The sequence below is a fragment of the Tauraco erythrolophus genome, chromosome 22, assembly GCF_009769465.1.
Source record: "Tauraco erythrolophus isolate bTauEry1 chromosome 22, bTauEry1.pri, whole genome shotgun sequence".
Taxonomy (NCBI): domain Eukaryota; kingdom Metazoa; phylum Chordata; class Aves; order Musophagiformes; family Musophagidae; genus Tauraco; species Tauraco erythrolophus.
Window position 1 is genome coordinate 162,114 of NC_141486.1, and position 133,985 is coordinate 296,098.

Consider the following 133,985-nt stretch of genomic DNA (forward strand, 5'->3'; position numbering starts at 1 on the left):
AAGAGACGCTCTTTCCTTTCTGCAAGGTCACGGTGTCTTTGAGATGGAAAACCCCAACTATCTGAACCTATTGATATCTGTCGATATTGATACCTGTCGATATTGATACCTATCGCTATCCACCAGCATCAGAAGCACCCAGCACTTTTGGGCGCAGGTACCCTACGTTCTTCCCGGAAATAAGGAGCGGGAGGAGGCGGGTGCGGGCCTGTTCTGCGGGAAATGAAGATTTTTGGATGGACACCGGCCAGCGCGGCTCTTCCCGGGCGGAGGTCAGCGAGCCGTTACCGAGGGTCGCGGATGGCGGTGGGATGGAGGAGGGACGCTGCTCTGCTCGAAGGCGGGGCGGGGGGGAAGCGGGGGGTCCCGGTCCCTCCGGAGGAGGGACCGGGACCCCCCGCTCCCTCCCCAAGCCCCGCATCTCCGAGCGGGGCGGGCGCCCCGTGGAACTCAAACCGCCGTCCTCCCCCTCAGCCAATGGCCAGCACGACCGCCCCTCGCCAACCAATGAGAGCGCGGGGCCTCCGGCCATCAACCAATAGGAGCGCGGGGGCGGGAGCGGTGAGTAACGCTCGGGAGCGGTGGCGGCGGCGGTGGCGGTCGTGATGGCCCCGGAGCGCGGCGACCGGTCGCTCCCTGCCGGTACCGAGGGTCTTCCCCGGGTTTTCCTGCAGAGCCTGCGGACTCTTTTCGATATCCTGGATGATCGGCGGCGAGGTTACGTGCACCTACGGGAGATCGAGTCCCGCTGGCGGGGAGCGGAAGCCCGGGAGTTGCCCGCCGGGGTGATGGAGGGGTTGCGGCGGGCGGCACCGGCCAGCGGGTACCTCACCTTCGAGCGGTTCGTCCTGGGGCTGCGCGCTGCCCTGCCCGGTGCTGACCCCCCGGCGGAGAGCGGCGGGCGGCGGAGCGGGGAGAAGCCGCCGAGCCCGCGCTGTGCCGAGGAGCGGCGCGGGAAGAGCACCGGGCAGCGGGAAGCGGGGCACGGCCAGCCCCGCGGCCGAGGTGAGCCGGCGGGGCCGGGCGGGGAGCGCTGGGGTCGGGGGAGGAACGTGAGCGGCTCGGTGCGGGCAGCACCGGCGCCGGAGCCTTGAGAGCGGCGGGGCGGGCTGGGACCCTCCGGCTGGCTCCGGTGCTCCGGCGGCGCAGCCCCGTTCCCTCCTCTGGGCTCTTCCCGCGGGCCTGATGGAAAACTCCACCAAAGTTACCGATACTTTTAATTTCGGCTTTGGTGGGCTTTGATCCGAGCTGCGGGTGAGCCGGGTGGTGGGTGCGCTGCTCCTCGCGTGGGTGCGTGTCTGTTTATAGCGGTGACAGGACGAATTAAGGGCTTTAGCGCAACGTGTCCGTGGTTGTCCCCTGGCGCAAAGTCCGTAGGTGACCTTCCTCGGGGGATGGGTAACGCGGCTGGTCGCTGGGCCCTGGGGTCTCGGAGCACCGAGCGGCTTTGCCGCATTGAGAGCCGTGTGCTCGGGTGGGCTCCATCCTGCGTGTGCCCTCGCAGAACAGGGCCTGGGTCAGGATGTTGTCCATGTTCTGGACAACAAAAATAGCAAAACCTGATCCAGCTTTCTTGTTTGGATAACTCTGCAGCACTGTTTACAACACTAAAGAATTAAGCAAGAATTAAATGGGAAAGCGGTGTCAGGGAGCTGTGCTTTGCTGTCCCCAAGCACTGTCCAGGGCTCTCTGCAGAGCTCACTGGCAGGTCCCTGTGGACTCTGCCCCTTCCTTGGGACCTGGGGTCCCTGTGCTGGGTCTGCCAGGACCCCCGCGCCCCAGTGACATGCTGCCCTTGGCAAGAGGGACACTATTTCACTGCCATCTTGATTCGTTCCTAGGCAGCAGGAGACGTTAAAGGAGACCAGGCTTTTGGACTTACCCGGTGTAGGTAATAATTCCTTATCTAGATTTGTGAAGCGCTTTGAGATCCACAGACACAAAGGTCTGTGTGAGGAGCGGGTGTTTGTTATTGCAACACTTCAGCGCGGTGACTTCCTCTACCTTGGGAAAGTCGTCTGGGTTGGTTTGCCTTCTCTTCCCACCCACTCCCTCCCAGTCCCTTCGTCTGCTGGGTGGAGAACTAGCTTTGAGCCTGGCTGAGGTTCTCTGCTTTCCATTTTGCCTCTGGACTAATCACTGGAGCTTCATCTAGGGGAATATTATTAAGCAGGCTGGTTCTTCTATTGTCAAGAGGGTAAATCTGGAAAAACCTGAAGAAAAAAATCCTGCCTAGTAAATAAACAGCAAATTGAAAGCTGTGCCCTGGAAAGGAGCGAGCCGGTGACTACAGCACCTTTGGGTGTGCCGAGGATCCTTCCATTATAGGCTGATGTTATTCTGATGTCCTGAGCCTGCGGGCAGGGTTAGTGTCTCAGCCCTTCATGCCAGCTTCCCGCAGTGCAGGGCCGTGTTCTGGGAAAGGGCCTGAATTTCAGGTTGATTCAGCAGCTCAGCGAACATTATAACTCAGAGTTATTCCATCTCTTTTAGCTCCAGGTCCTGCACAGCTGCCCAGTGCTCCCTTCCACTGCAGAGGGTTTCCTGGGGTGCGGTTGGACGGGTAGATGTTCTCCTCAACTGGCTGTGAGGGGGCTGGGCCCTGCCATGGCAAGACGTGGCTCTTTCTCACTGCAGAGAAATGTGCTGGGTGCTGAGAGCTGCCCATGGGTCCAGGCAGCCCTGTCTCCGTCAAGACTGTATCGCTTGGGCTCAAGGCTGCTCTGGGCCTCCAGCGCATGAGGTACCTTCTGTAAGAGCCCAGCCAAGTGCAGCAAGATGGTGTATCGGTGCTCATCAACTGGAAAGCGTCTGAAGAAACTCTCCCTGTCTGTGTTTTGGGGGAAGGAGGTGCTGACAGGATGCCACCCTAGCTCTGCCTTTTGGTCCAGGAAACATCTGCACGCGTCAGAGGTGATATGGATGCAAATCATGGCAAGATGGCAGAGGTCGAGGCCAGGTGATCCTCCTGGTGCGTCTGGGGGTGCAGTGAGCCAGTGCTTTGGGATTCTGCCTGTTGAAGCTAACCTTGGTTTTGGGGCCGTTCTCATCTTCCCGAGCAGAATGGGCTACAGGTCTGCTAGGAGAGCATGTGTGTGGTTGCACTGGTTTTTCTTGGTTCCTCCCAGGTAGATATGGGTGTGTGAAGCCAAAGACAGTTGGCAAAACAGATGAATGGCCGATATCAAAGACTTTGTGTTTCCTGACGTGCTGAAGACCTGTCTATGCTGGAGTACTTGCTGGTAGGAGAAGCTGGATGCCATGATGGACTGGAAGAAGGACTTTTTCCCATGCCACAGTGGCTTCTTTCCCCAGTCACACAAAGTGAGGCACTTGTGTAGCTTTGCCTGCTGCACCCCAAGTCCAAGCCCAGCTCCCATTGCTGAGCCAGCACAGACGCGGCAGCACGGACAGCCCTGGCACAGTGCAGCTTGCCCAGACCTTGTTGCCTCCAAGGTGAAGCGTGGCTCCTGTGGCCACGGCTGCCCTCTCTTGCCCCATAATCCTTCTTCCATTGTGTCCATGTGCTCAGCTGAGGAGACTTGTGGAGCAGCGGGCAGCAATGTGCCAGCCCAGGCAATGCTGCCTGCTCTGTCCCGGCACTCGCAGCCCTTCATGCCCACGCAGCAGGGAATGTGCCAGCCCTGTGCCTGGCAGCTGTGGCGCCTGCGAGGCAGCGTGCACCCAGCCCGTGGGAGAAGGATGTGGCGATGGGTGGGGGTGCCTGGGAGATATGTGGGGAGCAGTGCTGCGAAGGAGATGGTTTCCCAGCTGCCTCACCACCTGCCTTCACTTGCCTGCCTCCCCGCTGCTCTTGTTGGAAAGCCAGATTGGGAAAGAAACTCTCGAGGAAAGCTGTGTGCAGAGTGCAGGGTGAGCTGCACGAGGCAGGGTCTGCTGGGGCCTCGGCAGGGCACCTGGGCAGGAAGGGAGGTGCAGCAGGTTTGCTGCCCGGGCACGTCTGGGAAGGGTGCTGGCTGCACCCTTGGCTGCCCGGGTGCCCTGGTTCGGGGCGCGGTGCTCTGCCGGCTTCTCCAGAAGCGGGGATCTGAGCCGGCTTGGCCGTGGCTGCAGGGCCGCCGTTTGAGAGTTGGCCAGGGCGGGCGGTGCGGGGCTTGTACCGACTTTTCCGCAGATGCCCAGCCAATACCCGCCTTGACGTACAGGCAGCGCAGGCAAGAGGTGTCTGGTCCGGCCGAAATCCTGCCGCTATGAACTTAATTTGCAAAAATAGGTTATGCATGGATTGGCACCAGCATCGAGTGTTTGCAGATCAGTCTTTTGCAAGATAGGATGTTGGGACTTTGATAAAATTTTGGAAAACCTACAGCCTGATTTACTCAATGGTTAGATCTTGGGCACGGGGTCTCGGGGGGCGGCATCTGCGCAGCCAAGTCCACCAAGCAGGAGCTGCCTTCAGGAGGACTTGGGTTCCTGGCAGAGCCTATGCCACCCGAGTGGGGTCTCGTGAGGACAGGATGAGGGCGGACAATATCACTAATGGTTTAATTGCCTGTGTTGGGCCTGCCTGTGCCAGGCATTGCCTGGAAGCTGCCTGCTTTTTGCAGATGGTGACCACTGAGGTCTGTTGCCAGCCTGGTGCAGCCAAGTAAGTCGTTGCTGAAGCCTGCCCTGCCCGTACAAAGACACAAGCAGGAGCTTGGGCCGGTGCTTTGCTCAGCTTCTCCCACGTTTGTTTGCAAGACCACCCTGCAGATAGTCCCACAGAAGTGGCCATGAGGAGGTTTTTGTTGGAAGCAGCTGATGGCCTCATGCTTTCCTCTGTTACAGGTGGTGATGCTAAGAGTGCTGGGCAGTCCCAGGGAGATGGCAGCCATACAGGGGCTGGGGACGCTCGGAAGCATCAGAGGGGACGTGCGGAACACCGGAGGCACACCATCACCAACGGCGTGGACTTCAGCATGGTAAGGGGACAGCTCTGTCATGGGCTCCAGCGAAGGGGCTGTGGTCCCTTGGGGGAAGGTGGATTGCAGGGGTCCCTCACTGCTGACACCAGCTCTGTGGGGCTGTGGCTCCCCCCTGCCCACCCTGCACCTGTGAGCTGTGGGACATTGGGCAGATCCTGATATTTTGAATACAAAGTTCTGTTGATGCACGTGGAGGTCCTGTCGTTACTTCCAAGACGCTTTCTGTCCTCAATTGTGCCAGACAATAAGGAGGCACGTGTTCCCTTGTACCCCGGAGCAGGGTCAGCCCATAGAGCCAGCGTTTGTCTGCACGGGGGTGCCTTTGCCGTGGGCAAAAACTTGGGCAGGGACAGGCAAATGTGTAGGTGTAGGAGCAGGTGGGTCTCTGGGCCTTTTGAGCACTCCAGCGAAGGTGGAGTGGTGGTGCTGAGCTGTGCCCCCTGCCAGATGTTCTCTGTAGGTCAGGGCTCACGCGTGCTGATCCTCCTGGCTCCTGGGAGACTTTTTGCCAGTAACGCATTGAATTTAGCCGGGCAGCCCAGGGTGAAGGGATCTGCTCCCCTCTCTCCGTCCTCGAGTGGAGAGTCTTGGATCAGATTGGGATCTGCACCGCTCCCAAGTGGGATGGAGGAGATGCCTGGGCATGTTGCCTGTAAGCTCAAGCTAAATTTCCCTGGGAAGAGAGCCAGGACCCAGCCTGCAGGATGAGTGATCGGCGGGATGAGCTGCAGCTGGTGTCGGTGCTGCTGCAGAGGCTGCGACTGTCACCCCTGCACTTCCACTCCTCGCTGTCATCCGCTTCCCGAGCCCAGCGGGGCTCACCAACGGCATGGGCAGCACCAGTTACAGCCTGGCACTGGTCCTGGGGGACGTAACATGCTCCAACGCCAGGCCTGGGAAAGGGGGGGTTGTGCACACTGGTTTGCTGGGCTTGCAGCCACACAATGGCTTGGGGTGTTCTTGGGCTGAGGGGTCTCTGCTGAGAGGTGCTGGAGTAATAAATGTAGATGTGTGTGCCTGGGGATGGGGTCTCTGGTCCTCAGGGTTTTGCTGCTTTGGAGAGGGGAAGGTCCTTCCTTCCCTGGCAAGGCTCTTCCCTGTGCTTGCAGCTCCAGGCTGGAGCCCATCACTGCCAGGAGCTCAAGGTCCTGCCTGGTACTGGTGAGGAGGGGCTGGTGGCCAGTGTATCTGGCAGAAACCTGGTGTCTGTTCCCAGCTCTGCCACACACGCTTTTGCTCTGGGCTTGTGTTGCCCTTGCCTCCATTTCCCCAAGTTGGGGGGTGGTGGGAGGGAGGTCCTCTGCCTTTCCTCCCCCACTCCCCATGTACCAGGGTGCTGTACTGCCTGTAGTGTGCTCCTCTTCCCTGCCCCCGGAGACGGGTTGTCTATCCCTGTCCCGTGGGTGAGAAGCCTTCCCTGGCAGGAGCCTTCAGGTACTAATCCCACTTCTGAGTGTACAGAGACAGTTGGAGCAGGTTCGAGTCCAGCAAGGACCAAATTCCTGTACAGGATGGTGCTGTCACCCCTCCTTGATGCTGGGAAGGTGTTGAGCCCTTGCAGAGACAAAACACTCAGCTGTGATTAGGCGAATTTGTCTAAAATCTGGGGGGGCTTGTGGGAGCATTGATACCCATCCTGCATCCCAGGTGCACTGGGGGGGACCCTCCACACCACCATGGCTGGTGTTTCTCAGCCAGTCCACCATCAATCGGCCTGATTTCCCTGTGCCACAGGGGTTAGCTGGGACAAGTCCCTGATGCCCAGGCTTCGGCACCGTCCCCTCCCCTCCTGCCCTGGGTGGCTCCAGCCAAGCCCAGTGCTCTCTGCTTCTGGAGCATCCCAGCCTTGGCCAGACACCATCTGTCTGCACACCCGGCACAGCTGGTGACATCCCACTGCTCTGCAGGATGCTGCCTCTTCCTCTGGTCACCGCGCTTGCCAGCAAACCTGCTGGCACCGGGACAGGCCGGGTGGTCGCGGGATGCAGCCCAAGCTGGGTGGGGGTCCTTGCCACTTACAGCACCTTCTTCGTGCCCCTCAGCAACAGCCTGCGTAGCACCAAAGTTCTGTGCTTCTTCCTCTGGGTCCATCCCTGGTCGGTCTGTCTGTCCATCCGAGCAGGGTGGGGGCAGGGGGGCTGTGTTGCAAACAGCATTTCCAGGAGCAGCAGGAGTCAGAGCAGCATAAAGGGTGACTGGAGTGGGGTGGTTGGGTGGCGAAGCGCTGGTGGGCTCTGAAGAAGGTCTTAGTGTGGTGTCACTTGTCCCTGGGGCGGGGATCTGTTGGGGGTCACTTCTGAGCTGAATCGTCCCCCTCCAGATGCTCTCCGGGAGCCCGGCGTGTGCGGTGGGGGCCGGGCTGCGTCATGGCACAGAAGGCAGAGGCAGCAAGGCAGGCAGCTCCCCGTGCTCCTGGCAGAGAGCTGGGGGAGCAGATGGGCACGGCTCCGGAGAAGGGGAGCAGGAGCCCTGGGCTGATGGAAGGGTCACTGCACTGGTCACTCTGTGCCCCAGGGATGTCCCCTCTTCTCTGTGACTGCCAGTGGCAGCGCAGCACTGTGGGGTAGCAGGACAAGGAGGTGGCAGCAGAGCAGGGCACCCCGTGTCCCGGGGCACGGACGGCTGCTCCAGCCCCGCTGCGGATGCAGGGGCCGAGGGGCCCGTCCTGCAGCAGCCGTGGCTGTGCCATGACCTGGCGCGGGGTCCTGTTCTGCTTGTCCTGGGGCGCTGCTCTGGGGGCAGGAGCCCTGGGAACCCTCTAGCAGCCCTCCAGGAGCAAAAATGTCCCCCAGTCCCCTCATCCCTCCCCAGGGAGCTGGTGGTTGAACCTGGACGGCTTGCAGAGACGCTCAGCAGAAAGGTGTGCTGCGCTCTGCTCAGCTCGCAGGTGCCTGGGGGTAAAGCAGAGCAGGGAGCAGCGCTGGGCACTACAGAAACAGGGCTGCAGGTGTCCCCTGGCTTCCACTCAGCGCATCTCTGCTATGGAGACAGGCTGCGAGAGTTGGGGTGGTTCAGCCTGGAGAAGAGAAGGCTCTGGGGAGACCTTCCAGCAGCCTTCCAGTACCTAAAGGGACTACAAAAAAGCTGGAGAGGGACTTTGGACAAGGGTGTGTAGTGACAGGACAAGGGGCAATGGATTTAAACTGAAAGAGGGGAGATTTAGATTAGATCTAAGGAAGAAATTTTTTACACTGAGGATGGTGAGGCACTGGAACAGGTTGCCCAGAGAAGTTGTGTCTGCCCCATCCCTGGCAGTGTTCAAGGCCAGGTTGGATGGGGCTTTGGGCAACCTGGTGTAGTGGAAGGTGTCCCTGCCTGTGACAGGGGGGTTGGAACTGGAAGATCTTTGAGGTTCCTTCCAACCCAAACCGTTCTGTGACTCTATGATCTAGCTTGGCTGCTCACCCCTCACCACCAGCCATGTGTGTTTGTGCTGCTGGTGGATGCCTTGCAACCGTGGCGGGGGTTTGGGGAGCAGCTGCAGGCCCTGCTCGTGCTGCATTCCTGGATAAATACAAGGCAAAGAAACCTCCTTCTGCAGTGGGGAGCAGGAGGGTGGAGATGGCCTGACTGTCCTTCACCTGCTTCTGTTGTTCTTCCAAACTGGAGAACTCTTCCCGCAGAGCAGCATCAGGAAGCAGCCATCATCCTGCTCCTCTGAGGCTTTTCTTGGGGAGAGGGGCTGAGACCCCTGCCCGTACCCATATCCCTCTGCATCTTGTGAAGAAACCTGGGGCTTGACAAGACCTTTGTGGAGGGGGGGGGGTGACATCTTTGCGTGCTCTGTCCTGCAGCTGAAGCACATGAAGGAGCTGGAACAGGAGAAGGATTTCCTGCTGCAGGGTCTGGAGCTGATCGAGCGCGCCCGGGAGTGGTACCACCAGCACATCCAGTTCATGCAGGAACGTCAGACGCTCCTAGGGAAGCACAAAACCAGTGCTGTGAGTCTGGGGCTTGGTTTTGGGGTGCCTGTCTGCTTGGGAGGGTGTGGGGCTGCTCCGTGGGTTTGGAGAACCAGGCTAGGACTTGGCTAGACCTGGAGCTGGCCCCATGGTAACCCACAGCCTCTTCTTCCTTCTCGTGTCCCAGGACTTCCTCCCCGAGGGCAGCCAGAGCCACCTGGGGCGCCTGGTCCCCAAGCTGCAAGAGGTGAACCGCTGCCTGGGTGACCTCCTCTCCACCGCTGGCAAGGTGAGAGCAGCAAAGTAGCAGCTTGTGGTTGTTTGTGTGAGGACCCATCCTGTCCCTCCCCTTCTGCTGGTGGCTGGGCTGACATCGGAGCTTCCAGAGTTTCCCTAGGCTCTGGGGAGGTGACTTGGCTCCCTGGGCAATGCAGGGGATAGGGGACAGCCAAGAGGACAGCACAGCTGGTCCCGAGCTGGGCTAGAGGATGCTCAAGGCATTTGGAGGAACTAAGGAGATACTCCAAAAGATGTAGCCATTGTCAAGTGAATAAAGAAACCATCCTGCTGAGGTGCTGAGTCAGCCCTCTCGGAGGTGGCTGTCCTGCTGGAGTCCCAGCAGGAGCCTGACAGACCGGCAGGAATGCTTCCCACCTCCGCCTGCCCTGCTGTGGCCGCTGCTGGTATCTTGATCCCGTGCTGGGGTCTTGATCCTCTGCTGAGCTTCTCTCAGTTCCCCGTGTGCCACAGAAACAGCTTCTGGCCTTGGGAAAGGTTGGGGACAGTCACTGGGAACGGGGCTCAATGTCTCATCCCTTCCATTTATCTTCTCTCCAGCCAGCGAACCCCTCCTCAGCTCTGACCAGGCTGGTCCCTGTTGTGTCCCCAGCCTCAGCAGGCTCCCAGCAAGCCATCAACATGCTGAAGGAGCAAAACCGGCTCCTCACCAAGGTAAGTGGGGGTACAGGGAGAACCCCTTGGGGGGGCTGAGAGAGGAGGTGGGGTGGGATGAGGCTGGGGAAAGACTATAAGGCTTGGCCAACCTTGGTCATCCCAGAGGAGGGTATGTGGGCTGCACCTGGGGACACCCATCATCCAGCTGTGTTCTGCTGCTTGCTGGGTGAGGGTCCGTGGGCAGGGATGGGGCATCCCTGCCAGAAGGAAAAGACTGTGACAAATGCAGGTCATGAGACGGTGTGGATGCTGTGGGGTCTGTGAACAGGGGGCCGGGAAAGGGGCACCCATGATCCCCCTGCCCGGCCCATGCTCATCGCTGGGGTTCACATCCCAGCACCCACAGTGCAGCAAACACTGGCATTTTCCTCCTCTGAGCAGCGTTTTCCTCCTCTGTCCCGTGCAGGAGGTGACCGACAAGAGCGAACGCATCACCCAGCTGGAGCAGGAGAAATCTGCCCTGATCAAGCAGCTCTTTGAGGCTCGTGCCCGCAATAACCATGAAACGAGCCAGCTGGACTCCACCTTCATCTAGCGCCCGGCTCGCTGCTCCCCGGCCTCGAGCTTCTCCGGGGGTTTCGTGGGGCTCTTGCACCTGTTGCTCCAGGCGTCGTATCTCGAGGTTTGGAGCTGCTGGTGGCATCTCTGCAGGAGGAAGCCGGGAAGGCGCTTCCCCAACCCCGCACTGCTCTGCTGGGCTGTCCAGCTCTCAAGCTGCTCCTTTTCTGTCTCTAAGCAGAGGGCAGGAACTGTGCCCCCATCCCCGTGATCCCCACCGTGCTGGGGGAAGCAGCCGCTGCCCGTGCTGCCTGCGCGGGGGAGCTGCTGCGCCCCTAGCCCGGCTTAGGCTGAATTTTGGCTGCTCACAGAAAGAGACAATGCGTCTTCAACACTCCAGCTGGCATCTCCAGGCAAGCCTGGCCGTGGAAGGGTGGCCTGTCCCCTGCTTGTCCCGCTGTCAGAACACAGGATTGCAAATCCCATGGGACATGCCTGGCCCCTCTCTGCTGCCTGAGTGCCACCCGCCAGTGACACGGTGCTGGGCCAGAGTGGTGCCCGAGCTGGTGCTCCTCCCGGGGTGATCCCTCCTTCCAGTTTGCAGTACTGATGCCATAGTCGCTGTTTACACGTCTGCAGGCTCTGTAGCTAATGAGCCGTAGACCCAAACGAGGTAGCCCGTACCTCTGAGCTGCTCTCAGGCCGTTTGCACTGGAGGCAGACACCTCTGCAGCCTTGGATTTGGCTTGACCGGACAAATATTTCCTTTTGACTGCCAGGCTTGTATTTGTGTCATGATGACTTTAAAAGGAGAGGTGCTACAGCATGAGGATGGTCACACAAGCCTGGCTTCCCGAGGGGCTCTAGGATAAGGTTTTGTATTTAACTGAACGTGGGTGATGGGGTGGGGACTGATGGACTCTTTCCTTTGCACATCTCCAAGTGGAGGAACGGCAGCTTTGCCTGTCCTGGTGGTGTACGCTGGCTCCCCGGGGTGACATCCCAAGTGGGAACTGCACCCCTCTCCAGGTCTCTTGGGGTGGTGGTGGTCTAAGCGTGGGTCCTGTTAGACTGGTGCATCTTAGGATACCTCCTCCTTTCCACCCAGCTCAGTGGTGATGCTTGAGCTGAACTATGTCTTCCACTGTGGCTTGGTACTTGGTATTTATGGTACTTTCATAGGAGATCCTTGTGAATCCCCGTGTAGCACAGGCCTGGCCCTCTGTGGCTCCAAGACCAGGACCTTTCTTTCCAGGGTTGTTTCACGCTCTCACTCTCCTGACACGATGCCCTGAGCTGGGTGTCGTGGTTTTTGGACTGAGGGTCGAGACAAGAACCGAGAGTGAGCACTCACCAACCATGGTCCTGGGCAAAACATGACTCGGGCTTTCTTTTTAAAACAAAACAATTTATTAACAGTTACTTAACGAGAGACACAAGGGAACGAAACCGGTTACTTGAGAGGAGAAAGAGAAAACAAGGCCAGATCTTAAAACAACACCTCCCCACCCTGCTTTCCTTTTGTTCCCAGCTCTACCTCCCCCCCGGCGACGCAGGGGGACAGGGAATGGGGGGGTGCAGGTCAGTTCATCCATGATGTTACTGCCGCTCCTTTCTCAAAGGAGGAGGAGTCCTTACACCACTTTTCCCTTGCTTCGGTGGATCCCCTACTCACGAGGAAAAATCCCCAAACTTTTCCAGCGTAAGCCCTGCCCACAGGATTGCAATCCTTCCCCATGGATCGCACCAGTTCGGGCTTTACCAGTCTTGGCCCCTCAGGGAGCTGCTGCCACTCGCGTCGGTGCGGGCCGTCCCACGGTCTCCAGATGCCTCCACGACCTCGTCGTGCATCCCCTGCCCATTATTAACAGCACCTCGTCGCGCACCCCCTGCTCCACGGCCTCTCCTGGGCTCAGGCATCTCCTCCCCGACGTGGGTTTCTCCACAGGCCACGAGTGGGTCTCTGCCCCGCCGAGCACACCCTGGCTGCAGGGGGGCCGCCTGCCATCTCACACCGATTGCAAGGGAAGCCTCAGCTCCAGCACAGCTCCTCCTGCTCCATCCTGACTGACCGGGTCGCTGTGGTTGTTTTCTCTGAGATCTTAATCCTCTCTGGGGAAGCTCGGCCCGGCGGGCACCCCGGGAGCGGGGCGCTTCCCGAGCCCCCCATGCGGCTCCCCCGGCGCCATCTTGAGCACATGGCGCCGGCCCGGGCCCGGGCAGCCGCCCGGCCGGGAGCCGGGAGCGAGGGCAGCGCCCTCCTGCTCTCTCCTCGCTCCTGAGCAAAAAGCCCTTTCCCGCCCCTTTGTCCCAACTTAAATAGGGCCATTCACAGAGGCGCCGATTTGGTGTAACCCCCGGGGGGGATGGGACTCAGATCTGGTGGCACAGGGAGCAAATTCCCTCCCTGCCACCAGAACATCCCCCACATCAAACTGTCACACTGGGCATGGCTAGTCGTGTCACCTGTCTGCAGGACTTGGGTGTTCATTGTCCCCTGGACATCGGTGCCTGCCATCTCCTTGGTGATGCCACCTTTGGTGGCCAGTGCCTGTTTTGCCTGAGGTTTAATTAAAAGCGACCCTCTTTATGAGGAGGGTCACTCGTCTGTAGGGATAATAAAGTGGGGTGAACTGCATTGTTTGTCCGTCTGTCTCTCTGCCTAAATCAGCCCATCCACTGCTGCAAGCCTTGACATTCCGAACTGTCTTGTCCCACGGGATGTGGGGCGGGCTGAGCTGGCACAATCACAGCCTGAGCACGAGGAGCCCAGCAAGTCTCTGCTCCAGGCCACGTTCCCATGTGCTTTCCTGTCCTCTCGGCGCTTCCCTGTGCTCTGGGGCTGGGGACCCCCCTGGTCTCTCCTCACCACTGTGGGACGGGGCCATGAAGTTCCCCCACACCCCTTCCAGTGCTTGTAGCTTCATCCAGCTGCTCCTCCTGAAGCTGTGCTGGGGCTCGTGCTCCTCGGGTGGTGCTGGTTAGTTCACAACCTCGTCTTTCTCTTTATGCCCCCTCTCTCAGAGCTGGCCCCGTGGCTGTGGGCAACGGTGGCCGTGGTGCCCTGCAGTGACCCCTTCCTGCAGGGGCAGCTGGAGGGGACCTTGCTGGCATGGCACGCTGTGGCACGTGTCCCTCCGCCTTGCGCCCAGGATGGCAGCACCCGCTCGGGGCGAAGCTGGGTCGCTACACTAGCCAGAGGCACCTTCCCCTGCCCCTTGCCACAGCCGGGCCACGGGGTGAGCTGGGCCCCCCCGCACCCTACACACCCCTCCAGGGCTGAGCCTCCCCTGCCGGGAGCGGAGCTGGGAGGGGGACCTGAGCCAAGTGCCCCGCAGCTGGGAGAGGGATCTTTGCCGTGGCCCCTTTCAAGTGGTGCTTAGGGCAGCCACGAGTGCCCGACAGGGCAAGGGGGGGGGGCGATAATTGCCCTCAGTTCCCATCTCAAGCCTTTGCTTGGATGCAAAGCCGGTGCGGCCTTTCAAAGGAAAGAGAGAATCATTGTCCTCCTCAATGCCGCTCCGTGCAGAGCCAGGGCAGCTCTCACCCGGCCCCACCACCCTGGCCCAGCGGAACGTCCTGGCCGTGGTCCGGCAGACTGGCCTCAGGCGCGATTCCCGCAGGACTGCTGCCGGAGTGATGAGGAGCTCCGGATGCACGATGGTCCTACTGGGACCAGGGAAACCCTGGGAGCTGCAGGGCTGACCTCGAGCTGTTGCCCTGGCACGGCTATGCTCTTTCTGGGTCTCTGATGGGTCTGGCCCGTGCATGACCCTCACCTGTGCGTCTGGGCTGTGTCCACTTTGGCACCCGTAACTGTGGGGCTGGCACCACTGCCATGGTGTCCAGGGGCCGCAAGACCTGGGTTTGTGGCCAGGACCGTAAGCAATGCATTGGGTGACGTGGGTGAACGTCTTCCCTTCTCTTCAGGCGCTGTTCCCACAAGAGCTGGGTTTGTGCAGATCTGTGAACGCATCTCCAGGGATCTGACCACCTCTGGAAACTGCTGAGTGAAGTGTGGTCCACGCTGGGAACAGCTGGAGCAGGTCTGTGCTGTCCCCAGCTCAGCTCAGCCCCTCCGTGCTCGAGGCTGTCAAGCCAAGGCTCAGCACCGCATAGTCGACGCTCTCGTGACCGGGCATTTATCCCAGGCGCCAGGGTGAGCCCATGCGAGGGGTCCCCACGGCCAGAGCCTGGTGACGAGGGGCTCTTACTGGTATTGGGGTGTGCTCAGCACTTGCCCGGGCTCCATGCGGGGACGTGTCTGGCCCCCAAGCTGCCCCAGGGGATGCAGGATCTCCTCCGCTGTGACCTCAGCCATACAGTTTGGGAAGGATCTGGTCACCCAGGTCTATTTGTAGTCCCTCTCTCCTGCCCAGCTCCGTGCCCTTCTCATGCCCTTGGAGGCCGGGCTGCGTGCCCAGCTACCCCGCTCAGAGAAGGGCTACTCTCCCAGGCTACTCCCCTGCTCCCGAATGCCAGCGGGAACAGCCGCGTCTTGGGCCTCCAGCCCGGACGTTTTGTGCTTTTTGCTTTTCTTCTCTGCCGCGTGGTCAGAATCTGCTCTGCCCACCGCGGGTCCTTGCTGCCCTGGGCGCTTTGCAGCAGCTCCAGTGCCCAGCGCTGCCAGCCCACACGTTCTGCACCCGCCGTCCTGCTCCTGCCAGTGCAAATCCCGTGGAGATGGGGACGCTGGGGCTGCGGCTATGCCAGGTGCCCCCGACACCTCCATGATGGGGGGAATGGAGTAGACCATCCTGGCTCTGCTCCAGGGTCCTGCCAGGTCCCTGCTGGCTCTGATGCATCCCTGTGGCTGTGACCCACCCTGGTGCGAGTGCTCGGCGCTGGCCCGTGCCACCAGCCGAGCCTCTGCCAGGTACGGCTGAGTGCAGCCAGATGCTCCCTTCCTGGGAGACCCGGTGTGACAGGGAGGGGTGGGGCTCCCAAAATTCCTGCTTTGCTCCACAGCTGCTGGCTGCAGGGACCATGACTTTACACCCACGTTACATAAGGAGGCAGCTGCCTGTGGCGGATATCCGCCCTGTTTCTTCGCTCTCGGCGAAGCGGCCGGCGGGGACCAGAGCAGGGGCTGGGGTCCCGGCCAGCACCATGGGGGCCACACTCACCTGTGGGTGCCCTTAGACCCAAAGCATCCCCCGTGGGACACTGATGTGGCGGTGGCTGGAGACACGGTGGGGGTGGCCTCCTCCTCCTCCTGCCCTGCCATCAGCACGCCTCCGGTCGCCCTTCCCAAGAGCCATGGGCTGTGCCCCAGACAGGGACAAGCAGCTGAAGGGCAGAAACAGCTCCCGCTTGCCCTGCGGACGGATCCAGGGACCAGCACTTGGAGCAGTGAACCCTGCTGTCCTGGAGCCTCTCCTGGGTGTGTGCCCCCCATTTCTCCCCATGGCATACCTGCAACAGTTCAAGGGACCCCACAAATCTGCCATCCACTGCTACGAGCAGCCAGGGACACCTGGTCCTTGGACAGGTCCAGGCAGGCAGGTTTGGCTTCTTTTGGCTACTGAAAATTACCTCCTGCCCATGGAGGAGGTCCGGGAGGGTGTCTACAAGCCCAAGAAGATGCCAGGAAGGGACGTGGTGGCTGTAAGGATGTCCCCTGGCCCTTTTCTTTGGGGAGAAAAAGAGAGAAATCATTATCAAACCTTCCCGTCAAGAACCTGACAGTTCCTGCGCTGCCTGCACCAGGGCATCCTGCAGCTCCCCGGGTAAGGGTCACAGTCATGGCCACGTCTGTGTGTCCCACAGATGGGGACCCGCAGGGCAGAGCTCGGACGCAGCGGTGACAGCCTGATGCCAGCAGGATGTCCCTGCCGGAGCTTCCAGGCCCCGTGTCCCTGGGGATGGCCTCCAGACAGCTCCTCGCCGGTGAGGACGGAGCTACCACGGAAGGACTGGTGCTGGCCAGGCCCTGCTAAACCCCATGCAGGTACCACACGTCACCCTGCCTGTGAGGAGGACATCACAAGTGACATAAGTTTGCTCCGTCTCAGCCCGGAGCTCCTCCCCACCACGCTGCTGTGATCCTGGTGGACACCTGAACAGGGTGGCAGCATCATGGGTGGGCAACCCGGGCAGGGCTGCAGTGGACAAGGGAGACAGAAACCCGGCCCCACGGTACCGAGAGCGTGCACCAGCTGCAGTAACGACGTTCTTATCCGCAGGGCTGGCGCGGGGTTTCGCCTTGCTTCACTTCTACAAAGGCACCGAGCGGCTCCCAAACCAGAGCGGCTTCGCCATGCCCGCTGACGATGAGCGGCTGCCACGCGGTGCTGCTCAAACAGGGAAAGAAACAGTCTTTTTTGTCCTATTGGCTGAACAAAGAAACCCAAAAGACATCACCTCAGCTCCCAAGGATTTTTTTTAGCCCAAAATTAAGCATTTTGTATTGTTTTGCATTCAATTTGCTTTTTTTTTTAACACATTTTCCTTTTCTTTCTGCTGTATTTAGGGTCAGTTGAAATAGAAAAGCTGTTTCTAAGTAGCACACGGAGAAATGGTGTGTACTCATCCTGGTACTCTTGGCATGAGCTCTGCCATGCAGAAAGCATCCACTTCTTTGGGATGCTTCCAAAATCTTCATTAGAGTTTGAAATCTTCCAAAACCTCCATTAGTCCTCAGGCTGAAACACTTTGCAGGGGACACCTAGTCCCACGGGCACATTGGGCGTTCCTCTGTGCCAGCTGGGAGCTGTGCCAGGGTTTGGATTCAGAGTCCTGTCCCCTGTGAGGGATGTGCCCCAGCCAGCTCAGAAAGAGATCAGCTGGATGGGCCAGGAAGATAATAACCGAACAATCTAATGATTTCATCATTAAATATTTAATAATGATGGCTTAGGAAGAGAACAATTTGGGCTTGTGAGCAACATCCCAGTGCTGATGCTCCTGCACAGATGCAAACACCCTCTCACCAGTGGCTGGTCAGTGCCGGCAGCCGCTGCTCCATGCTGGGCTGAAGGGCTCATCCCACGGGGACGGATGAGCCCAGCATCCCAGTAGCATCCCTGGGATGCCTGTGTCCAGGGCAGCCAGAGGTACCCGGCTGATTCTGGTGGGATCTGCAAAGGCAGCTTCATCCCTGCGGCTTTCTGTGCTCTGCACCGCCCGGGACACCTGGACGTGTCTGCTCTCATTTTGCTTCTCTGTCCGAATTCCTAAGGGGGTTTTTCTGGCCCAGCCTTTTTCACATTTTCCTCTGCTGAGTCGGCTGTTGCACCGCTACCAACGCCCAGAAAGTCATAAATCCCCCTGGTCCTTGTAGAATAATGAAATTGGGGGGGGGGGGGGCGGGAGAAAATAGCCAAAAGCAGCTTTTTCAAACAATACTTTTAGGAGAGGGTGTTTATTCCTCTCCAGGGTCCTCAGCCTTCATCACTGCCATCACTCTGCTTTCATCCGCAACACCCGCCCTTAGTGGGAGCCCAGTCTTATGAAACCAAAGCAGCTGTGAAAACCTAAATATTGCAAAATGATTTGGTTAAGAAGCAAGACAAAGCCGTTGGGGCCGTTAAGGCTGCAAGGTTGGGAACAGCTCAGCCGGCAGGATCTGAGGCCAACATAAATGTCCCGGTGGCTTCATGTCCCACAGCACGGCTGTGCCGGTGGGGTCTGGGGGGGATTACGGCTCCCACTGTGGTTGCACCGTGTCCTGGGGACAGTGGGAGCTCAAAGCCCACCTCCCTGTGCTGCCCCGGGGCCCATCTCTGCTCCCTGTGGCTCTTCCAGGGATTTCCACCATTTTCCCCGGGCCGTGAGCTGCTTTTCCTCCTCCTGCTCCCAGGGGGATCGGTGGCTCTTCCCGTTCAAGAGGCGTTTGCATGGCAAACCCTGGGGCTGTGGGTCTGCAGGACAGGATCTCTTCTCCCAGGTTCCCTGCCCAGGGCTCCAACCCCCTGGGCCCCTCCTGCCCCCCAAAAACCAGGCTGGCACCCGGCTCCCGCTGCTGCGCCTGCAGGGGCTGCGCTGGCCAGAGACCCAGAGACCGGAGCTCCTGGCATGGTGATGCCTGCAGGGCCAGGGCAGCTCTCGCCACCCCTCCAGAGGTCAGTTCAGCTGCAGGGCTGGAAGGTGGCTTTCCCCGTCCCCACTGTGTGCCAATGTCAGGCTGTGACAGCCACCCTGGCTCAGCCACGTCCGTGGCACCGCAGACCACTGCTGCACCTCCAGAGCCACTGAGATGTGCCAGCTCAGCCCAAGAGCGTGCTAATGAGCACGCCTGCACAACAGGCAGGTGGGGGCTGCCAGGAGGAGACCCCGGCACAGACCCCAGCGTGCCAGCATTCACAGCACTGCTCCGGGCGGATGCTCAGGGACTCAGGGACCACAGGAGAAACCCCCTGTGCGGGTGCACACAGGGGCACAGGCACAGCAGCACACCTGTGCCAGGCTGTTCTGAGGCCACACACACTGGGACCATTCCCACACTGTGTCCGTGAGCACACCACATCCATACTCGCACTGCGTCCATGCTCACACTGTGTCCATACTCACACCATGTCTATGGCATCCAATTGTTATTACCCAGCTGGCTTGAATTGAATTGAATGTAATTAACTAATTAACTAAGGTTGAGACCCTGCCTACAAAGGGCGGGCCATTTCCTTCTGGCTGCAGAAGATGCAATAACATCCTTGGAGCTGCAGCCCAGACTGGTGAGCAACACATGTCCATACTCACACCATGTCCATGCTCACATCATGTCCATGCTCACATCATGTCCATACTCACACCATGTCCATACTCACCATGTCCATGCTCACATCATGTCCATACTCACACCATGTCCATACTCACCATGTCCATACTCACATCATGTCCATACTCACACCATGTCCGTGCTCACACCACACCGAACTGCGCTCCTGGCCCCTCACACCCAGCCTCCTGCTTTCCTTACTTAGTTCCTGGCTCCCCAGCGAGGCAGAGAGGAAGGGGCCCCTTCATGGGCAACAAACTCTGCCGGAGCTCAACATCCTCCACTGTACTCCACCCACGCACCCCACATCCCCCCACGCACCCCTGTCTCCACGTGACAGCACCCCAGCAGCATGAGCATCAACCGTGCCACAGGGTCAGCAGGCGCCGCGAGGCCGGGGGAGGCAGCCCATCCTCCAGGAGCCTGGGAAAAACCGGCCGGGTATAAAATTAGCTGGAGCTTTTATTGCTGGGATTTTATTTTTAAATGCAATGGAAAATGCACTGCTGGAGGGAAAATCCAAGAGGTCTGGGCCAGCCTGCGGGATAACGGGGCACCTCTGTCCCACGGCGAATGTCCTGCGCATCCCCAGGCGGGATGAAGGTTGGGAGGGGGCTGTGGGGTGCAGTCAGTGCAGCAGCAAGGACCACGAGGGTCGGATCGTGCCCCCCCAGGATGTACCCAGGGCAGTGCGTGAGGAGTGATGTGGGCACAAGGGACAGCAGGGATGGACAAGCCCTGCCTGCAGGCATTCTGGTGGCCAGAAACTCCCTCTGGCCAGAGAAGATATATTTGGGGTCTGGAAGCTAAGGAGTGTCCTGAGGTGGCAGGAGGGGATGGTGGGGACACCACTGCTGTGTTGCTGCCGCCCGCTCCCAGGCTTGTTTGCTCAGGGAGGTGTGTGCCAGCCATGGTCCAAGTGAGCGCCTGGTTCACCGGTGAGTTCCTCACCATGAGCTGCCTGGTGACTCCCAGGGGACCTCAAAAATCATCTCGTTCCAACCCCCCCGCCATGGGCAGGGAAACCCTCCACTAGACCAGGTTGCCCAAAGGCTCATCCCACCTGGCCTGGAACACTGCCAGGGATGGGGCAGCCACAGCTTCTCTGGGCAACCTGTGCCAGTGCCTCACCACCCTCAGAGGGAAGAATTTCTTCTTTAGATTTAATCGAAATCGCCCCTCAGAGTAGATTTAGACATCAGTGGGTTTGAGATGGGGTCCTGCAGTGCCTGGGCAGTGGGGATGGGCAGGGTGCTGCCAGCAGGCACCCCAGGGCAGCCACTAAGGGCTGGGAAGCAATCTTGTCGTGGTTTAGCCCGGCTGGCAGCTAAGCACCAAGCAGCCGCTCGCTCAGTCCCTCCCCTGCTCCCCCGGTGGGACAGGGAGGAGAAAATACAACAAAAGGCTGGAGGGTCAAGACAAGGACATGGAGGGATCAGCCACCAAGTATGGTCATGGGTAAAACAGACTAGACTGTCTGTTGGGAAAAAAATATCATTTTAATCCGTTACCAGTTACATCAGAGAGGATAATGAGAAACAAAGTCAGCTCTTAAAAATACTATCCCCCCACCCATCCCCTTCTTCCTGGGCTCAATTCCGCTCCTGATTTCTCTCCCTCCTCCCCACCCATGGCACAGGGGGATGAGGAATGGGGGTGTTGGGGTCAGTTCATCACACATTGTTTCTGCTGCTTCTTCCTTAAAGGGGGGGCGCTCCTTACACTCTTCCCCTGCTCCAGCGTGGGGTCCCTTCCCACAGGAGAAGCTCTCCATGAACTTCTCTTGATGCGAGCCCTTCCCACAGGCTGCAGTTCTTCACGAACTGCTCCAACACGGGTCCCTCCTGCAGGATGCAGTCCTTCAGGAACAGTCTGCTCCAGCGTGGGCTTCCCGTGGAGTCTTCTTTGGGAGCTGCCACCCGCTCCAGTGTGGGGTCCTCCACAGACTTCAGATGCATCTCCACCTTGTCGTCAGTCTCCAGCAGCCCACAGAGACAATTCTTTACAACCTCTCTGGGGCACAGGCATCTCTGCTCCAGCGTGGGGTCTCTCCATGGGCTGTGGGTGGGTCTCTGCTCCACCATTCATCTCTGTGGGTGGCAGGGGGGCCGCTGCCATCTCACCACGGACCGCGGGGGAATTCCAGCCCTGGCACACCTCCTCCCACTCCACCTTCACTGTCCTTGGTGTCCGTGTGGCTGTTTCTCTCAGGTATCAGTCCTCTCTCCGCTGCAGCCATGCCATGCCCAACTGGCCCAACAAGCTCCGATGGCCTTGGCAGGACGAGCTCTGCCCAGTGGATGCCCTGGGATAGAGGCACTTCGGAGCACTCCAAGCCTCCCTCCCACCAGGCAAGGGGCAGGGACAGCGCAGACAACCCCCGCGCCTCCCCCGTCTCCACCGCAGCCCCTCATGGCCCGGGCTTCTTTGTCCCTTCTCCAATGTGTCATTCGCAGCGGCGCTGACTGGCTCGGCCCTGGCCAGACGTGGGGCTGACTTGGAGCCGGGGAAGTTTCCAGCAGCTTCTCACAGGAGCCATCGTGCAGCCCCTTCCCCGCTACCAAACCCCCCCCACCCCAGCCCGCCGCGCGTTCGGGAGAGGAAGGGCTCATCCAGCTGAGCCTCAGCCAACGGGGCACAGCACCCGCACCCCTGCCCTTGTGCTGCAGCACGTGCCTTTGCTGCCACCCCTGATGCTCCAGGCCCCTCGTGCTGCTCTCCCTGCCATGGCTGTGGGGAACGATGTCTGTCCTGTGTGTGCCATCACCTGCCCTATGTGTGCATGCCATCATCTGTCTTGCAAGTGCCACCATCTGTCTTGCAAGTGCCACCATCTGTCCTGCAAGTGCCACCATCTGCCTGTGCCATCACCTGTTGTGCCTGTGCCACTGCACTGGCATTGCTCTGGTGCACATAAGGCGTCCTGCTGCCCGGAGCGGTGACAGATTGAGGCAGGAATAACGACAGCCTGCGACCTCCCCAGTGCCCCCCTTCACAGGGGGTCTGTGCTCCTCCCTTCTCCAGCAAGGACTCAGAGCCCTGGGACCACGTGAGAAATGACTTGCCGCTGAGCCCCGGTGTCACTGGGCAGTGCAGGGGGGTTTTGGCAAGTCAGCAGTGTGACAATGGGAAGCCCTTGTCCTAGAACAAGGGATGCCCTTCCAGTCTTGGGACCAGCATGAGTAGCTTTGAGTCACCTTCCGTCCTCCAGCAGTCAGCTGGCCGGGGCTACGTTCTGGGAGCCCACCAGGCAGGGAAGGATCTGGCTGCACACACACCAGTTTGGTGGGGAGAGGATGGGAAAATGTCATTTGGGCTAATGCTGGGAAAAGAAAGTGTGTCACGCTCAGCCAGGGATGGAGCAAGCCCTGGTGCTCCAGCAGAGGAAACGGTCCTCCACAAAAGAGGTTTCTTCTTGTGTTTTGAGATGCTGAAAGGACTGGAAACATGCCTGATGGATGGACAGTGACCCTCAGGGCTGTGTGCCTTTACACAGAGACAGTAACTATGCACCAAAAGCAAAATCATGGAATCACAGGATGGTTTGGGTTGGAAGGGACCTCAAAAATCATCTAGTTCCAACCCCCTTGCCATGGCCAGGGAAACCCTCCACTAAACCAGGTTGCTCAAAACCTCGTCCAACCTGGCCTTGAACACTTCCAGGGATGGGGCAGCCACAGCTTCTCTGGGCAACCTGTGCCAGTGCCTCACCAGCCTCAGAGGGAAGAATTTCTTCCTTAGATCTCGTTGAAATCTCCTCTCTTTCAGTTTAAATCCATTGCCCCGTGTCCTGTCACTACATGCCCTTGTCCAAAGCCCCTCTCCAGCTTTCCTGTAGCCCCTTCAGCTACTGTAAGGCTGCTGGAAGGTCTCCCCGGAGCCTTCTCTTCTCCAGGCTGAACAGCCCCAACTCTCTCAGCCTGTCTCCATAGCAGAGGTGCTCCAGCCCTCGCATCATCTCCGTGGCCTCCTCTGGACCCGCTCCAGCAGCTCCATGTCCTTCTTGTGTTGGGGACCCCAGAGCTGGACACAGTATTCCAGGTGGGGTCTCCCAAGAGCAGAGCAGAGGGGCAGAATCCCCTCCCTCGACCTGCTGCCCACGCTGCTTTGGATGCAGCCCAGGACACGGTTGGCTTTCTGGGCTACCAACGCACATTGCCGGCTCATGTTCAGCTTCTCATCCACCAGCACCCCCAAGTCCTTTTCCTCAGGGCTGCTCTCGATCCATTCTCCGCCCAGCCTGTACTTGTGCTTGGGATTGCCCGACCCATGTGCAGGACCTTGCACTTGGCCTTGTTGAACTTCATGAGGTTCTCACAGGCCCACGTTTCCAGCCTGTCCAGGTCCCTCTGGATGGCATCCCTTCCCTCCAGCGTGTCCACCACACCACACAGCTTGGTGTCATCAGCAAACGTGCTGCGGGTGCACTCGATTTGTTGTTAGTGTGAGAAACGACACTACTGACACACTGACACCTAGAGACTGCCCCGCCGGCTGGCAAGGGGCTGCCCCAGGCTGGGGGCACCCACAGGTACGGGGCTCTGAGCGGTGCTGTGCTGGGACTGCTCTCACAGCTCCTGCTGAAAAACGGTGGGAAAATGGCCCAGCAGAGCTGGGAGTCTGGATGAGACACCTCCCTGGTGCAGAGCTTTCCCCAGAAGGACCATGGCACCGGGAGGGGACAGGATGCTCTGCTCGCCATCCCCGCCCTTGTGGGGAGGCCACCAGGGAACCCCAGCCCGCATTGGGAACCTCATTTTTATTAAAATCCTGCCAAAGAAGAGGAGACATCCTTCCGTTCCCTTGGGTTGTGCTCCCAGCGGGAGGTCTTGGATCAAACGAGCGCAGTCTGGTGCCAGAGATGTGAAGGAGCAGCCGCCCTGGGACACGACAGCCGCTCCAGCCGCAGTGCTGCGCAACAGCATCGAGGGATGCGATTCCGCCTCTGCGAGCGGGAACCCTCGCGGGATGCTGGTCCTCAAAGCCGACGGCAAGCATCAGAGGGAAGCGCAATGATCTTGCTCGGTGCAAAACGGGATTGGGTTGAACTGACACCTTCCTGCATCCCTTCCTGGAGCTCAGGAGGGGGGTGCTGGATAGCTGCAGGGTGGCGATGGGAAGGTGGCTTAGGCCCTAACAGAGATGTTCCTACTTCTGGAAATGGCTGCTGTGGCACAGCAGGGGTGAGGGGGGCCGTGGATGCCCAGAACCCACTTGGTGCTCAAGTCCTCCTAAAATGTTAGTTTTGGCCCTAACACCTCTAAGGACTCGAGGGAACCTCAGAGCAGAGGTTCTGCATGCAACAGCGATGGCAAAAGGGTAAATTCACTGCCCAGGAGAGCTAATGGAGAGATGCCAACACAAACCACCTCTGGGTGACTGGGATTCTCCTTGCGGATCAGTGCAATAGCTGAGAATGGAGAAACAGGTCCTGTTTGGACCTTGAAGGGGCAAAATCCTTCATGCAACTGGGTTAAATGCAGATAATTGGGAAAAAAGAGACCGCTTCAGGTCAGAGAGTGGTGTGGGTTTGGGGGGAAAGTGGATTGCAGTGCTTGCACCCACCCCAGGCAGAGGAGGCATCCCCGTGCCCCCGCCATGCCCTGCTGCCTGTCCTGCTGCCCACTGCTCCTCCCGGGGGATGTCTGTGGTGGCCCCATGGTCCCACTCACCTCTGGACCTCGGGAAGCTGGGCAGTAGCCCTGGCAGGGGTCCCGCACAGCTGCACCCACCAGCCCCAGCTTGTTCAGAGCCCACTGGTGCTGCGGTGGGGGCTCAGCAGAGACACCTGGGTGTCCCGCAGGACAGCCCATCCTTGATGCGGCTCTGTGTGACGCCGCGGTGGTGGCCGTGGGCCACCTGGCACTGCTGTGGCGAACATCCTGCCCCGAGAGCTGGGGCAAAGGCTCAGCCGCTGCATCACCCGCTGCTCGCTGGCACTGGCCGTGGGGCTGGTGCTCATGGTGACAAGCCAAGGTCGTTCGAAATGTGGTTTATCACTTTTTAAGAAAAGCAGCAAACAGTTGCCTGCTTTATTCCAAGCAGAACATAATTTCCCTCTCCATCTTGCCAGCTCTGTCCCCACCTCACCACTGTCCCCTGCCTCCTGCTGAGGATGGGGATCAGCCCCACGGGCAAGGCTGCCCACGTGGATCTGTGTGTGGTGCTCCCTTCCTTCACCCCATGTCTTCCCTCCTGCCCACACATCCCATCCCACAGGTTTAGGGAAAGGTGAGCCTGCAGCGGCTGCACAGAGCCCATGGGATGTGACCCAGGACTCCGCGTGCCAGCACACCTCTGCCCCAGGGCCTCAGCATGGGGGAAGGATGCTCTGCCAGTGGGTCCCGTGTCCCATGCCACCATCTGCAGCCTTATACCACCAGCTTGGGGAAACAGCTCGTCAGGCACCGTGCCACAGCCACACGAGCAGAGCCGATGGCACGGGATGCCCGCCAGCCCGCCACAGCTCCTTGCTGCACCGCCTGCCTTGTGGCCGGATGCCTCCCTGCGATCTGCCCCGTCATGAGAGGGCTCCTGGCAAAGCAGCCAGGAGAAACTGGTGGGGCTTTTCCGGAAAAGCCGCCTGTTTCCTGACTGCTTCAGTGCCGGGGCAACAGGGAGCAGATCCCTGCCCGTGGGAGCCCGCTCTGGGCTGGCATCGCAGAGACGCTGCCCTGGGAAACAGGAAAGAGAAAAGGTTTTAGAAAGTAAGGCAAGAATGGAGACTTGTGCTTGGGTTTGATCTCCCTTCCAGGCAAGTATCCTTGCCAGGAGGGGGATTATAGCCTTGGATACACTGGGGTCCTTCCAGTCCTTCCGTGCCTGCAGGAGGAAAAGCCCTGGGCTTGAGGCCAAGGCTGGAGCGCATCGGGGAGCTCCTGCCCGCGGGGTGTAGGGGCAAAGCCACTGCCTCCGTGGGAGCTGCCCTCCGTCACGCTTTGCTTTGTCGCACCCCTTATTTTTCTCCTCTACCAACGGAAACGCTGGTTGGATTTACAGCCTCGTTGCCCACAGACTCAAAAAAAGACCCCCAAAATGCCTTACCTGCGTGTGCTGTGGGCTTCCTTGGTGCTGGGACCAGTGTGGGCACCCTCAGCTATTCCCGACAGGCGCTCACTCCCCAGCCCGGCTCGTGCCATGTCAGTGACACCGTGCAGGTGGGCATGTGGGTGGGCGCAGCCCAGGCAAAAGCATCACTCCAGCTCCGGCCAGACACATCTCTGCTGGGCTGAGGGATGCAGCCCCCCAGCAGGACAGGCCGCTGGGGGGGTTTCCAGTACCCCACACAATTCTGGACCCCTCTGTGCAAGGCAACGAGACACCAGGGAGAGGGTCCGAGCCAGCAGTTTGGGAAGCCTGGGCGCCCCAGGCCTTTGGTTGGTGCAGGAATCAACCTGCCTGGAAGTCCCCGGGGAAGGGACGGCTCGGGCTCGCAGGGTGGCTAGCTGGCCCATGCTGGCCTGCGACCTCTGGAAAACACACCTGATTTCTCAGCCAAGTGCCCAGGGTTGGTTCAGGCCAGGTCCTGACTCCAGCAAGAGCTGCAGAGCTCGGCCGGGCTGCGCATGGCTCCGGGGACCAGGAGCAGGTTACAGCTCCTGCACCTGACTCCCAGGTGGGACTGGGATTGGGATTGAGATTGGGACTGGGATTGGGATTAGGGTTGGGATTGAGAGCAGGGCTGGGGGGATGGAGGCTGTGCTCGTGCTGGGGACACATCCGCAGCCTCACGCCATCCCGAATGTGCTGCTGGCTGCCGCAGGGACTGTGCTGTTCTCCAACCAGTCCCGCTTTCTGCCTGCTGTTCCTTGCCCTGGGTGTCTGCAGGGTGACCGTGGCACCCGCTGCCCTCCCGTCAGGGCTGAGATCAGTGTTTTGCTCTAACAGCTCGAGTGCATCGTGGGACTGCTTGTGCATTGCTCGTGGCTGGCCCACGCCGGCAGCTCATCCCAGTCCCAAGGTTATTGAACAGTCCTGGATGCATCTCCCCTCACTTGTTGTTGGCCAAGGAGCTTGCAGATGGGAGCAGAAAACCCAGTCCCATACCCCTCCCTTTGGACCTGGGCCCGCTGCAGCCTCTCCAGGCTCATTCTGTTCTTCCTGTTATTTCCCAATCACATATGGAGCCGCCATGCCGCCCACCAGTGCTCCCATATGTGCCGCCCACCAGTGCTCCCAGATGTGGTCATCCACGTTTAAGGAAGACATTGAGAAGCCCTGAGCCCCATCACCAGCAAACCCTGCCACCCCCAGGCACCACTTCCCAGGGCCAGCCAGTCCCTTCTCTTGCTCCAGGTTCTCCACTAATGGCTCCTTCAGCCCAGGCAGCCCTCGCCCAGGTGGCCCCACGTCAGATGCTTTTGTTGGAAGAGGTGGATTAGATAAACCTCTCTCCTTTGTCCAGGAAAGCGGCTATCCCACGCTGCCGGGTGAGTAACACGCTCTCCACCTTCTCAGCTTTGTTCCCCACCTGCCACTTTGTCCCCAGTGAATATTCCACCTGCGAGTCCTCCGGGGTGGGGACAGGCTTTGCTGCCCAGCTGGGATGGGGCTGGCACCAGGACCTGTCTTTCCCAGGGAGCTTGTACCTGCCCCTCTCCTCGGAGCCGGGGGAGGAAAGCCCTGTCTCCCTCGTGCCGCCGAGCTCAAGTCAGTGTCCTCATCAGCTGCAGGTGATGGAGAAATACACGCCAAGAGGCTGCCGATGCCTCAGCTGTGCTGGTGGCATGTCCTCATTCCGCCAGGATCAAGCTCTTGGTGCTTACCCAGCTATGGGGTGAGTAAAGGCACCAACACGGTTGGGAGTTGAGGGTCTGGACCTGGACTCCCTTTGCCTGTGGCATCCATCCACTCCCCTGGGCCCCTCACTGTGCCACAGCTCATGGGTACGCCTGGTCCTTCGCTGCCTTGGCCCAGTGATGGAGGTGACACTCCATACACAGGTTGAAAGCATGGAAAATCGGCATTAAACCATGGGGAACTTATTGCTGGCTCACAGCAAGCCCTGGCCCTGCATCTCATCGATTCTGTGGTTCTTTGGGGTGACTGCAAGTGTCCACTCACGCTGAGGGGCTCCGTCTCTCCCGCTATCAGAGCAGGTCCCCTAAAACTTCACCGTGTTCCTCTGTCCCTGGGGATGCTCAAGGCAGGATGAACAGATGGAGAGCAGCCCTGTGGAGAAGGACTTGGGGATACTGGTGGAGGAAAAATTGGACATGAGCCAGTGAAGAACAGGCATGGCACCAGGGGCATGAGGACAGCAGGATGCCAGAGGCGCTGGACAGTCTTCTTGTCTGCTGGAGCGCAGGGCCCCGAGACTGGGCATTGCTCTTCCTCTGCCCCTGCCTTGCTGTGCAACACTACGGTCACTACGGCAACAAGGAGTGTGTCAGGGTGCAGGGAGGTGGTAGGGCAGCAGAGTGGCAGAGGTGGCAGAGGTGGCAGAGATGGCAGGGTAACCAGGCTGCAGCAGACTGAGTCCCCACTCAGCTGCTTGTGCATTGAGCCTGCTCATTTGGGCAGATCCTTTGCTTCACAACCTGGAGTCCCGCAGAGGTGACATCTGTGACAGCCTTGCTTTGCTGGTGTCCAAAACCCACGTGTCCCTGGTTTCCTTAGACACAGGAGGCTGCACCCACCTTCCCATGGCATTGGGAGATCCCCTGCTCCATCTTCCGTTGCGGAGAAAGCCCTCTCTGCCCCTTGATTTCTTTGTCCCTCAGAACTCGTTTGTGCCTGGGGCTCATGTCATGCCCCTTGCCAGGCATTGCTCACTTGGGGTGGCCAATGCCCCTTGCCAGGCATTTCCCACCCGGGGTGGCCGCTTCAGCCCAGGTGCCTGCTTCTCCCTTGGGAACATGGCTGGGTTCCCCGTGTGAGTGGCTGGGGCTGCCTGCACGGCGTGGGCAGACGTGCTGCCAGCCTTCCCTGTCCTGCTCTCCTTGCCAGTGCTGCCTCCTGTGAACGGGACACGATGAGAAAGGGAACCTCCCCTTGCTGGGACTGAAGCAGCCAGTGCCTGACCCCGGCCGGGCTGAGCTCAGGATGGCAGTGCCAGTGTGCTCCCCGCTGGAACGTGCCATCGCGGAGATACTTCTCTGGCTATAGCTGGGTCTGCGTGGCTGTCAATCCCCTTGCATGGCTGGGAGCATTTCCAGCCCAGCACATCCCAGCTCTTGGTGCCTCCCTGTTTGTGCTGGAGGTTGAGTCTCCTGGGACACCAGCGATCGGCCAGGGCAGGGCACAGGCTCCCTCAGACCTTGGCTCAACGCCCTTGCCCCTTGGCATCAGGTGGAGGGTGGCAAACATGACTCCGTGCAGAGGAGGAACAGCCCCTCTTGCAGTGGGAAGGGATGCAAACCCCCAGCTCCATGCCACATACGGGCAATCTGACAATGGAGTGGCCAAGTCTGCATGAGACCAAGGTGTAGAAGACGCTCCCATCTCTGCTCAAATCCCACGAAGGTCCCACCACACCAAGTAATCACCTGCCAGAAAGGGACTTGCTCCAAAGCCCCAAAGCATAATAAGGATGAGGAGCAAAGCACCACCGTTACCCCCACAGGGCTCTCCCAGCCCAGTCTCTGCTCACTACCATTCAGAAAAGAGATTTTTAGTTCCTTTTCAGTCTCTGAAGACCTTTTCTCAGTGCTTGTCCAGCCTGAAAGAGAAACAGGAGGCTTGGCAGCTATTAAGCAAGGGATTAAGTGCAATCCAGAGAAGATCCTTCTGCTTCTGTGTTAATCCCTGGTGCGGTTGCACCTGTGAGGGTTGCCATGTGTGCCTCGGGAATAGTGGACAGGTGAGGAGGGTGGCAAGCAGAGTCAGGAACAGGCAGATATTTCCCTCTGGAAACTTGAGAAGAGCCTTAAAGTCAGCAGTGATGCAGGAAGGCAGCAGAAACGATGCTCTGCTGAGCCTCAGAGACAAGACTACAGTCTCCTGCAGTATGAGCAGCAGCAGCGAAATGGGGGATATAAATCAATATACTCATGTCTTGGAGGTGACTGACACAGGTTTTCCAGTGGTTAAATGCTTGATGAATTGAAGTGAGGAGGTAGACACACCTGCAGACAGACTCACGGGTTGGACACAGCAGTCGTGCAGAGAAGCCCTGCACTGTGGTGATGGGCACTGGCCGGGCAACGGTCACTCTCAGTGCCCCTGTTTTCTCCCCAGACTCTGCTGGTGGTCACTGCTTCAAGAGATAAAACTGGAGCTCGTCCTCCACAGCAACTCCAGCAGCAAAACCTCCGCGACGCAGCGGCACGTTGGGGCACCACGAGCACCCAGATACCACAGCGATGGGCAGGAAGCTCTGCAGAAACCCCAGCGCTGGTGCAACGTGTGCTACGGGCTGGGCAGCAGCACGCGGTGCAAAAAGTGCCTTGCTTCAGAAAAAAATGAAGAGGTGAGGCAGGCTGTGAGGAGCTGAAGGGTGACCCTCCAGCCTGCAACCCAGCTGGGCTGGAAGCCGTGTCCTCCTTCAGCCTCCTCTCCTTGGTGATATCTCCTTGTTTATTGTTTTGTTCACTGTTTTATCCCTCCGTGTAAGCAAGCTCAAAATGTCCTTCTCAGAGCCAGGGGCCCAACCTTCCTTGGCTCACGGCTCCATGTGAAACGCATTAAGTTATTCACTTGTGATCGTGTTAGAAACAATCTCAATATACATCTGGGCTCCTCAGGGCTGTCACAAGCTCCTTGTAATGATTAAAAGCTGTAGTATACTCGTAGCTGTTAACCGTGGCAGGGCAGACACTGTCTCCCAGCTTTCCTGTTGCTCAGGGTGTTCTCACCTCCCACCAAACCCATCTCCGGGCTGAGTCCTGGGTCAAGGATGGGGGGCAGGATGGGGTTGAGTCCTGGGTCAAGGACAATGCCTGGTGGGGGGAGAAGATGGGACCGATCCCGGGGACAGAGGCTATGCCTGGAGAGGAGGGCCAGGATGGGGCTGAGCCCCGAGGTAATGGTGATGCCCAGGGTGGGGGGCAGGACAAGGCTGATCCCGGGGCAAGGGTGATGCCCGGGGAGCTGGAATGGGGCTGAGTCCTGGGTCAAGGACCGTGTCTGGGAGGGGCAGATGAGGCTGATCCTTGCGACAAGGGCGATGCCGGGCGCGGGAGATGCGGCTGATCCCGAGGCAGGGGCGATGCCCGGGGCTGGGGGGTGGGACGGAGCCGAGCCCGGGGCAGGGGCAGACGCGGGACCCGCAGCCCGGGGCCGGCCCCCCGCAGCCCGGCGGAGCCCGGTGTCCCGCCCGGGTGGGCCGGGGCGGCGGTGACTCAGCCGGGAGAGGCGGGCGAGGAGGAGGAGGCGGGGGAGGAGGAGCAGCAGGAGCCGCCGCAGCCGCCGCGGAGCCGCTCACCTGCCCCCGCTCCGGCCCCGCCATGGCCCGCCGGGTCGCCGCCGTCCTTCTGCTCCTCGCCCTCGGCTGCCTCCTGGGCATCCTCCTGCTCTGCCTCGGCTCCGGGGACACGCGGGGCCCGCCGGGCTTCAAGGTGAGCGGGGCCGGCACCGGGGGTCCTGGACTACCGGGGGCTGGCGGAGCCGCAGCGGGCACCCCGCTCTGCGGGATGCGGGGGGCGGGAGAGGCTCCGGCATCCGGGGGATCCCCAGCGCCACGGGAGGCCACTGGGGCCGGGGGGTCCCCGAGCTGTGGGATGGGGGTCGCCGGGAGCACCCGCCGCCGCCAGCCCAGCAGCGAGGTCGCCCCCGGCTGCGGGGACACCCGGCCGCCCATCCCCGACCCCTCAGAACTGCGCTTTGAGAGAGGAATCTTTCGGGGACACTGAAAAACAGCAGTGGCGGGGCTGGATGCGGCCCCTCCAGGCCAGAGCAGCCGTGTCAGCATCTGCTCCCGCGGCTCTGTCTGGGGACAAGGCACCCCCGCGCACCCCCGCGCACCCCCGCGCACCCCCGCGCACCCCAGCATCACCCGCGTCCCTGGTCTTCTGCTGCGTCGCCTGGGCCAGCGCTGCGGCACAAGAAATGCACTTCCCTATGAAAAAAACCTGCTTTTTTTAAAAGTTCCCATTGTCGATTCAGATGCTGAAAGAAGTTCCCGACCAATTTCTCATTGACCAAGTCTCCCAGTTGACTCTTTTGTAGCCCAAGTCTTTCGTTCTGAAAAAGTCTGATTTACTTCAGTAACAGACCGAGCTATTCTGTGGGGGGCAGGCTCTTGTCCTGCAAAATGCTTCATCCAAAACCCCCTTTTTCTCATCCCAAGCAATTTGCTTGGAAACTTTCTGAGCCAGCCAAATGCCAGATGTGTTGCCTTCTCGCTGGTTTGTCGGATGCAGATTAGGTTGAGAAAGAGCTGGCTTAGCCAAGATGATACTTGCTGCTGTCAGTAGCAATGATTAACTCTTTCCCTGTGGCACCTTTCTTTGCCACCCACTGCCACGTGCTGGGCACATCGAGCAGTGCCTGCGGCTGGTTTCAAAATGGATTTTGTCTCTTTGGACCTGGGGGAATTAGACAGATCAGTGCTTAGCACTCTGTGTGCAGCACTTGAGTCAGCCTGAGAAACCTTTTCTCCTCCTGGTTCCAAGCTGGAGCTTTGATTTTAAGCTAGATGTGTTCCTAGAAATTTAGTTTTTGAGCTTTTTTTGTGCTTTTTCTCTCTCCGGGTGGTAACACCTTCCAGTCTACAGGCAGTGCTGTGGTTTGAGGCTGAGCATCCCCAAAAACTCACGTAGGTCCTGTCCCTGCTCAGTCCAAGGCTGCACTGCCTGGCCCGGGAACTTGGGGCCTTGCACCATTCCTGGATGTGCCGAGCACACGAGAGGTCCAGCATGGTGCGTGTGGTGAGGCGCTGCCTGGCAGAGCTTGGCACCACTGTCATGGCAGTGCCTGTTCCCAGGGCGCTGGTGCCAGGCAGGCACCAAGGGGTTTGCTTTCACACAAAGCTCAGGGCTGGTTTGGGAACGCAAAGCTTTGTCTTAGTCTAACTCAGCCCAAAATGCACAGACATGATTTAGAGGAGGTTGGTCCTGCCGTGGGGGACCCGGCCACATCCTCTCCACCCACCTGGGCAAGATGTGGTCCTTTCTGGCTCAGTCCATGTTAGCAGCAGCTGCTGAGGGATAGCACTGGTCACTGCTGTGCTACAGCTCCACATCGTCCCTTCCCAGCTCCTTTGCTTGGAATACAGCCCTAAAAATACCCCACATTAGTTACCCCGCTGCCGGAGGGACCAATCCTGGGACCCCAGTGATCCCCTTCCCTCACGGCTCTGCAGCAGGGCTTACGGCACTGCTGCCTGATGGCCTGGAGCTGTTGCCTTCTGTTGCCAACCTTTTTTTCCTTCTTTTGCCAAATCTCTTCACTGACTGTTACAAAGCCTGCCAGGGTCTTCCCCTGCCAGCCGTCCTGGGGAGCTGCAGCTCTTGCGGCGGGAAGGAAACCCATCGTAGCCCGCTGCAGACCTGGGGTCCTCACGGGTTTCACCACCCTTGAGGGGGATGTTGTGAGGCCGGGCTGAGCCCCTGCTGCACCATGGGGCCACCTGGAGGCCTGGGCATGGCCACAGGGCATTGTGCTGGGCTACAGCGAGTTGGGTCGTTCTCGCGTCCCCCTCCGCCTTCTCCCCTGGGGTGTGAGATGTTTCTGAGCAGAGCCATGGAGACCTGAGCCCTGCTTGTGTCTTTGTTGCCCCGTGGTCTTTGGGGACATCCTCGCCCTCTGTGTCCCCTGGCCTGGGCTGGGCTGAGCGATGCTGGAGAGCCTGTGGGGCCTCAGGTGGCACAGGAGGCAGCGGGGCTGGGGGCGGCACAGGGACACTGTCCTGGTGCTGGGCCTTGATGGGGACCCCTGTGTCCCCCATCCCTGTGGTATCACCAGGGTCTGGTCAGGGGGTCCTGTTGTTAGAAAAATCCATCATCCATGTGCCACCAGGAGATGCTGGGGTTGGGGACTGTCCCATGGGCTGGAGCCAGGGCCATGAGCACATGTGCAAGACCCCGCCAAGCCCCAGGGTGCTGGCAGCCGAGCGTGCCGGCGCAGATGAGAGGGATGACAGGAGCCAGACACCAGCACAGGAGTGTGCCAGGGCATCCTTGTGTCCCTCCAGCTCTCATTTCCAGCTTGCTCGTTGGCAGGCACAAGACACCTTGACTGGAAGAGCCGAGGGCAGTGCTTACGCTGCAAATCACAAATGAGATGGACTTGCAGCCGGGTTTCTCCTTCCCAGGGCTCCCCATATGCAGGGCCCTGCAGACAACCTGCCTGTGCCCCCACCGTGGCTACAAGCCCACAGCTCTGCCATGGCTTGAACCCACCCGGCAGCTCCACCTGCACTGGGTGATGCTCGGGCACAGGGGCTGGGACAGGGGCTGGGACAGGGGCTGGCACCATCACAGCCCCGCTGTGGGTGACCCCATCCCTGATTCCCATGCAGGTGTTGGAGGTGTGTGTGTACCCCCGGGAATGGAGGAGGGGATGAGACCTCTTCTTCATCCCTGGGGACCCTCTTGGCCATCCAAGAGGACGAGAAGCTCAATATGAGCCGGCAATGTGCTCTTGCGGCCCAGAAGGCCAACCGCGTCCTGGGCTGCATCAAGAGGAGTGTGGCCAGCAGGTCGAGGGAGGTGATTCTCCCCCTCTACTCTGCCCTTGTGAGACCTCACTTGGAGTACTGCGTCCAGTTCTGGAGCCCCCAACATAAGAAGGACATGGACCAGTTGGAGAGGGTCCAGAGGAGGGCCACGAAGATGATAAGAGGGCTGGAGCACCTTTCCTATGAGGACAGGCTGAAAGAGTTGGGGCTCTTCAGCCTGGAGAAGAGGAGGCTCCGGGGTGACCTTATAGCGGTCTTCCAGTACCTCAAGGGGGCCTACAGGAAAGATGGGGAGAGGCTGTTCAGGAGGGCCAGTTATGATAGGACAAGGGGTAATGGTTTTAAAATAGAGGGAGGTAGGTTCAGGTTGGATATTAGGAAAAAATTTTTTACTATGAGAGTGGTAGAACACTGGAACAGGTTGCCCAGAGAGGTGGTGGATGCTCCATCCCTGGAGACGTTCAAGGCCAGGTTGGACAAGGCCCTGAGCAACCTGATCTAGTTGGAGATATCCCTGTTCCTTGCAGGGGGGTTGGACTAGATGACCTTCGAAGGTCCCTTCCAGCCCTAACCATTCTATGATTCTATGATCCAGGTCTGCCTCAGCCCCCTCGTGCACATGCCTGTGCGCATGGCTTCCACCCCTGCTCAGTGCCACCAGTGCCACCAGTGCCACCACCAGCCCAGTCAGCTGCAAAGCCCTGCAGCCCCCAGGAGCGGGGCAGAGGGGGCTGGCGGCTCCTCTTGTGCCAGGGCAGCCAGGGAGCGAGCCATGGCGTCGGTGCTGGCTGGGAGCCGGGCACTCCCTGCAGCTGGCAGCGCCCACCGTGCTGCAGCGGTTCGTGTTGCCGCACGTCGTTAGCCCGGCTGGGCCCAGGCGCTGCCGCCTTCGCTGCTGGGGCTGGGCCACCACCACTCAGGGGATCCTATGGACCATCCCTCACCCACGAGTCCTGCTGCTGCCCATCTTTGCCACCCCACACCTAGGAGTGATGGGCTCTGCCCACCCAGACAGCGGGATCTGAGAGGCCCCCACCCCGACCCGTGGGTGCTGGCAGCAAAGGGCACCGGGATGCTCCCGCGTGGGACAGCTGGTCCTGCAGCCTGCCCCAGCGGTGTCACTGGCACCTCAAACATGGCACCTCCCCCCGGGGCTTGCCCTGGGTGCAGGGTTGCTGCCACCCCTTGCTGCCAGCTGCCCTGCGTGGGCAGCAGAGCCGCAGTTGCAGCCCCACGTTCTCCACTTCCCTGGGCCTGAGCAGGCAGCGTGGCTGCCCCAGGCACACACGTGCCCACACGGGCACACGCTCACATGCATACCCATGCACACCCATAGGTGCACCCCCACTGCAATGCGTGCACGCACAGACACACATGCACCCATGTGCACACAAACATGTCAACCCACCTGTGTGCATGTACACCCCACCCACGCACACCTGCGGGCATGCGCCTTCCCATGCACCCGCACACCTAGATTTGCACACACGTGTGTATGTCCACGCGCACACCCGCCATGGGCACACCTGCGGGCATCCACACCACATGCACACATAACATGCATGCATGTCCATGCACATGTGTACCCACATGTGCGCACCGCTCACACGTGCAACCCTCACACGTGTGCGCCCGCGCTGTGTGCAACCCTACGTGTGCACCCCCAGCCGCGTGTCCAAGTTCAAGTGGCCACGTCCGTTCCTGCTGCGGGGTCGGTCCGGCACCCCCAGCGCTGGTGTGTGGCACTGGGTGTCTCCAGTGCTGCAGGACATCCTCACTGCCTCCTGCTCCAGCGTTTCTCAGCCCCTGCCACCTCATAGGTATCCTCGTCTTCAGCCTCATCCCCTTCCGTAGGCTGCAGCCCCGCTGTGTCATCCTGGGGCTGGGAACTGCTCCTGGGTCCTGGCTGCGCTCAGCCTCAGGTTTGGGGTGACCTGTCGATGCTTTCACTCTGGGGACAGCGTCGTCACCCTGCTAGTGCTAATGTCACTCAAGGTGATGTCTGGGGTGGCGCTGCAGTGGTGTGGTGCCCTGTGAGGACACCGGGGACATCTGCATGGTGGCCACAGCGTGCATGGGCACATGTGGTGGAGGTGGGCAGGGGCTCTGCGAAGGTTGGACCCTCCTCCGGAACCCCTCGTGGGGATGCCAGCACCCACTTTTGAGGGCTGGGACAGCGAAGGGGACATGCAGAGAGGACCATGGGGTGGGAGCTGGTGGTGGGTGGTGACATGCCAGCAGGTGTCCCCTGGGACAGGCATTTTCTCTGGGGCAGACTCAGCATCCTTTATAGAATCATAGAATCATAGAATGGCATAGGCTGGAAGGGACCTTAGAGAACATCTAATCCAACCTCCCTGTCATGGGCAGGGACGCCTCTCAACTAGACCAGGCTACTCAAGGCTCCGTCCAACCTGGCCTTGAACACCTCCAGGGAGGGGGCATCCACAACTTCTCTGGGCAATTCATTCCAAAGTCTTACCACCCTCATACTGAAGAATTTCTTCCTAAGATTCAATCTAAATCTGTTCTTCAACTTAAACCCATTTCCCCTTGTCCTATCAGTGGACACTCTTGTAAAAAGTCCCTCCCCAGCCTTCCTGTAGGTTCCCTTCAGGTATTGGAAGGCAGCTATTAGGTCCCCCCCAAGTCTTCTCTTTTCAAGGCTGAACAATCCCAGCTCCCGCAACCTGTCCTCGTAGCAGAGGTGCTCCAGCCCCTGGATCATCTTTGTGGCCCTCCTCTGAACACGCTCCAACAGATCTATGTCTCTCTTATGGTGGGGACACCAGAACTGGACGCAGTATTCAAGGTGGGGTCTCACAAGAGCAGAGTAGAGGGAGAGAATCACCTCTCTTGACCTGCTGACCACGCTTCTCTTGATACATCCCAGGATGCGGTTGGCCTTCTGGGCCGCATGAGCGCAGTGCCGGCTCATGTTGAGCTTCTCATCTATAAACACCCCCAAATCCTTTTCTTCAGGGCTACGCTCAACCCACTCTGTGCCCAGTTTGTATTTGTGCCTAGGATTGGCCCGACCCAGGTGAAGGACCTTGCATTTTGACTTGTTGAAGCTCATGCAGTTTGCACTGGCCCAATTCTCAAGCCTATCAAGGTCCCTCTGGATGGCATCTCTTGCCTCAAGTGAGTCCACGGCACCACACAACTTGGTGTCATCGGCAAACTTACTGAGGGTGCACTCAATGCTGTCATCCATGTCGCTGACAAAGATGTTGAACAGCACTGGACCCAGAACAGACCCCTGAGGGACACCGCGTGACACTGGTCTCCATGTAGACATCGCACCATTGACCACAACTCTTTGAGTGCGACCATCCAGCCAGTTCTTTATCCACCGAGTGGTCCATCTGTCAAATCCGTGTCTCTCCATTTTAGAGACAAGGATGTCGTGTGGGACAGTGTCAAACGCCTTGCACAAATCCAGGAAAACGACATCCGTTGCTTTACCCACGTCAACCAGCGCTGTAGCTTTGTCGTAGAAGGCCACTAAATTAGTCAGGCACGACTTGCCCCTAGTGAAGCCATGTTGGCTGTCACCAACCACTTGGTTATTTTTTATGTGCCTTAGTACAGCTACCAGGAGAATCTGTTCCATGATTTTACCTGGCACAGAGGTAAGGCTGACAGGTCTGTAGTTTCCCAGGTTGTCCTTGGTCCCTTTTTTAAAGATGGGGGTTGCGTTTGCCCTTTTCCAATCTGTAGGAACCTCACCAGGTTCTCTCAAGTATGATGGCTAGTGGCCTAGCAACTTCAGCCGCCAGTTCCTTCAGGACCCGTGGGTGTATCTCATCAGGTCCCATGGACTTGTGCACCTTCAGGTGCTCTCGGTGTTCCCGGACCTGATCTGCTCCTACCCTGGGTGGTTCTTCACTCTCCCAGACCCAGCCAGCATCCTCTGTGATTTGGGTGGTGTGGTTCAAGTGGTTGCCAGTGAAGACTGATTGCTTGTGCTTGTGCTTGTGCCTGGTGGGTGACTGCCTGTCCGGGGTGCAGGGGGTGCCCACAGGTGGGCAGGTGAGGCAGAGGGTGCTATATCGAGGAGGGACTGGGGGGGACACTCGGTGCCAGGGGGTGTATTATGGCCTGTGGCACGTGGGGCAGAGGAGGGTGCTGAGAGCCCCCCGAGGCTACCCAAGGCACTGACCCTGAGCACCCAGCCCAAAACCGGCCCAAAGTGGGGGTCCTGCTCCCCAGCTTTGTGCTTTGGAGCAGCAGCCGATGGGGGGAGAGAGGCTGTCAGAGCCCCCTCTTCATCTCTGCATTGCCAGGAGCTGCTCCCCCACACCAGTGCCGTGGCACAGCAGCCCCAGGCTGGCTGTAGGGGGGTTTTCTCCACTGGCCCAGAGCATGTGGCCAGGCTGGAGGGGGTCACCTGTTGGGAGTGGTTCCCTGGGGGACCAGGGGGTACCACTGCTGCGGGGCCATGGGTCTTGTTGCCTCTAAGCGCGGACCCCGGGGTCCCTGCCTGTGCTGGACACTGTAGTTCTGCTGCCAGAGCTGGCCAAAGCCCAACCCTGTGGCCACCTGGGCTGGAGCCCGCCCTGTGGCTGGCGGGGATGGGGATGGGGACAGGGATGGGGACAGGGCACCCACCGGGCAGGGCTGGAGTGGCCCCCAGGTGCTGGGCAGTGGACGGAGCCTTTATACGAGCAGGTTTCAGCCTTAAGTGGTTTCACCCCAGAGATGCTCAGCTGCTTCCACCCCCCAAAACTCACTGCCTCTTCTCGGGCAGCAAAGCGGCTCTGGCAGGGGCACGGAGGGGGCCAGCGCTGGCAGCCCCGAGCCCGTGGGCAGTGGAGGGGTGAGGCAGAGGGGTCTGAGCGGGCGGCTGAAGGGGGCACAGGGCAGCCCCTCCCTGGGAGCTGGGTAACCGTGTTTGGCAGGAGGGAGCGGGGTTATTTATAGCTGGAGCATGGCCGAGCCATACAAGGGCAGGAGGGACGAGGTGCCTGGCTGCCCTTCTTTGGCGAGCTGCATCCCGAAGGATCGCTCCCAGGTGTCCCCTCCCCGCTGGCCCCAGGGACCCCCCCGCCACGGCTCAGCACAGATGCCCGCTGGCTGGGAGTGATGCTGCGAGGAGATGGGAGCAAGGGAGGGTTGTGGGCAGAGACCCTCCTGGTCTGTGCTCAAGGGGGCAAAGGGGTCCCCGTGCCCAAAAAGCTGGAGTCCCTGTGCCGGGCCAAGCAGTGTCCTGGGGCTGGGGAGAGCCCTCACTCCCAGTCGCAGCCTGGGCAGGGCCCTGTGCCAGCAGATGTGGGAAAGACTGTGCCCATGCTGGGGCCTCTGCTGGATGATGCTCCCGAAGCTGCCAGGCAGGGCACTGCCAAGGACTGGCCGGGCACGGCGGGTTGTTGAGCCCCAGTGCCTTCCCTTGGGATGGCCTGGGGCAGCTGGGGGGTCTCCTGCCTCCGGCCTGACCCGATGCCTCCCCCCTGCAGTATGGCATCGTGCTGGACGCCGGGTCCTCCCACACAGCCATGTTTGTCTACAAGTGGCCAGCAGACAAGGAGAACGACACCGGGGTGGTCAGCGAGCACAGCATGTGCGACGTGGAGGGTAAGGGCTGTGCCAGTCCCTGGGGGCCGGTGGCTGGTGGCAGGGTCTGGCGTGTCCCCTGCGGGCAGGGTGGTGCCCCTGCCTTGCCCACCTGCTTCCCGGTGTATTCATCAGCGCAGTGAGGTGTTATAAGGGGTCCAGCTCTGTTCCCAAAACCTCCCCCATCTCCTCCCAAGGCTCCCAGCCATGCATGCCTGTGGGGTTTTTTTCCTGGCATGCATTGAGCTGCCAGGAAACAATTCAGCTCCCGCCTAGCCTGGCGCGGAGCAAGGGATGGGTTTCCACTCTCTGTTTAAGCAACCTTTCCCTGGCAGTCAGCAGGGTGGGCAGGGAGATGTGGCTGGGCTCTGGATGGCTCCGTGCCCACAGAAACCTGCAGCACCTGCCTTTTGAACAGCCTGGGAGGGACAAAGCTGCCCACCGAGCATCTGCCCACCGAGCACCTCCCCACTGCCTGCAGGGAGCAATGCTCTTTTCTCTCTGCAGGTCCTGGTATCTCCAGCTACAGCTCCAACCCTCCAGCTGCCGGGACCAGCTTGGTGCCCTGCCTGAACCAGGCCCTGAGAGACGTGCCCAAGGAGAAGCACGCGGGCACCCCGCTCTACTTGGGTGCCACGGCTGGCATGCGCCTGCTCAAGTGAGTGCTTGCTCTGGCAGTGCCAGCTGCCGGGGAGCCCTGCCGTGCCACCCTGCCATCTTGCCTCCCACGGCAGGGCTGGAGGTGGTGAAGGACAGCTGATGTCTCCCCTTTCCCAGGCGAAGCTCCTAAACCCCCCAGCTCCACGTCCCTTGCCGAGGGGCTCCTGTCCTTCCAAGCAGATGCTCTGCAGGGCACAGCCAACCCATCCCTGGCTGAAAAGGGGCTGGTGTGGGGCCAGCACTGGCATAACCGACCCCATCTTTTTGGCTAGCCAGGAGGAAAGTCTCCCTGCATCCATTGCCAGCTTGATGGGATGCAGTGAGAATAATTACCCCCCAAAAAACCACACAGAGAGGAGAGAGTCGTGCCCCCCTCGCCTAGCCATGGGGTATGGCTCAGGAGGAGGGAGCACACATCCATCCCTGTGCCTGCCTCTTTCTCCAGCAAAGGCAAGGGGATTAGCTGGGGGTTTCAAGGGGACATCCCTACGGGTACCCAGGCCAAGACCCACATTCCTCCTACCCTGTGCACCACAGCAGGGCCGGGCCCCAGGGCTGCGGGGGCACAGGTGGCCCCACACGTAGCACCCCAGTGCAGCCCTGACACTCTGCCCTCTGGCCTGGCCTGCAGCATCGCAGACCCGCAGGCTTCAGACGCCGTCCTCAGCGCCGTGGCAGCCACTCTGAAGTCGTACCCCTTCAATTTCCGGGGGTCAAAGATCCTGTCGGGGGAAGAGGAAGGGGTCTTCGGCTGGGTCACTGCAAACTACCTCCTGGAGAACTTCATCAAGGTGGGCAGGGGAGCGTGGTGCTGGCCGGGGACAGCTGGTGGCCAGGTTATCCCGCAGCTCATCACATCCTCATGCCCGCTCTTGTCTTCCTTACTTAGCGCGGGTGGCTTGGGGAATGGATCCAGCCCCAGAAGAAGACCCTGGGGGCCATGGACTTCGGAGGGGCTTCCACACAGATCACCTTTGAAACCAGGGACACCATCGAAGACCCCAGAAATGAGGTGATGCTGAAGCTGTACGGCCAGGTGTACAAAGTGTACACCCACAGCTTCCTCTGCTATGGGAGGGACCAGGTCCTCAAGAGGCTACTCTCAAAGCTCCTCCAGGTACCACCATGTGCTCGACTGGGATGCTGGCTGACATCACCCCGCAGCTGCCCCTCACCTTGGTGTTTATACAGGGGTGTCCCCCAGCCCTGGCTCTCAGACAGGCGTGCGGGGCCGGCTGCACACCTTTCACAGCCAACTCTTGGGTTTTGCCCCTGACCATCTCCCATGGTCCCAAGGCTTCCTCCCACCCTGTCCATAAGGTGTTGTACCCCCTTGGCCAGAGCCAAGTGGTCCTAAGTCATCTCAAGATGCTTGTGGCAATTGCCAGCTCTGTGTCCAGCTGCCAAAGCTCTTCCACATCTCCCTGGCAGGGAAACAGAGGCAGGCAGGCAGCGGAGCTGGGGCTGCCGTGCAGCACCAGGGGAGCCGGGGCTATGGCACAGCTCGTGTGCCCCTGTGTCGCTTCTCCGGCAGGCTGAGAGCTACCAAGCAACCGTCGCCCATCCCTGCTGGCCCACGGGCTACCACAAGAGCCTGTCACTGAGCAGCATCTACGACAGCCCCTGCACAGAGAAGGAGAGGCCCAACCTTGCCCTCAACACCACCGTCACCGTGGTTGGCACCGGGAACGGAAGCCTCTGCGCTCTGCACGTCAGCAAGCTCTTCGACTTCACCACCTGCTCCTTCTCCCACTGCTCCTTTGACGGCGTTTTCCAGCCGGAGGTTTCAGGAAACTTCATCGTAAGCCCTGGCATGGAGCAGGGTGGTGTCTGGCTGCTGGGTGGGCAGGTGTCCCTGGCCCCCTGGCATCATGCGGTGGCAAAGCCAGACCCCCGGCTCTGCAAGGGCAGCCACTTGTGCCCACAATGCCAGTCAGAGCGGCTGTTCGTGGCAAGGGTTTGCTCCCAGCCTGTCTCACAGCTGCCTCCTTTCCTCCATCAGGCCTTCTCTGCCTTCTTCTACACGGTTGACTTCATCCGGACAGTGATGGCAAGACCTGTGCACTTGCCCAGCGACCTGGACGATGCTGCCAAGACCATCTGTGCCACCAGCTGGAGCGAGGTGGGCTCCTCAGGCACGGCAGGGAGGCAAGGGCTGCTTCATGCAGGGCATCACTCGGGCTCTGAAGGCAGCCCTTGGAGGGGGCTGGGTGTCCTGGCACCTGTGGAGTAGGGGGATGGTAGGTGACGGTTCCCACATGGGACCAGGAGAGGCTCAGGTGGGTAGGGGCAGTGCATTGGCCAGCCAGATGTAACCACCCAGAGCTTCAGGCCACAGAAACAAAGCCTGTTGACTTGACCCCTTTTCTCTGTCCCTCCATGCACCCCACCCAGCTGCTCCAGAAAGCCCCTAAGCTGGAGAAGAGACTATCGGATTACTGCGCTGCCAGCACGTTCGTTTATTTGCTCACCACCAAAGGCTACAAATTCAACGACCATTCCTTCCCCAACATCGCCTTCCAGAAGAAGGTAGGTAACACCAGAGCACATACTCAGGCTGTGGTTATCTGTTTGGAGTTGATCTCCCAGCATAAAGGAGCTGAAGCAACACAAGGGAAGATCTCAGGGAACGGGGGCAGGATGGGACGCCCAGTTTTCAGGTGGGTGTTCTGAGAGATGGAAAGAAAATGAGCTGAACTGACTGTTGGGTGGTCATGGAGTCAGGTCCTCCAGTCCTTTCTTGGCCTTCAAGACACCAGCTATCTCCAGCAACTCTTTGCTCAGGCTTGTTGGGGAGCTATCTCAGGGCATGATCTCACCGTTGCCAAGTGCCCTCACCTGCCCGAGCGATGGGATGGGCAGCGAGATCAGGACTGGCCTGAGTGGATGAGACCTTGCTCCCATCAGATGAGCCCAGCTCAGCACAGGATGGTCCTTCATCCCTGGGCTGGCTGGACCCATGGGCGAGTGAGGGCTCAGGGTGCTGTGGACTCCCCCACACTGCTCTCCTCCATTGGGCTGACACCGAGGCAGCCTCTGGAAGGTCTCTTCAGGCCCATGGAGCTGGGTTGACTGGGTTGGTGACCATGCCATGCTGTTTCTGCAGGCAGGAGAAACCTCCATCGGCTGGGCCCTGGGCTACATGCTGAACCTCACCAACATGATCCCAGCGGAGAAGCCCTCTTCCCACAAGAGCATGCTGTACAACTACTGGGTCCTCCTCATCCTGCTTTTTGTGGTCACCACCCTGACATCTCTGGTGACTGCCGTCTGCCTGCTCCGGCGCAGCAAGTCCAGCTCAATCTAACGGCAGGGACAGGGTGGGCCTTGTCTGCAGGACCCAGCACCATCCTTCCTGCTGGAGTCTCCACAGCCTGAACACTTGGGATGTGGCAAGTGCTTGGAGATGTCCTCCTCCAGTACCCGACGCTGCCTGTCCCAGAAGGAAAGCTGTCCCTTTTTGCCCTCCCTGTGCTTTCAAGCTGCAGAAAGGGTGGGACAGAAGAAGACCACTGGCCCTGCAGGAGAATGGCTTAAGGGTTTCCCAGCACTGCTCATGGATGGACCCTGGAGCAGACTTGGGATTTGGATGTTCAGACCTGGGGCATCTTTCTGCCACCAGACCTGGACTGGACTAGGCCAGTAAGTCCAGACAAAAGCAGGATTTATTCTCACGTGCATGGGGTGGGTGGGGAGCATTACTTACACTAGTCCTTATAGACCTCTCTAGCCTGCCTCTGGAGCATCAGCCCTGCCTACCAGGGAGCTCTGGCCATTACCCAGAGCCCATGCTGGCTTTCTGGCCAATGCACAAACCCCACTGACCTTCCCGAGGGACAGATCTTGGCCTGGACTTCCACCAGCCTCAGCACAGGGGCTTTGGGGTAGGGGCTCAACAACAACCAGACATGGGGAGCAGGCAGCTTCCCAGGTCCCGCTTCAGCAACCAGACGTGGTGCCTTCTCCATTCCTGTGGTTCCTAAGCCAGACTCGCCTTTGCCACAGCCAGAGCCTCCTCCATCCCTCCCCAGCAATGGCACAAAAAGTCCCCATGGCTCCTTGGTGCGTGGCTGTGCCAGCACGGAGGTGGTGGGCTCGCTATGGGAGTGGGGCTTTGCACAGCTTTACAATTTGAGCCCTGCATCACCCCACACCAGACAGCTGGGAGGATGCACCTTCATTTCCAGTTGAGTAAGAACAGGGACATGCAGAAGGTTTGGTTTTCTTTGGTCATTTTTTTTATAATCAGAAATAAATCTTTGTAACCACTCCTATGGCTCTGTGGCTCTTGATCAGCAACAGGCTGACCGAGCCTGGCCATCCCACAGGGGTAGAGCCACTTGTACGGTCTACTTGGACACATCCGCAGGTCAGGCTCTGCCTGGTCTCAATCCCTTGCAGCCTGGCCAGTGCTGAGACTCCATCGTGGCTTCATATGCTCTACCAGCCTGGAGAAGCCCCCAAGACAGACCAAAGTGGGCTTGAAACCTCGCTCCAGACTCAGGCCCACGTGGAGCTTGAAGAGTTTCAACCAACTGCGGTTGCGAAGTTGAGGTTTCCCAAGCGCTGGGGGTCCAGCCACCTCAAAGGCGTGAGCGGGCAGCGCTCAAGCGGACTCTGCCCTGTGCATTCAGCGCGGCGCTCGCGGCCACAGCCTCCCCGCGAGAACACGCAGGGAGCCTCTGCTCCCAGGGGAGCGGGTCTGGTACCCGAGCAGGGCAGGATCAGGGTTGGCAATTTGCTCGCGCAGTCGCTGGCAGCTCAGAGCCAGCATGGCGAGCAACCAGCCACCGGGCAGCTGTGCAGGGCCAGCCCTGACTTGTCAAGCCCATCTGGAAAGAGCCTCCCACCCCACCACGTTCCTCCACGCACCCCAGGAGAGGAGCGGCTTTAGCGGGAGTTGCAGTTTCTCGCTGCCCTCCCTGCTCCAGCCGAGCTCCCGGGACTGTGCTTGGCTCAACCCGCCTGTTCCCCGCAGCCACTTGGCTTTTAGCCGTTCTCTCTGCACAGGCCAAGCGTGACGTCAGTCCAGATGATGTTCTGAGCCCCCAAAACCAGATTCCTCCCCAGGCCCCTTGTCTCCCCAGCACAGGGACTCCCTCCCACGGGGAGCGCCAGGGGCTGTCCCCAGCTGTCACATGGAAGGAGGCATTTCAGGGCCACGAAGATGATCCGAGGGCTGGAGCACCTCTGCTATGGAGACAGGCTGAGAGAGTTGGGGCTGTTCAGCCTGGAGAGGAGAAGGCTCCGGGGTGATCTTACTGCAGCCTTCCAGTACCTAAAGGGGCTACAGGAAAGCTGGAGAGGGGCTTTGGACAAGGGTGTGTAGTGACAGGACAACGGGCAATGGCTTTAAACTGAAAGAGGGGAGATTTAGATTAGATCTGAGGAAGAAATTCTTCACTCAGAGGGTGGTGAGGCACTGGAACAGGTTGCCCAGAGAAGCTGTGGCTGCCCCATCCCTGGAAGTGTTCAAGGCCAGGTTGGATGGGGCTTTGGGCAACCTGGTGTAGTGGAGGGTTTCCCTGCCCACGGCAGGGGGGTTGGAACAAGATGATCTTTGAGGTCCCTTCCAACCCAAACCATTCTGTGATTCCATGATTTGTGATCTCTGAAGCCAAAACGCTGCTGCTCTGCTCTAAGAAACCAGCTAGCTTCCAGAACCCACACTGGGCTTCCCCTTCTAAGAAAATCAGCTGCAGCTGAATCAGAACTGGACATCCACCAAGAGCAGCTGGTTTGCCCCAGTCATGACTTGGGGTACGCTAGTAGGAAAAAATGAAGTAAAAGAGGCTTCTTAATCCTCCCATGTGCCCCTCTGGATGTGCGGGATTCAAGACAGTACCATTTCCTTGCTGGCTGGTTACAGATCTGGATGGAGAGTCTGGGACTGGCCAGGTGACATGCCCCAAGAGCAAGCTGGGCACCACACAGAGGGGCTCTGGGCACCTGTACAGCCCCTTTGTGGGGGCAGAGAGGACACCCCCAGAGGCCAGGCAGCTGCAGGGCTCAGCTCAGCCCCATTTGGGCAGACGAGAAAAGCCCCACTGCTACGGGGCAGGGACACTGTGACTGGCGAGGGTCACAAAGCGGAGAGCACACGGCAACAGCTCTGCCCCCTCACAGCTGAGCTCAGACCCATCCATGCCCGCAGTCCCTCCACAGCCCGGTGCTGTTGGATCGTGGGTGCCATGGCCTCAGAGGTACCAGAGCCCTCAGCTTCAACATTTACTGCAGGGGCTGCCTCAGGGTGACACCACCTGCACCCCAGCTCTTCCTTCCCCACCACCAACCTTCGCTTTGTCCACAACATGCGCTTTCAGCTCTCAACTTTTATTGTGCCCCCCACGTGCGATGTTCAGAGGCCACCTGGGAGGCAGCAACCCCTACGGTGCCTCCACCACGCTCTCGCTGCAGGATCAACTCATCTGAGCTCCCAGGCAGTGCTGCAGAGCCCACCAGTCTCGCGGGCAGCACAGGCAGGCTGGGCAGGCAGGAAGGGGTGAAGCAGGACACGGGCACGATGTGCTGGGCTCTACGGGCTACTCCACAACGTCCCCATACTTGTTTCTCCTCACCGGCAGTGCCGCACCGTCTCCATCCTCTGGGCTGGGCAGATTTTCTGCAACAGAAAGAACAAGCTCCCTGGACCCCCAACTATCCTGGCGTGTTTGCCAGGGATGGGCAGAGAATCACAGAGCCCTAGGGAAGTGTTTAAAGCCTCTTCAGCTGGGCTCAGCTTTGGGAGCTCAAGCTACCAGCGGGACAAACCAGCAAGCAGCCGTGGTAACTGCCCAGCAGTGGCTGTCCTGGTGCCCCTCCAGCTCTGCCCACTGTACAGAGCAATCAAGGGGTGGAAGGGTTTACTGCCTCACTCCGTCCTCTCCTTCCTCTTCCAGCAAATAAGCCCTTCACGCTGGCTCTTGTAAAATCCAGAGCAGGGAGGGCAGCAGGCAGAAGCGAGTGCTCCCACCCCATGCTGCCAGCCCTGCTCAGGTACCTGCCGCGCGGGTGGTGGGCCCGGAGCACAGAGGGATGTGGGAGCCATGAGACCAGGCAGGGAGCTCCGTCCACCCGCGTACTGCTGCCACCCCAGGTGCCTGCTCCCATCCCTTGGCTGCGAGGTGCCAGCGTGGGACTTATTTGGGGATTTTGGCAATGACAGAAACAGTCAGCAGCTTAATTACGAGGCAAGGACAGGAAATTGTTGCAGCAGGGAAGAACCAGGCATGATAAACCCAGGAAAAGCAGCAGGGAGAGTTAAGAATGTACCTGCGGGCTCGGACACCCCGCCAGCCGTGGCGAGCTCCTGTGGGGACTTGCCTGTCTCCAGGTAAATCCAGAAGTCGGAGCATTTCTGCGTCTCAGCTCTGGTTACCACATAGCTGGCAAGGGATCCTGCGGCTGGAGAGACCGAGATGCTCCCGCGGGTGCCAGCAGCCAGGGCGCTTGCTACGGGCAGCGGGGCGGAGGGCACCTGCCAGTTTCCGAGCAGCTGCAGCTGCCTGGAGCGAGCCCCGAGCCGCCGGGGCCGTGGGGAGCGGGGATGCGACAGCACCCAGGGGAGAAAGCCGCACGCCAAGGACGAACAGCCCTCCTGCCCGTAAGCGGCCCCGCTCCGCGGGATCCCGCCGGCGCGCCCGGGCACGGCCGGGCACGGGCAGGACGCTCACCCGCGGCCAGCAGCAGGTTCCACTGCAGGCTGTACGGCAGCTTCTTGTTCACCAGCTTCTGCACGGCGAAGGCGGCTCCGCTGCCTGCCGAAACCGCGGGGGACGGGCGCCGTTACCGGCCGCGGCCCCGCCCGGGCCGCCCCCACCGCCGCCCGCAGCCCTCGGGGCGCGGCCGGAGGGAGCCGGGGGGCACCGGCCGGAGCCGGGCCAGGCCGTACCTGCCAGGAAGGTGCCGATGCCCTTCACGAAGGCGTGGGACTGGCAGGCGGCGTACTGCTGCAGCGCCTGCGGAGGCACACTCAGCGCGGGGCGCCGGCCCCCCCGCAGCCCGCCGGCCCCCCGGCCCCGCCGGCCCCGGCTGCCCCCGCCCCGCTCCCCCCGGCCCCGGCAGGGCGCACCGGGTGCTTGGCAGCTACGCTGTCCTCCACCCGCCGCAGCCCCAGGTTGACCATGGCGGCGCTGGCGCTCCGGCTCCGGTACCGGGGAGGGCCCGCGGGCCGCGCCCGCCCCTTCCGGCGCTGCCGCCATGGCGGAGCCGGCGGGGCCGTTCCAGTTGCTGCGGGCGGGCGGGGGCCGGTATCTCGGCTACTGCCGCCCCGGCCCCGGCCCCGGCCCCGGCGGCACCGTCTAGTGAGTGCGGGGCCGGGAGCGGGGCCGGGAGCGGGGCCGGGGCCGGGGCCGGGGCCGAGCGTCCCCGGCACAGCCTGAGCCGCTGCCTCCCGCAGTGTGACCGACGCGCTGGAGGTCTGGGCCGGGGAGCTCGGCGGCCGCCCGCCGCTCGGCTGCGTACGTACCGGGGCCGGGGCGGCGGGGCCGGAGGTCGGGCTCGGGGGCTCGGGGAAGGCCGTTTCGGGACGTTATCCCTCTGCCCCGCAGCGGTGCCCGCCGGAGGAGCACGGCGCGGAGCTCAGGTGGGTGCCGCCGCCGCCGCGGGGCCGCGGTCCCTCCGCCGAGGGCCGCCCTCACCGTGGCCCCGGCCGCGCAGGGAGGCCCTGGGGCGGGGGACCGCGGCGCTGAGCCTGGGCGAGCGGGAGGCCACGCTGCGGCTGCGGGAGGAGGAGGAGGAGGAGGAGGCGGCGGCGGCGGCCCCGTGCTCGGCGCTGCGGCTGGCCAAGCTGCCCGTCGCCGAGGCGAGGAGCCAGCTGCAGGCGCTGGTGTTCGGCATGGCGGAGCGCGTCCGGAGCCTGGAGAGGCGCCTGGAAGGTGCGGGGGGAGATGTGGAAGCGGGTGAGGGCAGGAGGAGGGCGGGCAGGAGCTGCTGCCTCCGCGGTGTCATCTGCCCCCGCCCGGAGGTGCCCCGAGGGATCCGGCTCGGGCAGCGGCGGGGAGGCTGTGCCCGCCCGGGGGGTTCCTCACCGGTCCCGGGGGGACGGGCGGGAGCGCTGGGCAGTAGAGCTGCTGCCTTCGCTGCCCTGTTTGGGCTGGGCAGTGCCAAAGCCAGCGCCCGACCGCCTCGGACAGGAGCGATCCCGCATGGGAGCGGGGGACGCAGCGTTGTGTCTGCGTGCAGAAACACAACCTGGTCCCCACGGCGAGCGCCGCACCGTGCAGAGGTCTCTGGTTCACGGGACTGGGAAGATCTTGCAGCAGCAGCAGCCTGGGTGGGAGCGCTGGGAGGGGGACGTTGCTCAGTTTGGCTGTGGAGTGGAGGGAGCTTGCTGGGGAGGTTTGGGGTGCTCCATGCCTCACTGGAGTACATTGTCTCGAGCTCTGGCTCCTGTCTCAGCAGTGGTGGAGACACTGGCATCTTCCTGCAGCCCTGAGAAGAACACTGCCTGGAGCCAGCAGCTCTTTCTGCCAGGTAGGCAGTTACCAGGGGGCACCTACCCTGGTCCCGCTGCTTGTTTGCCTTCTCTTCCCCAGGAGGCTGCTAGTTCTGTGTCCGGGTGCTCTCCAGGACACTCCGAGTCCCCTCGGCTGCGGCTGCTGTCAGCCGCCTGCTGTCCTCGTGCCCTTCCCAGCACAGAAGTGGCCAGGGCTCAGCGCCGTGTCTCTCAGGGTGTCTGGGATGCACTGTGCTCAAGTCAGGTGCCGGGCATCACCAGGCAGGTTGCTCAGTAGCCTCCAGGAGGAGGTCAGGCTTTGCTGTGCTTCCAGACCGGGGGCTGTGGCAGATCCATGACTCCCTGCTCCTTTGGGAGAGGAGACCAGGCTTGACCCTTTCTCACCACCACGGATGCTGGGCCAGCCTGGCTGGGCTGCTAGAGGCTCACCCTGGGCATGGAGGGGCTTGCAGGGCTGCCAAAGGAACTAACTGGCTGTTTGCGATCCCTGTCCTGCCTGCCTCTGACGGAGGCAGACCCCAAGCCCAGGAAGAACAGGGCTGCTGGCTCAGCTTTGCCGGCTAAGAGGAAGATCCCGGGAGAATCTCTCATTAACCCTGGCTTCAAAAGGTAAGTGCTTCTCTCAGGCCCAGTGCTGGGGCTGGGCTGCGTGGAGATCCAGTGGACTCTGCTCTGTAGCCGCAGGGGAGTGGGATGTGGGGCTTTGGGCTGTGATGCTTCCTCCATCTTCCAGCAAGAAGGCACCGTCTGGAGTGAACTTCGAGGACTCCTGAGCTGTGCTGTCCTGTCCCCCGACGACAGCCCTGCTGGAGCCTTGTCAGCCGTGCGTGTGGCGGCTGGAGGAGGTTTCGCTGCACCCTGGGCGTGCTGAGCCCCTTGTGCCCAGGGAGGCAGAGGGAGCAAGCAGGACCCAGAGGGCTGGAGCCAGCAGATCCTCAGCTGGTGTGGTGGCAGGGCCTTTGCGGGGGACAGACGGGGCAAGGGTGGTGCAAGTGGTGGTGGTTTTTCCTTGCAACTCTTCCCTGCTGGCAGGGGCCACCTCTGTGCCTCACTTGCCATGAATTGGTGGGGTTTTAAAGATCTTTTGTACCACTGTGGAACGAAAAGATTGCCTGTGCTTAACTTATTGCCAGTAAAGCTGGGTTTAGCCAGCCGGTCTCTGGGGACCGGACAGTGTGGATTTGTCGGTTCATTCTGCCTTTCCCGTGCTGAGGAACCCTGTGGCCAATTTCAGCTGAACCTGGAGGGTCAGGGGCTCAGAGTTCACCTTCCTGCCAGCTTTGTGCCAGTGGGCTGGTGGGTGAGTGGCTGGAGCCTCACTAGCCCCCTGGAGAGCTGAGAGAATGGGCCCAGCCCTTTCTAGGCACTGGGAGAGGACTGGGAGGCTGGTGCGAAGTCCTGTGAGGGAGGAGAGCTGCTGGAGCTGCTGGAGCTGGTCACTGCAGACACTTCTCTTGCTTGCAAAGCCTTTATTGATTTCCGGGAGCTCTGGTACATGGCTTGGACTTGCCCCTCTTCACCCCCATCCCTCTCCCACATCTGCTCCTGAGAGCTTCCTAACGGTGAGTTCTGGGGGGACGGTGCCCTCTGCTCCCCTTACCCAGGGCGATGGGGGCCGGGCTGTGTCCACCACCCATGCCATCCCCCCCGGCCCTGTTCCCAGGGCTCTGCTGTGCTGTGCTGGTTCCTCTCACTGGTGCAGCTCCTCGAGGGCATCCTGCAGTGCCTGCTGCCCTGGCACAGGCCTGCCTCGGGTCACTCACCTGGCAGGTGGCACAGTGTTCCTCTAAGGGAGGCTGCAGGGTTGCCCACTGCAGGGCACTGCCCTCTGTGCCCTGCGGCTCTCTGCTTTGGGCAGCTGTTCCTCCCCAGCTCTTGCCCTTGCTTTCAGCATTGCCCAGCTTTGGTACAGTGCCTGTGGCTGTGGCCCCCTTGCACCCATCCTGATGCTGGAGGGACTGCAGGGCAGGTCGAGGGGGTCCTGGCTGGGCAGGGAGGGTGGCACAAGAAGTGAGAACATGTTTGTGGGCTCAGTGTGATGCAGATTGCTGCAGGGGTGCCAGCTGGGGGAATTTGGGTGCCAGGGGCAGAGCTCATGCTCTCTGCCTTCCTGAGTGCGTGCAGGCAGGACTGTGGTGGTCGTGGCAGGACTGAGGTGGGCGGTGGCCCGCTACCCAACCCTGGCCCTGCGCCCACCTGGGCGCATGCCCAGCTCACTGTGGCGACCGGACCACGGAGCGGTAGGCTTGTATGATCTCCTCGCTGTTGGGGCAGGTGTATTTGAACTCCTTGGTTTCGCTGGCACTGTTGAGGTAGCGCCACACGCCCCGCAGGTCCTTGGGGATCCCAAAGTGGCGGTAGTGCTGGCACACAACCTGCGGGCAGAAACAGGGTGAGCCCTTGCCCAGCCCTGTGTGCCTGTCGTGTGCCAAGGAGCACGTGTCCCCGTGGCCAGGCAGTGGTATTCATGGGCAGGAGCCAGCCAGGAAGGGTAGCAGGGGGCCAGGGGACATCCCTGGCACTGCACGAGATAAGGGGTGGCACCTGGCAAGGTGGCATCTGGCAGCAGATGCAGAGGGGAGTGAGATCTGTGGGAATCTGGGTAGAGGTCATGGGGATGGGGGTGCCAGGGGGGCACCGAGGTGATACAGGGGTTGGCAAAGGAGCAGGAGGTTGCTGCAGGCACCCGGGGGGAGGTGAGAGCATGGGGCCGGCAGCATTAAGAAGCCAGGGCAAGGGGAAGGGCACGGCACTGGGATGCCCACGCTCACCTGAATGATGTTGAGCTTGGGCAGCAGGTTGCAGTCAGCTAACGTGAGCTGGTCCCCGTCGAGGAAGCGGCGCTGGGATGCCCGGAGGTGGGGGTCGTGGGCCAGCTCGTACTCCAGGGGGGCACTCAGGTACTCGTCCAGCTTCAGCAGGGCCCGCAGTAGGCTCCGCTGCAGTGCTGCGGGGAGGGTGGCAGCGCCGCTGGGTCAGGGCACAGCCCCACTGTGGGCACGTGTCCCCGCAGCTCTACCATGGCCTCCTGCTAGCCCATCCCCGTGCCCAGGCAGCGCCTGCCTGCGCTCTTCCTGCCTTGCCCAGCCTGGCACCTGCCCCTGCCCTCCCAGGAGAGCCTTGGCACAGCCATGCTGAGCTGCATGGGGAGGGGCAGTGCCAGGAGAGGCCCAGCCTTGGCCTGGGGCAGGGGAGGGCTAGTAAGGTTCAGGGTGCCCTGGCCTGGCTTTGGGGTGGTGGCACCTGAGAGGCTGCATGGAGTATCCCCTGCCCACCCCAGCTCCTCACCCTCATCCTGGGCAGGCGCCGGGTTTTGATGAAGGCAGAGAACTTGTGGAAGACATCGTTCCCGGCCAGGCTCGACTCCCGGCGCTGCGGGAGCAGGCTGGGGAACCTGCAGGGATGGGGGCACAGCTGGGGAGGGAGGTAGGGATGGCAGGCTCATGGGCTGCCTGCCCACTCCCCTGCCAGCCTGTCCTGCCTCTCTTTAGCCCCTTCCCCGTCTTGGAGTGGCACCACTGACATGGGGGGGCCCAGCTGGTCCTCCAGGAAGTCCTCAATGGTGACGGTGTCGGTCTTGGGCTCGCCGTTGTAGAGCAGAACGGGCAGCTGGGCACCTGGTGCAAAGTCCTTCAGCACGTCCAGCGCCCTGCAGGAGATGGGGATGGACGGTGATGCCCGGCAGTGCCCAGGGCTTTGTGGGGCACCACACACGTGTGTGTGTTTGTGTGTGCACACGTGTCCTGGGCAAAGGGACGAGGTGGTGTCCCCAGGCTGCTCCTGCCTCAGTGTGTGCCCGTGGCAGCTCTGCCTGGGAAAATGCCCACCAGCCTCCCTCAGGCAGTGGTGGGCAGCTGGGGGAGTACAGCAGGCTCCATGCATCCCACAGTGCCCACCCTTTACACCCCTTCCCAAGGTGCTGGGCACCCACCACCCCCCATCAGGGTGTCAGATCAAGGCTGCCCCACCCTGCCCATGGCCCCGGCCCCAGGGCTGGTAGCCCCTGGCAGAGGGGCACCACTCACCTCTTCACATCCACAGTGGTGAGGGTGAAGGGCACCCCTTTGAGCAGCAATACCATGAAGAGCCGCTGGCAGAAGGGGCAGTGGCCCACACTCTCCCCGTCCTCGCTTGCCTGCGGGCAGAGAGGGAGAGCTCAGTGCCCCTTTGCCTGGGCATGGCTGCAGCGGGGCAGTGCGGGCAGGTGCAGGGTGAGGGTGGCAGGACGCATGCCAGCCCTGCCCGCCTCCAGCCAAGCCCAGGCTGGCCACAGGTTGGCGAGCAGCACTCGCAGCCCGTGACACCTGCTACTCCGGGCAGGGCTCCAGCCCCCGGCCAGCTCCTGGGGCCTCTGTGCCCCACCCCAGAGCAGCCCGTGTGGCACAGCATGTGCTGGCCCTGGCACTAACCAGGGGGCCCCAGGGTCCCCCAGCCCCTCAGTGCCAAGGCAGCTGGGGCTTGGGGACAGTGATGGCACTGGGGGCAGCTGTGGCAGGAGACGGCCCAGTACAGCAGGGACTGTGCCAGAGGATGGCGGTGGCAATGCTGGTGACCCTGTCACCCCCCAGATGCGATCCCAGGCGGGTCCTGTCCTGCCCCGTGCAGCTGGACAAACTGCCCCAACCGGGCGGTGGCTGGGGAGGGCCCGGCAGGCGCAGGCGGGCAGAGGCGGAGGTGGCCGGGCTGCTGGGCAGGGGGCTCTGGTTTCGGGGGGATGCTCCAGTCCAACGCCCCAGCCTGAGGGCCCTCAGCCCCCTTGTGCCCGTGGGGCAGGCAGCAGAGTGCTGTGCCCTGGAGAAGAGCCCCGAGCTGCCCGCTGCCTGCCCACGGCCCCACATCTGGGCCCTGCAGTGGGCAGGGCTGGCTGGACCACCCCAGCCTGGGCAATGCCAGGGTGGCAGCCAGAGGTGCCCACTGGTTGGGGCACCCCAGGCCCCCCGCGACCCCCCTCACCTTGACGAAGAGCTGGATTTGGGGTTTCTCGGCCATGCTGGGTGGCGGCTGCCGGCGGAGCGGTGGCTGTGGCGCGAGTGCCCGTGCCGGACTGGCGGCCCCTCCCAGCCCACATTCCTCCCCGGGGTGCACCCGCTCCCACCCACGCCTGGCCCTGCGGTGTGGTGGGGACGCCCTGCCATGGGGCCCCGGCCACCGCTGCAGCTGCCAGCCTGGGGCCAGCGAGGGCCCTTTGCGGCGTTGCCAGCTGTGGTGGCTCCTGCCCGGGCACCCTGCACTGTGCGGAGCTTCGCACTCCCAGCCAGCCCCGCCACCCACCCTGGAAGCTGCCAAGTGCTGGGTACAGCCCTGTGCTGTGCCCGGCTCCCTTTGCCCACGACAGGCTCCTGCACCCCCACCCCAAGCCATCATGTACCCCCTCTTCAGCCCTTGCCCAGCCCAGTCCCACCCTGGGCACCCAGCCCTGGCACTCCTGCCCACCAGCAACCACACAGCCTCGCTGGTTCCAGTTATTATTTTTTTATTTAAAACGATCATTATTTTCACATTTCATCTTTTTGTTTCTGTTGCTAGCAATGTACAGGCTCCTCCAAGGTGTCCCCCACCCCTCAAGGTGCCCCGTGTCCGGGGCCATGCGTGGCACCGGCACAGTGCCCGCGGCTGGTGGCCAAGGACTAGAGAGGGAGGCGAGGCAGGAAGCAGGGCCAAACGCAATGAAGCGAATAGTGTTAAGGCAGCAGCCACCCCTGCCCTGGGGCAATGCCCTCCTGCTTCCACCCCTCTGCCACCCTTGGGTGCCCCCCCACGGCCTTTGTGCCTGGGCAGCCCTGAGCCCAGGGCAGGGAGGCCACCGCTGCCACCCAGGCTGTGCTGGCAAGCATGCCCTGAGCTCGCTGCGCTGGGGGCACAAAAGCATCTCCATTGACCATCGAAAGCCATGGGGTGTGGGCACAGTGCCACAACAGCAGTCAGGGACAGCTCTGCAGATAGGGGGGCTGCGCGGGGGGGTGGGGGGGGCGCAGGCAGCTCTGTGCCCAGAGTGCTGGTGCCCTCCCAGAGCCCTGAGTGGCAGGACAGCAGGGTGGGCACGGAGCGAGGCCAAATCCCTGGCCGGAGCATAGAGCAGGGCACCATGGCCACCTGGGGGTGCCCTCAGAGTGCCACCACTGAGGTCCCAGCTGGGGACCCAAAGATGACACCATCCCCTCCCTCCCTGGTGGCAAAGGGCAAACCCTAAGCTGGCGTGTCCCCCAGTGCCCACCCAGGAAGGCAGAACCGAGGGGGCACCCTGGGTGGGGGCTGCCCACCTGTGCCATCCACCCCCATCCAGGACCAGCCAGTTTCCAGTATGCCATTAAAAAAAATATGGTCTGAAAAATCTGAAAATAGAGCTTATCTCCCCCCAATTTTTCCCCTATTGAAAATACTGTATATTGTATCACAATCTATAGCAGGTGGCATACGGGACTGGCAAGACCAGGGGGCACGAAGACATCAGAGGGTCACCTGCATCTGCCCCTGCGCCCTCGAGTGGGGCCAGAGGTGGCCTCCAGCCCGTGCCAGGGAGGCAGAAAGGGCATTGGGGACACACATGGGCAGCCCAGCCCTGGGTGCCCCCCAGGAAGGAGGGAGGGACTGTGCACGGCAGCCCGGGGTGCTGTGAAAGCCTGGGGCACCCCCGGGGTGGGTGGTCGGGGTCAGCAGCATGGGCCCCGCGCTCACCCCGTCTCTGGGCACAGCTGCGGACTGGGGGTGCTGCTGGGATGTGGGTGCCAGGCACAGCCCCCATGGGCAACAAGGCGGCAGGACCCTCTGCAGAAAGGAGGGGCTGCCAGCCCCAGTGACACTGCCGGCCCCACCACCACTGTCCATCGTCCCCCTTCACACCACTGCCAGGTTGTGCTGGCACCCAGCCAGGCTGTCTTGTCCTTGCACCTCAAGGCCACCCCACTCTCAGCTTCAAAAGTCACTCTGGGGTGCAGCGATCCCTCTCCCAGTACCCCCAGTGACCCAGCAACAAGGAACCCGTGCCGGTGGCTCCTGTCCAGGGCCAGACATGGAGCAATGAGTGCCAGGGCAAAGGGGAAAAGGAGGGGGACAGAGCAGAACGGTGGCACAGGTGCAGAGATGCCCTGGGCGGGGGGAAGCGGGCGGTGAGGGCAGGCAGGAGGCAGGGTGAGGGGCTCTGGGAGGAGGGACGTGGTTGGCGGCAGAGGGGAGAAACAGCTGGTGCCAGCATGTGAAATACCCTGTGAAATACCCCTCTGCCCCACCGCGTGCCCCTCTGCAGGGGCACCGCTGACTGGTGCCAGGGACGGTGCCGAGTGCCCAGTGCACAGATGGCATGGCTGGGCAGGGTGGGGTGGCCGGACCCCTCGGCTGGCAGCAGCGTGGGCAGGCAGGACGCACCGGCAGGGCCAAGACCCCCGTCTCGGAGGTCGCTGGTGACATCCCGTCAGTGGCAGAAATCGATCGTGGGTGAAGCACCAGAGCTCCTGCCCCCGCAGCACTGGACCCCAAGACCCGTCTGGTGCCAAGGGCAAGTGCCAGGCCAGGGGTGATGGAAACAAGGCGAAAGCAGCCGTCCTTCCCCAGCCCTGCCAGGGCCAGGCCTGGGGCGGGGCTGGGGCTGGTTGAGGGGAGGGTCCCCACATGTCCCCAGGGTGGGCGCAACATGGGTGTCCAACCAAAGGCACCGCTCACTGGTCTCGCCGCCACCACACGGCGTGCCGGGCTGGCAGTGCTGGCACCAAGCCGCGTCCTTCTCTTCACAGTTTCTGTCCGTTGGCACGTGCTGGCTCGGTGAGCCGGCCGAGGACGGTGGCCCCAGCACCACGCGGTGACACTGGCAAGGTCTGTCCAGGCTGGTGCCACACCTGCTGTGTCTTCCCTGGCACGCACCTCCGGCCGCGGCAGCTCCACTCGACGGGGTGAAGGGAGGGGAGAGGCCAAAAAGGTTCGGTGGCTTCACAGCCGGGCGCCGTGGCTGCCCCGGGGGCTCAGCACAGCGTGTCCGTGTTGAACGAGAGCTGCGCCTGCGGGCACCCAGGCGGGCAGGGCTCAGGGGCTGCCCGCCCGGCCCGGCACCCCCAGTGCTGCTGCGGCTGGGATCCGCAGATCCCCTCCCCGATCCGTCCCTGGCCCCACCGCGTCCCCTGCCCCAGACAAGACTCGGTGCCGTGGCACCCGGCCCCAGTGCCGCGTGGCAGGGACACGGCTGGGACCAGGGACACCCGGACCTGGGGACAACCCCTCACCCTCTCCTCCTCGAAGCTGATGAGGCCTTCGTCATCCGTCTCCAGGTCCTCCTGCTCCTCCACCACGAGGGCCCGCAGCTCCGTGGGGGCAGCCCGGGGGCGCAGCAGGCTCAGCACCCGCTCCAGGGGCGACTGCAGGGCACAGCTGGGGCTTGTCTCCTGCTGCTCCAGGTTGTCACTTTGCTTCTTGGCAAAATTCACAAACACCTGCGGGGGGAAGGGGCAGGAGGCTGTGAGGGACCCCCGGGAGCACCTCCACCCCCCGGCCACCCCTTGCCTGCCATCCTTGCTGCTGGAGACAGACCCCAGAGCATCCCGCCGGGCTGTGGCCACCACCGTGATGCCACCTCCCATCCCAGAGGTGGTTCCTTGCCAGGCACTCTGGCACAGTTGCCCTCCCTGGGGACATGCATCCAGCCACCCGCGCTGTCCCTGGTCTCACGTTGTCCAGCGTGGTCTGGCTGACAGAGTAGTCTTCGATGCCCAGCACGTCCACCACCTGCTCCATCTTGCTGAAGACCTGTGCCAGCGAGATCTGGTCCGACTTCAGCTGGTACTGGGCCTTGGTGTGGTGCCGCTCCTGCACAGGACACAGAGATGACACCCCAGCCCACTCCCAGACCTGCTTCCGTCACCCCGCGGGGATCCCACAGGTGTCCCTTGGGGGACGAAGGCTGCGTGCACCCCGACGTGGAGGCTGGCAGGGGCCGCCGCCACACGGAGCTCACCTTGAGGACGGCCTCGGGGAAGTTGCGGTTGAAGAACCTCACCACCTCCTTGACGTTGAGGCTGGACTTGGTGCGCACCGTGATCATGTAGCCGTCTCCGAACCTGAGTGGGGACGAGGGACCCCGTGAGGACCTGCCCCACCGACTGCACTTCTATGGGACAGGACCAAGCCCGTGGAAGGGGACAGTGCTCTCCAGCAGCTGCTGCACCCACTTGAGTGAGCCTGTCCCCCGCCCGCCCACCACAGCAGCACCCACACAAAAGGGCCGACACGTCGCCACCCTCCCACCCCACACTACACGTGGGGTACCGGACCCCCACCGGGCTCCTACCGGTTCTTCAGGTGCTGGATGCTGCCAAGACACTTGAGCCGCCCGTTCACCATGATGGCCAGGCGGGTACAGAGCGCCTCACACTCCTCCATGCTGGGGAGACAGGGCAGGATTCAGCAGGGTGCCACAGGGGGCAGTGCCAGGGGCTGCGGCCGGGGCAGGCAGGGAGCCAAGCTCCCCAGGCCACCACCCGGGTGCTGTGGCCTCACACCACCAGGGATGGGAGAAAGCAAGAGGGTGTCCTGGGTTCCCTCTGCTCCCCGCGCCCCTGGCGAATGCCAGCCCCCCGGGACCAAAGAGCCCCCTCCCACTCACGCAGCACCCCAGGTGCCCGGACGCATGGCGGGCACAGCCAGAAGCCCCTCCGGACCTGTGGGATGTGAGCACCACGGAGCGACCTGTTTTGATGACGTCCAGGATGAGGTTCCAGAGGAAGCGTCGTGCCTTGGGGTCCATCCCTGTGGTGGGCTCATCCTGCAGGATGGGCAGCACCCTCAGACACGCCAGCCCCGGCTCAGGACACCATCCCACATCCTGGGACACTCATGGCAGAGCCGGGAGGCAGCTCCCAGTCAGGGTTATTCCTCCACCCTTGCCTGGTGCCAGCCCCAGGGACACGACGGGTGGGAGGAGGACCCCGCAAGCAGGGTGCTGGAGCCAAGACGCACCAGGAAGATGAAGGCCGGGTATCCGATCAGCGCGATGGCTGTGGACAGCTTCCTCTTGTTGCCTCCGCTATAGGTGCTGGCGGGCTTGTCAGCGTATTTGGTCAGCTCCAGCTTCTTCAGTGCCCACTTGACCACCTGGAAGGTGCGGGGGGCTGTCATCACCCTAACCAAGGCCACGGGGCTGGCAGAACTGGCAGTGGGAAAGCAGTTGGGCTCTGTGGCATGGGCCAGCTGCCGAGGTGACTACGAGTGATGCGCCAGTCAGGGGAGCCCCACGGCACCCCTGGCACGGCCATGAGTGTTGGTGGGGGCCTGCGAGCACATGTGCCTGGCCCTGGCCCGCCATGTGGGTGCACCACTGGGGCAGCACTGCCATGAGGGCAGCAGCACTGGCTCAGGTCCCCACTGGTGCCCGGTGAAATGCCATGCCTGTGGCACAGCATCAGCCCATGGGCGCTGGCAATCACCGCCCAGAGCCCTACCCGCTCCTCGTCCTTCCAAGGGATGCCACGCAGGCGGGTGTAGAGTTCCAGATGCTCCTGGGCTGTCAGCTCATCGAAGAGCGCGTCAAACTGGGGGCAGTAGCCCAAGCTCTGCTGGACCTGCAGGAGCTCCTTCAGGATGCTGTGGGAGCGGACGGAGGGAACGTGGGGAGAAGAATTGCTTTTTGGGAGCCCCTCATTGCTCACCCCCCTTTCACACGCTTTTATACTGGAGCATCTTCTACCAGGTAACCCACAATGGGCAGCCTTGGCTGAGAGCCGGTATCACTTGCCACCCCCAGATGATGGTCAGCCCAGGACACAGGGCTGCAGTCCCACAGAGCCATACGGGCAGACTCACAAGTCTCGGGAAACCCCCATGCAGACCCCGTCCCATCCCCAGGACAACAGCCAGTCCCCACCTCCCACCCAGCCCGTGCCCCCCGACCTGTGCCCGTTGACGAAGGCTTCTCCGCCCGTGGTGCTCTCGTCCCCCGTCAGCATCTTGAATGTGGTTGTCTTGCCCGCGCCATTGACGCCCAGCAGCCCAAAGCACTCCCCGGGCCGCACGCCCACGCACAGCCGGTCCACGGCCAGGATGCGCCCGATCTTGCGGGACTTGTACACCTGGGGGGGGCAGGGGAGGGGGGCTCAGCCCTCCCAGAGGCACCTGGACCTCCAGCCCTGACCCACGGCCCTCCATGGGACGGCTCCGAGGTGTCTCCTTGCAGCCCTGGCACATGCCCCGCTGCTGCACCTTGGTGAGGTTTTCGATCTTCAGCATGTCGTTGTCGGCGTCACCGCGCAGGACACGGTGCCGCTCGTTGGCCACGTCAATGTCGTCCTCGATGGGTTTGGTGGAGACGGGCAGCCGCCTGTGGGAGGGCACACAGGACAGGGTGGGCGTGCGGGCACGGGAGCCACCTTCCCACATCCCTGCTGGGAATGCCGCATCCCTTACAGGGACGGGCAGCTCCCCAGCTGGCACCCGCTGGAGGGGCACCTTGAGCTAAGGGGTCTGGATGGCAAAGCTTTTCCCTTTGGCCAGCCCCCCCGAGCCTGCCCGTCACTCCCTGGCCGCACTCACTGGGGCTTCCGGAAGAAGTTGTACTGGCACATGATGGTGATGAAGAAGCCGACGAAGCCTTCGATTGTCATGGCAACGAGCCCCCGTGTCACGATGTCCCATTCGAAAGGTGATTTCATTTTATCGAACTGCCCTGAGTGGGAAGAAGAGGACAGAGCAGCTGGGGACACCTTCCCATGGGGACAACCTGGTCGTACATCTTGAGCTGGTCTGTGACAATGCCACTGTCCTGCTCCCGTATGCCCTCCCCTGCCACAGCAGACTGGGCTGGCTGGTGCTGCTGGCACCAGGGCTGGTCACAATAGGCTTCTCATCTGCAGCACGCGTGCTGTTGAAATCATCTTGCAACTCTTCAACCTCAGTAGGATGAATCAACCCAACTGAGAGTGGGTATTGGATGCATTTGTCAGATCCTGCCCCCAGAATTGCCCCTCGCGATGCCAGCAGCGCCTGGGTTATACAGAAGCTGCTTGAGAAGCTTTTCGATGCCAAGATGAAGCTGCGAGTAACAAAAGGCTCATTTGGTCCGGGCAGCGCAGCCCTGCAGGCAAGAGACCACGGCTGGAAGGGAAGAGCCCCCTTGCAGTCCCCATCCCTCGAATCACAGCGCGGCCCCACCGCGGCTCCACCGCAGCCCCACCACAGCCCCACCGCGGCCCCACCGCGGCCCCACCGCCGGCAGTGTGCAACAGCAGCAGAATCGCACAACTCTGCCACAGCCTCCTGTCCCCGTGGGGCTGCTATGTGGGATGGCCCAAGAAACCACTTTCAGCATCACCAGCACCACGCCACGGTTGACCCTCCACCACGTCTCTTCGTGCTCCCCAGACTGGTTCACATCCCCCAGCTTTTTGCTCCAGGTTGCTCTGGGCCTCAGGAAGCCCTGCAGGGCAGGTGGAGGGGATGTGCCAGCACCGTGGTCCCCTCCAGCCCCACATGCCCCAGAGCGAGGGAGGGAGGGAAGGAGAAGCTATACCAATCTTGGCATAGTATTCGTTGATGTACTCGTTGTATGCCATCTCCATCAAGCCATGGCCCAGGTTGTAGTTAGGGAATACAAGGAAGCAGCTCTTCAGGTAGCTGTTCACCACCTTCAGGTCCTGTGGGGATGGGCAGAGAGGACACAACCATCAGAAACACCCCTGAGGACCATGAGTACATGGCAGGATCAAGATCCCCACCAAGATACGGCCCAGTCTGGTCCCACAGCTGACCCTGCTGGGAGCAGGAGTTTGAAGCGGAGACCTCCTGAGGTCCATCCCAGCTTGAGCTGTCCCACCACCCAATGGCAGCTTCTCCCTTCCCAGTGGCCCCAGGCAGAGCTGTGAATCCCATACCTTGTCATGTTCAAAGAGCTGCAGCAGGAACGTGGCAACGGTGGCTGTGATGCCGATGAAGAGGTTGATGACGATGAGGAAGACGTAGGCAGAGCTGGGCACCTCAAACCAGAAGGAGGCAGGGTACATGATGGGGGTGATGGACCAGCTGGGAAGGCAAGCAGCGGGGCGCACGTTAGCATGGCCAAAGAGGACCTGGGCAGCACCAACCGTTGATCTTTGAGACTGCCCATCTCCCAGCCCCGTCCTCCCCGGGCTCTCCCACCCCAGCCCTCACAGCCCACCAGCTACAGGAGCTGCAGAACATCAGCGAGATGGGCAGCACGGAGGCCGGATCCTGCCCATGTAGCCACAGTGCAGATGGGGCATTGGAGGGACCCACCAGTGCACCCTGACCACCCCCCTGGGCAACGTACCCATAGAGCAGGAAGAGGGAGAGGACAGCGGGGAAGTTGGTGGGAGAGGTGTATGCCGGGAGGTCGAACACGAACAGGATGATGATGCAGCATGTGGCCGGCACCAGGTAGTTCAGCTGGAGAAGACAGAAACTTCTTTAACTGCCCACGCTGGGCCTGGGGGGCTTGGCCGGTGGGGCCAGGCACTCTGCTCACCATGTCCCACACATAGTTGGCCAACCAGTAGATGACAGGGTCACAGCCGCTCACGAACTGCAGGTGTTTGGCCTTGGTGGCCTTTTCAGCCACCAGGAAGACGACAAAGCTGGCCGGTACGAAAGACATGGCCACGATGATGAAGATGGCAATCACCACATCCGTGCCTTGCAGGCTGCACGGGGAGCAAGGAGGAGAGCAGGGACTCCGTCACCCTCAGCTGCCCAGGGAAGGGCCACCCGTCCCGGTGTGGGACAGCCGCCGTGCACAAGGCAGGGCATGGCACAGGGACCCCCCTGTCGCCACTGCCCAGTGCCCCCCATGCAGCCTGCAGGGCAGACGCCCTGGCACTCCCCTGCCAACAGCGGTGAGGAGCTGCCACCCTTCTGCGCGGCACCCGCCCTCCCTCAAACCCGCTCCCCGGACCTACAGATAATCCAGGGACAGGCTGGCGCTCGTCTTGTTCATGGGGTGGTTGGTGACCGTGATGCCTGCAGGAAGGCCCATGAAGAAACAGGAGTGTGAAAGCTGGCTCAGGGCAGAAAATCTTGCCCTGGTCCTGGCTCCGAGCGGGAGGACACGTTTCCTCCCTGCAGCTTGGCAGGTCGAGCCTTCCCTCACCGGCTGGCAGAGAGCAGCCTCGGACATGTCACAAGCCCAGGGGCCTTCAGGCAGCACTTTGGGACGTTCTGCCCCAGCCCAGACCTCAGAGAGATCAGACAAGCCCCAATCTCACAGCCAAGGCGTGTGACCCACCCTGCCCCAACTGGCACTAGGTCCAAGAGGGCACGCTGCATGTTAAAGCCTGGTTGGATCATGCCCTAAAGCTGTTCCTGACGTGCTTCTGCCCTTAAACGCCTCCAGGTGCTCACCATAGGCAGCGGGGTTGCCTTTGCTCTTGGGCAGGTTGGCTCGCAGGATGGCGTTGTTGAGAGCATTGAGGTAGGTGGGCATGCTGTGGTAGCCCTTGTTGTTGTAGAAGACCTGGAAGAGCAGACAAGAGCGGTGAGAGATGGCAAGACAGCTGCGCCTGTGGCAGTTGTACTGGAAGGGAGGGATGGGAGGGGAGGGGATGGGATGGATGAGATGGCAGAAGATGAGGTAGGATGGGATGGGAAAGCCACAGGGCAGGTGTCCTGTGCTCACGGCTATGGGAAGAGCAGGTCACGGCTGACCATAGATTCATAGACCATGCTATGCCCCATCCCTGGAAGTGTTCAAGACCAGGTTGGATGAGGCTTTGAGCAACCTGGTGTAGTGGAAGGTGTCCCTGCCCATGGCAGGGGGGTTGGAACTGGATGATCTTTGAGGTCCCTTCCAACCCAAACCATTCCATGTTTCTATGCTGGGCCAGACCCGCTGGGGTGGGAGCTACTAAGCACCCCAGGGGGTGAGAGCCCCACCGGATTCCCTGGTGGAGAGCAGAGCTGTGGGTCAGGGGTCCCTGCTGTGCAGGCAGCACTGCCTGCCCCCTTCTCCTGCCCACTGCTGCTGCTGCTGCCCACCCATCTCCCAGCTGCCGCGGGGCGCAGCGCGGTCCCACCTGGGCTGTTCTCCGGACGGCGATCTTGCGCACCGTGGCAGGAGCCCTGGCCCCGAAGGAAGCCGGGATGGATTTCTGGACGTTGCCGAAGGTGAGTGCCCCGTACCTGTGGGACAAGGCACCGCCGAGAAGCTGTGGCTGCTGTCCCCTGCCCCCAGGAGGGAGCCACGCTTGAGCCCCCCGGGCAGGTGTCCCCAAGTCCCCAGTCCCCCACCCCTGCTGCGGGGCACAGGGCAGACCCTCCTGGCCTCCCCTCTTGCCTGTGCAGCCGGAAGCGGTCTGAGGTGTAGAGGAGATACTCGGAGACGTTGCGCCCTGTGATGTCTGCCAGGATGTCCCCCGTCACCACCTTCATCTGCGGGGGGTGGCCCCCCACGCCGCTGGGGCAGGAGAAGCCGGTCCCCTGCATGGAGCACGTGCACTTGATGGGCTCGTGGACGATGTGGGGCAGGGCAGGCGCCGAGGTCACGGTCTCTGCAGAGCAGAGGGCAGCTCACAACCAGGCTCCCGCCTGCCCCGGCCACCCAGGACAACGTGGGGCCAGGGGCTGAGCTGAGGGGTGCCAGCCAGGCAGGGAACGCTTGGGCCCATGGCTGGAGCCCCATCTGTGAGAGGGCTTTTGTGTCCTGGGGACCAAGAGAGACCCAGAGATGGACATGGGCAAAAGCCCTGGGGGACAGAAATGGGTTGGAGAGGGGGCTGGAGAAGGCAATGGTGGGCACCGTAGCCCAGCAAGGGTGGCACAAGGCTGGCCAAAAGGCTCTCGATGGAGTCACCATCCCGAGGAGCTCCACCAGCACTGCCAGGGCTGAACAGGGAGCGGTGCTCTGGGGCCAGCACCAGCTCTGAGCCAGAAGTTCAGCCCAGCGATGCTCCCCTGTGGCCAGCCCAAGCTGGCAGGCACTTCCAGTGGTCCCTGGAGCTGCTTCTGTGGGGGGAGACACATCCTCTCCCTGCTGGGGATGAATCCCAGGCCTGGACACACTCAAGCACCAAGCGCAGGCGATACCTTTGACAGTGGAGAAGGTTGTGGAGTTCCAAGCACGGAGCAGGTCCTCATCCACCGAGATGGGGTAGTCGGAGGGAGCTGGGGATGGAGGTGGCGGCACAAAGTTGGAGAGCGGCAGGCCCTGCGTGAAGGAGTCGATGCACATGGCGTCAAAGTACTTGGCCGCCAGCATCTTGGACTCGTTGCTGTTGAGGTTGAGGGTCTGCACGGGCTGGTCCAGCGTGTTGTTGAAGGCCGTCTTGAGCACGCAGGTGGCCCCCACTCCGGAGGGCAGGTGGAAGGTGTTCACCAGCTGCTGGGGGCTGGCATCAGGAGACAGCCTGATGCTGCGGGGAGAGGAGCGGGTGAGGAGGAGCAAGGAGCAGGACACATGGGTCTCACCACCTTGGGTCATCTTCTGCTGGGACCTCCCTGAGGCCTTGGCACACATCACAGCTGAATGGGCATGGCTGAACAGGCACATGCAGCCCATGCCTGGCATGAGCTGAGCTGCTGATGGCAGCCAGCGTCAGGGCTGGCACCTCTCCCAGAGACACCCTGGGGAGGATGGAGGCTGCCATCTGCGAGGGGACGTGGCACTGGCCAGGCTCTGCTCCCAGCCCGAGTCAGCTCCAGTGCCAGCCCTGCTGTGGGCTGCCCTCCCTGCCGCCCCCACTGCAGTCCCAGGGATGGACACAGGGATGGGGACGGGACACCGGTCACCACTGAGCAGCGTCTCTCACCGGTACTCACGCCGCTCCTCATTGGCGTAAGGAATGAAGTTGCCCTTGGGCTGGGTGTAGTTGTGGTACTGCGATGGCGAGAGGATGAGGGGTGGCAGGTCACCTGCGGGCACAAGGGCAGGAACCTGCTCGCACTGCAGCGCCGCTGCGCACCGGCAGACCGGCGGAGCGCCTGTGAGCCCCAGCCCCCACCACCACTGTCCCCTCTGTGGGCAGAAGGGGCCACCAGCAGCCCCCGGTGGGTGGGCGGGCGCCTGGCACACACCTATTTCGGGCACAGAGAGTGCCACCGTCATGGCCACGCAGACGAAGAAGGCGGGCAGGAGGATCTGCGAGAAGAGGGCCTTGGTGTTGCGCTTGGCGCAGTGGAAGCGCTTGACGATGAGCCCGTGGAACTGGCGCAGCTTCAGCCACGAGCCCTCCAGCTTGAAGCTCCCCTGCCCAGCCAGGTCACGGTCCTCTGCCTCCACCTCCGCCTCTTGCTCTGGGAGGGGAGAAGGATGTCAGCCCCCCGGTCCAGCCGCTCCTGCACCCCCCTTGGCGCCCATGGAGCTGAGCTGGGCACCAAGCTGGGCACCACCGCCCCAGGGGGACAGGGCAGCACCCAACTCCAACGGCCACTGAGCCATGGCAGCACCGTGGTGTGAAGCGAGGCAGCTGGCTGGTGGGTTCCTCTTGGCCCCAAATGGGAAATTTAGACAATAGTTTTTTAAAAAAACACCTAAATTGGGGCTTTTTGGCAGAACTCCACCATTTTCCCACCAGCTCTCCCAGCTGGCAAGAGATCAGCACAGTCTGGAAGGGAGGACGGGACATGAGTAGGGGGACCCAGCGAGGCAGCAGGCACAGGCTGGGGCTCGGGGAGCTCTGCCCTGGCACCGTCATGGCTCTGCTTCCCCCAACCCAAATCACAACGCTCAGAGCAGCCCCAGCCGGGGAGGGAGGGTGCCACGTCCTGGAATTAACCACAAGAGCTGCTGGGATAACCCAGAAAAGGATTTGCGAATAAAACAGCAGCCTCAGGGCACCCGCCCGCACCCTCCATCCTCCAGCAACCCCAGCACCAGGCAGGGAGAGCCCCGAACCCGGCTCAGGGTATGGAGGGTGAAGCCACCAGCTGGAAGATGGCTCCGTGCCCACGGGCCAAGAGGTGACAGCCCGACCAGGCGCCAGTGTGAGGAGCGTGTTAGTGGGGCGAGTCTGCGGGGTGGCACTCACGGGATCCGGGGAGGCAAAGGGCAGAGCCAACGTCGGCTGCGCCCGCGGCTCAGCGCAGGACTGCCCCGCATAAATGCTACCAGTTTGGGGGTGGAAACTGGTGGCAGCTCCCACTCTCAGTCCTCCCACCCAGGCTGCGGTTCTCTGGGCGCAGCGTTGGCGGATGCATGTTCGGACCCGCCGCGGGGTCTTGCCCCGGCCGGCGCAGCCCCCCCATCTCCAGCACATCCCCCTGTGCCAGCCGAGGCCAGCTCTGCCCTGCCCAGGTGCAGGGACGGGCACTGCCACTGTCCCAGCCACCCTCCCCGTCCCAGGTGAGCAGCTCCCCCAGCCCCTGCCGCTGGCCGGGCGCCGCGGCACGAACCTTGCAGACTGATGTTATCGGGGTCCTGGCGGTTATCGAACAGGGGCGCGTAATCCCCAAAGAATTCCGAATAAGCCCCACCTTCGTCGCCGCGCACGGAGCCCACCGAGGAGGCTGAGCGCAGGGACGCCTGCGACTGTGCCAGCTTGGAGCAGGTCACCAGGTTGCTGAGCTCCACCTCGGGCTTCTCCGGCACGGCCGCTTCAGCCAGGGGCTCCCCGTTGGCCTCAGGCTTCGGGCCCAGCTCGGGGGCAGGTGGCTGCAGGGCGTCCTTCTTGGACTCCTTCATGTCTGGAAGGAGAAGGGGGGGTTGCCACCAGCCATGCCACCCTTCACCACGGCATGGCACAGAGCGGGGACGGATCTGCTCTGCAAACCCAGAGCAGAGCAGAGGCTGTCTGCACTTGGACGGGACAGGCTCCACTGGAGACCTCTCCTCCACTGGGACATGGACAAGAGGAGCCATAAAGTCCACGGCCCCTCGCCAGCCCCAGCAGCGCTGCGTGCCCCCCCACCGCCCATACCCACGTCGCTGTTCTCCAGAGACTGGTCCTCCTCAGACACCTTCAGGAAGACCTCCTCCAGCGTGGTGTCCATCAGTCCGAAACTGGTGAGGTCCAGCTCCTCCAGGCTCTGCTCCAAGTGCTGCGGAAGCAAAGCGCTGCATGAGGAGAGCAGGAGGTGCCCACAGCACTGCGGTCCCCCCACGACTGCCCGCCTGCCTGCCCACCCCGCCAGCCCCCACCCCTACCTGGAAGAGCCTCTCGAAGCAGCCCTTCTTGACGGCCTCGCTGGGCAGGATGTAGGAGAGCTCAGTGTTGGTGTCTGAGATGAGGAGGCAGGAGGCCACGTACTTCTTGATGAACTGGGAGACGCGGGGCTCGGAGCAGGGGCTGACAGCGGAGTGGGCTGGGGGGCTGTGTGGCTGGCCCGGCTCTGTGGCAGAGGGGCAGCACCGGGCGGTCACTTTGCACCAGGACCCACCACGGACACCCTACACCCAGGGCCACGGGGGCTCCTCCAGCCTCCATTGTGGGTTGCTGGTGGCTTCCCAGCTGCCTTCCTGGCCTGCCCTCCCCACGGCCCATGCTGGACGCCCACCCACCGGACAGAACCAGCGCCTGGAGGCAAATGCCACCACACAGGGTCTAACCTGGGACCCAGACCGGAGAAATCAAGGCTGAGCGATGCCACCTCCTACACCCCTGCCCTGGCCCCCTCCGCCCTCCATGTGGCCTGAGACTCCGGGTGGGAGCACTTGGGTGTTGACTTCTCACTCCTCTCCCGGGCTGAAGAAGGGCTGGTCCCATCTACTCCTCTAAACACAGAGTCCCACCGCCCTCCAGACCTGTGCCGTTCCTGGTGTCCGACTGCTTCTTCACCACCGTCAGCTTGTAGCCGTCGCCGTAGGTGCTCTTGAGGAAGAGCGGAGAGCCGCAGCACTTGAGTTTGCCATGGGAGATGATGGCGATGCGGTCACCCAGGAGGTCGGCCTCATCCATGTGGTGCGTGGAGAGCAGGATGGTCCTCCCTGGCGGTGGCACAGAGCCTCATCAGAGAGGCCAGGGCCACTGGAGCCAAAGGAGCAATGCCAGGCTCTGCCCATCCCCGCTCACCTGGCTTGTACTTGAGGATCAGGTCCCAGATGGCCCTGCGTGCATACGGGTCCACACCAGCCGTGGGCTCATCCAAGATCACGGCCCGTGACCCGCCCACGAACGCGATGGCCACTGACAGCTTCCTCTTCATGCCCCCGGAGAGGGTCTGCACCAGGGAGTGACGCTTGTTGGAGAGCTCCAGGTCCTCAATCATCCTGGGGACGGGGGAGAAGCACCAGGGATGCCGGTGGGGCCGTACCGGCACCCCATGCCCACGGGGAGCAGGCAATGCCTCCTCCCTGCCTGCTGGCTTCCACAGCCTGATAGCCCAAGTTTTGGAAAACACTTAGTGGAGCTGCTCCAGGGGTCACCTCTGCTCCCAGATCATCCCTTCCCCCAGGAAGGGGACCTACTCACACAAAAGGCACGGCTGGGGTAAAAGGGGGTGCCTACTTGTCCATCTCCTTGCGGATCTCCTCCTCCGCCATGCTCTTGAGCTGCGAGTAGAACCAGAGGTGCTCCTCCACCGTCAGCCTGTCGAAGAGCACGTTGTGCTGCGGACACATGCCCAGGTTCTTCCGGATCTCGTCCATCTCCGTCCGGATATCGTGGCCATAGATGGTAGCGGAGCCCGAGGTCGGAGGGAACAAACCAGTGAGGATGGACCTGGATGGATGGAGAAAAGCAACAACGTGAGAGACCTCGTAATCCTCCATCTGGTCCTAATCCCAACGACCACCTCCAGGAGCATCTGCTGGGCCCACTGCCTGTCCCCGTTTTGTGCCACTCCCCCAGGCCCCTGGTGCCCTGCGAGGACATCACGCAGCACCTTCCCCACCCACTGCAGTTGGCCAGAAGGACACAGCCCAGGTCCACCCCGACGGGCACTCACATGGTGGTGGTTTTGCCCGCGCCGTTGTGCCCCAGGAAGGACACCACCTGGTTCTCGTAGAGGTTGAGGCTCAGCTTGTTCAGCGCCAGCTTCTTGTCTGTCTTGTAGACCTTGGTGAGCTTGTCGATGCAGACAACCAAGGGGAGGTGGGTCGGCTCCTCCTCGATGCCCCGTGTCTCCTCTGCCGCAAGAGCGGGATGGTGAGGCTGGGCTTGGAGCCAGGCTCCCCGGGCACCACCTCCCCACCTCCATCCCGCAGTGGCCATGCTGGCTCGTGGCCCCTTCCCCTCTGCTTCTCACCCGCTTCTCTCCTCCCACACCATGGGCAGCAGCTCCCAGACATGGTCAGACCCTGCCCCAGTGAGGGCACAGGGGATACACAGGGGTCCAGCAGGACCTTGCAGCAGAGCCAGGGCCACCCCCAGGCCACTGCCCACCGCCCCCGCCTGCCCTCACCCAGCCGCCGGCTCTCCATGGCGCAGGCCTGATCCTCCTCCATGATGCTGAGGCGGGTGGTGCGGGACCAGGGCCAGGTCCACTCCCAGGTCTCCACTCGCCCGCTGCCCAGCCAGTAGGACTTCTGGAGGGGGAAGTACCAGGGCCGCGGCAAGCCGAACATGCCTGCAAGGACAACCCTGTGCAGTCAGGGCTGGCCCCGCTGCGGGTCCGTGCCGGAGCCGGCTGGGGCAGAGCCTGGCACAGGTACGGGCACGGGCTTGCAGGTTTCCCCAGCTCAGGGACACCACCGTGGGGTGGGGGTTGCGGGTGCCCTGGGCAGCTGGGCTCAGGGCAACGCTGCGGGGCCAGGCTGGGAAGCAAAGTCCCGTGGGCTCTGGGTTTGACCAGGGAAGCAAAGGAGCAGCGGAGGCTCCATCCCCCGCGGGCAACAGCGGGGAACTCCAGCCATGGGCACTTTGCTGCGCTGCAGCTGGCCAGTGAACCGAGAGACGCGACAAGATCTCCAGGGAACCTGCTGGTGCCACCAGTGGGTCAGGGCACGTGGGCAGTGTCCTCACAGGACACACACAGGGGACCCCAAAGGCACATCGTGCCAAAACCCACCACGTCAGGGCGGAGCACCCCTGGGAACCAGCGGCGTCCCCAACAAGGAGGCTCCCGTAAGACCAGAGGTGCCTTCATGCCCCACTGCCCGCACGTACCTGGGTGCACGGCCTCAATGTACCACGTGAGCACCCCGTACACCACAGCATCCACGATCAGCATCATCATGGACAGCAGGAGGTTGAAGTCATCTCCTTCCACAGGCGACTGGCTGAAGGTGTGCCACTGGATGCCCACACCGGCCACCTCGTACAGCGCAAAGTACTTGGAGCCCAGCCCGAAGGCCGTGGTGGACATGAGGGACTGCAGAGAGGTGGAGGGAAGGGAAGGGGACATCAGCAGGAACCACAGGCCAGCTCCAGCAGAACAGGTCTGGGTGAATTCCTACTTGATGCTGCCCCACCCAGCCCCATGGAGATGCTCCCTGCCCTGGGAGGCACCAAACCTTCTGGAGATGCCTTCAAAGCCCCATCGGGAGGTGGTTCACACAGGCAGAGGTTTGCCCAGGGCTTGGTGACAGCTTGGTGGCCTGTGCCCGGGGCAAACCAGGGGCCACGCACCTCCCCAGCAGCCGCAGCCAACTCACCGCGATGCACTTCTCAAAGGCCGTGATCTTGTCATGCGCCACCTCCTCCCGGATGGCCACGTACATGTAGGGCACGTAGCTGAGGAAGTAGATGATGCCGCCGCAGGCAGAGGCCAGCTTGGCCTTGGAATAGAGCACTGACACCAGGAAGCTGCAGGGAGGACAGCGTCACCACAGGTCCTACCCCACCAGGGCTTTCCCCACGCCGTCTGATTTTGGTCATGTTGAGGTGATAAACTGGCCCCTCAAATCAGCTGGCTGGAGGCACCTGTGCTCCTCCACCAGCCCTTGCCCACACAGCCCCCAGCACCCTTGCCTCAATGGCACACAGACTCCGTGCCCCCTCACCCCATGGAGCGGACCAGGCAGCTCACCAGAACATGATGGTGGCCACTGCGTAGATGGCGAGGAAGAGCCAGATGATGAGGACATCACTGTGCATCAGGACCTTGCCGTACTTCAGGATGGCGGTGAGTGCCGTGACGGAGATGGAGAGCTGGACGAAGCCGGTGATGAACCAAGCCACCCAGTGCACTGCGTTGTTCAAGCCCATCATCTTCATCACCTACGAGGCCAACACTGCTCAGCGGGGCTGTCCCCTACCCTGCACATCCCCGCAGCCTCGCTTGAGGGGTTCCCAGGGGCTGCCAGGAGCAGGCAGGCCACAGCACCCTGTGCCAGGGCACCAAGGGGCTCAGCTCCCTCCAGCGCTGGGCAAGCCTCATGCTGGGGATACTCGGAAGGACCAACTCAGCCCAGGGTGTGGGATCTGCACCTGCCCCAGCTCACGCGCCCCAGAGATGTGGAGAAGGTGCCCAGGGATGCAGCATGGAACTGAAGAGCTCAGGGATGCCAGCTCCTCCCCAGGGATCCCAGCTCCTCCCCAGGGATCCCTCCCACCATCCCCACCTCTTTCAGGCGATGCTCCTTCTCCGTCACAATGTGCTGGATCATCATGGCCACCGAGTAGACCCAGGAGATCACCATGCACAGGGGCATCATGTGCTCGATGACGAAGAGGAAGCTGGTGGGGCAGAAGAGAGGGAAGAGCTGGCTGGTGGCACCACCACAGAGACCCGCTGTCCTGGTTTTGGCAGGGATAGAGCTGATTTTCGTCTTAGCAGGGGCTGCAGTGCTGTGGTTTTGGAGGTGGTATGAGAACAATACTGGTGCTGCGCTGATGGTTGCAGCCAAGGACTTCCAGTTTCCTGTGCTCTACCAGGTGCACAAGAAGACAGGAGGGAGCAGAGCTGGGCCCAAACTGGCCAGCGGCACATTCCAGACCACGTCATGTCCTGCTCGTTAAACAGGGGGAGTTGGCCAGGATCGCTGCTCCGGACCGGGGTGGTGAGCAGTCGGATCGTATCGCTTGGGTTGTACATTCTTTTATTATCATTGTTGTTGTTATTATTATTCTCTTCTTCTTCTGTCCTACTGAACTGCCTTTATCTCACCCTGCAAGCTGTCTTCCCGATTCTCCTGCCCATCCCATTGAGCGAGCAGCTGCGTGGTGCTTCGTTTTGGCTGGGGTTAAGCCACGACACCCGGGTTGGCCCTGGGGCACAGGGTAGCAGAGGGGCTCACCCACCGCCTGCAACAACCAGCTCTTTGGTCCAGCAGCTCCTTAGTGCCCTGAAAGAGCCTCTCCAATGAGCCCAGAGAACAATCTAGTGTCCTGGCTGCCAGGACCTGGCAGGCAGGTGGGCAGCAGCCATGGGCTTGGCCTGGTGCCCTGCCTACCCCTGGAGGGCTGGTGGCTCTGGGACTTCTCCAGGTGCTTCCTCCAGACCACTGTGTTCAATAACCACCGATGGAGCCATGCGCCATCCGTTCACCATACTCCTCTTGTTCTCCCCAATTTCTTTCAGCCTCCAAGACACTCTGCAGCCATGAGTTCCTCACTCCAGCTGTGAACTGGGCACAAAATCCTTGCCCTGCTTGCCTAGCCTGGTTGCTCATCACTTCCAATGTCACCAACCTCTCCCAGGCCCTCAAGCTTGTCCCCTTTTCCCAGCCAAAGTGTCTTGGTCTGTGAAGGGGAAGAGGGAAGGTCCTGCCCACCCTGCCCACACAGCTGTTACTCACTCATCCCGGGTATAACACGGGTATGGGAACATCTGCACGTAGTTGCCGGGTTCCACCACGTCGTGGCCAACAAACGTGTTGATGAGGGCGCGCTCCATCATGTCTGGGGAGGAGGAGAGGCCAAGCTGAGTGGGCAGCGCCGGGCAGGGGCCAGGGACATGGGCAGCTGTGGCAGGGAGCTGACACTCACCCTGGATCCAGACGAAGCCATAGAGGAAGTAGAAGCGGCCGCCGGTGTTGGGGCCGGGCCGCCAGTACGCCCGCCGGATCTCGTTGGTCTTCTCCGTGAAGCTGGAGTTCTGCCGGATCTTGTACATGACGTGGGGGGGCAGCGAGCCGTCCCTGTTGGTCTGGAAGATGACGCCTGCGGGCAGCGGGAGAGGCAGGAAGCCCGCTGGCACCACGGGAGACAGCCACACCAGCTGGCCCACAGTGCTGTGTGACCCGCAGGGGTTCAGTGTGTCCCAGCCAAGGGCACCACGAGGGCTGCCACGGATGAAGAGGGTGGGCAGGACCCTGGTATGGGATGTAAGGGCACATGGACAGCAGGCAGCAGCAGTGGGAGAGCCAGGACAGCGGCAGGGTGCTGCGCCCAGCTGGGCTCAGCCAGGGGCAGAGGATGGGCACCATGAGATGCCTGGTCCACTCACCCACCCAACACATGCACCAAGGGAGCCACGTCCCAAAGCCAGCAGCCCCGGCCCAGGGCACAGCTGGAGAAGGACATGGCTTCAGGGATCGCTGGGAAGGGGCTGGTTCCTGGGGACATACTGGCAAAGACTGTGACGTTGTCCTGGTAGGCCTGGTTCAGCGTGTAGTTGACGATGCTCTCCTCATCCGGGAAGCCTTTGAAGATGTCCACGCTAACCTAGAGGGAGGGTGAGGCTGGTGAGATCCCACTGCCCCCAATGGGTCTGGCACGTGGACCTTGCACACAGTACAGTTTGTGCCACCCAAAGCCACCCCACGAGCCCCCAAACCCAATGGTGGACTGGGACGTCTACTGTTGACATCTACCCCAAAGCTCCTGACACTGCAGAAGCCACTTTCTCCTCCAGGGCTCCTGACCCACGGCCTTAAGGAGGTCCGAGCGGACCCAACCCCTCTTCAGCCTCACGCAGCCTGGCTGCAGGCAGTGGGTGCCGCTCCAGCACCCGTGTTCCCACAGGCGGGCACAGCCTCACCTTGGCCATGAAGTGGACCCAGCCGCAGGCAGCATTGTCGATGGTGTCCAGCTGCTGGAGCAGGACACTGGCGTTGGGCAGGGAGAAGTTGCCGTTGAGGAAGTTGTGGAGAACGTCGCTGTCAGAGACATTCAGGATCTCTGGGTGCTTGTGGAGGTCAGCGGTGAACTGGGACAGAGAGGGAGACACGGGAGGAAGAAGCTGGGGTACAAACTGCCTCTCAGCCCCCTGTCCTCCTCATGGGCACAGACAGCACCCAACGCTCCTCCTGGGGACGGGGACACAGCATCCACCCTACACAGGGAACCAGCCTGGTCCTCACAAGAGCAGGGCGGGCATCCAGGAGCACCCAAGATCTTCACATGAAGAAGCTACAAGGTGTCTGGGCACAGGAAACCCCCTTCCCACGCCCAGGGCAGTAAAGCCCAGGCAGGCTCGGTCCTCACCGCACTGTCCTACCTGCTGGAGCCAATGGATGCGCCTCTGCAGCCTGCCCTCCTCCAGGTAGGCACGGATCTCAGGGGAGATGTTCAGCCACGCCTTGGCATAGTGGGTGACGTTGCCCACAAAGGCGAAGGTCTCGTTGGCCTGGGTGGGAGGGAGGTCACGCAGCGGGAAGAGACAGGGTCCACCGGCCCTCTGGGATGCCCAGCGGTCACGAAGGTATCTGCCCACCCCTCAGCAGGCATCGCTACCCCCAGCAACGGCCAGGGCAGCTGCCTGCTCCTGGCAGCTGGTCCCTTCCTCCCTGCTCAGCCCTGGCCCCGCTGAGCCCGTCTGGGCAAGGAGGTCCCTGCAGAGTGGGGCTGGTGGGAGAGGATGGAGGGGGGTCCTGGCCTCTGCACCCTCACCTTCAGGATGACCTTGTCCACTTCAGTGCCCACGGGCGCATAGAGGATTTTGGGGTTGCTGGTCATCAGATGCACGAGGAGGCCCAGGTTGCGCTGCTCCTTGCTGGTGAAGCCCAGCGAGCTCATGTTGCCCTGCTTCAGCGCCTCGGGCTCGATCGTCCTGCGAAGGGGACTCTGGCTGCCAACCCCGCTCCAGCCCCAGCACCCCTCAGCTGGGGGCAGCCCCCTCCCCTGCCTGCCAGGGGATTGCACACTGACTGCCGTGCCAGCGCAGTGCTGCCCAGTACGGGCTGCTTTCCCCTGCTGCGGCACAGGATGCAGTGCAGTATCCATCTCCCGCATGCCCATCAAAGGAGGGTGGCCCTTGGCCACTGGCAGAGGCAAGGTGCGCTCTCCCACACCCCTGTCCCGACCAGAGAGCACCTGGATCCTGCCCACTCCACTCCCTGGGGTTCCTACCGGTTGTTGCCGCAGAGGATGGGCTGCAGCCCGGCCCAGAGCTGCACGAATGCCGAGAACTGTCCCTGGGGGTTGTCACTGCCGGCCGGGCCCCCTCCAGCGCCCTCCTCCTCTGCCGTGGCATTGCCGGACGTGGCGTTGGCACCAGCCCAGCCGGTGCTGTTGGCAGTGGGCGGCGGGGCCTTGCTGGCACAGGCTCCCCTGGGCAGCAGCCTGGCCAGCGCCGAGAGGATGTCCACATCACGGAGAACCTTCTCCATCTCCACCAGGTCCTCCAGGAGGGCACGGAGGCGGTGCTGGGCAGCCGTGCTGTTCACCTCGTCCAGCTTCAGCTGCAAGGGGGAGCGGGCGAGGGGTTATCAGGGCTGGGGAGACAGGGTCCTGCTCGCTGGTGGGAGGGCACCAAGGGGGACCCCAAGCAGTGGCACATTCGCTTTCCTGGTTAAAAGGTTGGAGCTGTGCCCAGCTGGGCCCCAGACTCGTTGCTGTGCATCCCTGGCTATCGGGCAGCAGGAGTGCAGGCAAACGCTGGCAGAGTCTTGTTGGGGACACGAGACGTCCCTCAGGCAGGAGAGGTGGTCCTCTGTGACCACGAGGGATGCGGCAGACTCAGGCGGGATGAGGAAGGGGACCTCAGAGCCAGCCTCAAGGAGCTGTGCCACTGGGGACATTGCCAGTCCCAGGGAGAGGAGCCTGCAGGGACACGCTTGGAGGACGCTGGGGACACCCAGCCCCATCCAGTGGGCAGCGTCTGAGCGGGTGCCGGGAGGGGGAATCATCTGGCGTCCCACCACAGGGCTGGGCAGGGGGTGCCCACGTGGGATAACAGGGCGATGGGGAGGGGACAGGGCATGTAACAGAGCTCCCTGTCCCCACACGTCCTCCGGTGAGTAAGGAAACCCCACGCAGGGCTTGTCCCTGCCCCACGGCCACCCTAGAGCCGGCAGGAGGCACGGCCCGCAGCCCCCCAGCCCCGCTCTCACCCTGCTGACGATCTTGGGGGTGTCCAGCTGGTCCCGGAGCTCAGCAGCCAGCTGGGCGAAGCGCTCCCGGCGGGCAGCCCGGCTGCCGTTGCAGGCCAGCGCCCGGTACGCCTGCAGCAGCGGCTGCTGCGCGGGGGCCACGTGCAGGAGGCGGCGCAGCCCCCCCGGGCTCTGCTCACACGTCAGCTGCTCCAGCACCGGCCCGGTGAAGAGGACACCCTACAGGGCAGGGAGCGATGGGGGGCATCGAACCGGGGCAGCCCCGGGGGCAGGAGCACAGCAACGGTGCCCACCATGGCACAGCAACGGTGCCCACCATGGCACAGCAGCCACCCGCGCGCCCCGCTTCGCCCCGCGAGGTGCTCACCTCCATCTCGGTGATGAAGGCCTGGGGGCTGTCGGAGGCGGTGGGTGCCGGGGTGGCGCCGGCGAGGCCCAGGGCCTGGGAGAGCAGGTGGAGCAGCGCCGGGCGGCGTGGGGCTGCCGCGGGGTCTCGCAGCGCCCTGTGCACCAGCCCTTCCCGCAGGCTCCTCCAGCTGCTGGGGAGGCTCTTCTGCAAGGGGACCAAGGCGGGGGGCTGGTGGTGGTGCGGGGGGTCCCCCTCCGTGTGTCCCCCCAAGCACAGGATGAACAGCCCCACAGCACCCATATCCACAGTCTCCGTGGTGGGGGGGGAAGAAAAGGGGATGTGCAGATGCGGGGAGCGTGGGTCCCCTGCACCCCAGCCAGAGCAGGGAACAATCTCCCTGCTCCCTCCACAGCCATCATCATCCATCGCAATGGGAAACTGAGGCACTGGTGTGCCTCAAAGCACTAGGGGAACCAGCAGCAGCACCAGGACAGGACCCAGCCATCCCTGTTGCTGCTCTGGCCACCTGACAGCGTCCCACCATGTCCCCTCTGCCGGGATGGACACCCCCAGGTCACCCTGTGACACGGAGGACGAGCTCTGCCCACCACATCACCCGCACACGGCACTGCTCCTCACCTCCAGCTGCGTCATCTTCTCACTGGGGCCAAACGCGTCCCACAGGTCTCGTTCATGGGTCTCATCAGGTACCAAAGGAAAGGAACCAAAAAACAGGCGGTACACCTGCACCGGCGACAGGAGCAGGGCTGCTGAGCGCGCCAGGACCAGAGGCACCCGTTTGTCCAGCAACGCCCCAGCATAGGATAGCAGGGCAGGATGAGTCCTGCTCAGGTGCTTGATGACTCCCACCCTGCAGGTCTGGTGGTCAGGGCTCAGTTGGGGTCGAGATGTGCCCGTTGGCTGGGGCAGTGCGGACCTCTGCAGTCACCCACCTCCCCCAGGTCATCACCCACCTCCTGGGGTCACCACCCACCTCCCCCAGGTCACCACCCATCTCCCCCAGGTCACCACCCACCTCCCCCAGGTCACCACCCATCTCCCCCAGGTCACCACCCACCTCCCGCAGGTCAACGCTGGAGCCCAGGAGAAGCTCGGCCGTGCTGTTGGGGAGGGACAGGTTCTGTGTCAGGAAGCGGTGCAGCTCGCCCCGGTCCTTGGCCGCCCACGCCAGCGTGAAGCCAGATCCTGGCAAGGAGCAAGGCAGGGGGGTCAGAGCAGCCCACCAGCGTTGGGTACATGGCACAGCCCCACGCGGGGACGTATCACAGCTGGTCCTGCCCAGCACACTGGGACAGTGGCAGGGCACTGCCACCCACCACCAGGTCGCTGGGTGCCTAGCGGGTGGGCACCTCCATCCCTGCCCGCGCGGGCAGCAGAGGGGCAGGCAGGACACGGTCTACCTGCTCGGTTGCTGAAGTGGGTCTCCATGGTGCTGGGCTCGCTGCTGCTCAGGGCCTCCAGGCGCCGGCGCAGTGACTCCAGCTCCTCCTCCAGCCCCGGGTGCTGCGGGTCGAAGAGGCTGCTCTGCTCCACTGCTTCGCTCAGGTGCTCCAGGAGCTGCGTCACCCTGCGAGAGCCCAGCACCGCCACGGCTTCAGGGACAGGGACGGAGGGACCGGGACACCTTCCACAGAACTTGGGGGAGACCAGCCCCTCGGGTGCATGGGCAGCAGCGCTGCCTGCCATAGGGAACTGCTGCCGAAGGAATCCACCGTGCCAGGGGCACAAGGGAGAGCCCCAGAGGCTCGAGGTGTGCCCAGGGGGCACCTCCATCCTCCCAGCACCGGGCACCCAGGAGTCCATGGGGGAACAGGCTGAGACGTCTCCTGCACCCTGGGGACACGGTGCTCTGCACCCACCCAAGCACTGGAGAGGGGACACGGGCTCATGCCTTATCCCAGACTGGGCAGTGTTGGCATGGGAAGGGGCAGGTTGTGCACGGGAGCGTGCGGGGCAGGAGGGCGAGGGCACGACTCACGTGGAGTTGGAGTACTGCAGGAAGCCGAACTCATCGCGCTGGCCGTCGGGGCACAGGGACTGCATGACGGGCAGGATCCCGGCCGAGGTGAGCGGGGCCGCCGTGTAGAAAGCTGGAGCCAGCGAGAGAGCCCGGAAGAGGCCGGGGAAGGTGCGGGCAGGGAGACGGGGAGGCAGGGGGGAAGGCGGGGGGGGCAGGGGGCCACCGGAGAGACAGACACTCAGTTGAGAGAAGCGCGCACTGGGCACCACGAGCCCCGCGGGAGGTTGGCAGCCGAGGTCCGAAGCTTTCCCACCAACTGTCCCTGCTTGGTGGCCCCTGGGGACTGTGCCCAGCTCCTGCCACCCCGGCTCCTGCCCTCTGGCCCCTTCCCGCTCCCCCCTGGGTGACGGGTCCCTCCCCCCCCCAGGATGATGCCGACTTCTGCCGCTTGTCCCCAGGACGGCCGCCAACCTCCCCCGGCCTCTTGGCCCCTCGTTAGTAACCTCAGAGGCACCACCGGATCTCCAGAGGAAGAGGAGGAGGAGGAAGAATACGACAGGGAAAATAAGAGTTGTCACCTGCAGCACCCGGCCCCCCACCCCGCCCGGCTGCCCCGACGTGCGGCTGCTGGAGGTGGGTGGAAATGGAGACACAGGGTGGGGGAGATGGAAGAAACGAGGAGCAACGAGGGGACGGCAAACCTTCCCCCCTCCGCCGGCGCTGAGCCATCGTCCCTCCCCGGGACAGGCAGAGAGCCGCAAGGCGCTGCCCGCAGGGACCACAGCTGTCACCAGGCAGTGCCAGGCAGGGACCAGCTCTCGCCGCGGCCGGTGGCCCCGTGGTTAGAGGCGGTCAGTGCTGTTAGCGTGGCCACCACGGGCCAGGGCTGGTGAAGATGGGCTGCTGGCAGGGACCAGGGGCAGCCCGGGGCGGTGTGGCAGGACAGGCAGTGGTGGCTATGCCACGCTTTGGTGCCAAAGCCAGCACTTGGGTGGCATCTTGCGGCCTCCAGGCTCCTCGTAGTGCCACGTCCCGGCTCGTCCCAGCTGCAAGGGGCCAGGACAGGGACTCAGTGGTGGTGCAGGGGTGGGAGCCATCTTCAACCCCTTGGGGACCAGCCTGGGGGGGGACACAGGCAAGATGGGGTGACCACGGGCCACCACATGGGTGTCAGCACCCAGGAGGCTCTGCCCCAGGAGGGAGGTGAGAAGAAAGGGCAGGACAATCCAGGCTCTCCACCTGGCCTGGAGAGCCCTCCACAGCCCAGGGGGCTGGGGATATCGCTGCCAGTGGAGCTGGCACCTGGGAAACCTGGCACCAACGACCCGGTGGGGACACCACCAGCTCATGGGGGCACCACCATGGGCTGGCTGGGCAGCCCCCAAGGGGCCACGCTGCGCTGCCCAAGCTCATCTTCACCAGCCACAGAGGAAGGCTGGGGAGTTACAGAGGTGTGGATTAGGCCAGAGTGAGTTGATCCAAACTGGGCTCTTTCTCCCCAAAATACGCAGCCGGCACAGGCAGGGGAAGGGGGGGAGGTGCCCACCCGCTCCACCAACTTACAGACTGGTGCATGCAGTAGAGGCATGGAGGGCAGGCGGGCAGGGGAGACGGTGGGAAAGAAAAAGAAAACATGAGCAAAAAGAAAGAAAAACCAAACAAAAAAACTACACAACACAGAGCGCACGTCAGCGCCGGGGCAGGAACCAGGGCAGCGCCCGCCACCGCCCGCAGCCGGACCCACACTGGCAGCTGGGCTCTCCCTCGCTGGCACGCACTGAAACACAGGCTTGGACCATCGTTAGCCAGGCCGCCGTCGCTGCCGGCTCCCAGCATCTGCCCCTGGCCCCACCGTGCCACCCGCACACAGGCACCTGCCAGCATGGGCATCCCATGGGGCGTCTGCCTTGGCAAGCCAGCAGCTCCGCTCTGCCACCTCCTCCCAGTGGTACTGCCCGCAGCCCCGGCCAGAGCTCCGGCTGCACATCTGCAGGAGCCCTCAGCTCTGGTCCCATCAGTCACCTGGCAGGGCCCCAGAGCCCCCACCAGTGCCAGGCATGGGGTTCCACACCCCGTTCTCCCCTCCAGCACTGCAAGGAGCTGGGGAGCCCTTCCCAGCGCTGCCCTGGCTGCTCCTTGGGGAGACCATGGCTGTCCCAGCACCATCCAGCTCCATGTCCCCATTCCCCCGACAAATCGCCCCTGCCAATGGCAGCCGCAGGCCAGTTGGCACTGCCACCCTCAGGGGAGACCCCCAGGCTAGGACCGACTCTGAGTCTCCAGTCCCCCTGCATCAGCCCTCGGCTGCAGGCCCTGCCCAGCACTCTGTCCCCCAAAAGGCTCCTCCGGGTCCCCACCAGCTGTCATGGCACCCCCATCCCACCCAGGCTGTCCCTGGTGTGCTGGAGCAGCTCCCCAGAGCCTTGGGGTGGCCCCAAGGGTGGGTGCCACCAAGTTCGGGTGCCCCAGGCACCACCTCGCTGGCACTCACCTTCCTTCACGGGGATGGTCGGCTTCTTCTGCCGCAGCCCCAAGAGGATGAAGAAGAGCACCAGGGGAATGAAGATCTCAAAGGCCAGCACCCACTGGGGATGACACAAAGCAGAGGGATCGTGACGCTTGAGGACAGGATCCAGCTACCAAGGAGGAGCGCGGGCAGGACGGGGGTCCCCAGGGCACAGGTGCAGTGCAGCACCGTACCTGTGGCTTGCTGGTGGCACTGTCACAGCTCAGCTGGAGGCAAACGGGTCCCTGGGCACCCGAGGATCTCCTGCCTGCCCCATCCCACCAGAGGCACCTCGGGACAGGGAGGGTACCAAAGGGAGGACCCCTACTCCAGCAACGCAAACAGGGTGCTGGGGCTTGAGCCCAGCCCTGCCAGGCCACCGCAGCCGGGGCTGCCCAGGGAACACGATCCCAAGTCCTTATGGCCAGCAAAGAGCCGCATGCCTTCATCCTGGCAGTGCCCTCACAGCTGGCAGCTGCCCAGCACGATGTCCCCCTGCCACCCGTGCCACCACTGGGTCCCACCCGCGGGGCCACGCAGGGGCAGACCCCACCACTGTCAGGGCGAGGTTTGGTTTGGCCAGGCCCTGGCACCAGCTCCACGTGCAAACGGGGGGCAGCATGAGCGGTCCTGGCACCCCCTCCGTGCCCTCCCAGAAGTCTACGGCCGCACGGGATTTCCACCAGCGGCATATGGTAGATCACAGCAAATCCCCAGGAATCCCTGACCCCAATCGCACAGGCAGCCCAGGCTGGGCTCCATGCCCAGAGGCCCTGGGGATGGGCATCAGCGCCTTCAGCCACCAGCAGGAATGGGCACCCGGCACGCTGCCAGCACAGCTGCTGCCAGTTCGCACAGGAGTGCCCAGGCCACGTCACGGCCCCATCGCCTTGGCTGCTGAGTGGCAAGGAACTACTGTAGGTTGGGAAACTGAGGCACGGGGTGAGATGAGCCAACCTCAGTTCGCTTCAGGGCTGGGTGAGACCCTAGGCTGGTGTTGAGACCCCAAATCTGCTGCCACCATGAGCAGGGTTGGCCGCAGCTCCGTGGCTGGGATGGTGCTCGCTGCAGTGCCCAGGCACCAGAGGGACACGCAGCGGGGGCACAGAGGAATTTAACATGACAGGGGCTGCCTGGAAGGTCACAGCCAGCAGCGGGTGACAGAGTCAGGCCCTACTGTCCCCAGAGTGTCACCCCCACGCTGGCCTCGGCCAGGGGCTGCAAACGCTCTGCCAAAAAGTCACAGCTACCCAGTGAACGGTGGTGGGCAGAGGGACCCCCACCCCTCGATGGCACATGGTCACAGCAATCCTGTGGGCACCATGGCTGGCAGGGCTGTGGGACAGGCACAGCTACATCCACGGGTGCCCCCCAGTGCTGTCCTCCCCACTCTCAGCGCTGCTGATTTGGGGGATGCAGAGACTCCCAGAGGAAGAAGGGCTGGAGGGGACAGCGGATACCCCAGGAGCAGTGCCAGGGCCAGGGGGATGCCCATCTTTCTAGCACCACTGGTCCCAGGCATGGTCCCTGGTGTCACCATTCTTGTACTGGGGCGGTGGCAAGGGACACCCAACCCGCTCTGCTGCTCACTGCCTGCGCCCGCCCCGCTGCCTGTTTACCAGACACACAATGGGGGCTCTGTGCCCAGGCGCCAGCAGGACTGTCCCCCCATGCCAGGCTGTACCAGGCTCCCCTGGGGACTGTCGTGTCCTTGGTGGCAACAGGAGGGACCTGCTGGTTGTTATTTGTTTTTTTTTAAGTGGGTCATTGACCTTTTGCTCATCTCCTTCCCCAGACAGTCCCTGTCCCTGACCCCCCCCCCTGCACCACCACGTACTCCAGTGCCAGGGCAGGCTGCCCCCCACCACCGGCACCCAGGGTGACATGGCAGCAGAGCAGGACTTATCAGCCCATGTCTCTAGGACAGATCCTGCCCCTTTGGTCCCCAGGTCTGCCCCCACAGGAGTTTCCCAGGCATAGGGGTGCCAGGGCTGCCCCCCATCCATAGTGGGGCAGAGGCACTGGCACGCAGCATGGGAAGTGACACTGTGCCAAGGGAGCCTCAGGCACCCAGCATGGGCACCCAATGCTGGCACAGCCTGGGGACAGCAGGGTTCCTGCCTGCAGGTGCAGGACACCGGGGGACACTTTGGGATCGTGTGAGGAAGCAAGTGGGGGGAAGGCCATGATCCAGGTGGGTGGGAAGGAACTGTCGGGACAAGGAGGGGAGAAGGGCCAGTGTCTGCCAGCAGCCAGCCATGCCCTGCACCGACTGGCGTGGTCCGTCCTGTCCTCTCACCTGTCCCCTTCCTCAGCCCTCCCCTGGCGAGGACTCTCGCACGTATGTCTGGGGGGGGGGTGTGGATGTGGCACCCACAATGGGACACGGGTTCCAGGGACCCTTATGCCCAGGTGACAGTGGCTAGGGGGGTGGGGGCACCTCCTGAGCAGTGGCAGAGCTCAGTGCCAGAGGGACCCACCCCACACACACCTGTACATCCCCCGGCATGATTCACCTCAGCCTGCTGGAGAGGTGAGCAGGATGAGGCCATGGGTGCCGTCTGCGTTTGCACGAGTGCTGAGCACGTCTGCCTGCCACTCCCACGGATGGTGGGGTACACATGTGCCTGCTGGGAGCCCACAACCAGCCCCATCACCGGTCGGACACGGGGGCAGCTGGACCCTGCCCAGCATGGGAGGCAGAGGTGGGTGGGTGGCACTGGTAGGGTGCTGGCCCCGGGCAGGGGGACGCTCAGCTCCCCGGGGCATTGGGCCAGTGACTCCATGCCTGCTCCCACCCTCTGCCACACCAGTGGATGGGAGCAGAGGGCCGCAAGGAGGACGAGCCCGGTCAGGCACCGCGCAGCGCGAGCACCAGGCGGCCGCACCAGCGCAGACGCACCGTTCCCACGCTGCCAGGCCAAGAGCCCAGCGAGCCCCATGGGATGCAGCAAGAGCAAACAGCCCAGCCTGGCACCGCAGTCCCACCGCGCTCTCCCTCTGGCCAGCACCAGCCAGGAGATGCGCTGAAGCCAGGGTTACCCGGCTGCGGGCACTGCGCCACGGACTTTGGCAGGACAGCCCCATCAGCGTCCCCAGGACACGGCAGCGTGCATGACCCAACCACTGAGCTGGGTGCTCCCGCGGGGGCAGCCAGGCCAGGCTGAGGCAGCTCTCTATGTCCATCACCACCACCCAAATTCCACTCCATCCCTCCTGCCTGCTCCCAGAAATGCCTCAAAGCCCACGGCCACCGCCTTCGGCCAGCACCACGTGGCACAGGGGCAGCCAGTGCCGGGCAGCCCCCACCCGCAGACCCCCAAGCTGGCAACCCCAGCAGTGCCATGTCAACATGCCACGTCAGCCCCTGTCCCTGTAGCCTGGCACCCGTGAGGGGATTTACCAACTCCAATGCAGGTGAAGTGGCACCACGCACAGCCCACAGCCTCCAAAACCACCGTCCTGCACCCACCAGAGCTCGCAACACAGGCTGCCTGAGCTCCCTGGGGAGGACGGCGAGCTGCTGCCCGCTCCCTGCCAGCCTCTCCTGCAGGTCCCAGCAGCAGCAGGTGCCAGCCCACAGGAGCCCCAAGGGGTGGGGCTCAGCTCCTGGAGAATCAACACCCCAACTTTTCCAACAGCATTTTAAGGCTGGTGGAAATATCTTGAACTTTTTGATGGCTCCAGATTTTAATCATCACTAAATACCCACTTACTTGCCCATAGCTGGGAAGTGCAGGCAAGTGAATCCCTGTCTCTGGTCACATTTTTCCTCAGTGCAAGTCATGCCTGTCACCTCTTATCCTGCTGCCATGTGCCCCCAACAGGGCACATCCCCACCCCTCACACCCTGCCCTGCGGCCCTGGCATGGCAGCCTGGGGACTTGCCTCGGGGAAGCTGGAGGAGGAGGAAATCTCTGTTGGGGTTTGCCAACACCTCTCCTGAGCCTGGTCCCGCCGTGCCAGAACTAGGAGCCCAGGGAGAACAGAGCACGGTTCTCCCCTGTGCCAGCCCCGCAGTGCTGTCAGCTGGGCACCAGCATGCCAGGCTGAGGGGGACATGCCATCAGTAGTGTCCTGTTCCAGGGCCACACAGCAGCATTCCTACCCTGGCACATGGCCACCTGCTCCACGGGCCACTGTGGCCAGCAATTGCTCTGCAACAGGTGCCCCCATGGCCACGCTGTGAGCAGGGATTCAGAGGCACACCACCTAGCACTGCCACGCTGGCACTACCCTGCCAAGCCCACGCGTGCCCCCCCGCCTCCCCCGCGCCAGCTGCAAACAGCGCCGGGGCAAAGGGCACCCTGAGCCGTGACAGCACCAGCCCGATCTATTCCCACTGCAGGATCCAGCACCGGCCCCCCCAGTGCTGGCAGCAGGACTGGCCGTGCGTCCGTGGGCGCGGGGAGCCCTGCACCCCGGGGATGCCGTGCCCCAGCACAGGCGCTGCTGCAGCAGGGCCCCACCAGGCGGGTGAGCCCCCCAGTACTGCCAATTTCAGCCTTTCTTATTTCGGAGGCATCAGGATCCCCCCAGCTCCACTCCCACGGGAGGAAGGGGCAGATCCGCCAGGACAGCTCCTTCGCACGGTGGGAGTTTCCCGACCCTTGGCCAAGGAACGGAAGGTACAAACCCCACGTACGCAGGGTGACGCGGCCACGCTGCTGTCCAGCTCTCCCTTGCCCCACGTGCCCCCATCCCAGGGCCCGCAGCACGGGAGCCCCACCGACATCGCACCCGGAGTCTCCGCTCCCACGCGCTGTTCCTCGTTTCCGAGCCCAAACCACCACCGCTTCCCCAGGGCCACACAAAACCCCACTGGGCACTTCCATCACCGGCACCTCCAAGCTGGGAACTCCAGCTGCAGTCGCCTTCCTGTCCCAAACACGTGGGCAGAGGGAGCCACGGCGAAGGGGGCCGAACACCCTGAACTGTGCCCACAGTAACTTTTGGGAGATCACCTGTTCATTTTACATCCCACGCAGGTTTAAACCAGCCACCCAAAGTCATCAGCAAGCCCAGCCCTTAAGATACACACAGCTGAGCTCACTCCTCATCCCAGCAGAGCCAAGGCGATGCCAATGATGGCACAGCCTGCACCGCCCAGGGCTGCCACCGACACCCTGGGGACTGCCCGTCCTTGGGCACCCACAGCCCCAGCCTCCCTCCACCGAAGCTGTTGATGCTGTTCTGCTCAGACCCTCCTCACCCCAGGGCTGTTGCCTGAATTTCTGCCCTGGGAAGAATAAAATCCCAGCCAAGCCCCAGAGCAGTCTCCAAGCTCAGCCACGCCAGGCAAAGTCCAACGCTCCCACAGGGTGGGCACGAGACTTTACAGACGCGCCACAGGACACTGCCTGGCTGCCACCCTCGCCAGGCTGCAGGTGAGTTCGTCTGGTGACAAAAGAGGTCATGGAAGTGGGTGACGTGGTGCTGTGGGTCAGGAGCTCACCTCTCTCGAAGGCCACTCGCTCACGCAGCCTCCCCGTACCCCCTACCGCTGCATCCTCGAGCAGACCCAGCAAGGCCTCCCCGAGCGCCTGCAGACAAAGTCCCGAACCCACCGCTGTGCCTCGCTGCAAATGCTGGTGCCACGATGATGGGAATCCCCCACCCAGCACCACCAGCATTCAGGGGCAGCACAGGGGACTGGCCCCAGCCTCTGGGTGCCAGCCCAGTGCCCTCAGCCAAACAGGAGGTACCTGCTCCCTATCCCATCTCGCAGCACTGGTGCCGCTGCTCGGCATGTCAACAGGAGGAAAGCGCATCACGGTGAGGCACCTACCCCAGGGCAGCACCCCGCGGCATGCAGCTGTGCCAACAGGCAGCTGCTGGCAGGGCCAGGGCAGGGCACACACCACACTCCCTCTGTGAGGCTGGGAGAAGCCCAGCAATCCCCAATTCTGACCCCTCCTGGGGTGAACCCCCCGCAGGGGAGGGGTCTCGTGCTTATTCCCGTCCCTGCTCCAGTCCACCCAGCCTCTGCCTGCCACAGCAGGATCAGCCCAGTGCGATACAGAACTGGTTTTGCTGAGTGAAACATCCAACTCTGGATGGGGCAGGGGCAGACCTGAGCTCAGGGTCCCACCCACGGCGAGCAGGGCACGGGCTGCCCAGGCTGGGTCCGGCACAGGGCCTGACTCTACCCGGGCCAGCCAGCACTGGCACTCTGCTCTCAGGCTGCTGGGAGAGGGCAGTGCTCCCCCAGGAGCGGGCAGGACGATGGCACTCATGCAGACGGGGAGCGTGAGGTGACTGCGGGACTCGTACGCAGCAGAAGCACGAGGAAGTAGGTGACACGCACAGGGCACAGATGTCCTCAGGGTGTGACTGCCCCAGGAGCTGCACCAAAGCCATCCATGAGCACCCGCGGCACTGGGGCAGCTCTTGCCCAGCACATGGCTGGTTCTCGGCATGCCCCATCCATATGGGACATCGCTGGGTTGGTGAGGAGGTGCTGGTCCTTCCCCTGCCACCCAGCAAGCAGGGCACTCCAGTGACAATCCCTGCATGGGAGTGACCGGGCCTGGGCTCCTCGTCCTCCTCCCACAGCTTGCTGCGCTGCGCCCCTACGCTGCCCATGGGGCTGGGGAGGGGCAGGGAGAAACGGGTCCCCAAAAGCCACGTGCACCCCCAGTCTGTAACCCCATCAGCCACAGTGGCCAGCTCCGGGTCAGTAGCCAAGGGCCAGCAGATACCAGGGCACAGCTGTGCCAGCTGGCTCACCCTCCTGGGCATGGGTCCGTGGCACACTGGCACCAGGCAGCCCCTTGCCGTGGCCATGCAGCTCTGCTCAGGGTAAGGAGCAGGGATGACTCAGCCAAAGAGCATCATGCCCTCCACTCACTTGGGGGGCACCAGGGCTGCCCGTGCAGTGGGCACCTGGCTGCAGCACAGGCCTTAGCCCAGCCCTGCCCGTGCCCTCCCCTGCCCCTGTCCCAAATGGTCTCTGGTGCTCCTGCCACCGGGGCAGAGAAGGGCCTGATGCTGGCGGGGGGAAAGCAGGCAGGATGCGGCCTGCAGGATATTTGGGAGGGGGAAGAGGAGAGAGCATCTCCAGCTCGGGAGCAGCAGTTCGCTACCCTCCCCCACCCTCTAAAAATAACCAGCTCCCTCAGCGCCCAGCACCCATCCCCCTGCCTGCACCGCTGCCCGGGGTCCCTCCCCGCGGGGGGAACGGGGGTCCCTCCGGCCCGTCTGGAAGCATTTGCCAGGGAAGCCCCGCTCAGGAACGGCCAGGGCAGGGCCCCACCGGATTCCCGACTCCAGCGGGGAAGGTGCCATCCTGCCTCCTCTGCCACCCCGGGAACCCCACGTTCCCAGCCTCCCCCCCAAGGAAGCAGGAGCAGCCCCTCTCCCGCGCACGGAGGGGGGGCAGCTCTGACCCACATCTGATTTGGAAACCTATTTATAGCCTGCGGGTGCCGTGGGAACGCTCTGCCAGCCCGGGGGGGCGGCCCCGGGGCCCAGGGGCAGGCTGGCAGGTGCCCGGGGCATGCGGGGCACGAGGGCCGTGGCGGGGACGGAGATGCTGCACAGCGCGGAGACGGCACCGAGCCCGGGGCCGCGGAGGGGAGCGGGGCGGGCCGGACCCAACTGTTGCTGCCCCACGAGGGGACCCGCCGGGCCGGGCCGGGGCAGGGGCACCGACGGGGCGTTCCGCGGCCGCTCCGGGGGCTCACGCCCCGCAGCCCCCCGAGAGCGGACACCGCCCGGCCCGCACCGGCCACCCCACGCACCGCCCGGCCCCGGGGAGCAGGGTGGGCACCCAGGGGAGACGCCGACCCCGGGGATGAGGGGGGCCCCGGCTCCGCACCCCGCCCGCGGCCCCCGCGGCTCCCCCCCGGCCCACGCAGCGGCCCCGCGGAGCCTCCCCCGCTCGGCGGCCTTGCGGTTTCCCCGCCGGCGGCTGCAGCTGGCCGGGGCTGCAGGGGAGCTCCAGCCCCCGCGGGACCCCCCCGCCGCCCCCGCGCTCACCGGGCTGCGCCGCTTCAGCGTCACGTTCTTCCAGAGCAGGAGATGGAGCTGGTGCAGGAACCCCATGGCCGGGCCGGGCCCAGCCCCCCCGCAGGGGCTCCCCCCGCGCGGCTCCGCGGATCACCCGCCGCCCACCGCCATGCCCCGCCGGGCCGCCGCCGCCTTTGTCCGCAGCACGCTGGGAGGGAACGGGCCGCGCTCCGGCTGCAGCCCCGGCCCGGTCCGGCCCGGCCTTGCGCAGCACCAGCACCACCCCCGGCCGCCCGCCTGCCGCCGCCCCTTAAAGGCACCGCCGGGCCCCGCCGCTCCGTCCGCACCGGCACGGCCCTGCCCGGCGCGGAGCCGCGGGGCGGCTTTGCCGGGCCCGGAGGGCACCGTCCCGCGAGGGCCCGCGGGGATGTGCCGCCAGGCGGGCGCTGGCCGGTGGATCCCGCTTCTCCCGGGGAAACGGAGACACGGAGCCCCCGGGGCGCGGCGGGGGGGGGGCGGCCGCTGCGGCACCTGCGGCTGCCCGGGTATGGGCTGTCCAGAGCCGGAGGTGCCCGGGTATGGGCTGTCCGGAGCGGGAAGTGCCCGAGTATGGGCTGTCCGGAGCGGGGAGGTGCCCGGGTATGGGCTGTCCGGAGCGGGAGGTGCCCGGGTATGGGCTGTCCGGAGCGGGAGGTGCCCGGGTATGGGCTGTCCGGAGCGGGAGGTGCCCGGGTATGGGCTGTCCGGAGCGGGGTTCCTGCGCCAGGGCGGTTCGAGGTCGGGGAAACCCTCGGTCCCCAGGAACTGCCCCTGGAGCGGCCCCTGCTCCTCTGCAAGGCAGAGGCAGAGAGGTCACCCCCCGCCCCGAGCCTCTGCTCCGTCCTGGCCCCTCCAGGACAGACCTGCTTCAGGGGAAACCATCGCTGCGAGGTCTGCGGGTGAGGGTGGCAGCGCTGTCCCCACACGCTGCCTGCCCTTCTCAGGCCCCTCCTGCCCAGCCGATGCCATGGACAAGTGGTGGGGTGTCTGTATGTGTTCTTGGAGGGGACAAACCTGCCTGCAACAAGCTGTACCCCCAGCCCAGCTGTGGCTCCAAGGCTGGGAAGGATGCCCTCAGCAGCAGCAAGCAATGAACCAGCCCAGCTCTCTGTCTGTCTGTCCTTCCTTCTATCCTTCTTCCCATCAATCCATCCATCCATCCTTCTATCCCTCCCTCCCTCCTTCCCTCCCTCTTTCCTTCCATTCCTCTGGTTCTCTTCATTCACCTGTCCCTCCCTCCCCCGCAGCTGTCCGGAGCCCCCCTCTCTGTCACCCTCTCTCCTCTCCTGCACCTCTCTTTAACCATCTCCATCTCCACGCCGCTGTCAGGGCCAAGTGCAGCCAGAAGCTGTGAATAACTCGTTTGGCTGCCCCAGCCCCAAGTGGTGTTGCTAAGGGTGACTGCGTTTCGGGCAGCCTCTGCGGCAGCTGCCCGGGCACTAACAAAAGTTCCCCTTGTCCTGCCACAAAGCGCCGTTATTTCAAAAACTTCTGGGCGAAACGATGTGCAGAGGTGAGGGAGGAGAAGGGATGCCCAGGGGACGCAGTGGTGGAGAGGCACTGCGTTGCCCTGGCTCCATGCCCTGGGGAGGGCGGCTGTTTTGGAAGGGCTGCAGAGTGTGTGGGCAGGCGTGCGGGCAGCAGAGCTGCCTGGCACGGAAAGGAGCTGCCCAGGGCGTTGCCAGGGCTGGCTTAGTGCCTTTCCACCTGCACCCCGCCGGCACAAGGAACCTGGAGGCTGCTGTACTGGGATAACCCCAAGGTTTGCTGGTGTTTCTCTGGCTTTGAAATGCTGGAGAGATCTGGTGTCAAGGTTAACGCCGTGGGGCCCAGCTCCAGACCTCGCTCCAGCAGTGGCTTTTAGCTGGTCGTGGGGAAGGGGGGATGCACGCACCCTCGGCTGCTCCCAGGGGATCGCACGTGGGTTGTCCCCAGCCCACACTACAAACACCTCGAATAACCCTGCCCTGTGGCAGAGGGGTCCCCAGCTCGGAGGGGTGCAGCAGAGAGGGTCATGGGTGGGGCCATGGGCGACGTGGGCTCAAGCCCCAACCTGGGTCTTCTGCCTCCCTCCCTCCTGCTGCCCCTGGGGGGTCCTTGGTGAGCTTCATGGCTCCTCTTCTGCTTGGCATGGCCACGAAACCCTGCAAGGGTCCAGCAAGAAATAGACCCAGCAGCGTGCCACAGGGCAGCACAGCCCCAAGGACCCGGTGGCCCATCACCTCCATGGACCTGGGGCCCTGGGCACCTCTCTGGGGACCTCCTCACTGGGTGGCCAAGCTCCTCCATCTGTGTAGGGTCATCTGCAGATGGCAGCACCCACCCACACAAAGCTCCCTGCCCTGTGCTGGTGCCATCTGGCGTTACCCAATGGTCCCACCACCTGGCACTGGGTGCCAGGGGGCTTCTGCCCACCACACGGGCAGAGCTGGCCCAGCTCTCAGCCTGGCTTCAAGCCTCTGGCGCCACACTGCCATGTCCCTGGGCCATGGGGGTCAGGGTGTCTGGACCCACCAGCTGCACGTACCCACAGGGGCATCATCCCTGCTGCCAGGGTGTCCTGGGACAGCACCCGGGGGTGATGGCTACAAGTGCTGGGGAGAAGCTCCCTCCAGCTCCGCCATCCATCCTGCATCCCCTGAGGAAACCTCGTGGCCGATGCTGTCCCCAGTGCTGTTCTCTGTGGAGGGGGAGAGCCCTGTCCCGTGTGGCCCGGGACCCCAGGGCCATGCAGGGGGGGATGGGCACGGCAGCACTGCACAGCCGGTGGGGTTGGGGCAGGCCAGGCTGGGGCCAGTGCCCCACGGGCCACGCAGTGCCCGGTATCTGGGCTCTCAATCACGCAGGAGAAGAAATGCAGAAAGGGGCTAAGAAAAGATAACAGGAAACAGCGGACATGGCTGGGGAGGAAAAAACACCCAGCCCCAGAGCTGCAGTTGGCCTCCCAGGGCTCCCAGGGCGGCACTGAAACCGCAGAGCCCTGCTACACCCTGCCGCAGTGGCACGGCATGGTGCCCAGCCACTGCCCAGCCCCTCGCCTTGCCACCAGCACCGCTGTCATCCCGGCTCCCAGGATCCGGGCAGCCAGCAGGAGCAAGGGTGCAGTTGGGGCATGCAGACCCCAGGGGTGCTCAAACAGCCCAAAGACCCCCAGGAAGCAGTTTGGGGCCCTGCTGCCAACTGTATGTGCCCCTGCCAGCCCCTACTGCTGCCTCAGTTTCCCCATCTCTCTTCCAGTGCCAGGGCTTTGGGGGAGACTTGGTGCCCGGACAGCAACAGCAGCAAAGAAAATAACTGGGTATGTGGTCAGATCAGGGCAGGAGCATGTCACAGCCCGGGCACGGGAGGCAGCTCCTCTTGCAAACGCCACCAAGGCACACGTGTGCCCACTTCCCCTTTCGGCACAAAGTATCCCGGCCAGGGCAGGTGCCCGCGGCTTGGCAGCACTGAGGAGCTGCTGGTGCCTCTTTAGCTGACGGTTTCAAGATGAGTCAGTGGGAGCCAAAGTCAGGCTGGCATCCTGTTTTCAAGCAGGCTGCGGGTGGCAGACAGGAGGCACCTTGGCAAGACAGGGCAGGGCCCTGCCTGCACCCATCCCAGCACAGGCAGGGCATTCAGACCCCCAGCAAAGATCCAGCTCCTTCCCAGCACTCGCCAGGAGGGAATCACCCACAGCCCTGGGCGGCAGTGCCAGTCTGAGGCTCTGGGGCTGATGCCCCCCTCCATCCCCACCAGCTCAGCCATGGGCGGCAGCAGACATCTGGGAAAGGCCTGGTTCCGCGCTGAGCTGAATGGGCATCTCGCTGTTCATCTGCTCCTGGGTGATATCAGAGGGAGCTGCATGTGCCAGGGGTGCGCAGCCGGACCCAACAATCCTGCTTTCGATGATGATGATGATGATGATAATAGTAATAGTAATAATAAGTATGAGCTATTAGTGGTCTCAGTGAAGTGTGCTTTGGCACAAAGCTGCCAGCTGGCAGAGCTGCCCCACAGGCTCAGCATGGCCACACTGGGCAGCTTTACCCACTGCACAGCCACGGCTCCAGCAGGCAAACCGGGAAAGGGAACCTTGGAATACTGCAGCCTGGCGGGGGCACCAGGGCTCCGTCTGGTAGCTGGGACAGGAGAGGTGCTTGGCAGAAAGGAGCCACGATTTGGGCTCAGTTTCAAGCCTGGCACCTGGGAAACGTCTTTGGGGAACTGAAGTCCCACGTGGGGCCATGTGCACCTTCTCCAAGGAGCCGCAGCCCGGCTGGAGAGTGGCACAGGGGGATGGGGCAGGATGCTCAGGCACAGAGCTGTGAGCAGCACCTGCGCTGGGAGCCTTTCCCGGGGGTGCCAGGGCACTGCTGTGGGGCAGCACCTGCCATGGGGCGTGCACTGGGCAACAGCGTCTCACCCCAGCATGGGGCATGCACCCAGCTGGAGGGAATGCACCCAGCTGCATGCAGCACCTGCCATGGGGCAACCTTTCAGATATGAGGCATGCAGGAACCACAGGGCACCCACCCGGCCATGGGGCACCCACCCAGCCATGGGCATGCACCCACCGTTGTGGCACACACCCAGCCGTGGGTCACCGCTGCCCACGTGGCACAGGGGAAGTGGTGGGAATGGGCTGGGCTCGCCGTCACATGCAGCAGGAAGGCTGATGCGAAACTGCAGAAAGGAGGAAACCCTCGAGTGCCCCAGCCCAGCCTGGCAGCTGCCCGGGCAGACACACGGAGGCACCTCGCATGCTGCCACGCCAGCCTTTCCCTGGTAAGTCTGAACTCGGCGCCACTGCCCACCATGGGGAGAGAGACAGAGAAATGGGTTGGCTCCTGGCACTGCCAGAGCGGGGTGTCCCCTCTCAGAGCATCCTCAAAACGGGGACAGCATCCCCGCTGCCAGGGCCTGGTGGGCAGAGGGACCCGAAGCACCGATGTGCAGTGCACGGAGCCGGCAAAGCTTTCCCAATGCTTCCCACTTCGGATGCCAGGTTTTTCTGGAGCCCAAACTTCGCTGGTGTGCTCTAGCAGGACAGACGGGGCAGGACGAGGCAGGGAGCGATTTCGCGCAGCCACGCTGCAGCGGCTGGGCTGGCAGGGCAGAGCACCGCTGCCCAGGAGGCTCCGCAACCCTGGAGGAACCAGCCCAGCCCTGGCGGGCAGCGCGGCTCGGGCAGCCGGCAGATTTGCAGAGGTGACCTTGAAAGGGAAATGGCCTTCGGCGCTGGGCGGCGCGGGCAGCCCATAGGCGCCAGACCCCACGCCTGGGACTGGCACTCCCAGCTGGGCACCAGCCGGCAGCCGGGCCCCAGCCCGGCCAAGAGCCCCTCTCGCTGCCCCCACCACAGCTCTGTTCCCATCAGCGCCGCGGCGGAGGCCTGAGGCGAGAGGATGGGCACCGTGGTGGGGGCAAGCACCTCACGCTCGGCATTCCCATGTGCCCATGGGCTGAGCCCTGCCAGCGGCAGCCCCAAACGGTTCCCTGCCCGCTCTGCTCTCCCTGCCCTGCCTGTGGGGCACCAGCCATCTGTGACACCCCAGAAATAAAACATGAGTGTTTGGGGCACCGAGGCTGTGAGCTCCCATCCCGCTGGGGCTCCCTGTGCCCTGCATGGCTAGGGAGGGCACCCCGAGCCTGGGGAGGGCACCCCGAGCCTGAGCAGAGCCCTGCCAGGGCTGCGGGAGGATGCTGGGGTGACAGGGCACATCTTGGGCAGGACACTCCAGTCTGGCCTGGAGTGGGGTTTCGGACTCCCCAGCCACTCCCAGGGACACCCTGGTTGGCAGCGGGGGCCTCACCATGGGTTATTCAGGCAGAACCCGGGGTGTCCCCCCTCACCCTTTGGTGTGTGGCCCCATCCTGCAAACCACCAGGCACCTCTCTTCCGAGCCTGGCTGTGGCAAGGCTGGCTGCGTTTTGGGCTTGACCTGCCCTGGGCAAAGCACGAAGGGTGGAGCAGGACTGTGACTGTTTGTTAGGTGGGGAAACTGAGGCACGGAGCAAGTACCAAGGACTGCATCCCTCGTGCATGTAATGGGGAGTGATGCCAGGCAGTTGAGGTGGGGGGGCACATGGCTGCTGCCCATCAGCTCTGTACCTCCCTTCAGCAGCATCCCTGCTCACCCCAGAGATGGGGACTGCAGTACAGTGACACAAAAGCCACTGTGGGGTGCACAGAGGACCCTGGGGGAGGTGGCCAAGGGCCAGCAGAGGGGCTGAGGGTGACGCTGAGTCTCAGGTTTCATGGAGAAGCCCTTTCTCCATCTCCTACAGCCCCAGCACCTCCCCACCACCCCTTGACCCCGGCAAGCTGAGCTGATGGCCCTTAGTGGCTCCTCCTCTTCTCTCTCCCAGGTGTCAGCTCTGCCACCTGAGAAGGTGACAACCAGCGCAGCAGCATGGCCCGGGCACCCCTGCTGCCGTGCCTGCCTTGGGGCTGGCCCAGCATGAAGGCGGCGGTCACCACCGGGGTGTTTGTAACCACCCTCTGGAACCTGAGGTGCTTCCTCAACCCCTCTGAGGTCTCCGGAGAAGCCCCCAAGCACACTGAGCCGCTGATGGTCCTGGTGTGGGAATGGCCCTCGAAGCAGGTCCCCAACATCAGCGGGGACGTTTGCCGTGAGCTGTACGGCATCACGGGCTGCTGGCTCACCACGGAGCAGCAGCTCCTGGACCGGGCAGATGTGGTGGTGTTCCCCCATACCAGGCTCCAGCCTGGCAGGGACAGGCTGCCCAAGAAGAGGCGGCCGGGACAGAACTGGGTGTGGGTCTCCCTGGAGTCCCCCTCCAACACAAAAGCTCTAGCAGGATGGAACCAGACCTTCAACTGGGTGATGACCTACAGACGGGACTCGGACATCTTCATCCCCTACGGAAAGCTTGTGCCCAACCGGTCAGCCACCGTGAACATCCCCACGAAGACCAACTTGGTGTCCTGGGTGATCAGCAACTACCACAGGACTCAGAAAAGAGCTGAAGTCTACAAAAACCTCTCCAGGTACCTCCACGTGAACATATATGGGAAAGCAATCAAAAAGCCACTTTGCAAGGACTGCCTCTTGCCAACAACATCCAAGTCCAAGTTCTACCTGGCCTTCGAGAACTCCATCCACCAGGACTACATCACGGAGAAGCTCTGGAGGAACTCGCTGATGGCCGGAACCGTGCCCGTGGTGCTGGGGCCTCCCCGGGCCAACTATGAGCAGTTCGTTCCTGCAGACTCCTTCATTCACGTTGATGACTTTGGATCCCTGGCAGAGCTGGCCACCTTCCTGAAGACCATGAACTCCAGCCGCTACCGGCAGTTCTTTGCCTGGCAGAAGAGGTACAGCGTGAAGCTCTACACGGACTGGAGGGAGCGGATCTGCACCATCTGCACTGCCTACCCTAGCCTGCCCCGCGGCCGTGTCTATCGCGACCTGGAGAGCTGGTTCAGCACCTAGAGTGGGGCTGGTGTGTGCTGGGACCACTGGGGACGCAGCTGGGCAGAGGATATTGGGGTGGGGGGAGCGTGGGGCACCCTCTTACAGATCAGGATGTGGGTCAGGGAGGGATGTGGGAGCTCTGACCTCTCTGCTCAGTCCAACTGTTGCCACAGGGGGACCTTGAGCAACTCCACGTGACTTAATTTCCTGCGGAACGGGACTAAACCCCTGCCCCCAAGACCCAACATTGACCTACCTCGCCAGGGCGCTGGCAGGACGAGAAGGTGCTTTGGAAATAAATGACACTGCTACAAAGGCTCTGCCGGTGGTGCAGGGGCTGGGCAGGGCAGGGGGCTGGCGGGGGGCTCAGGGCTCCCCAACGATCGCTCCGTGTGTCCCCCAGCACCTTCTGCTGAGTGGCAAAGCCCGGGTGGCAGAGGCCTCATGGTGACATTTCTGGCTGGGGTGGAGGAACTGAGACTGGGCAGCCCGGGGCACCCAGTACCCCACAGCAGGAACGGAGAGCACGGCCTCTGCTCCACCACTTCCTGGCACAGCCCAGCAGCACCCGTTGCCCCCACTCTCAGCCGTGGTGTCACCACGCTGGTGAGGACCGCAGGACGCCGCGTGTTCTCGAGAGCAATCTCAGCCCGCTCAGTGCCAGGCCGAGTCAAAAGGACGCCGCGGTTTCTCGCTCCCCTGCCGACACGCTCGCCCTGCTGCGGCAGGAAGCCTGCGAGGTGGTGGCATCCGGAGCGTCCCAGTGAGCTCAAAGCACAGCTGGTCCCACGGGCACGCTGTGGCACCAGCAGCATGCTCTGTGTGCCCTCGGCACTGCCAAGCCCCTGCACGCCCTGCACCATGTATGCACCACGCACCCCAGGGATCCGCACTGCCAGCACCCTGCGGTGCTGGACCCTTTGCCATGCACCTGCTGCACTGTGGGCACCTGCACCATACGCATCCCCTGCACTGTGGGCACCCTGCACCATACGCATCCCCTGCACTGTGGGCACCTGCACCATACGCATCCCCTGCACTGTGGGCACCCTGCACCACAAACGCCCTCAGCACTGTGGGCACCCTGCATGGACAGCACCATGCACACACCCTGCACCATGGGCACCCTGCAGCACACACACCCTGCACCATGGGCACCCAGTACCACACACACCCTGCACCATGGGTACCCTGCACCCTGGGCACAGGCAATGCCCAGCCACCCATCTGGGATCAGTGGCAGATGTCGGAGTTGGGTGACAGGACCAGGGGGTGGCACACGACTGCTCCATCCCTGCCTTCCCTGAGCCCCTCTGCTCAAATCCATCAACCCCAAATACTAACGACCTGTTTTGTCACAGTTTTCTCCACTTTCCCTCACTGCAGCCCCAAAGCTGCCCAACCCCACTCTTGCCACCGCATCAGCTGCCTGCTGCCCTCAGCAGCGGGAACATCCCTGCCCCAGCCTGGCGCTTCGCTGCCACCCCAACCCCAGCAGCCGCTCACCCAGCCCAGCCCTCGCTGCGCTCTTCCGATTTCTGCTGTTTCTGATTTCTGGCTTGTTTCATCTTCTGGGTCAACTGAAGACGGAGCAGGAGGGGCTCCGAGCACCCACGGCTGCGGCAGCAGGATTTGGGGGCTGGCAGGGAGGACCCCACTGACCACCAGCCTCCAGCACCCCCAACCCACCCACCCCTAAAGTGCCAGGCAGAAAAAGGCACCAGCGGCTGATGGGGGGTGGCAGTTTCCAGCGGGTGCTGTGCCTGGCTGTGCCCCCACCCTGCAGGCAGGCAGGGATGTGATCCTGGGCACCCAGGCACTGGGGAGAAAGTGGGGACACAGGGCAAGCCAAGATACCGCCCCATGGTGGTGGTGTGCCCACAGCCCTTTGCAGGGTCCAGGGGTGCCCACAGGCAGCTGCTTGTGGTGACCCCCCTCCTGGGCAAACACTTCGTTTACTGGCAGCCGAGATGAAAAGGGGGGTTTTCAGAAGTTTCCTTGCTGGCATGGTCATTTCATTGCTTCTGCTCAGGGGAAAAAGCCCCTCCAGGGGCACAGGCTGGCAGCAAACCAGGCTGCTGAGGCCATGGTGGTCACAAGGTGTCATCCCCCAGACACTTGCTTCTCCTAGCTGGGCTGGCATCCCCCTTTCCCACCAGCTCAGCACCTGGTGCCCACCCAGACCTGCCTGGCTGGGCTGGCATCCCCCTGGCACGGCCTCGGCTGGACCATGGGCACCCAAGCATCCCTCACACACCAGTGAGGACAGCCCAGGCTTCAGGTACCTCTTCCCTGCCCACCCTGGGGGCTGGGAGCTGGGCAGCTTCTGCTACATGACATCCCACTGGGCTTCCACCATTCCCAAAAGCCAGTTACGGAGAATACAGCTCAAATCGCACGGAGCGTGACACTCCCACACATTCCTGACCACCTTTGCTTTGCGGGGGCACAGCCCTGACAAGCTGGTGTCCTTCCAGGGCCAAGTGCCACCATCCCGGGTGGCGGGCAGGGCTGCAGGCAGCCAAGAGCCAGGTGTTGCTGGCACAGGGGACAGGTCAGCCCTATTTGGGTGCACCCGTCCAGCCCCACCATGTCCCCATATGCAATCAAACCTGCGTCACTGGGCTGCCCGTGCAGGAGCAGGGAGGCAAGGAAAGGGTTAACTCGCTCTCATGCCCCAAAGAACTGAGATTTATTCAATTGCCAGAGGGAATGTGATTAAGAAAAAAAAAAAATAAAAATCATCAACTACAGCAGGCTCAAAGGCACGGGGGTGCTAATGGCACGGACAGGATGGTGTCAGCCCCCCTGGGCTGGGACCCCCAGGGAAAGATGGTCCCTGGGCAGCCGAGCTGGGGCAGAGGGACAATGGCTGGCGAGTGGAGAGGGCATGGGGGACCCGGGGCGATGCTGGGCACAAGGGCCAGGGACGACCCCCACCACCCCCCAAAACAAGCCCCACCAGCCCGCCCAGGGATGGGTGCAGCTCTCCTGTGCTGGGGGGCAAAGGGCGGCTGGGGCTGTGAGCGCCCACCTCCAGCACTGCGCTCCAGCCCTCGGCTCGTCCCGGCTGCCCAGGAGGGTGGGCAGAGCCGCCAGGGACCCTGGCCCCGGGCACAGCACCCCAGCCCCACTCTACATGACAGGGAGGAAGCACCTGGGAAACTAGTAACCACTACAAAGATTTTTGCTTTTTAAAAACTACAACCAAAAAAAAAAACATTTTTAAAAAAATAACAAACCCACCCCCCTCCCTCCCACCCACCCCCCAAAAAAATCTAAAAAATACTTTTTTCTGGGTCTTGCAGCAGAGCAGCTTGGCTGGGCTGGGGCTGGGCGCAAGTGGCTCTACTCAGCACCCTGGGCATGCGTGACTTCGGTGGAGTGCAGCAGGGCAGGAGCAGCTGCCCCCCAGAAGAGGTCAGAGGGGGGCTAACGCTGCTGGTACCAGTAAACTCACATAACTGGGAAGGGCTGGGAGCGACCGCAGAGAGCTGGCACCATCCCCGTGCCAGGCTCCCAGCCCTTTCCCTGCCCCCTGCACCCCACAAGCCCCAAGGCAGCCCAGTGAGCACTCAGGCAGGCCCTGGGAGCGGGGCCATGCCCGTGCCCGTGCCTTCTCAGGGTTAAGTGGGGGGAAGCTGCCCCCAGAGCCAGCCCAGCTGTGGTGTCGGGGAGCACCACCGCCGGCCCCCGTAGCCCCCGGTTCAGTGGCTGCTGTTGTTCATGGAGAGCCCAGGCTGCAGCGCTTGAGGGAACATCTCGGCTTTGTGGAAGGGTGGCATGTAGACAGGAGGGGAGGGTGCCAGGCTGTAGCCCTGGGACGTCACCGGGATGGGCAGGCCGGTGGGCACGAGAGACTGGTTCATGTCGTACATCACTCCCTCCGCCTCGTTGCCAAAGGGCAGCAGCAGACGTTTGCCTTTCTGACGCCGGTTGCAGAACCAGACCCGGACCACCTGCGAGGGAGGGGAGACATGGAAGGGTGAGGGGGGTGAGCCCAGGTGCTGTGCAGGTGGCAAAGAGACCCTTCTGCTGGTGGCATCTCCACAGCACCGACCTGCCAGCTCAGCACCCTCCCTGCCATAGCTCCTCGTGGGGCTGGACTCAGACAGGCCGATGGTGGCTACCAGCCCCGACCACTCTCCCACAGCTTCCAGTATGGAACTGGCTGATGTGGGTGCTCGGGAACTGCAGCCACTTGGACACCCACCCTGCAAACCCTCCCAACCTACATCTTTGTCCAGGTTGAGGTCCTCGGCGATCTGGGAGATCTCCTGGGGACTGGGCTTCACACACTTGCGGAAGAAGCTCTCCAGTGTCCCCTTCACGTTGGTCTCGATGCTCGTCCTGCGTTTTCTCTTCCGGGCTTGGGCCAACACTTGCTCCGCATTGCACATCTGGAAAGGAGAGGCCACATGCTTGGTCACAGGGCTGGCAATGTCCCCACCAGGCTCTAGACACATGTGTGGCTGGGAGGGATGGGGACACTGAGCATCGCGCCACTGTGATCAGGGCCATTCCCAGGGTTCCAGCACTGCCTGCAGCTGGTGCAGTGGGGATGGACACATCTTCCTGCATCCCTCTGCACCTCCAGGTCATCCGAGACTCCAGCAGGACCCGGCTGCTCTGAGATGGGAGCTGCTGCAGTTGTCACAAGGTGTCTGCGGGGGTATTTGGGCTCCTCCCTGCCTGACAAGGCGATACCCAGCAGTTCCCCCGCAACCGGACTGAAGCCACGGCAGTGAGATGCTGCTCCAGTGCAATGTCTGCTCCTCCCCTCCTCTCTCCCAAAAAGCACGGGTAAAAAGGGACGAGAAGCTGCAGCTCGGTGGCTCACGGGTGTGCGGTGCCCCTGGCGCCCCCCAGCCCTGTACCTCTTGCATGTTGTCCGTGTTCTCCGCCTCGTTGAGCCAACGCTGCAGCAGCGGCTTCAGCTTGCACATGTTCTTGAAGCTGAGCTGGAGCGCTTCGAAGCGGCAGATGGTGGTCTGGCTGAACATCTTCCCTGTGTGGGCAGGCAGGGGGTCACCCACTGCTCCTGCTCCTGCCTCCACGCAGGGGGATCCCCCCTCCAGCAGCCCCCCAGGATCCCTCAGCCCCCGAGCATCTCCCATCCCTGGGGATGGGGCATCAGGGAAGGCATTCGCCCTGCTGCTTCAGCAGGGATTTAAAGCACTGAAACACTCTTCAATCAAAGCTGCTGTAGTTATTTTAAACCAGTTCCTGGTTATCAGACCCTTCCAGCTCCAGCGGGTACTTAACCGGGGCCCGGGAGCCCCAGGAGCCCTGGGGCCGGTGCTCACCGCCTCCTTTGCAGGTCGTTAAGGAGCAGAAATCTCTATTGCCCAGGTGCTCCATCCCCCTCCCAGGCCTTTCCCTTCCCTCCGGGTGTGGGGGGAGGCGAGGACCCTCAGCGGACCCTTACCGTAGAGGGTGCCCAGAGCCAGCCCCACGTCAGCCTGGGTGAAGCCCAGCATGATGCGCTTGTGCTTGAGGTCCTTGGCGAACTGCTCCAGCTCTTCTGAGGTTGGCGCATCCTGGCAGGGGCAGAGAGAAAGTGAGAGGGGACAACTCGCGCCCGGGGGCTGCCGAGAGCGGGGGTTGCCGGTGCGGCGGGGACGGGCTCACCTGAGCCCTTGGCAGCGCCGACACTCACCAGCCACTGCCACCTCCGGGCGATGGGGTGGGTGGCAGAAGGGTTTCCCCAACCCCTGAACAAGGGGTTCTACTCAGGGACCCCAAAGCGCCGACACCCCATGCGGGACCCTTGGACACCCTCCGACCACGGCACACCGCCCGGCTCGCACCACGCTGGCGTGGCAGAGACCCAGGGTGGCACAAGGACCCGGCGACAGAAAACAGGTCCCGGGAGGATCCAGAGCTCCTGCTGTGTCCCAACCTGCCCAGGGAATGTCCCCAGGCTCAGACCCTCGCGGCCTGACCAGAGGCAGCACCGATGGGCGCGTTTGCAGATGGCCCCAGTATCGCCCTGCTCCCGCGCATCCCGCGACATGTCCCTGTTATCCCCAGAGAGTTTCTGTCCGGATTTTCAGTGCCATCCCCACGGGCTCAGCTATCCCGGGGCAGCCCTTCGCCATCCCCTCTCCCGCCCGCGCCCAAGGCAGCTGAAACGGCTCAGATGAAGCGAACGCTGAGAGCGCCCACGACTCGAGTGGGATTCAAACACCCCCGTGCCACAACCAGGCTCATCCCGTCCTCCCTGCCGCGCAGCCTTCAACTGCTGCGGGGGCATTTTGCAATCTTCTACCCGGTTTCCACATTCGCAGCGCAATTGCGGATTTCACAGACGTCCCTCCCTGTCGCCGAGTCTCGGCTCTTAATTCCTGGCGTCCCTCGGCAGCGAAAAGCCCGGAGCATCCCTGCCACGGGGCAACCTTCCCTCATTCCTCCCAACCGCCACCCGGCGCCGCAGGCTGCGACCCGGGGGACGCGCATCCCTCCGCGCTCCCATCCCTGAGCTCGGCGTGCGTGGGAGCTCCCGAATCCCCGCGGCACGTTCCCGCCAGCAGCTCCGCACAAACCCACCCGACACATCGCGACAGCTCGCCGGAACCTTGCAACCAACCCCGGCATCATCTGCCGCTGCTACCCCCGAGGCGTGCTCGCCTGGAGGGACGGGCATGGTGTGCCAAGATTAATAAGAAAACCAAACCCCAAATAACAGCTGCCAGTCGTGCCCATAACTACCGCTGCCACCCGCCGAGTTTCGCCCTCCAGCCTGCGGGCTGGCTCTGCCCGCGCCCGGCAGCCGTCGGTGCCCGCGGAGCCCCGGGAGGAGCGGCCGGGGAAGCAGCCGCCGCCCCGGCAGGGCCGAGGGCCGGAGGGGGCGGTCAGGAACCGGGCTGCGGCGGGGCAGGGCCCGGGGGCACCGCGCTGCGCTGCCCCGAGCGTCCCGCCTGAGCCGGGCTGCTTCAGCACGCGGGAAAGCTGCTCCCCGAGTCCTCAAAACCGCCTTTCTCACCCAAAACGGCCTCCCCGAGGCGCTCCGCGAGCAGCGCCTGACCCAGCCGGGACGAGCCCAGCGCTGAAACACGTCGGGCCGATTTCGGGCTTCTCCCGGGGGCACCCGGCGCAGGGAAGCGGCAGGACGGCCCCGGCGGGGTCCCCGTTGGCCGGCGATGCCCGGGGGCGGCCAGGCAGCTCCCTGCCCCGACGGGGCGGCGCGACCGCGAGCCCGGGCTCGGCTCCCTGCCTCCGCAGCGGGGCACGGAGGGCACCGCGCCGCCTCCGAGGGGTGCCGGGGCAGCCAGTCTGCCGGGCAGAGGGCAGCGGCGACACGCAGCCCGTCCCCGTCCCGTCGGGTCTCACCTCATCGCCGCTGTCGCTCGAGTGTCCGCCCTCGCTGGCGGCGCCGCTGGAGCTGCCGCTGCTGCCCAGCCCGGAGAGGCCGCCGGAGCCCGGCTGCAGAGCGGCGGGGCAGAGCTGGGGGCCGGGGAAGGCGGCGGCCGCGGGGCCGGGGAAGGGCGGGCCGGGCAGGGCGGTGTTGGCGGCACCGGGGGGCGCGGGCCCGGCCCAGGGCGGGGCGGGCCAGGTCGGGCCGCAGCAGGCCGCGGCGCGGGGCTCGGGCGAGGGCTGGCGGCAGGGCCGGCCCGGGCGCGCCTCCGCCTTGGCGGGCGGCCCGGCGGGCGGGGGCAGCCAGGCGCGGGCCGGCGGCGGGTCGCGGGCGGCCTCGGGCTCGGCGGCGAAGGGGAAGAAGAGCGGCTGGGCGGCCGCCCCGTCGAAGCCGCCGCGAGGAAAAGGCGGGCCGGCGTCGGGCAGGATGCCGAAGGGGGCGGCCGGCAGCCCCCCGTCCGGGCTGAACATGCTGCCCGCGGCCCTAAGGCTCCATGCGGGGGCTGCGGGGCTCGGCCCGGCCGCCCGCCGGCCGCTGCCTCCCTGCTGCGGCGCCGCCGGGACCTCTGAGGGCGGCGGGGCCGGGCCGGGCCGGGCCGGGCCGTATGGAAATGGGCCCCGGCCCCATTGGCCCCGCACCGGTGGGTCGGGCGTGAACTTGATCCCCGAGGCGGGGGCGGGGGGGGCAGCCTGGGGGAAGGTGCGATGGAAGGTGGGCTGGGGCCGGCCCGCACCCTTCCCCTCGGGCCGCGGGGAGGAGAGGGCCGGGGCCGGCGCCGGTGGGCGAGGGTCCCCGCTGCGGGAGCTGCCCCCGCCGGCCCCGCTCAGCCCGTGCGTGAGGAAGGGCAGAGCCCCCTGCACTGCTCGGGGGTGCTCGGCGGTGGGGCTCACGGCTCCCGGGGTTGGGGCAGCATCAGCCCCGGGGTCTCCCCGCGTGGGAACTCCCCAGCGCCGCAGAGTTTGGGCATGGGCAGGGAACTGGGGTCGCGTTTGGGGAACGGGGGCAGCAGCGACGGCGTGAGCCAAGGCTGGGGGTGCAGGCGGGGGTGGCAGCATGCCTGGGGCCGCAGCAGCCCGTTGTCCGCGGGACAGAGGACAAGCCGTGGGGATGCTGGTGTCGTGCAGCGGGAAGGCTGGACAAGGGCTTGGCCATCCCATCACCCTTCTGCCACGTGTGGTCTCAGCAGCAGACCCTCACGGCTCCATGGGGTGCCCTGCGGAGTGCTGCACGGGCAAAGGTGGGGCTCCGTGGGCAAAGCTGGGGCTCCCTGGCTCCCCCACACTCACACTGTCCCTCTCCTCTTCCTCACCCCGCAGAGGAAGGCCGTGCCTGGGAGTGAACGTGTCCTTCCCGGAGGCCTGAGCAGGCGGAGAGGCCCCGGAGCCCTGGGTGTGCCGCTGCGGGGCTAATTGCAGCCCCGGCTATCGGGTCCATCTGCTCCACAATGGAGGGCGCTTGATATTTTCTCTATCTTAAGGACTTTCCTCTCGCACTGCCCTGCACAATGGCGCTATCAAGGCCGGCTCCAGGCATCTCCCCCTTCCCACCCACCCGCCTCCGCACCGGGAGCTTCCCCCATCCTGATGCTGCCACTGTATCAACCTGTGCTGGGATCTGCCTGCCTGATGCCAGCTCCCAGCTACCGGCGGGCACCGGTGGCACGGGCACCCCCTGACCCCGGCCAGAGAAGGGCGAGGGGTGACCCTGCTGCCAGCACTGCTCCCTGTTTATTAACCCGGATTACCAGAGCCTGCAGCTGTCTCGCACTGGAGATATGCCGAAGAGATAGGCCTCCCCCGCGGCGGCGGGATACGGATGGGGCTGCTGGTCCGACTTGGGGGAGGGCGCTTGGTGCTGGTTGTGAAGCACTTGCTTTGGCTCCTGAGAGGGCTGGCACCAAGGACTAGCACCCAGGGACCTGTACTCAGGGACTGGCACCCAGGGATGTGTACCCAAGGACTAGCACCCAGGGACTGGCACCCAGAGACTGGGACCCAGGGCCTTCTATCCGGGGACTGCTATGTAGGGACTGGTACCCAGCAGCTGGCACCCAGGGACTGGGATCCAAGGACTCATACCCAGGGGCTGGCACTGAGGAGCTGGTACCCAGAGACTGGTACCCACAGTGCCAGCAGCAGCCCCTGGCCCAACACACAGAAATGCGGCATATCAGGGGGAGTAGAACAGCCTCCCCACCCTGGCAATGATGAAATATAAGAAGAAATATAAAAAGATAAAATATAAGAAGAAAAAAAAAGATGAGCTGGAATTAAGGCACCTTCCTGACTCCTGGCTTGGCATGTGCCAGGCTGCCCATCCCAGCTGTGCCAGGCTGCTCTGGGGAGTGAGGGCAGCTTCAGGAAAATGACCCAAGGATACAAAAAGCTCATCAGTGGGGACATGGGCAACCCTGAACCAGCCCCACGGCTGCGGGACCAGCCCGGGGGGAACCACTGCCTGGACCCAGCGAGGCACCTTCCCGGGCTGGTGCCGGATCCGGCCACGGCGAGGGGTGAGCTGGGGCCCCGGGCCGGGCTGCCAGGGCTGCCGGCACCCAGGCGCCGTGCAGGCAGCCCTGCCCGCTGCCTGCTCTCTGCCAGCGGGCACAGGAAGTCTCGCTGCGGGACTCCAATCGCAGCCATCAGCCCCTGCTCCTCCCGGGCTCCCGCTGCGGCCCAGGGTTTCAGAAGATCCTTGGCCGGACAGTAACTCCCCTTCCCTTTGATTTATTGTTCCCCGGCCGGACCCCCTCCTCCTGCCAACCTGCTCTTTCTCTCCATCCCCCCAGGAAGCCCCCCAGCCCGCCGAGGCCTCAAACGCATTCCTGCTCCCTTTCATATACAGGCGGAGGGGAAGGGAGACGTTGACTTTGAACCGGCCCCTTTGTAGGAGCGGGGCCCATTGTGGCGGTGATGGTTTTAGCTGGGGGATGTGGAAGCAGCCAGTGGGGTTTCTCGGTGTGTGCTCCCCACCCTACATTTCAATGGGGCGATTTTGGGGGGGCTGCGTCAGGTGCCCAGTTATTGCGCGGGGTCATTGTGCACCGATGGCCGGGGCTTGGCCGTATGTCTCATGTGGGGCAGGACCTCCTGCCCGCCCGGCTCTGTGGTCTGTAATGCAGCCAGGGATGGCTGGGATCCCGCTAGGAAAAAGGGAGCAGAGAGAAATGCCTCTGTCCTCCCCGGCAGCAGGCTGGGGGGGACAGAGACGCACATCTGCTTGTCCTTGTGCTGAGTGTGTTGGTTTGGCGCTGGCTGGGCTTGGAGACAAGATTTTAAGAGAGTGTATGACCACAGAGGACGTTTTGTTCACTGGCAGCCCACCCTCTCTCCTGGGTGATGGAGAAGCCCTCGGGGCTGTGCTGGATCGCCCTGAGTGGGCTGCAGCCCTGCATGCTGGGTTGGGGCCGGTGGTCAAGAGCTGGCCACAGCCTTCATCCCGGCTCCGTCTGAGGAGGGCAGGGTGGTGAGTTCAGCTCCAGAAGCCCCATCCCAGGGAGAAATGCAGAGGCTCCTCCATGGCACTGCAGTTTGCTTGGCTGCAGCCATCCCGGGTGTTGGTGCTTCCAAATCCAGCTGGGATGAAAGTCCTGGAGGATGTTTTGGTCCGGTTCTGTCCTCTCATTAGAAGCCTCTGCATTGCAGAGCCTGGGGTGTAATCTCAGTATTGTCCACATCACCGCAGTGCCTGGACACACCAGCTGGTCCTCCCTGCCGTTTTACAGCTGGGGAAACTGAGGCACACCCAGGCTAGGGCTCAGCACAGGCCTTGCCACCAGCCCTGAGCTGCCCTGGGATGCCTGTGGCACAGACATGGTGCCCCAGGACAAATGACTCTTCTGTGCCCAGACATGCGATGGGGTTACGGCTTCCCAGGGGGGCTCTGAGCGAGGGGGTCTTCCCAGCAGGAGCAGCCAAGTTTTACTCAAAGCTAGAGCTTTTCCAGAGGCTGAATTTGGGGACCTCGGAGAGGGGGGGTGCAAAGCTGGGTTTCCCCGGGTGATTTGGGGTGCGATGCTGCCCGCCCAGGGTTGTAGCTGGAGACCCCAGGGCCACCCAAGAGTGAAGCATCCCCGAAGATGCCCGGGCGCTTTGGCGGTGAGTCAGCACCCACCCTGCGGGCTGCCGAAACCAGGAGGAGACGAGATTGTATCAGCCTGATGGGGGGCTGGCGTGATCAAAGGGCCGGGAGAGGAGCTCAGGCTCCACACAATGGGGGGACACGATAGCCCTTATCTGCCCGCCCCACCGAGGTGCGAAGGGCCCGGCCCTGGGGGCGAGAGGCGATGGGTGATGGGGGTGGGTGGGTGCCGGGTGCTGCAGGGCTGGGTGCAGGCAGGCACAGCCAGGGACTCCCACTCGACCCTTCGCTGGGATTCAAGAAAATAAACTCTGGTTCTTGCTGGGTCGAGGAAAACCCTTGGTGAGAGTTTGGAGGCTACTCCAGCTGCAGGAGCAGGACGGCTGCTCTCGCTGTTCTCTGGGGACGGGGGACCCACAGCATCCTCCCTCCCTGTACCCCCACGCCACCCCACTCCCGAGAGGAGCGCCCCAAGCTGAGGGCCTGGCCCCACACCACACACTCGCATGGGTCTCAAACATGATCATTTAATAAAATCTCCTTTTAAAAGAACTACAATCCATACAACGAGGGGCGCGGGGAGAAGGGCAGCAGCCCACGGGTGAGGGAGCAGGGCGCGAGGAAAAGATCTGTGCGGTGTTGGCCTCTGCCAGCGACCCCACTGGGGACGGTCCCATGCCACCACCGCTCACTGGCACAGGGCCCTGCCGCTGCTGCCAGCTCTGCCCATGCCTGCCTGCGTGTGCAACGCCTCCTCAGCGTGCAACGGCCCCGGTGCGTGCAACAGCTCCCGTGAGTGCAAGAGGCCACCCCTGTGCAAGACACCACTTGCATGCAACAGGTCACCCGTGGCTGTGACGGTCCACGACAGGGTCTGGACAACAAGCCACATCTGTGAAAAGCAACCCAAAATTCGGGCCTGATGCTGGAGAGGTCACAGCCAACGCACCAGGGAGACTATGTGGAACAGTGCTGGGCTCCAAGCAAGGATGTGCCAGTGCGGGCTGGTGAGCCCAGATGCAGACATGGGCAGCGGAAGAGTGCAGGGAGTCTCTGGAGCCTGGGAAGTGGCCTGGACAGAGCAGCAGAGACTGTCCCTTGCCACAGAGGGATGCTCAGAGAGTGCCGGGCCAGGCTTTGCAGGGATGCTGCAGAGGGCATGGGCTCCGTGGTGCAGAGAAGCAGCGCAGCAAAGCCACTGTGCCTTGGCTACCCAGCCACTGTCCTAGCCCCCCCCCCAGTCTCACTCCTTCCCCCCCTACAGCCACATGGGCTTAAAAACAAAACCCTGAGCCCTTTTTCTGAGCTTTCACCCCATAGAGGCCTGGGGTGAGAGCCCACCTGGCATCCAGGCCGGACACGAGGAAATGCTCTGCCTTTTCTGGCGCAGCCCTGCACGGGGGCCCAGGCCACAGCGGCACAGGGACTGTCTGCACCCCAGGGCCTCTGAAGACCAGCACCCCTGGAAGAGGCTGGGGCTGGTGCAGGGAGCCAGGACAGAGCCTCTGCTTCCGGCCAGGCCCGGCCCAGGGCAGCATCCGAAGGTGCATCCCCGGGAGCGATGCCAGTGCCTGCCCAAGCCTGCTCCTGCCCTTGGCTCCTGGAGCGGGACCCAGCATCAGGGGCTGCCTGCGCCAGGCACCGGAGCCTTGAGTGATGCTGCTCCCTCCAGGGAGTCTCCATCCCTGGCAGAGGGGCTCCGTGCAGGCTGGCAGCCCTGGTGCCTTCCCCTGCAGAAACGAGCGTGCCCGGCCCCCCCCAGCCTCCCTCCAGCCCTCTGACCCCCCCTCTCCAGCCCTTTCCCAGCTGCTGTTGCATCAGCCCAGCTGCAGCCGAGGCAGCAGCCCCCTCCTCAAAGCCAAACGCAAAGAGACAGCACTGCAGCCCCCCTCCCCCCCCAGGTTTCTGTGCCAAGGCAGCTGCCCACCTCCCCCCCTCGCCTCGGGGGGCTGGCGTGTCCCCAGAGCAGCGAGCGAAGGGCAAGGCAGGGGACACGATCACAGCAGCAAAGAGGACAAGGACGCTGGAAACGGGGAGGGGGGGGCGATCTCCCCCCCTCCCATAGCTGTTAGTGGATGTTTATTGGGCAGGCGTCGAACAGTCTGGCAGAGCGGGGTCCGCACCCCTTCGCCCGGCTGCGGGTGCCCCCCCGGGCGCGGCCGCCCCGCCGGGCTTCGGCGTTGGGTGTCCAGTCCGTAGCGAGCTCGGGCAGAGGAGAGGAGGGGTGTTACTGGGGCGACTTGGGGTCGGAGGGGTGTAAGGAGGAGTCGTCGAACAGCGGGTTTCTCACTTCCATTTCTCCGGTCTGCGGCGGCGGAGGGAGCGGGATGGGGGGGAAGGAAAAGGCGGGAGGTCAGAAAACAGCTGGGGGTTGAGCTGTCCCGTTTCAAGGGTTTTGGGTCTGAACCCCAGCCCAGCAGGAAGGAGGGAGGATGGGGGGGGACACTTCGTGGGCTGGGGTGACCACACAGCAGGACGCTGCCATCACGCCTGGAAAGGCGCTGCCTCCCTGCCAGGAGCGGCCCGGGATGCTGGGATGGGGTAATGGTCTGTAAAACCCATGGTCCTGGATGGGAGGGGACCCCCAGCCTGGCTGGGAGGAATGGAGTCCCTTGCTCCCACTAGGGACCCCAGGACGGGACCTCCAGCCTGGCTGGCAGGAATGGGGTTCCCTGCCCAGACTGCCTGCCTGCCATCAAGTGCCCTTTAATGGGCCTGTAAAGACCTAATGATGACCCTTAATCTGGGCCCTGATGGCCGGGCTCCGCAGCCATTACCATGTGAAAGGCTCCTTTCGGGTCTCTTTGTGCTCTTTGTACCCAGGGCTGTTAGCAGCTGCCCTTCCCAGGCTCCCCTTGCCAGCCAGGAAAGTCCCCCTTGGCTTTGAGGGGTCTCAGGTCCCCAGTCTGGGCGCTGGGGAGGCACCAGGATGAGCTCCACAGTGCCCAGGAGCCCGAGGGGACCACGTCCCCGGCTCCGCAGGGACAGCGGGTTGGGTGTGCCAAGGGCTGCTCGGGCTCTCTGCTCCAGGGGCCACGGGGCAGCACTTCTCGGAGAACAGCCCCGTGCCACGGCAGCCACCCCAGGGCACCCGCTCCTGGCCAGGGCACATGGGGCAAGCAGAAGGGTTGGACCATCTCAGGGTTTGATGAAGGATGTGTTTAAAAGGCTCCTTGCAAGGAGCTGCACATTCCAAGCATGTGTCGGATCCCACCCCGCGCGCACAGGGTCCCCCCGGCCGTGCTGTGCCCGCCGTACCGGAGCCAGCCCAGGGCACTCGTACACGGTGAAGTCTCCATCCTCATTCTCCTCGTCGGATGATGCTGAGTCCGGCAACTTGGGCTCCTCTTTATGCCTGGGGGGAGAGGATGCAGAGACGGGGTGAAGCCTAGCGGGATGATTAAGGGCACCCCAGTTAGTGGCAGGGCATGGAGCAGCGATCGGGGCTGCCGTCTGCGCCCGAGGCTGCTTACTTCTCCATGGAGAGCATCTGCTGCTTTTGGTGCTGGTAGTGGTACATCTGGGCACTCTGAGCCAGCGTCTTGTCCCCGGGCTGTGGAAAGAGCAAGGCCAGGTGTGGAGGCCGGGCTGCGGAGAGCCCACAGCCCAGCTGGCCAGTGTCCCCGCTGTGTTGGAAGCCCCTCAAGCAGACCACGTGCCTGGCCCCAGCGCCAAACACCCTGCAAGGAGGGACGTGGGCGTCTTACCGAGATCTTGTCGTAGGGCAGAGGGCTGGCCACTCGCTGTGCCGAGTAGTCTGCTTTCTGTGCCAGCCTGACCTCCTTCTGCAGCCTGCCAGGGAGAGGAGAGCAATCGGCAGGAGACGCCAAAGCAGATGACTCCATATGGGAGCCAGTGACCCCTGGGGAGGCTCACTCTTCCCACCCACATCCCTGTTCCCTGCGATGGCACCCATGACAGGTGGCACCCCCAGGCACAGCCACCTCTGTCCCATGGGGCCTTGGGCACGAGGCACCGACGTGCTGGGGGGGGTCAGCACCCAACACTACAATGATGCCCAAACCAGGTGTCACCCGCTCCCAGGTGTGGAGCACGGGGGTGTCCCACCTCTGTCCTCCAGTCCCTACTCTGCAGCGGGACTGGCAAGGACAGCTATTGCCTCTCCTCTAAACCCACCCCCACACCTGGGAAGCATGCGAACGAAGGACTGGCTGGCACCGGCAACCCCCAGCTCACCTGCACCAGCAGACTGCAGCCACCATCAGTGCCGAGATCCCGGCCACTGTGCACACCACGATCAGCCCTGCAGAGGTGGAGGGGGACACAGAGGGGCAGTGGGTGAGGCCGGTGGCACAGTGCCACAGCCCACGCTGCCCCAGCGAGGACGTGAAACCCCTTCCCATGAGCTGCCTGTCCCCAGGGTCTCACCGAGCACCACGTCGTCATTCGAAGGGATGGGGGATGCCTCCAGCGGGTACTTCTGGACCGCAGCCGTGGTGGAGGCGGGGAGGGTGGCAGCTGCCTTGCTGCCAGCAGGACCCCGCCGCAGAAGCCCCTCTCTCAGCCCGCTGGCCACGCGCTCTCTGCTGCTGGTGGGGACTGGGGTGGCTGCGGGAGAAGGCAGAGCTGTGAGCAGAGCACTTCCCAGGCAGCTCTGGAGGGTGAAGCAGCCTGGGGTACAGGTGCAGGGTCTGGCTGCTGTGGGGTCCCTGGCACTGCTGCAGAGAGCAGTGGGAGCAGGCACTTACTCCTGGGCTTGCCATCCCGCAGCGGGTGGGGGCGAGGAGCCTCTTGCCTGGCCAGCACATCCGCCAGAAGATCGATTTCTTCGTCCAAGCTGGGAACAGACGTCTGCCCTGCGCCTGGAGAGAGCGGGCATGAGCTGGCACCCTGGGATGCGGCTGCATGCCCAGCCCCAGGGCCAGACCCAGCAAATCCCACACCTAGAAAGGGCTCCACATCCCAGCAGGAGCAAATATGGGTCGTCTGGAGTCTGAGCCCACTCAGATGCAGCCCTCCGGCACACTGGTGGTCCCAAAGCCGAGATCTGGGATCTGCATGTGTCCTCACCACTTTTGGGATGCCTTTCACCCCACAAACCTTGGAGGCTGCAGGAGCAACAGTGGCAGCAGCCACCTCCGTGCCAGAGCCAACGAGTCCTGCAGAGCCCCGTGGGAGCAGGCAGTGCCAGCACCCGCTGCTCAGGGGCTGCCCCATGTCCCCACACTGGGGCCATACAACGGCCTCGAGAGAGGAGGGACACGAGCTGGATCAGGAGTGATGTCCCGCAGCCCCCTGGCTCCTGCGGGGTGCGAGGGGCCGCGCTGGCAGGGCAAATCGCTGTGGGCAGTGGGGCCATCCCAAGAGCAGGCAGGGGACACCTGAAGGCTGGTTTTCACCCCAAATTGTCCCATACGGCCCAGGGGGATGGAGCCACCCCAGAGCAGGGCTCATCTGGGGCTCTCCAGGAGCTGGTGGGAATCCTTGCTCCAGGCGAGGGGTCGGTTTGTACCCAGCACCTGGCAGGATGCAGCCCCTGCGGGGAGAGGGTCGGGGTGCTCCGTGCAGTGAGGACCATCAGGTGCCCCCGGCGGCTGGCTGGAAGTTTTGCGGGTGGCTGCCCTAGCGTGGTGCACGCCGGGGACCCACAAAGGATCAAGTGTGCCCATGGCATGGGACACAGGCAGGACCCCACCCCAGCCTGGGGGTGCCCACCCATGGGGTGACAGTGCAGAGCAGAGGGGGACCCGTCATGCCCAGGCTCACCGAGCAGAGCCAAGCTCCGATCCCCGCTCCGCTTTTAACAGGATTAAACTCAACTTCAAAGGCAGGAGATGTCCCTGTCCCCATCCCCGCTCCCTCTGTCCCCAGCAGGAGGCCCTGGAGGGTAAATCAAGACATACAAAGTCGAGCTGGTACTGGCAGCTCGGTTCCCGGATAATTCAAGGTTATAATAATTACAGCTCCTCTGGAATCTGTCCTCGCTCCCAATGTTTGGAAATAAACTCCGGTTCCCTCCGGAGCAGGGCACAAAGGCCCCTCAGCTGCCTGTGACTCAGAGCCACGCAAGCCAAAAACCAGTTTAAAAGGAGGAGAAATTTGCTTTAAACAAGTGCATGAAGAGCCACTGGCCCCATCCCCAGTGTCCCCCGTGCCTCCCGTGTTCCCCATGTCCCCCGTGACCCCGTGTCCCCCATGTCCCCCAGCCTCTCGTCCTTGGCAGGAGCCGGAGCACCCCATGTGCCCCAGGTTTCCCCTTCTCTTTGCATCCCATTATTTCCACCTGCAAAGCGATTTGGAAGGCAGGGCCATGGCCACATAGTGCCAGGTCTGGGGCTGTGCCACCAGTGCCGTGCCCAATGGATGAGTGCCATGGTGCCGGCATGCTGACATGGGACCAAGCTCTCCCACTGGGCAGAGGAGTCAGCAGGGAACAGCCCTGTGCCCCACAGGGACAGCCTGGTGCCTGGGATGGGGTGAAAGGTACATCTTGGTACCCCATGGGGACAGCCCTGTGCCCCATGGGGACATCTTGGTGCCCGGGGGGGGTACAGCCCAGCACCAGCTCCCCCACTGCACTCAGGGAAAGGCCTGTCCCCATTCCCACGGGACCCAGGGGACAGCCCTGCCCATACCCACGCGTGGCACTGCCAGGTCTGGGGGCACTGGGCCATGTTGGCGCTGCCACTGCCGAGGCGCACGGGCCAGCCCGGCCCTGGCACCCTTTGGCCTTGGGCAGATGTAGCTGCAACAGCCACTGCTTCAAAAGGCTGGATGTGATGTGGCTGAAAAAGGGAAAAAAAATGCTGGAAAACCAGGCGGGAGCAGCTCCCAGGTCACTCTGAATCTGCCGCCACGTGAAGTGGCACAAGGGAAACCGCAGTAGCTGTGCCGTTCGCTGGTTCTCAGCGCTGCTGGCAGTGCCCGAACCGTGCCATTCACCTGCACCAGCTGTACGGCCACGTCCCCTTCCAGCGGCTAAACCCCCCCACACCCCAGTTCTGTTTGGCAGCTGAGGTGATGCCGCATCTGCCACCCTGTGATGCTAGCGTGGCAGGAGCCGCCGGGCACCAATGGCCAGTCCCTGCCGGGCACCACGGGCGGGTGAAACGCTGGCCCTGGGAACAGGGGGCCAGGGCTGCCCCCGACTCCTGCCCCGCTGCCCCAGGCTCTGGCTCTTGTTACAGGAGGGGCAGAGATGGAGGGGCTCCCAGGGACCCCCCAGCCCTGCTGCAGCGACTGGGCATGCTGGGTGGGCACAGGCTGCACGGAGGGTATGCAAGGAGGGTGCGTGCAGAGTGTGCACAGGGCACACAGGGCTTGCACGGGGCTTGCTCAAGGTTGGCTCGGGGCTTGCTCAGGGCAGGGGTGCCCTCTCCTGGTAGGTCTCAGCACTTTCCTGCAGCAGGGCGGGCCCGGCCAGGCTGGCACCCAGCACCCAGCACCCAGCCCTGCCGCTCTTCCCCCCCCCCACCCCGTCCTGGGGCCCTTCCCCTCCCCAGGGTCTCCAGGACTCAACGCTGGGTCGCACACTGGGGTCTCACTGGTTACAGTGCCGGGTTTGGGGACAGCAGGGACCCATGTGGCTTCTGCCCCGAGCAGAGGAACCCTGATGTCGACCATCTCCATGGGATGGCACAAAATTCCTACAAATCCCCTTATTTCTCTAATCCTGATGGCAGCACAGCAAGCAGGGAGGGGTGAACCCCCAGGGCCGTGAGCCACGACCCCTTTTTCCCCCCACCTCCTCTTCCCAAAGTGCTTCCCGGTAGCGCGGTGGGGCTGAGCCCCAGTTCCGTGCCGGTGGAGCCGAGCAGGAGCAGGGCCGGGGATCCACCAGCCCCAACCACATCGCGGCACATCCGAGCGGCACTCAGCCCCGCGGTGCCGGCACTGTTTCGATGGGGCTCGGACCCATGCCTGCCCAGCTGATGCCATTACGGGCTGCCCGCCCTCACAACGTCCCATCTCACCTCCGTCGCGGTGCTGCGCCGGGTAAACCGAGACACCCACGCACGCCGTCACCAAGGGCAGGACCGCGCCGCTCACGTGCATCGCCTTCCCGAAATCCCAAAACCACCGCGTCTCTCCCATAAAACGCTGCTTTTTTTTGATGCCTGCCTGCACGGGGGATGCCGGACGAGAGGAAACCCAGCTCCTGCCCACGCTCCTGCCGGCAACCGCAGCTGATGGCGGGGACGGTGCGGTGGTGAGCGCGGGATCCCGAGATCGGCGTCACCGGCAGTCGCAAGCGCTTTGAGGATGCCTAAACCTTTAAAGGGGCTGCCCACGCAGCTTTGCTGCGTGGGCAGCCCCTTTAAAAGGTTTAGGCATCCTCGAAGCGTGGCATTCCCTCCCCTTCCCCAAAATCCGGCTTATTGCAGCCCCTCTGCATCCTCCTCTGGTGCTGCCGCCGGAGCGAGGTCCAGGCAGAACGCAAAAAGCACCAAAATAGAGGATTTTTTTTTTTTTTCCGCTGTACTCATCTTTTTGCTGCTGGAAGGTGGCTTGAGATAACAGGACGGGGCTGGGAGAGACACTGGGATGGTCTCCGGCGGCATCTCCGTGCCGGGGATGGCACTGAGCGGGGTTGCTATAGAGATGCCGGTGTGTCTGAGAGGGGAATATGCTCCCGAGACTTCACAGGAAAAAATATGAAACCACCAATAACTGTTAAAGCTGTCGGGGACCTGGAGATGGAGAGCTCGTGGCAGGGGGTATCTGTCCGTTGGACCCCTGCTCGCTGCTGAATGCCAATCCTGGATGCCGTCCCTGTGCCATCTGGTCCGCCCCCAGCTATCGCCCCCATTGCAGCCCAGTCCCCCCCGCCCAGGAGCCAAAGGGCTGCACAGAGCCGGGTCCCGCTTTGGGGCCGTCCCCTCTGATTTAAGGGGTGATCCTCCTGCCAGGAGGCTTATGGCACCAAAGGCACGATGGGCTCTGCCATCCCCCATGTGCCCACCCGCTGCAAAGCATGGGCTGAACTGTGGGCGAAGGGCAGCTCTGGCTGCACCCCAGAGGGACCCCAAATGTGCCCAGAACACAAAGCAACTCCCCCCAAACCCAGGGGACCCTCCACTCAGTGCAGGGGGAGCTGCCCCTGTGGGTCCCACTGCGGCCCAGTGCTGCTCCCCTCTGCTGGCACAGCCCGGTGTGGGATGAGCCACCCGGTGTGTTTTTGGGAGCTCCCCAGGCCTCGGGGTGCGGGCGAGGGGCTGTGGCGAGGCTGCCACTGTGCCATCGGGGATGCTGCCTGGTGAGCACCAGCTCAGCTGGGCAATGCCATGGGGTGCCCAGCACAGGCAGGAGCCAGGCTCCAGGAGGGACGATGGGCTCTGCCCACCGGGGAAAAACCAACCCAAAGTAAGCAAGAGGGTTTTGGGGACAGTTTGCAGAGAAGGGTGGGCTGGAGGAAGATGCTGGTTGATGCCCTTTGCAGTGGGCATGGAATTCAGAGGCGTTCGAGAGCCCCCGACCCGCACCTAGGTAGTCCGCAGCAAAACCCCCCCGGGAGCGGCGTGCGAGGGCACGGCCAGGTCCCAGCTCCTTCCCCACACACACGGGCTGCTCCAGTTTAGTTAAAGCAAAAATAATTGGGTGGAGCCGTAATTACAGTCTTAATTCACCTGCTCGTTGGGTCTGCAAGAAAACCCATGAGGGAGGGGCACAGAAACAGCCCTGCCTGCAGCCTTCCGAGCCACGTGCATTGTTGAGGGTCACCCTAAAAGCACCCGTGCCCGGCCCCCAGCACCGTCTGTGTGCCCAGGCTGGGGCACAGGTGCTGCACTGCACTGGGAGCACCCCCCGCACTTTGCGGCAGCAGGTGGGCGAGCCCCGTGTGGGGTGGCACGGGGTGAGCACAGGCCACAGCTCCCCGGGGATGCTCTGCCCGTCTCTGCCCGCTGGCACAGCGCAGCCTCCCAGGCTGCCACAGCCCCACAGCTCCTTTGGGAAGGAGCAGGGGAATAACACCCAGTGCAGTCCCAGGTGCCCTCATCTGTAGCCGGGCAGGGCTCCTACCCCACGGTGCCAACTTCAGCCCTCCTGGTGTGGATGCTGGGCATCACCAGAGGAGGAGATGGCAGCCCCAAGCCACGGCTCAACGTGTCAAACCAAGAGGAACGAGCACCAGCATGGCTCAGCTCTGGGATGGGTGAAGCCACCAGCACCCATTTCCCTTGGCCGCTGTGCACCGAAAGCCGTTCCTCTGCTCCCGCAAAGCCTGGGGCTCTGTGCAGCCACATCTCCTCCTCAAAAAAGCCCCCGCTCTATGGCACCAATCATTCTTACCCAGCTGGACTGAGTTGAGATAATGAACTAATTACTACTCAACTCAAGGTACCGACCCCGCCTACAAGAGGCAGGCCATTTCCTCCTGGCTGTGGAAGATGCAACAGTGTCCTTGGTGCCACAGCCCAGGCTGGTGAGCAACACCACTCCAGAGCAGCCAGGCAGATCCCAGAGCATCCCAGCAGCCATGCCGGCTCCCTCCCGTCCTTGGGCTCCTGGGGACCCCTGGGTGCTGGCAGGGCCCCACGGCACACGCGGTCACTGGTGCAGCTGCAGGAGGATGCACAAGGAGTGGGGTCGGGTCCGCGCGCTCCCCGCCCCAAAAGCACCCCGAGCCAGGGTTTAGGGTGAGATGGGGCACAGGTGCCATACCCACAGGGATACAGCTGCCATGGAGAGGAGAAGCCAGAGGATGGGAGCAGGGGTGCTGCTGGGGCGGGGGGGTGCCCCGGGGCATGGGAACCTCCTGGAGCTGCAGAGGTGCCGGCAGGTTTGTAGGCAGGACAGGGCAGGGGGTTGCAGAAGGGGCTGCTGCAGGGTGGGTGCACCTACCGCTGGGTGAGAGCTGCTTCTGGACACATCGCCCGTGGTTGTCCTCCCGGAAGGGGGGCAGGCAGGGGCCGCAGGCGCCCGACCCCGGCGGGCAGAACTCCCGGCGCTGCAGGGCACAGTCCAGGCTCCGGGGACACGATGCTGCTGCGGAACAGGAGAAACCAGGTCAGGAGGAGGAGAGGGGGCCAACGATCCCTCGGGTCTGTCCGCGGCCTCTTGGCGTGGGACCCAGCCACCCTGGCCACCCCTGTGGAGGGCAGGTCCCGCTGCACCGAAGGGGTGCAGATGTGTGCCACCGGAGCTGCCCCTCCACCCCACTCTGCCTTCGCAAAGCCGACACTGACTGCAATTAAGCACCGGCACTAATGACCCGAGAGTTGGCCTCGATGATCCGATGGGTCACTTCCAACTCGAGACATTCTACGATTGCATGACCCGCGCCGGGCTGGCTGCTGCCTGCAGGGACAAGCAGGCAGTGCCCGTCCTCCTGCACGGACCCCAAGCCCCAGGGTGTCACCATCCCGTGGGACACCCCAAGCCCCAGGGAGATGCTGTACCCTGGGTTGCCCCAAGTCCCAGGGTGCCACCATCCCGCAGGACACCACGAGCCCCAGGCTGTCACACCCCAAGCCCCAGGGTGCTGTAGGACACCCTGAGCCCCGCAGAGCTGGCAGCAATGAGGGTCTCCGGCCCCTGCCTGCACTACGCAGGCGGTGGGTGAGCAGGCTGGCAGCTGAAATCCAACCAACACAACCCAATGCTCGTGTGGTAGCTGTCAAACCAAAAACCCCCAAACCACCACCCCCAACGCCTCAGCAGGGCTGTGACTGGCCATCACGGGCAGCAGCAGCTTCAGTTTCCATCCCTCTGACATCGCGACAGGGAAAACAGCGGGACTCATCCCTCTGCTGATGCACCATGGCCCAAACCTCCCTCGCGGCTTCATGGGACATCTTGTTTCCATGTCAGACCTGGGGACCTCTCCAGAACCTGGGGACAGCCACGAGCCCCCTATTCTCCAACCTCATCCAGACCCAACACACTCATGACACCGTGGCAGCCTGCCACAGCCAGGGACAGCCCCAGTCCTCCCCCAGCCAGTGGGACCTCCTGGGGACACAAAGTCCCTGGGTCCAACACAAAGCCGAGTCCTGAGATCAGGTGATGGTGGCAAAGCATGCGCAGAGATGGAGAGAGATGATCCAAGGGCTGGAGCACCTCTGCTCTGGAGACAGGCTGGGAGAGTTGGGGCTCTTCAGCCTGGAGAAGAGAAGGCTCTGGGGAGACCTTCTAGCACCTTCCAGTGCCTAAAGAGGCTACAAGAAAGCTGGAGAGGGGCTTTGGACAAGGGTGTGTGGTGACAGGACACAGGGCAATGGCTTTAAACTGAAAGAGGGGAGAGTTAGATCAGATCTAAGGAAGAAATTCTTCCCTCTGAGGGTGGTGAGGCACTGGCACAGGTTGCCCAGAGAAGCTGTGGCTGCCCCATCGCTGGAAGTGTTCAAGGCCAGGTTGGATGAGGCTTTGGGCAACCTGGTCTAGTGGAGGGTGTCCCTGCCCCTGGCAGGGGGGTTGGAACTGGATGATCTTGAAGGTCCCTTCCAACCCAAACCATTCTGTGATTCCATGATTCTATGTGACCAGCCGGGACCGTGACACGCAGGGCCGGCACACAGGTCTCTGCCGGGCTGCGGGGACACTCTGGGCTCCCGGCTTTCAATGACAGCAGCAGGAGCTGCTGGTGGGGATGGTGACACTGCAAGCACTGCCACGGCATGAGCACAGACATCCCATCTTGCGAGCTGGCGGCACTGTGGAGTCGGGTACTGCTCAGTGCACCAGTGTCCTGGGCTGGGTACAGCTGGATGGGGGGTGCACAGCTGGATGGGGGGTGCGCAGCTGGATGGGGGTGCAGCACACAGCTGTCCTAGCCCTGCTCTTCACCTTGCCATGCGTGGCCGTGCCCACATGTTCCCCACAGGCAGGACAGCACCGTTGCCAGGCCCCCACCGGGAGCAGGGCCAGGATGGCCGCCCCCAGCCTGGCGATGAGTCACGGCAGGAACCAGCTCCCAGCACCGTCCCACGCTCCCCGAGCTGTCCCCGTCAGCCCTCGCCTGCCCACACCGACACGGCGGGCAAAGCGCCCGCTGTCTGCCCATCCCTGTGCCCTGAGGGACAGCAGCACCCGGCACAGCCGCAGCACAGCACCGAGCAGCCCAGGGGAAGGGGCACCCCAATTTGGGGGGCTTTCCGGAGCATCCCCACCCCTGCAGCACAGCAGGGGTGCCCAGGCACGGCATGGTGGAGAGTCCCGGCACAGGATGGAGCCGCCAGGACACAAAGCTCCAGGGCCACCGCAGCAGCTCTGCTTCCCTGGCAAGGGCACAGGTGCTGAGCAGGAAGTCACCCCAAAGCAACACACGTGGGATGTCACCCACAACAACTCCCCCTTGGCACGGCCCTATTTCACCATTAAACTGCTCACCAGAGGCTGCAACCACTACCAGTGACCCCCAGCCCCCTCCCCACTGCACCCCACAGTCCATCGCATCCGTCACCCTCCGGCTGCCGGCGCTGAAGAAGGGCAGAGCTGCCTTTGCTGTGGCAGTTCCTCTGGTGGGCAGGATTTTCTTGGCAAATTCGGGGTGGCTGAACTCTGCGCTGGGCGCAGCAGCATGGAGGGGTTTGCTCAGGGCAGCGGGCACAGACCCCCATGCCTGCAGGAGCCGGGTTTGCTCCCTGGGCACAGTGTGGGGCTCGGCCAGGTGGCTGGGGGAGAATTAATGCTTACTGGGAAAATAACTGGGTGTTTGAGCACAGAAACGGGAGTCGGCCGCCCGCCTCACCTGCCCCAGGCTGCTCTCAAGGCCGTTTTGTTTAAAAATCACCAAACAGCCAAAAGACGCGGGCACGCAGGGGCAGCAGGAGGTTTCGGCGCTGCGCAGCCCAGGGGAGGGGACACACCACATCCCTGCAGGGTGCTGGGGGGGACACTGGAGACCCCACCTGCGCCATGGGCCCGTGGAAACACACCACCCAAAGCTGTCCGGTGGCGGGACAAACCCACCGTGGCACCGGTCACCCGGCACCTGCAGCCACCCAGCACCACAAGAGCCCGGTGGGACCCTCGGAGCCACCTCCGGGCAGCGGGAAGGTGGGAGGGGGCAGCCCCGAGCCAGTGCCCAGCAACCAGTTAAATAAACCCCAGCCTGGAATCCACACGCACAGGCGGTTATCTCTGTTTGAGAACCGGCTGTGCCTGCCCAGCTGTCACCCGCTGGGATTGGGAGCCAGCAGGCGGGCACTGATCTGATTAAGCTCCTCACGTGTAATCAATCGGTCGTTAATGAGCAGCGGGTGAGGGGGCCTGTGGGGGCTTTGCTGCTCTCTGAGCCCACCCCAAAGCCCAGTGGCTGCTCCCTGGCTGGGCTGGTGAGAGCGGGCACCTCCATGCTGGGCACTGAGCACCCCCGTGCCGGCACTCAGGAGCCATGGGGGCATCTCTGACCACTGCCACCCACCCACCCCTCTGGCACTGGCTCTCCCTGCCCCAGCCCTGCACATCTACACATGTGTCTGGGGTGGTGGATGCCACCCTGCCCAGTGCTCCAGCAGGCAGATGGTGGGGTCCAGCTCCCATTTCAGGGTGTACCTGACGCTCCCCACCACCCCTTGGCTTCCCCAGCCCCGACACAACACCCTGGCTGTAGGCCCCCCCTCTCACACACCCACCCCAAGGCGGGTGCCAGGGCTGGCACAGCACATGGGTCCCATTTCCATTCTGGCAGTGGCTGTGCCACATCCACACTGCCCATCTGCACCAGTGCCAGCTTGCAGGCTGCAGCCCCCCAGTCTTGCCTCTGCTCTCGTGGGGCTGCTGTCGAGTCTCGGAGAATCTGGGATCCCCCCCACCCCAGTGATACCCCCTGCTTGGCATCAGTGCAGCCCAGCATGGCTGGCCTGGCTGGCTGCCAGGGCAGGAGGGACAACCTGGCCATGGGTGGGATGGGGAGGAGGGACCTAGGCTGGTCCTGGGGATGGGGACGCGGTGGGGCAGCACAGACCTGCTGGCAGGACGGAGCAAACCAGGTGTAAGGCGAAGCAAGAGGAGTGTGCAATAACACGGAGTCCGAAGCCATGGCCGTGGCACAGCCGGGATGGGGTCTGGAGGAGGGGGACACTCCATCCGACTGCTGCCACTGCGGCTGCCATGGTGCAAACCTCCTGGGCAGGTGGGCAGCGCCAGCCCAGCCCAACCAGAGATGCCCTGGCAAACCGGGCTCTGGGCTGGGACAAGCCGCTGGTGCTGGAGGAGGCAGGGTGGGTCCCTGCGGGCAGGAGCTGAGCAGGCCAGCGGGCGAGCGGGACACTGGGCAGCCGGCACGGAAAGACAAACAGCGGGTGAGCGGGAACAGCCCCGTGCACAGGAGGAACTGCTGGCGTGCGCACACACGCACACCCCCCCGCCGGGTTATCCGTGGGAAAGCTCAGCACAACATCCCCAGCCCCAAGGACCCACCCCGGGGAGAGCCATGCCAGGCACCCGGCTGGGCCCCGAGGCGAGCAGGGCGCCCGCAGCAGGGGTGCCCGCTGCACCCCTCTGAATGCCGAAGGGTCTGGCAGTGTCTTGCCGTGGCCGGGCAGGGCACGGAGCTGCTGGCAGGCACGGCCCTGAGTGAAGCCGTTTTTTGACACTTGTGTCAAAACACACAGGTGAAAAAAAAACACAATATCACCAGGGAGGGTGGCCGGGAACTGCCCTGCAGTGCCACTGCTGCAGCCAGAGAGATAAAAGTTAACACAAGAGGGTAATTGATTAGTGCTGCGCACTGGTCCAAGTGCTTACGCTCCGTGCACCGGCACCGCCAACGCCCAGCCTCCCGGCTGACGGGGCCCCAGTGCCAGCAGCATGAGCTGGCAGAGCCCATTGGGCATCAGCTGTGGTGGATGAGTGTGCACGGAGCTCACGCCCGCCCGGACCATGGGGGTCCGGCCCTGCACAGCAGCAAGGGCACGGGGCCATGCCAGGCGTGGGGGGATATCAGGGCGCCTGGGCAACACGGGTGCAGGTCTCTGCTCCCACATTGAGCCTCCACAGGCTGGCACATGGCTGCAGCCGAAGGGCTGACCACGGCCGAGGGCATGGCACACTGCCGTCAGTGCCAGCAGTCTGGGCCCCATGCGGTGCGGTGTCTGCCAGCTCCACTCCAAGGTCACTTCTCCTCCAGCTGGGTGACGTGGGACGTGCTGCGGGACCTGCTGTGAGCTGGCACCGTCAGGGGCTCTCCTCCCAGCCCTGCAAATTGCTCCTGGCTCTGAGGAGCTGGAGCCAGCCCCGGGCAGGCGGGTGGGCAGGTGGGCAGGAGCGCTGCCCCACACTATACCCCAGCCCCTGAGGTCTCGCGTCCCCCTGCCCCACAGCCTTCCCGGGCAGGGGATGATGCTCCTGCCCAGCAGCAGGCAGGAGCAGGGGGGCTGCGACACCCCAAAGCCCCAGCCCTGCTCCGCCCGTGCCCTCGGGGTGAGCCGGGGGGTCACCGCCCCCACTACGAGCAGCCACAACAACACAGCAAAAGCCGGGCTGGATGCTTGGGATTGCCCGGGCAGGTGCCCCAGACCTGGCACGGCCCCTGCAGCACGCACCGACCGCGGGTGACACGCAGCGATGATGGAACCGATGCTGTGCCAGCACGCGCCCTGCCACGCTCCCCGACCCGGCTGCAGCCCCCTGAACCTGAAAGCAGATGGAGGGGAGCTGGGCTCCAGGCACAGCCGTACCCCAGGAGCGATCCTCCTCCCCGGGCACAGCCGCCGGCACCACAGCCGTGGCCAGCGTGGCTCTGCCACTGCTCGCAGCCCCGCGGGAGCCCTGCCACTGCTGCAGCCGCTCACGTCACCGCGTGCTGCTGCCCCCGACAATGCAGCAGACGGAGCCCCCTCCCGCGCGCGGAGGGTGTGGAGCGGCGCTCTCTGCCAGCGCCAACCCTGGCACAGCAGGACCGGGGGCACGCCGGCCACGTCATGCCACTCCTGGGGACACGGAATGCAGCATGGCCGTTGCCACGCAGCCTGGCCCCCCCCCGCCACCCCCGCCTGCGGCAGCACCGGCGCGTGCCGGCCCACCGGAGAGCACTCTGCCGCTGGAAGCGGCTGTTGGCTTTTTTGCTTCAGCAGGTTTGTTCGGGCAAAGGCCACGTGCCAGCGGGCCCCCCGACCCCGAGGCCACCGGGGCTCGCGGTGTGGCTTCCAGCTGTTCTGGTCCAGCCGGGCGGGCGCTGAGGTCTGGCACAGCTGGTAAAAGGCAGCAGCAGAGACGATCCCCAGCACGGCTTCCGTGCCAGCCAAGGGATGGTGCCGGCAGCCCTGTGCCGCAGGCGGGGGGACATGGGCATCCCCGCAGGGATCCCCCAGCAGCTCCCCCCGCGCCTGCCCGGCAAACACCTCGACTGCACCGTGCTCCCACCCAGGGGACGGTCCCAGGAACAACAGAAAATGCCACCACGGGCAGTCCCCCGGGTCAAACGCCACTGCTGGCCGCGTTCGGGCCACCAGCCCCGGTGGGCACTGCGGGGGGGCTGCCCACGCGGGAGACCCGGAGACCCGTTGTACAGGCAGTGCGGACAGCACAGTGCACACCCAGTGCCAGCAAGAGACGGAACGAGTGCGGGGCTGTGGCAGAGGAGTTGGGAGCCATGGCGAGGGCAGCTGCCTGCTGCAGCCCGGAGGCCACCACGATGGGCTCCCGGAGCCTTGACCCCTGCCAGGTTCAATGCCAAGGGGGAAAGGGGGGGCCAGGAGAGGCTGTGCCAGGCTTCCCCAGTGGTGGGGGGATGCCAAACCCTCAGCAACCCCAAACACTTCACCTCCCCATCCGCTGGCGCTGCCCCAGGGCCCGTCCCCGCTCTAGAGCAGACCCCGTCCACAAGCACCCCAAAATCTCAAATTGCTCGTGTGATCCCAGGCTGGGGAAGGGGGGGGAACCAGGCTAGGGGAGGGGGATTTTGTGTCATTGCTACTCAAACCCCTTAACTGGCCAGAAAAAATCCCTGTTCCCTGCCCTGGGAACCCACCTGGCACTCCAGGGAAGAGTAGCTGGATTGATGGGGCTGCAGGAAGGGGAGATGGCACCGGATGGACGGAAACGGCTCCGGCAAATTGCAGCTCCAGACCCCAGCACGGACCGGGCAGAGCCAGGAGGCAGCGGAGGAAGCGGCCCCTCTGTCCTGGTTTCGGCTGGGACGGTTAGTTGCTCTTTTTAGCAGCTGGGAGAGCTCTGGGTTTGGGATTTAATCTGGGATTCGTTATGAGAAGAACGCTGATAACGCACCGATGGTGATGGCTGGTGCTGAGACAGCACGGACCTTCCGGCCTGCCGGGGTTTTGCCGGTGTGCGTGAGTGCAACAGGCTGGGGGGGCACGGCCGGGGCACGGCCCCCAACTGCCCTCGGGATTTGAACTGAGACTGAGGATGGAGGGACAGGTTGGCCAACGGAGTATTCCGGATCATGCAACATCGTGCCCAGTATAGAGATGAGGGTTGCCTGGGACGAAGGGCTGGCTCTTCCTCTTCTTCCGAGGGCTCCCTCAGTCTCTGGGAGTTCTCTCTCTCTCTCTCTCCTCTCTCTCTCTCTCTTTGGGCCTCTCACTCCTCCAGGATTGCGCGGTTTGGACTTACCTGTTTTAGGATCACTTGCTGGGATGGGACAGGCCTTGGTCACCAAGTGGTGAGCAATTGCACTGTGCATCGCTTGTTTCTATATCTTATTATCATTTATATATTCATGTATTATTATTATTTTATCATTTAACTTCTTCTTCTTCTTCTTCTTCTTCTTCTTCTTCTTCTTCTTCTTCTTCTTCTTCTTCTTCTTCTTCTTCTTCTTCTTCTTCTTATTATTATTATTATTATTATTATTAAACTGTTCTTATCTCAACCCACAACTCTGTCTCCCCTTTCCCCTTTGATTCCCTTCCCCATTCCCGAGGGCTGGGGGAGGGTGAGCGAGCGGCGGCGCGGTGCCTAGTTTGGGCTGAACCACAACCCCTTCACATGGCGCGGATGAGGGGGGCACCCAGCCAAGCGAGACCCCGCTGGTCCCCAGCCCAGCCACCCCTGGGCACTGCTGGCTCCAGCCCCGCCTCACTGTCCCCTTCCCCGATGCCACCCCGTACCAAAAAGCACCTTGCTGTTCTTCGCAGCTCGAACCACCCCCGTTCAGTCTTGTTTATCAGGTTTTGCTCAAGCAAATACCAACGGGCTCCGTACCTGCCCAGAGCCCGCCGGGGCCGGGGTTGGGTTTGGTTCCGTTATCACCCGCTGGGCGCTGAGGTTTGGCACCGCGCCACGGGCTGCGGTGGTTTAGGCCAGCTGGCACCGAAACCACAACAGGTCCTTTGTGGTGCCCAATGTGGGGCTCGAAGGGTTGAGATAACAACAGATTCGACCGGAATGTGTTAAACCAGATTTGCTGGAATTGCTCATTACGTTTCCTCGGATGTCGCTGGCCGAGGCGTTGGTTTATGTGCCCCTACGGCTGTTTTCGGAGTCGTGTTATTTGGCACCTCATCTGCCACATACGCTGTTCGTCGGTATTTATTTGCCATTTGCTGTAGTATTAAGTTGTTCTTATCTCAACCCACGGGTCTCTTTCCCTTTTTCCCTTTAATTCCCTTCCCCATCCCCTGCAGGTGAGGGAGGGCGAGCGAGCGGCTGCGTGGCGTTCGGTTGCCAATTGCCTAAACCACGACACGGGCGAAAGAGCCAGCGTGGGGCCACTGTGCAGAGCGCCACCGTAAATGGGCTATCAGGGCCAGCCCCCTGTGGGCACGGTGTGCCAACATCACAACGCCAACCAGCGAGGGGGACCCCTCCTCGCATTCCCACGGTGCTCTGGGATGCCCTGATGGGCAGCGTGGCACAGTGCTGGACCCTCGCTGTGCTGGCATCACAGCGGACGGGCACCGTGGCACCACTGCAGCCTCAGGGAAGGGGTCAGGTCCAGCTCTCTCCTCCTGGCACCGGCAGACCCGCAGGGCAGCACCCACAGAGCCTGGTCTGCCAAGGCGCCTGCCGCCCGGTGAGCCGCGGCAGAGCTGAGCCACGGCCGCTGCCGAGCTCTTCCCGCAGAGCCATCGCTGCTGGTGGGGAGGCGAGAGACACGAGCCCACCGCCGGAGAATCACCCAGCCAAGGGCCAGCACGGCCACGCCGGCACAGCTCGGGTACCTGCCAGTAGCCACATGCTCCCACTCCCGCTGCCGGGCCGGGAAGAAAGCCCGGAGCGGGAGCTGCCCGGCGAAGCCCCGCTGCGCCCACCGGGGCCAGATGCTGTTTGCCAAAGCCAAAGCCCTCCCACACTTCGCTGCCGTCCCACGCCGCCGGGAGACATTTTGCAGCCTTCGGTAACGACGCACCAGCACGATTCCGCTGATTAAACCCCCTCGGGCAGCGCGGAGGCGGCAGCAGCGGCACAGGCGGCTTCGCTCGGGGTGGGGAGTCCGTCCGTCCGTCTGTCTGTCCGTCCTGCCCCGCCCAGCACTGGCCTCGGTGCTCCCACCAGTCACCCTAAGATGGGGTTTGGGCATGTGGCCACTTATTGCTGCCACCAGCGATAAAGACCTGCAGGACACCGTGTCCCAGCAAACGGAGGGGTCCCTGTGAGTGCCGAAAACGGGGGGCCTGTGGGATGCACAGCCTTATCCTGGGGATGCTCATGAATGCAGCATTCCGGCGCTCCCGGAGAAAGGCTGCAGATGTGCAGAAACAGCCGGACAGAGAGATTTCTTTTGGGTTTTATCCTCTGCAGGACGCAGCTGGCTCAGGGACACCCTCTCCTCTCCAGCCAGGAAGTCAAGAATTCCGGCTGCAGGATGGGTCACAGCACCAGCAGTTTACTGGGGCCGCCCTCTCTCCCGGCTTAGAAGGCGGCTGGGAAATAATCCCCGGCAGATGTGAGATGATGAGCTCACCGAGGCAGAGCAGCTCCCCCCGCACCCGCGAGCCACGGGCTCCCCAGGAGCGCTCCCCCGCAGACCCCCAGCCCGGCCCAGGCAGCACCCATGGGTGCCAACGGGTGCACAGCGAGAGCAGCACCTTCCCCACCTCTTGCCCTCCACCTCCTGCTATGGGGAGGGAACAGGGGCCGGGAGCCCGAGGGGCCCCTGAGCCGTGACCAGCCAGGGTCCCGCCAGACACGTCACCTCTCACGTCACCCGCCTGAAGCGGCGGGTGCCCCCCACCAAAGAGCAAACCCCTCTCGCAAAGGCTTTGCCCCCTCCGTCCACGCGGGAGAGACCCTGGCAGCACACCGCGGGGCGCCCTGGTTAGGGCGGGCAGCTGCCGGCCTGCGGGGCTCCGGGCCGGGAAGAGGCAGGGACCGGGACGTGCTCCGGCTGCGCTTCCTTCCTCCAATTCAAAGCGCACTCCAGGCACTCCATGGCCCGTTTCTTCCCGTTGCAATCACCGTTGGCTCACGGAGCGGCTAATGCCGGGCCTGCTGCCGCCACTCGGTGCTCTGGTCACCCCTGTGGCAGCGGCGGTCGGTAAAGCCCAGACACAGGAGGGAGATGCCCTGGCACTGGCAGCGGGACTGGGGCCATGCCCTGGGGTTCTGGGAGGCGGCTGGCCTGGGGGAGCCACTGCACCCACGGGGACCAGACCCAGAGCCCGCCATGGGGACGAAGCACCGTGTTTGCGGAAGTAACGCAGGGATGGGACCCGCGGCAGCTCCTATCCCCAGTGTCTGGGGAGAGGCCACCCCGTCACCCCTCCTGTCCCTGGCACCCCCATGCCCTCTGCTATCCACATCATCTCCATCAGCCACCAGCCCTCTTGTCTCCAGCACCCCCCATCAACCTTGCTGTTCCCAGTGCCCACAGATCTCTCCTGTCCTCATCGCCCCTGCCACCCCATCACCCCTCCTGCCCCTGGCACCCCTGCTACCCTGTCATCCCTCCTATCCCCAACATCCCCAGCACCCCTCTAGTCCCCAGCACCATCGACCTCCCTGTCCCCAGTGCCCCTATCACGCTGTCACCCCTCCTGTCCCCCGCATCCACATAACCCCCCCCGTCTCCGGTGCCCCTCCATAATCGTGCGGCGGAGCTGAGCCGATTACATCCCTTAATACCCCCATGGCCCAGAAGAGCCGTTTCAGGCAAACGTCCTCGACTCGTCTTCCCTTTCGTGCCGCCAGAAGGGCCCAGCCGCCCCCGAGGAGTGAGAGGTCCCTGGGGAGGAGGGCAGCGCTGCGGGGCCACGGCAGCCCCACGGAGCCCCCCATGCAGCACAGCCCCGGGGCTATGCCAGGGTCCCGCTCCAGAGCCTTGAGACTGTTTGGGGACCCCAAACCCCCACCCGGAGCTGCCAGGGAAATGGTGGATCCAAAAGACCAGATCCTGCAGGGTGTAACCACAGCATCTCCTAGGCTCTGGGACCACGGTCTCCCCGCCCCAAGCTCCAGTTCTCCCCACACTGGCACCCAGAGGGTGGGCACACACAAGTCTGTGGGTCCCCAAGAAGCTGCAGTGAAAGGAGAGGACAGACTGTCCTTAAACCATAAACTCTTCCTTGATGCTGATAACGTCGGGAATTGGGATCATGGAGACGGGGGGCCTCTTTCTCTCCGTTCCCTCTCCCCTTGCCTGCAGACAGAGCCCTGCTCAGGTGCCCAGTGCAGGTACCAACCCGCTGAGCCCGAGGGATGCCCATGCACTACGTCCCCAGCTCTCCCCACACCTCGCCTGCCCAAGGGGGCCCATTTCTCCTGGTGGGAGCCAGCCAAGCAAACGTAACCCTGGAGAATGCGGGGGGAACATTATCTCCAAGAATAAAATCACACAAAAAAGTTAACCTGGGGAGCAGGATGCAGCTCCCGGGGGAGCGGACCCCAGCTGCTGCGCGGGAAGCACTCAGTCTGCACCGGCACGGCAAAGGACACCCCGACGTGCGGCTGCGGGGGGGCTCGAAGGGACGGGGTGGCTGCACGCTGCCAGGTGGGACCATTGCCCACCGCTGCCACCGCTACCAGGGGCACTCGGATGGCTAGATGTCTCCGTGTCTCAAGCAAAAGCTGGGGCTGGAAACATCTGCTGTCCACAGCCTGACCCGTGTGATGTTGGGGGGGCTTGGAGGCCACCCCCTGCTCACCACTGGGCACTGCCCTGGGAGGCTCCACAGGGCAGCTGGTCCCTCGCAAGTGCCACGGGCGCAGCACCGGGCACTGCTGCCATGATCCCAAGAGGGGCTTGGAGCTGCCCCAGCTTCAGCGTTCAGCATGACAGTCCCTGGGCACAGCCCGCTGCCCCCCGACCCTGCCGCGGCCCCTCCCCAGCGCCGTGACTGCAAAGTGGGTACATTAAAAGCCAAGAGATGGACAATTCCACCGCAGGCTGAGCCCTGAGGACTTCACAGGGGACGGCTCCTGCCCTGCCGTGCCCAGCTTTGGACCTCGAGAAGTCCCTGCCCCACCGCAGAGCCGGGGCAGCCGCTCTCAGCCCCAGCATCCATCCTCCCAGCCGCATCCGTGCGCGGCACGAGGACAGGTGGCGAGGAGCCGGCGGCTCCCGCGTGGCCAAATGGGTCACTTGGACTAGGACGGACCGCTCGTATTCCGCTGAGCAGCTTCTCCGCGTGTTCCTGATGTGAAGCGCTGGCTGCGGTGGCGGGGCCGGGTTTTCTGGCTTATGAAACAAAAGAGGTTCTTGCCTGTCATCCCATTTGGAAAATCTTTTTTTGTTTGTAATAATAATCATAGACGAAATTTGGCAACTCAGTTACTCAAGAAGGGGTGAGAAGCCCGACTCTCACTAATGCTCCAGGAAACGCTGCCAGAGAACGAGGTGAGGAAGCGTTTCTGCCTGAAGCTGGGTGCGCTGGGTAGAGACACGTGGGGAAAAACCACAACTAAGGAGCACCAGGCAAAACTAAAGCACCGGCTGCACCACCTCCAAAGCCCACTGCTGCCCTTCCTCCGGCTCGGGTCGGGCCCTTGGCAAGACACGGATGTCACTGTGCCATGCGCCGGCTGCATCCCGGGAGATGGCATCTATTGCAGTGGCCTCTGGGTTGCGGCACCGGCAGATGATGAAGGTGGGGAGGAAGAGATGCCAGCCCCTCTTTGAAGAAGCTTTGCTGAAGCTGCAGAGGCAGGAGGATGCAGGTATGGTTGTCTGGGACCTTCTCCCCCGGCTCTCTCCTCGCCAGGAGCCCTTCCCCGGCACATCCCAGAGTGGGAGCTGCCCCTGGCCCTGCCACCTCC

At 63.1% G+C, this 133,985-nt stretch overlaps 9 protein-coding genes across 13 annotated transcripts in view; 4 read left to right on the forward strand and 5 right to left on the reverse strand.

The window, feature by feature from the left end:
• Positions 1-605: 605 nt before the first annotated feature.
• SAPCD2 (suppressor APC domain containing 2) lies at positions 606-10,319 on the forward strand. The gene is made up of 6 exons (XM_086625290.1): positions 606-1,005; positions 4,792-4,925; positions 8,723-8,869; positions 9,018-9,119; positions 9,668-9,781; positions 10,191-10,319. Exons 1-6 carry the CDS (start codon positions 606-608, stop codon positions 10,317-10,319), a joined length of 1,026 nt encoding a protein of 341 aa, XP_086481416.1.
• Positions 10,320-31,384: 21,065 nt separating this feature from the next.
• Positions 31,385-44,080, forward strand: ENTPD2 (ectonucleoside triphosphate diphosphohydrolase 2). The gene is made up of 9 exons (XM_086625055.1): positions 31,385-31,495; positions 40,017-40,134; positions 40,621-40,771; positions 41,405-41,564; positions 41,663-41,890; positions 42,308-42,574; positions 42,776-42,895; positions 43,168-43,302; positions 43,880-44,080. The coding sequence occupies exons 1-9, from the start codon at positions 31,385-31,387 to the stop codon at positions 44,078-44,080; spliced, it is 1,491 nt and encodes a 496-aa protein (XP_086481181.1).
• Positions 44,081-47,099: 3,019 nt separating this feature from the next.
• TMEM141 (transmembrane protein 141) lies at positions 47,100-48,898 on the reverse strand. Of its 2 annotated transcripts, XM_086625161.1 has the most exons (6): positions 48,845-48,898; positions 48,665-48,731; positions 48,447-48,530; positions 48,046-48,177; positions 47,774-47,911; positions 47,100-47,395 (listed from the first exon to the last, which is right to left on the reverse strand). In XM_086625161.1, exons 1-6 carry the CDS (start codon positions 48,896-48,898, stop codon positions 47,316-47,318), a joined length of 555 nt encoding a protein of 184 aa, XP_086481287.1. In that variant the 3' UTR covers positions 47,100-47,315. The 2 variants fall into 2 exon arrangements, with proteins under 2 accessions (XP_086481287.1, XP_086481288.1); XM_086625162.1 differs by lacking the exon at positions 47,774-47,911.
• A 74-nt stretch (positions 48,899-48,972) lies between these two features.
• PAXX (PAXX non-homologous end joining factor) lies at positions 48,973-51,404 on the forward strand. Its single transcript, XM_086625160.1, has 7 exons — positions 48,973-49,076; positions 49,172-49,232; positions 49,323-49,357; positions 49,432-49,649; positions 50,176-50,247; positions 50,746-50,839; positions 50,964-51,404. Exons 1-7 carry the CDS (start codon positions 48,973-48,975, stop codon positions 51,001-51,003), a joined length of 624 nt encoding a protein of 207 aa, XP_086481286.1. The 3' UTR covers positions 51,004-51,404.
• A 1,039-nt stretch (positions 51,405-52,443) lies between these two features.
• On the reverse strand, positions 52,444-55,219 carry CLIC3 (CLIC family member 3). The gene is given in 7 exon segments (XM_086625272.1): positions 52,444-52,605; positions 53,002-53,177; positions 53,519-53,545; positions 53,548-53,624; positions 53,754-53,879; positions 54,256-54,365; positions 55,184-55,219. Coding segments are annotated over 7 exon segments (714 nt in total).
• Positions 55,220-58,182: 2,963 nt separating this feature from the next.
• On the reverse strand, positions 58,183-91,124 carry ABCA2 (ATP binding cassette subfamily A member 2). Of its 3 annotated transcripts, XM_086625271.1 has the most exons (50): positions 91,059-91,124; positions 83,064-83,157; positions 80,591-80,702; positions 80,013-80,179; positions 79,670-79,797; positions 79,231-79,335; positions 78,610-78,795; positions 78,243-78,461; positions 77,260-77,591; positions 76,801-76,960; positions 76,409-76,537; positions 75,950-76,117; positions 75,537-75,633; positions 74,956-75,129; positions 74,766-74,868; positions 73,590-73,704; positions 73,055-73,245; positions 72,681-72,831; positions 72,193-72,397; positions 71,489-71,653; positions 71,333-71,335; positions 71,033-71,213; positions 70,594-70,806; positions 70,159-70,355; positions 69,891-70,073; positions 69,294-69,478; positions 69,067-69,187; positions 68,543-68,833; positions 67,226-67,444; positions 66,961-67,063; positions 66,239-66,564; positions 65,490-65,703; positions 65,230-65,335; positions 64,559-64,670; positions 64,117-64,177; positions 63,687-63,861; positions 63,492-63,607; positions 63,076-63,223; positions 62,715-62,838; positions 61,739-61,871; positions 61,409-61,526; positions 61,100-61,278; positions 60,652-60,793; positions 60,170-60,304; positions 59,872-59,975; positions 59,502-59,594; positions 59,169-59,271; positions 58,883-59,020; positions 58,441-58,647; positions 58,183-58,218 (listed from the first exon to the last, which is right to left on the reverse strand). In XM_086625271.1, exons 1-50 carry the CDS (start codon positions 91,122-91,124, stop codon positions 58,183-58,185), a joined length of 7,533 nt encoding a protein of 2,510 aa, XP_086481397.1. The 3 variants fall into 3 exon arrangements, with proteins under 3 accessions (XP_086481397.1, XP_086481396.1, XP_086481395.1); XM_086625270.1 differs by lacking the exon at positions 71,333-71,335 and having other exon boundaries at positions 67,226-67,438; XM_086625269.1 differs by lacking the exon at positions 71,333-71,335 and having other exon boundaries at positions 69,028-69,187; positions 71,033-71,243.
• Positions 91,125-97,459: 6,335 nt separating this feature from the next.
• FUT7 (fucosyltransferase 7) lies at positions 97,460-98,503 on the forward strand. Its single transcript, XM_009978128.2, has one exon. The coding sequence runs from the start codon at positions 97,460-97,462 to the stop codon at positions 98,501-98,503; it is 1,044 nt and encodes a 347-aa protein (XP_009976430.2).
• A 3,689-nt stretch (positions 98,504-102,192) lies between these two features.
• Positions 102,193-106,312, reverse strand: LOC104375404 (POU domain, class 5, transcription factor 3). 2 transcript variants are annotated; one of them, XM_086625264.1, is made up of 6 exons: positions 106,134-106,312; positions 105,818-106,037; positions 103,914-104,025; positions 103,363-103,493; positions 102,721-102,885; positions 102,193-102,444 (listed from the first exon to the last, which is right to left on the reverse strand). In XM_086625264.1, the coding sequence occupies exons 1-6, from the start codon at positions 106,310-106,312 to the stop codon at positions 102,193-102,195; spliced, it is 1,059 nt and encodes a 352-aa protein (XP_086481390.1). The 2 variants fall into 2 exon arrangements, with proteins under 2 accessions (XP_086481390.1, XP_086481389.1); XM_086625263.1 differs by having other exon boundaries at positions 105,818-106,312.
• A 5,837-nt stretch (positions 106,313-112,149) lies between these two features.
• Positions 112,150-133,985, reverse strand: part of NPDC1 (neural proliferation, differentiation and control 1) — a 23,986-nt gene continuing 2,150 nt past the window's right edge. Inside the window, exons 2-9 of the mRNA XM_086625436.1 lie at positions 120,726-120,869; positions 114,632-114,739; positions 114,312-114,491; positions 114,120-114,186; positions 113,630-113,714; positions 113,396-113,475; positions 113,181-113,277; positions 112,150-112,227 (exon numbers count right to left, since the gene is read on the reverse strand). Coding sequence (XP_086481562.1) covers positions 112,150-112,227; positions 113,181-113,277; positions 113,396-113,475; positions 113,630-113,714; positions 114,120-114,186; positions 114,312-114,491; positions 114,632-114,739; positions 120,726-120,869 — 839 coding nt within the window. The remainder of the gene's footprint in view (positions 112,228-113,180; positions 113,278-113,395; positions 113,476-113,629; positions 113,715-114,119; positions 114,187-114,311; positions 114,492-114,631; positions 114,740-120,725; positions 120,870-133,985) is intronic.

What these genes read in the sequence shown, in the direction of transcription:
- SAPCD2 (XM_086625290.1), top strand. Translation starts at nt 606, where the DNA reads ATGGCCCCGGAGCGCGGCGACCGGTCGCTCCCTGCCGGTACCGAGGGT. An exon ending in ACGGCGTGGACTTCAGCATG is followed by an intron (nt 4,926 to 8,722) that starts GTAAGGGGACAG and finishes TCTGTCCTGCAG; the next exon opens with CTGAAGCACATGAAGGAGCT. An exon ending in GGAAGCACAAAACCAGTGCT is followed by an intron (nt 8,870 to 9,017) that starts GTGAGTCTGGGG and finishes CTCGTGTCCCAG; the next exon opens with GACTTCCTCCCCGAGGGCAG.
- ENTPD2 (XM_086625055.1), top strand. Translation starts at nt 31,385, where the DNA reads ATGGCCCGCCGGGTCGCCGCCGTCCTTCTGCTCCTCGCCCTCGGCTGC. An exon ending in GCTGGCATGCGCCTGCTCAA is followed by an intron (nt 40,772 to 41,404) that starts GTGAGTGCTTGC and finishes CCTGGCCTGCAG; the next exon opens with CATCGCAGACCCGCAGGCTT. An exon ending in ACATCGCCTTCCAGAAGAAG is followed by an intron (nt 43,303 to 43,879) that starts GTAGGTAACACC and finishes CTGTTTCTGCAG; the next exon opens with GCAGGAGAAACCTCCATCGG.
- TMEM141 (XM_086625161.1), bottom strand. Translation starts at nt 48,898, where the DNA reads ATGGTCAACCTGGGGCTGCGGCGGGTGGAGGACAGCGTAGCTGCCAAG. An exon ending in GCGTAGCTGCCAAGCACCCG is followed by an intron (nt 48,732 to 48,844) that starts GTGCGCCCTGCC and finishes GTGCCTCCGCAG; the next exon opens with GCGCTGCAGCAGTACGCCGC. An exon ending in GAACCTGCTGCTGGCCGCGG is followed by an intron (nt 48,178 to 48,446) that starts GTGAGCGTCCTG and finishes CGGTCTCTCCAG; the next exon opens with CCGCAGGATCCCTTGCCAGC.
- PAXX (XM_086625160.1), top strand. Translation starts at nt 48,973, where the DNA reads ATGGCGGAGCCGGCGGGGCCGTTCCAGTTGCTGCGGGCGGGCGGGGGC. An exon ending in GGCCCCGGCGGCACCGTCTA is followed by an intron (nt 49,077 to 49,171) that starts GTGAGTGCGGGG and finishes TGCCTCCCGCAG; the next exon opens with TGTGACCGACGCGCTGGAGG. An exon ending in ATTAACCCTGGCTTCAAAAG is followed by an intron (nt 50,840 to 50,963) that starts GTAAGTGCTTCT and finishes TCCATCTTCCAG; the next exon opens with CAAGAAGGCACCGTCTGGAG.
- ABCA2 (XM_086625269.1), bottom strand. Translation starts at nt 91,124, where the DNA reads ATGGGGTTCCTGCACCAGCTCCATCTCCTGCTCTGGAAGAACGTGACG. An exon ending in CGAATACTATGCCAAGATTG is followed by an intron (nt 61,872 to 62,714) that starts GTATAGCTTCTC and finishes CTTCCCACTCAG; the next exon opens with GGCAGTTCGATAAAATGAAA. An exon ending in GCCTTCGTCAACGGGCACAG is followed by an intron (nt 60,794 to 61,099) that starts GTCGGGGGGCAC and finishes CCGCTCCCACAG; the next exon opens with CATCCTGAAGGAGCTCCTGC.
- FUT7 (XM_009978128.2), top strand. Translation starts at nt 97,460, where the DNA reads ATGGCCCGGGCACCCCTGCTGCCGTGCCTGCCTTGGGGCTGGCCCAGC.
- LOC104375404 (XM_086625263.1), bottom strand. Translation starts at nt 106,312, where the DNA reads ATGTTCAGCCCGGACGGGGGGCTGCCGGCCGCCCCCTTCGGCATCCTG. An exon ending in CGAGCGACAGCGGCGATGAG is followed by an intron (nt 104,026 to 105,817) that starts GTGAGACCCGAC and finishes TGCCCCTGCCAG; the next exon opens with GATGCGCCAACCTCAGAAGA. An exon ending in ACACGGACAACATGCAAGAG is followed by an intron (nt 102,886 to 103,362) that starts GTACAGGGCTGG and finishes TCTCCTTTCCAG; the next exon opens with ATGTGCAATGCGGAGCAAGT.